The sequence below is a fragment of the Megalops cyprinoides genome, chromosome 20 (assembly GCF_013368585.1).
Source record: "Megalops cyprinoides isolate fMegCyp1 chromosome 20, fMegCyp1.pri, whole genome shotgun sequence".
NCBI lineage: Eukaryota > Metazoa > Chordata > Actinopteri > Elopiformes > Megalopidae > Megalops > Megalops cyprinoides.
In genome coordinates, this window is record NC_050602.1 from 22,469,084 (window position 1) to 22,586,016 (window position 116,933).

The 116,933-nt window shown below is 42.3% G+C and overlaps 2 protein-coding genes across 2 annotated transcripts; both read left to right on the forward strand.

Moving 5' to 3' along the window:
- The first annotated feature begins 9,356 nt into the window (after positions 1 to 9,356).
- LOC118795417 (epoxide hydrolase 4-like) lies at positions 9,357 to 16,028 on the forward strand. The gene is made up of 7 exons (XM_036553877.1): positions 9,357 to 9,599; positions 10,545 to 10,630; positions 11,301 to 11,458; positions 12,713 to 12,841; positions 12,978 to 13,081; positions 14,452 to 14,600; positions 15,788 to 16,028. Exons 1-7 carry the CDS (start codon positions 9,357 to 9,359, stop codon positions 16,026 to 16,028), a joined length of 1,110 nt encoding a protein of 369 aa, XP_036409770.1.
- Positions 16,029 to 32,452: 16,424 nt separating this feature from the next.
- st6galnac3 (ST6 (alpha-N-acetyl-neuraminyl-2,3-beta-galactosyl-1,3)-N-acetylgalactosaminide alpha-2,6-sialyltransferase 3) lies at positions 32,453 to 113,614 on the forward strand. The gene is made up of 5 exons (XM_036554563.1): positions 32,453 to 32,648; positions 60,973 to 61,167; positions 76,021 to 76,430; positions 109,300 to 109,407; positions 113,353 to 113,614. Exons 1-5 carry the CDS (start codon positions 32,631 to 32,633, stop codon positions 113,540 to 113,542), a joined length of 921 nt encoding a protein of 306 aa, XP_036410456.1. The 5' UTR covers positions 32,453 to 32,630; the 3' UTR covers positions 113,543 to 113,614.
- The last annotated feature ends 3,319 nt before the right edge of the window (positions 113,615 to 116,933 follow it).

Below are 116,933 nucleotides of genomic sequence, written 5' to 3' on the forward strand. Positions count from 1 at the left end.
GAGGATGAAATCTGAAACTACCAAGCCCGAAGCTTGGTTGCTCTCATAATCAGTGTTGAAATCCAAACCCCTGGGTGCAAATCATTGCACAATCGATCAATCATTCAATGAGCGGTAATCACGGGCCTCCTATTTCTGCAATGATCTGGAACCAAACTTGAGGTTACCTCCATGACATTCCTGGTGCGTTGGGATTGAGGCCCCTTTCCCAAAATCTGTTTTCACTCCTCTCCCTCGCTACGTATTTCTGGTGATCTCAAACAGCCACCCAGCATTAACCCCCAGAGTGACGGCTTGCTTGGAAATATTATTAACCCCTCCACCTCCCTCATTTTTCTCAGTACCTGAGGAACTGTATCCCTCTGAAAGCATTCAAGGCGTAATTACTGCAGATAAATATGTCACAAGTATTATTGTGGGTGATTTTTTTCCTGAACATTTAGGAATGGGAAAGCAAGTAGCAATGATCAGTTTTCCTTCATTGATGCCCATCAGTTCAGGACTGTTTTTATACTTTCATAAATCATTGATAAGTGTTCCATTTCACAGATTAAAATTGGGCACCGATTTGTGCAGTAACAGTAACTGAAATCTGGGTAACAGTATGGTATAGTGATAAGGAAAGGCGATGTTTAAACCAAATTAAGCCAATGAAACAAAGTTTGGCTGTTGGTTTAATTCCCTGGCAAGGCAGTGCTGTTGTTCCCTTGGGGAAGGTACCCAAACCCAAACTGACTCCACAAGTATTCATATTCATAAGCTATGCAATTTGCCCTGGATGCTTGAGATTGCAAAATGGTTACATCCTTTGTTGCATTTCTCTTGTTTCTTAAATATTTATTTCCACAAGAATGTATACGCTTTGCCAGTCAGCTTCTATGGACGTGACTTTACTGTATCACTGATACAGACATATTTATGTAATGATATCAGATGAAGACTTTTTGCAATTTAATGACTAATTTGAGTTTTATTCTTTTAATAGTGCAGCTCACAAGCACTGGGATGTGTACTTTAGTGAGTGCAGGTTTACAAATAAGCCAGGTATGATCCTTAATTCACCAAACTACAGAGAACAAAAACATGCCCCATGCCAACAATTAAAAGCCTGTCAAATTGATGATAGTTGAGCTTTTTTCACTCCTTAAATTACAAGTTTTTTTTTTTTTCAGAGGGATTATGAAGTAATGCAAATAATTAAATTGCTTCGCTGGGTCTCCCCCCTCCCGGAGAGCTGGTTGTTGGAAACAGAGTTTTGCTCTCAGGCCAGAAACCACATTCTAGGGGAACCAACAGGAACACACCCCATAGCTCACATTGATATCAGTTTCTCAGGCCATGAGTCAACAGCCATGAGACTAGTTCAGGCTCTGGCAGGCATCTATCCAGCCTGCCCTGACCTCAGCTCCAGTAACATCTCGGTTTACTTGCCAAGTGTTTTGCTCCTTCCTGACAGCAGAGGGCAGCAGAGTAGCAGCACGGGGGCAGTATGGACATCCACAGCGAGGCAGAATGTGGGGATTTGGGGGCACCTTGCTTGAAGGCCCGGCTGGGCTCCATCGGTCTTTGAGCGAAGGTTTTATGCACTATCAGAAAAACCAAGGTGGTGGAATACGGCAGAGTACAGTCCTCATGTACATAAATCAATTACGCTGCATTGCTGGCTTACCAGATGCGTCTTTCGGGATGACTTTCAATACTGCATCTTGCACCCCCTGTGATTCACTTACAGATGATAACGTCACGGATGCACCAGTAGCCCAAAAAGCGTTGTCAAGAAGCTGCCCCCCCACTCATGTCTTGTGGAAGCTGTTGCTATTGATATTGTGGGGTTACTAATTTCATAAGTTTGATACCGGCTCGAATGACAAATCTGTATCCTAAGACTTAAAACAGGGGAACGGATGCTTGACTGAGTTTGTTGTATGTATTTAGAGTTGGAGCAATCTGAAAGTGAATCATACCCAGATGCTGACATCACTCCCTTGGAGTTGTGATATGACTTTGTTCAGCCCCTGTGCGTGAGAGCTCTGTTTTTTGCCCAGTGAGATAATCGTGGTTTTCTTTTTTTCGCAGCAGTGATATGTTTGCAAAGTTTGCATCTAATGCCAGCTCAAACCACACTGGTTGCAAAGTGCTTGATAAAGGCTAAAGGTTGCTGGAATGAAGCCACAATTGTGAGTGTGTCCACACGTTTGTTCTGGACTTTTAAGTTTCAGTGTGTACTCATCATTCACTCATGTCTGACTTTTTTGCAATCAAACAGATTTTCTCCATTGTCCTTTCACTAAAACATTCATCGCCTGTTCTTGGTAAGAAATGTCTTTTTGACTGGCAGCGTTCCTGTAATGAGATTATGCCTTTGAAACAGGAAAGGATGGGTTTTCTTTGGAAACCCCCCCCCCCCCCCCGATGCTTTTTGAAAACGCTGATGCTTTTCAATAAACGGTCCAGCGACGAAGGCTTTAACATTCAATGTCCCGAAGATTCAGATCATTGCTATACCACATGCTTCTGGGCGTTTCAGGCAACACACGTGCATGGGACCTGTGAATTTGTCGGTCAGCTTCTTCCCTGTTGATTTGATACTGCATCAGAGTCAGAATCAGAATCAGTCTTTATTGGCCCAGTATGATTTTACATGTTCAAGGAATTTGACTCCGGTTCCAGTGACTCTAGCAGTGCGTTCACACAATGATTTACAAGGTGACAACAGCATATACCATCCAACAGCAGTGGTACAGCAAACGACAAAAGTAGTTCAGGACACACACATAAAATTGCGTGAGGATGGAATGAATGAGGTTTATAAAAAAAATATATGCATGTGCTGATAACTTAAAAATCTCAACCTTTAGACACCGCCTGGGTTTTCACGGTTTCCATGACCTGACGTATCGAGGCTTTTTTTTTTTTTCCCGGTAAAACCATCGCTGACTCACAGAAACGTTGTATTCTGGACATCACATGGAAACAGCACGCTGTTTATCCTGGCAAAAACGACAAACAGAGCAAAGCTGATCCAGGCCAGCTGCACAAAACTGCGAGCTGATAGATTCATAGCTCATTTTTTTTCCGGTCTAGTGTTTACTGTCAGAACAATGGGTTGCGTTTCCTTTAGTCCAGCTATCGCTTCAGTAGTATAAAAACTACAGTTCTTCACTGACTACATAATGTAATTGTTTAGTATAAAGTAATATTGGAAAATGTTAAAGGGATAGAGAGGTCATGCAGATTAAAAGCGATTAGATTTTTTTTATTACATCTTAACTGGGATATTGTTATGACAAAAGAATTAATTCCTAATTAAATTCCATATTTGTGGCAGAACATGTCATGTTCTGTGCTTTATTCTTAAGGATAAATTGAGGGTCAGCTACCAACAAAACATACAACTATTTTTCTGGCAGCATGATTCTAAAGCATTGGTAGCCTAGCTCTAGCAGATTATCTAAGCTTTTCATGCATGATTTCCACTACTGTGGACATTTGATTTGATTATCTCCCCCTCAAACATATATGTTTTTTTTTCATATAAGAGCTACATGAATAACATCATGTAGCTCTTATTTAATCCCAATGTAAGATTACTGTGTTATTCTGTTATCTCTAAACTGTTGTCCTGACTGAATAGGTGAATAGTAGGGATAATGGTTTTTGAGTTATTATCATAGGACAAACTTGTGATAAACTTCACGGACTTACATGTAACGCCGCATTAGTCCCAGTGGACAGTAACAGCCCAGATTTTCAGGCAACTACCCTTATCAAAGATAATTTTTCTAAGAAAATGTAAAAACATACTTTATCAAACCAAGACAGTTACAATAATACCACTTGGGAAATCCATGGGTTTTTTTTTTTTTTTTTTTTGCAAGAAATGAGGTATTTGCGGTCCTTAATTACATCACTTGTCCCCAGACAATTTCATACACTCCAAGTCAAACTGTGCATTACAGGAGAGTGAATTTGATTGGACAGTTTGGTTCTTTTCACTGACAACTTTTTTTTTCCTTACGGAGATGTGAAGTATGTGGACAATTGTATTAGAGAATTCCTATTAGCACAAGGCTCCCTGTGGCTTTTCCCTGTGTGAGTTAATGCACAGCTATCGATTTCAGTGTCAGGGGGAAAACAGGAGCAAGGCAAAGCAAGTCCTGTCTGCTGAATGCACTGTAAATTGCATATATGCATTGGCACGTTTGGCCAATGGTACCACTGTCCTCCTCTTACAAGTTACATTTTTTAAATGTATATTTAGGGGAATCAGACCCACATTGTGTTTGTTAGATGTCCAAAGTTGTGCCTCATAACTGTCAATCTTACCACAAGAGGATATTTTTATTTTTTCTTTTGCATACTAATCCAGTTGAATATGAGACGATTAATTTTACACGCCAAACTAATATGAAAAAAGACTCTTTTGCTTCATCTTAAATGTGTTGCAATTTCTTTATAGTTAGATTTTTTAAAAAAATATTTTTTATATGTGCCAGTGAGCAATAAAAACTTGCTCAGATTTTCCAGAATTAAAACATAAAATAGTAAAAATGGTGGAAAGCCCCTCACCAGCCACTGCCAGCGAACTTCAGATCCTATTAAGAGGCTGAAACACGCTAAGCAATCGCATTACAGGGCCTAGACTTACAGTAGGATAATATAGAACAGACAGAATGATGATATAATAACTGCAAGAGAGAGTAAGACAACATCAGGAATGAGTTAAATGAAGTAAAAGCAACGAAAACAGGAAGAAAGGAAATAACAGCAGAGACAAAGCATGGAAAACAATATTGCCCAACAATAGTGCTCAATTACGCTGAAACCTACAGTAAACCCCCGAAGGGCCCGAGCTTGCCAGGCTAATTAGCAACATTTCAGTCTGGCATGTGGATGTATGGCTGCCTCAAATGACCGATTCACCCAGACCTGCGGGTTTAGTTATGATGCTCGAGTCTCCTGACAATTGCATGCTTTTCTGTATGATGAGGGGAGATTACATAGGGGCCACGTTGTCACGGTGATAGTAAGACCTGAATTTATGACGATCAGGAGAGGCAATGGACGGAGACAAACAGCAGTTGGTTGTGCTTCATGTCTCTGTCCAACAAGCAGTTAAGGGCCATTTCAAGTCAGGATCTAACTAAGCAGCAGTATTCATAGTATTTTAGTGTCTGTTTGGGTATAAACACTGCCTCGTACGCTGTTATTCTGTCAGACTGTCTCATTAAAAGGGGCATCTCCCTTGCTGCAGCTTTGATTTGTCCTCTAAGAACTGTTGGCGCATTAATCATCTTGCTTGCGGTACATTTTCTGCCCTAGAAAGGAACCACACGCATAACTGTTGTGATTAATACTGGTTATAATGTTCTCGCCACGCAATCAAAGTTTATTTCAACTTCCCTCGTCAAAGGAGTGAGGTCAGGAGAGATGAATATGAGTCATTCTGAAAACATCACGCAGGAGAAATTTCTCACAGGAATAAACCAACATGTGGAACACGTTACTTAACAGCTCGTCTTAAACATAAAATAATAAATAATTCTGAACAGGAATGCACGCGTTGGCCTTCTCCTTGGAGTCACACACACACATGCATACACCTGTAAAATGTGAGACGAGAATAAGTCGTATCATTCGCACATAAGATAAACCTGCGGCAGGTAAAGACGTTTTAATGGACATGATCACGTCTAACTGTATAACCAATTATTAAATTAAAAGCAGCTAACACACTAGAGATATTTGCTCACTCTCTATTTTCTGGTACTTATCGCCCCCCACTGGACATATTCCATACAACACTTATGGTTTTTACTTTGGAGTACGATATATTCCCACTACTCAAACAAGTCAGTTCATACACCTAATATTAACTGCTGATAATAAAACGTGAAATGAATGGTAAAATAAATTCCAACTGTACAACATAAGATTTTTTTTCCAATGGATAAACAATGATTAAACAGTCATACAAATAAACGTTAAAATACATTTACACTAATTAATAAATAATGAAATAAAAATATATAAATACATAAAATATAATAAGAAAAATGTATGTGTGACGTAGAGCGCTACAATATTTATGTTGCGCCTATTTAAACAAGTGTGTAACTTATTACCTCTTTGTTTAAAAAAGTAATATTGGTTTTATAGCTTATCTTTCGCTGTTTTCGTGTTTCGATGAGGTGCGAAACAGGAAAATGCAGACAAAATTCTTGGAGTAAGTACTTAAAATGTCAAAGTGTCTCACATCTCACAGAAATTCAGGCTATACTCACGTTAGAAAAACCTTTCACCTATTATAGTCTGAGGCAGATGAACCCACGACCCACATTTCCCAGCTGTGAAAACGGTAGATAGCTACTTTGATTAATTGAAATTATGTCTCTGCCCAGCCATTCCCGTTAGCACAACTGAGGGAGTATTTCCCGTCCGTCATTAATTTCGGCGGGTGAGGGTGCCAAGCGGCGCTAAAAACTTCCATGATTCGTCAGTGTGCACTTCTTAATTTCCGAAGCAGACGTTCTTCAGTGTCTAGTTTTCGCTCTTACCATGCAAGAGACGTTAAATCGTGCACGCTGAAGATCCAAAAGAGTACGTAATCATATTTGTGAACGTTCTCATCGCAGAGAGACGGCTGCTTTAAGTTATTTTTTAATGTTAGACTTGTTATTTAAGGGATGTTTTGCTTCGAATATAGCAACTCATTTGATTGTTATGCTGTTGTATCGCTTTATTATTGATTGGATACAGACACAAACTGTTGAATTGCACTTTGGCATTATGGGTCTCTATAAGTCTTGCCCTCTCATCGCTCTTGAAGAGGCTGAGAAAAGGGGGGGCAGAGTGAGCTACAGTTTCCCCCCTTTCAAACGTCCCAAACCAGGCCTCAGAGGACAAACATTCACCAAGATTCAAAGTTACTGCTCGGGGATATCCTGAGCATGATAGAAGCTTTTCACTAATTCCCTGCTTTATATTCATTTTCAAAACCACTTTAAACGGGATTTTGGGGTGGTTAGGGGAACATCTGACTGTAATTTCAAATCTATCTCCATGGAAGATGTTTTAGAACGAATTACTTGAGTGTAATATATTTTATGGGGGCCATAAAATATTTGGTTTTTAACGCCTCCTAGTGGTACAAAGTAAAAAAAAAAACCCTACATGGTCAACGATTAATTACTGGGAATTACCTGACGGGGGATCTAACAGCACCTACACTTTCAAAGAGCTCAGGCTTGCTTTGATCATTCCTCTGTCTGTCCTCACTGTCACTCTGTTATTTGCATTAATAATAACTTCACACTAGAGGTAAGATTTTTTACTGCAGCTTGTTTCACCTTCTTTTACTCCTTCAGCAAACCCTCTTTTCAGTCTGTAGTCTTGTACCTTCGGTCTTGTGCCTGTAACGCAAATCAGAGATGATGAAACACGCTTGTAACGTGTACTAGAGTTAGGAAGAACACGATTACTGTCAGCAGTGTCCAAGGAAATAAGAAAAGGATACTGTGGTGGAGAATACAGGACCCTGGGCCCTCAGCCTCTTGGACTATGTCCTGTGTCGCTTCCTGTGTAACGGAGTCCCCGACTGCTCCACAGGGCAGTGATAAAGATGGACAAGGATGGAGGAAGTCTTTACGTGGCTCCGGATGGGAGTGTGCATTTAGCAGAAGAAGACTCAGAGGAGGCTCTAGAGTTGATGCGAAAAGAGAAGTTCAAGAGAAGAAGTGAGCACAATGTGAGGTTTCTAGCACCAGCAAACAGCAAACCTGAAGCAGCAGATAACTCAGGAGCGTGATACATTTTGAAACACAGGAGCAAGTCTGCAATATCAGAACTGATATTACTTGCATATCCTTGCTGTTCTCTGACAACAATCTCCCTTGCATCATGAAGATAATTAAAAGCAGATCGGTCCAGAAAACACGTTTTCTGGAGCTTACTTAATTGTGCATTGTAGTCCATGTTGAATCTTCAATTCTTTGGAACACATTTTTTTGTGTTTGGACTGGCTTGTTGCCCAAACATCATAGTAGCTCTTAAAATGCACAAAGGTTGCTATAGAAATTAGCCCAAACATCATTTAATACTTTTTAACAAGGCAACGCTCTGCTAAACTCACCATGACTCATCTCATCAAAGTATGACACAGATGCTGCTATTCTTCACTATGTCTTCGAGATCTACCTCTTGTTCAGCCTATTTTAGTTCCCCAATCGTTTATGTAATCTGGAAGGCTTGATGTGAGTTTAGCAATAATTACAGATAATACACGGCCCCCTGACCCCACACACAGAAATCTTAAGCGCCCAACGATACCGTAGAGGAGAATTTTAGCCAGTGCAACATTCTGCTTCTTATCAAGAGTTCACCTTTGATCGCTGGACCAGCAAAGCTTTGTGTGCACAGTGATAATGATGTGAATGTATTCGTTGGATCATATTCTGGTAACACACTTCAATGGTCAGATTCCGTGCCCTTAGGCGTGGATGGATGACATCAGGAGAGAAACACAGATTTTCAGCGTAGGGACACTGTTGGCCACCGTCCATGGAAGTATGGAGCGGTCACAATTGGTGACGTCATCCATTGTGACACATCTGCGACTAAAACTTTGCATTTGAGGCTAAATACATGGACGCGTGCCGAGATTCTTTCAGGTTCAAATCATTCTTGGAATACAGCGAAGCATGAATTATTTTGGTAAACGCCTTACTGGTAAAAAAAAAAAAAAGAGATAAATGCGTGTGAGAAATAAATACATGGTGTGTTACCCGTCGGGAGATTTAGTGTTTTAAATTCTTTACTTTTGCTTGGCAGTCGAATTCGTTTCTAAAAATGTGGTTTGCTGTCAGTATTGCTGAAATATAGATACATTATAAGCTGTTTGCCCTGTCAGAAAGTTTTGTTGTGCTTTTAAGAAATAAGTCCTCAATACATTCTTCTGTTTGCAGATTTAGAAAGTTTAAATCGCGTAATCACCTTAGACCCCGCGAGAAAAAAAACTGAAAGGGATTTTGATATCCTTGCTAACACAAACAAACAAAAAAGCCCTACTCACCGAAGTGAGCCAATTGGTTACAAACCTTCTGAGCTGTGACAGCTTTACAAGCAGAACACCTGCTTTGCTAAGCAACTCTCCTATCACATGCTAGGGTGATTCATGACGTTTAAATCGTAAGTGACCTCACTGATTTCAAGTTCTGGTATCTTTGCCGGTGAGAAACTACTGCAGACGCGCTTTTGTGGAGCCACCGTAAAAATCCATGTCATCATGGGAACATCAACGAAATAACTAACGAGAAACACGACCCACAAAGTTTTTCTGCAGTAGGCCTAATGTAAAGATGGCAAGGCTGGCGTACAACTTCTGTCCATTTACAGTTGGACTAATGCGGAAGGTTAAAGTTGTCAGCTATTGGTTTTTGATATTCAGTTTTTTCGGTCTTCACACTGCAATCATGCTGCTTAAATTTTTCGGGAACGCAATTAGAAGACCGTCAGAAACCTTTAAATGGAGAATCCGCGAAACTCCTCCTGCTTGTTTGAATGATTCTTCCTTGGGAACGCACTGTTATGTGAGGTTAAAGGTAAGACACCTACACTACAGCAAGGAAATACACTGAGGTTCCAGTCTCTAAAATCTTTTAGGTCTGTAGAAATGCATAGTGGAAAGACATCTATAGACAGGGAGCCTGAACTAAGTTAAAAAACGTTAACCGCAATGCAATTAGAGACTGTACACAACACATTACGTAACAGATTTTTCCAGTTAACGTCTTCTGGCACAATTTTACAGCTCGGTTCCCAACAAATGGTGCTGAGGACAGCTCCGACCGTACCAACACATTATTTGTGTTGACAGTACAAAGGTTTATTGTGGTGTCACGTTCCAAAACCTTCTGTAGTGGATTTGGGTGCAATTGTTCATTCATTTTAAACGTTCAATTAAACGCGTTCTTAAACGACAGCACAATTCGCCTGTTTTATAACGTCCAGGTATCTCTTTATAACGTCCAGGGACCTCTGCTAAAACTCCTTAAAAAGTTACTTGATTTCAGATCTGCAATAGCTTTGACCATGTTCAATAGATGAGTGCAAGCTATTTGCGAGTGCACGAACACGGACGTAAGTAGGGATCTTTAATTATCGTTAAGTTACTAATTCTTTAACGTTGTGTCAGAGTCTTACAAATATCAATCAACCAGTTTATGGGGAACAGAACTAGCGGATGGAAATCACTTACAGCGCTTAATTGCCCACATCCTGGCCTTTTGGCACAAACATAACGTGTAATTTGCATCCTTTCCATATGCCTGGAGTAAAATTAAAGTAAATTCTTTTCCCTCTCTTATTAGTGGTAAACACAGATGCATACGCACACAAAGGAAACAGACTCATAAAATATTACGGATATGACAAGCCATATATGCCAGAGGAAGATTGCGTGCACACACACACACAAACTAAGCCTGTAGTGCATGACATTTTGGTTTTTGTCTGTACTTAATGATGGTTGCTCTTTGTTCATGCAGGAGTCTGGCCTAAGGTTCCACTATGTGGCCGCAGGGGAGAAGGGCAAACCACTGATGCTGTTGTTACACGGCTTCCCAGAGTTCTGGTAAGGCACAGCACCAGACACTCATGATGACATGTATCCAAGAATACTATTACTGTTCTTGTTTAGAAAATATTGCACATATTGTAGTCACAGCAAGGTGATTTACAGCATCTGATATCGTTAAAGGGTACACCTCACTACCAAAAACATTGATACAGTTTTAAAAGTGACATACTATCAGTTGTGCAATTGCAAACAAAACTTAAATAAAAATTGAGGCTGCATTCAGACCTTACCCCAATGGACTCTTACTGATGTTGGGAGTCTCAGTGTTTTGTGTTTATTTATGAGAGGTCTAACTTTTGTTATAAAAGCTAGGTGGCTACTTAGTACTAAAGACCTGGTTAACACCTGTAACAGACTGTGCTGACGATGACAAGAATGAAAATGATGACATACTCACATTGTGCAGGCTGGAGCATTTCAGGTTTTAACAAATATCATTTTTTAAAAATATATTCAAAAACTCTAAACGTCTGTTCTCCCCTTTGGCGGTGTTTGTTTTGTGAGATCTACAGCAAGCTGCCTTGTTGCCACTTCCACATTAACACAGTGGTATTTGAGCTGTATCATCTGCTCATTCTCCACCGAGCTGTGGCGTGTTTTAACACTGTAGGGTCTGCATGTAGTGGCAGGGAGAAGTGGTCACCCTCACCTTGTCTCTCCGAAGGTACTCCTGGCGCCATCAGTTGCGTGAGTTCAAGAGCGAGTTTCGGGTGGTGGCGGTGGACATGCGGGGGTACGGGGAGACGGATACGCCCGTTTCCACGCAGGGCTACCGGCCAGACTGCCTAATTACGGACGTCAAGGACATCGTGGAGTGCCTGGGTGAGCAAACCCCCCTGCCGCACACCCCACCTCCTCTTTTCATTTAGCAACCCTGCCTTAGCTTCTCTGTGGGAACTACTGTGAGAACATACTCACAGAAAGTGATGTGAAAATGTCCGTGAGCCAATGCAAAGAGACAGCAGTAACATTCACGTGTCTCTCTGTGTCAGTAACAATGCACTCGTCCATGCTGCTGATTGGTGCTGCACTGTCAGAAGCATTGATTGCCATCTTCTTTAGAAACCCACTTGGGTTTCAGAAGCTTGAGAAGCTGTTTCTGTGTGGATTTCTCTCAAATAAACCACTGCAGCCGTAGCCATTGTTCTTTGTGGTGTGCTCATTGTAGTCACTTTTTTTTGTTGAAATATATGTCATGTATTTTGAAAAGATGCATCAGTTTGACTCTGCATTGCATGTTTCCCAGGGATCTACAATGACATTCAGGGTCTGTGCTAATTCAAACGTTTCTGGAGCCTCTGTCAAACACATCCAGCCACTTAATTGTGTTATGACAAGGGAGAATAGCCTTCACTCTGGTGTGTGAACAAAGTTTAGTAGGCAAAGAAAACCTACTGTGAACCTGTTCTAAAAATGTTGGTTTTGTTTTGACTGAAAATATTCACAAAGGGAAATGCATTGTTCACCACCAGGAGTTTATTTTGCACTGTTCCAAACCAAGTGTGCAATGTGTATGTCAACATAAATTAGCATGCATCATTTTTATTTAAAGCAGGCAGGAGTGTGGTATTTTGTTTTAATGAGCAGGCACTAACCCAAATGCTTATGCAAACTGGATACTTCAACTGATACAGAGAATTTCATGAAAATGCAAATGCATGTCTTTTCATCTTAAAGAATAATGTTTTCATTACTCCAAATTCATTTTTATGATTTGGAATGCCATATGAAGTCGTAATTATATTCTTGGATAATGAAAATGAGCTGCGAGTATAAGACTGAGCTGTGTGTGATTTGCATTTAATCATATTTCTCTGAGGATTAAATTTCCAAGTTGAGGCTGTGTATGTGGGTTGAGTATATGATAAAAAAAAGTTTAGCGGACTGATAAGTCCAGTTAAATAATGTTTTTTATCTATGATAGTGTTGGGCCAGTTTTGCAATGCATTAATGTCCGTGATAGTTCCAGTGGTAATGAATTGAAACATATGATGGATTCATCAGCTCACAGCTTTGAGTGGTGATTCATGTTTGAATGGAGTGGCTCTAACACGGTTGATTCACCCATCATCTCAGGTTATAACAGATGTTTCCTCATTGGTCACGACTGGGGCGGGTTCATCGCCTGGCTCGTCGCCATCCGTTACCCAGAGATGGTGACAAAACTGATCATCCTCAATTCTCCCCATCCCTCTGCTGTTGCAGGTACTCCTGAACCTCTTACTCAGCCATCTTGTTTCCTCACTTTTAAGGGTCCCTAACTCTCCCTGCTTTACACTGCTGCTCATCACCTCATTGTGGTTGCCGCACCCCTTGTCCTGAGGCTTGACTTTGGTTTCAGATTACACCCTCCGCCACCCCACCCAGCTGGTCAAGTCCCTCTCCATCCTCCTCTTCCAGTGTCCACTCCTCCCCGAGCTCCTGCTGTCCATCAATGACCTCCAGGTGAGAAAGGGCTTCCTCTCACAGTGATTCCTTTGGGGATCCAGCTCTTGAAATCAGCAACATAGAGAAGTATAGAGAGTATAGAGAAAGGACTATCGGTAGCTGGTCTGCAGTGCATGCAATACAGTCACGCTAATCTCCAATGCATGCCATAAAAGAGCCTTGTCAATAGTACTGTATGTGGTGTAAGCTGTAATAACAATATTCACTGATTGCTGTGACGTTGATATGTACAGGAAATTAAATAATAGCGAGTTGTGATTTTTGGTACCTGGTCAAATTCTTTTGCCATAACAAACATTTGTGTCCACAGTTTAGTGATTGTCATTACGGCATAAGTGTTTCCACATTGATGAAAGTCAAATCAAATAAGGAGGCTAAATTGTCCTCCCTTTTAGGAGTTATTTATGCATTATCATGTTAAAAGCACAATGTCATTTATCCTGAGTTGTGAGGAATGTGGTCATTTGGTATAACCATCAGAAATAACCTCAAAGTTTAAAATAGATAAATAAGTTAGAAAAATAGTTAAATAACTCCATGGCAGCTGGACACTGTGTGTGTAAATGAAGGGTGCTTAGAGCAGTACACAAACTGACATTTGTTGACAGGGGAGCAAAGTGGTGAAAGACAGAGAATTTTGATGCAGTCTGGTCAGCCAGATGGTTCTAAATTCCACTGAATAACTGACTGCATCTACATGCAGGCAGTGTTCTAAAAACTCGAGAATTCTAAATCTTTGCACAAGATGGTGAAAGTTGGCTACTAGAGCGTATGTCTGGAAAATATACATTTCTTTTAGCTAGCTAACATGCTTTACATTTATCATCTGATTGCAAAGATCAACATGAGAGCTACCTTGTTGGATAGACAATATTAACAATATTACGTTATTCTGAATATTTCATTCTTAATGAGGTCTTCTACATTTAGAATTTTAAAATCTAACTAATAACATGCATGTAAAGACAACCTAAGCATTCCGTTTTTGTTATTATTATTGTTATTATTAATAATGTGATTTGATAAAGTCTGTCAAAGGAAAGCATTACATGCCAAATTACACATCATTGCTGTTGTAGATCTGAGACCCACAGTGGGTTGACAGAATATTTTCTTCATGTGAAAGTTTATTTAGTACATTAATATGTACAAAATGTATGTGAAAGTGCAGTGCCATCAGGCACGTCTCCACAGATCTTAATCCAGCAATCACTGTAATGGCGATGACATAACAGGCCCTGCTACTGAATCCTGACTGTCACTCAGATAATCCCCAACTCGGAGAGGAGAACAGAGACTTTTATCTGGTCTCTGACCCTACCTCTGTCATCCTGTTGTAATGTATTGATGTATTTCTTCCCCTGCAGGCTCTGAAAAGCCTGTTTACCAGCAACAGCACAGGGATTGGGCGCAAGGGTTGTTCAATGACCAAAGAGGACATGGAGGCCTACCTGTATGTCTTCTCCCAGCCAAGAGCCCTCACCGGCCCACTCAACTACTACAGAAATATCTTCAGGTGAGAATAACAGAGACAGACTGATGTGAGAATAAACAAGGGTAAAAACGGTGGGAAAAAGGTAAATGGTACAGCATATGGGGAGAAAAAGAGAGTTAGAGAGAGGCAGAGAAGAATCAAAATTTTTCTAAATGGTTGAAGGATTTGAAGTAAAAGGTGACTTGGGGAGAATTTTGATGCAGCAGCACTTCCATTGTTCTGCCGCACGAGGGCGCCATTTATACATTCCAACCCTTTTAGAGCAGGTGTATGCCTTCAGTAATGAAATGTCCAGACCAGTGCTGGCCTGGTCTGAAAATACCACGGTTTATTAAACAAGAGCACAAACGCATGTTTTTTAGGAACATCTGCAGATGTGGTTTTCCAGGCAAAAAAATCATATGCAACATAGTGGTTTGTTTTTCATGCTGCATAACTGAAGGACACGGTATCTCATGTGGGTACCACTGGGAAATGTAGCTTTTAATTACTCCTGTTCTTATTATCGCTCTTGATGTATCATTACTCAACACTCAACCATTTACACAAAGCCCCACCAGTCCAATTTATTCTGTATCTTTTTTGTACAGCTCAGATATCAAGGAAAAAAAATGTAAAGCATCAATCAAATTCCCCCAAGTCTCATTTTGCCGAGACAAAGGGATTAAGCATATTGAGTCTGTCTTCTTAACTTGTATGTTTAATACCTGGCACTGGTCTTGTTGCCCTTCTCTATATATTTGCTACATCCTTCTTATAGTGGGATGACCTGAACTGCACCCAGTATCATAAACATGGCTTGACAAAGGCGTTAAATGACTTTAATCTTAATTAATCTCTTTTTTTTACTTTAATCAAAACGTTTAGCTTTATATTCCAGAAGTAATTTTGTCTTTTCAACTTTTCCGACATCATGTCTAGATCAGCTGTTACAACCAAGAGTATTTCAGCTGCAGTAATCTAGCATTGCTCCTCTCAGGGTCTGAATCCGGTGTCTCCTGTTAGTGAAGTCTGAAGCATTGCTTCTATCATGCCAAAAAGGTAGTCAAGAGTCGAGTCAAATCAAGACAGCTTTATTGTCAGCCCATCCATTTACATGTATACAGCGGGGTTGAAATAAAGTTTCCCTGGGACCCATGGTGCTACATTTAGACAGTGCAAGACATAGACATCATAAAGTGCAAGGTAGTGTTCTCTGATTTCCTCAGTTTTCTTCCCCGGAGCCAGCGAGAGCTGAAATGTCCAGTGCTGCTTATGTGGGGTGAGAGAGATGCCTTCCTGGAGCAGGGCTTAGCAGAGGCATCTCGCCTCTACATCAGCGGCTACGTCCGTCTGAACGTCATCTCGGGGGCGAGCCACTGGCTTCAGCAGGACCGGCCCGACGTCGTCAACACCCTGATCTGGACCTTCCTGAAGGAGGCCCAGGGCCACAAGCACTGTGGGAACTGAGAAACTGACTGCCCGAAAATCCTCCACTCAGGAGAGACCAGGGTCACCTGTGAGGGGAAAAAAATAAATAAAAGCCCACAAACAGGACAGTAAGGCCCTGTAACAGGGTGAACTGTGTAGCTGAACTCTTTTCAGATGACCAGCAGCACGGCAAAAAAGCACATTTTTATCAGTGAAGACACGGGTATGATTAATGGACTGTTGTTGAAAGGTTTGCAGATAGTGTCAGCCTTATCATATTCGACACACACGGGCTTGTGTGGCAGTCGTTCTGAGTATTTCTTCCGTTGTTGGCCTCAGGCAGCGACTGGAGCCGAAAATGTGATAACAGCTCTTCGTAGCATTCAGATCAATGCATGTTTGTCCAAGTTTGTTTTGGTTGTAACATTTACCCAGAAACCCTTTCATTTATTTAGGTGATGCACGGACGTGTGTTATTTTTCTGTAATCTCCCAGGTCAGGTGTCACAGAAGGCCACGTTCTTTTTATACAGGGCAAAATCTCTCGTTTCCTTTTCACTGTCAGGTCACATCAGCTTTGTGAAGATAAGGTCGTCCACATTTTTTTTTTCATTTGAATTTGTTAAATTTGCTTCAGTCAGAATGGTAACTTGATGTTCAAGTAAAAAAAAAGTTATGGTTAAATAACGTGACCTATTCAGTCACATCCTTCAGATTAATTTAGTATTACACTGAGTGAGTTCTGCACAATTTTAATTTTACAAGCAAAGGAAAAAGGTGGAAAACAATGCTCTCTCTCTATTCAAGGTGTGGTAAATTTCTATGCTGTATGTAAGTATGTATTGGTGAATGCTAGTTATTGTCAGGAAAGGATACATACTTCACAATTGGGGAATGCTTTTGAGGAGTATGTGTGTGTGTGTGTGTGTGTGTGTGTGTGTGTGTGTGTGTGTGGGGGGGGGGGGGGGTGTCAGAAATTATATCCAAATCTCTTTATCTCGACCTCTGTCAAGGAGAGCACTGGAAATAAACCTTTTTATCCTACGTGTGGTCATGCTTACACGGTTATGTTCAGGAAGCACGATTCCAAGCGGCAGTAGATCCGTGTTTGACAAAATTTACTAAATAAAGAGAAAAGTCTTAAGAAAACTTTGTCTACAGTCTCCACAGTCTTCATGCTTAACTGAATAGCTTACATTTCCTTGACTCTTATCGCTAATTCCTGTGAATTAGAATCTGTTCCTCACCATTTTCAGCCTGCAGTTTCAGATACTTCACGGTCATAATTAGATTCTAGATTTTGCTTTCTTTTCACCGTAATTAGACTAGAAGGCATTTAAAATGGCTCTGAACGAGAGTGTCTGTGTAGTGACACAATGGTGAGAATATTAATTAACTAATAAACATTACTAATAATGGCAATAATAATATGAGGGCATTCTTATTATCGTGGTCATAATAATGAACAGTTATATTTAACAAGAGCAACAATATTCAAGGACTAAGTGTATATCAAAGGTTGAGGATGTGGACTGAATCCATTAACGTAACGTGTTTTCTTTGCGTCGCTGGACTCCGGGGGGGGGGAATCAGCGCGAGTCCCGCCGCGTGAGGCTTAGATGTGGCGCGTGCTCGCTGAGGCGCGAGGAACTGCGTCGCTGTTTCATTATAGCCCTGTCCTTTCATCATGGCGGGCAAGATTCAACTTGTTCGACGCCACAGGGTGCAACTTTATTAAGTTGCCACATCTTTGGCTGCAGAATTTGCAATGCGTTCTTGTCCGCGGGATGAAAGAAGGTGACTACTGAAGCAAGCCACCCCATTCCTGACGCTGCCACCAAGAGCGCTTTGGAGCTGTGCAAAGCCAATTTGAAACACGCGTTCAGCAGGGGGTGGACTTTGCTTTCTGCCAAGGATTTGTTTTGTGGCGGTTCGAATCGGAAAAAAGACACAGAATTCATTCCTTTATTATTAGAGCACGGGGTTGATCCAATCCAATAATAAATTAGTCTGTCCTTAGAATTCAATAACGATTTAAAGTAAGCCATTTTGTCACCGACACAGAGTTAATTTATGTTAGCTGCAACCTATTTAAAATATGTACAGTGTAATTAAGAACTAAGTATTGCATTAAAAGGCATAAGTGAACATTAAGTGCACAGAAATTTCTGCTTTTTATTTGGGTGCGAGGCAAAGAGATGGATTCTAAGGTCAATATCGATGCAATGAAAAGTGCAATGAATATATAAACATGCTTACTGTGCATTTAGTGGGCAAAACAGAAAACAAAAACAGTAGAAACAGGTTCATAAACAGATGAAAGGCCCTCTGAATATAATTCTGAATATAATTTCCCTCTGCGCTACTGGTGCAGGACTTTTCGTCTTTACTGAAAGATCATTCATATGTCCAGTTACCTTTATGCTGACCTCTAAATGTCAGGATTCATCTTCTCTCACACGGTTAACTTACTGAACTATTTTCTCTACCTACAAACGTGTATTTTGTATATGTATGTTATGTGTATTTGTAACCATTGTGACATTAAACGTTTGCTAAACGAATGGGAATGGCAAACTTTGCCAAAATAAAAATAGAAGTAGAACGATCATATTTAGCGTCACAATGCACTGCATACAATATTGCCATTCAATTCAAAAGTAGCCGATTGGCAAAAGTAAAAACAAGAATTTTATATTCGAGTAAAATTAAAGTGACAACCAACCAATTACAAACAAATCACTGAAACAAGTGGGCAGGCATAAAAACAACTCATCAAATGTGCCGACAGCTAATTCTCTCAAATTTTAGAGTAAACAATTTATAAACGTCAAGGCTCTTTTCTCGTAAACGTCTTTGTTTTTCTTTTTCCAACTGGATCACGTCTATCGGCTCTCTGAATTCCAGAATCATTTGGATGAGACTCTTCCGATTCCCTGCTTTTGACATGATCACTTTGACACTGCCGCTTTCTCCGTTGCCGTAAGGTGGAGCCTCTACCGACCACCGGCGCTGACGCTGGTGGAGGCCAGTGTTCGCTTGCATTAAGTGCGGGTCTTGGGGTGCGGAAGTCAAAGTGCCAAATTGAAATTCCTTTACTGCCTTCCCTGTGCAAGGTTTGCTCACCGCCACGGCTGATGTGGATCGCTTTCTCTTAGAAAAGAATGTCCGCATGTTCTTTTGCGTCTGCTTTTCCGCTAGGAATCTTTCGACGGTCTGAATTTTGTGTGTGTGATGGTTGTGATTTTCAAAGGAAACTATTTGCTGACGCTGTTTTGTTTGACTAGATGGCACTGCTGAAAAACACCTCTGTGGTTTGCTTAATGAATCCTGCTCAATCGAACGTGTTGCTTGTACACTTGTCGATCTTGGTGTTTGGTGTGAAAAGGTAAAACTCTTCCACGAGAAAAGCCTTCAGGTCTTGGACGTGCTTCTCCAAAGTTTCCTACTGCTACCACCCCGTTAGCGAGGGCGTCGGGAAACACGGTCAGTTCAGCTTCAGAATCCTCGGTCAGAGCCTCTGAAGGCGAGGGGTGGCGATGAAGTCCTGTCTGGACTCCCCCTTCATCTGAAAAGCAATCACCCTCATGGTCACCTTTCTCTCTCGGATCCATAACTTCCTTCCCCGGTGTCCTCTCAGATACATTACTGGAGCTGTATTTTTCCGACTGCTTCAATTTAATTGAGACAGTTCCGCTCCAGCGTAGTTTAGTGTTAGGCCAATATAGATTCAGATCAATGCAAGGAGTGAGCCTGCCAGACTTTCCAACCAGTCCTAATATTGATTCGATGTCTTTGTCATAATTTATGGAAACATTTGCTCTTTGTTGCGAAACATTCGAGACACTCGAAAGGCTGTTTAATGACCTTGGGCAAGGAGTCCACGGTTCGTAGCAATAACCGCTTATTTTATTTACCTCTTTTAATGTCTTCTTGACATCTCGGATACTTCTATCGATAACAGATAAAGTCCGTTTGTATTCTCGCTCGAGCATGTACCTGCCGGTGGCAAAACCTTTCATCTCATTAGCGTTTTTCACGTGCGCTTTAATTAGGCACTCACTGCTTGGTCCAAGTTGCTCTGTGCAATGTTTGCGTGAAATATTTGCGTGAATGCGCCCGTTTTGTTGCTTGAGATCGGTGACTGTAGAAGTCGTTCAGATTCTTACAATGAACAGGTGGAGCTGGAGTCCTTGAGCACATAGAGGTCCGGATACCCTGTGGCAGTCCTCTGAAAAAGTCTGAATCTGCAAACGCAGACAGTTCTTGGCACGTCTTTATTTAAACCACGCGTGATGTCGCAGAGTTTGTTCTAACGAGCAACTTTGTTCTAGGAACAGCAAATCCTTAATGCCAATGTAATATTTAGAAATCGCAAATAGTTAAAAGTGTCCACAAAAGACGATACAAAATATGATTATGGGGCATAGTCCTAACTTAGTCCCAGCATAGTCACATAACTTTATTGACGTGGCAATAAATAAAGTTATGCTACCAAACTATTTCACAATAATGAAAAACCAATATAGTGAAAAGTTGTATACAGAACCAAAAATAAACATTTAATTATCACATTATTTACATTATCATTGACATTGTGCCTTCTCTTTTAGACATACCTTCTCTTTTTGAGACACATAATTGAAGTATCATATATTCACACTAGGGGGCAGTAAAAGACTAGGTTCTTCCTGATGGCGTCAGAGAGATTCCTTTTTGTGAAGATTGGTCACGAATTTTCCTAGGCTGGAATCATAGTGACAAAACGATTGGGCAGTTACTTTGGTATCAGCCTCAAGATGTCAAGATTTGTTAGCGTAATAATATGCTCACGTCTGTGCAAACCTTGGCTCTAAATACAGCATGGAGCCATTCTCTGAATTCACGGTTTATAACAGTACCCTGTATGGTATCTGTTCAGTTGTTGGGGATACATATCTGGAAATCCTCGGGTGGTAGCTAAAAGACAAGGGTTCCAATACAGCGCTATTATTCTAAAGTTATTCACTTTCCAATGGAAAGCGTAATAGTGCCATGTATATAAAAGAGGACGGGAATAACCACCTTATGTTCTTCAGTGTTGTATTCAGATTGCTCATGCTGTTCACCTCAAACATTGGTTTGAACTCTGGCCAAGAATAATGAAATCACCACAGAGTATGTACAGAACCCAGAGACCCTCCGTAATATATCCTACTCTAATTGACAGTTTTGTGTAGGAGGGAGAGTAATAACCACATCATTCCTAAAATGTCACTTTTCAGCAGTGATGCATGCCGGATATCTCGTGTGGCTCGTCAACCTTTGGGTTGACTTTTCATGGACCACATGCTGCAGGATAGCAAAGGAAGGTGTCCAGAAAAGACCCAATCTGATGTGAGCTATGAAGGATTTCCTTATTTAAAAAATCTTAGAAATTATTTCTTTTGGTCTGGAACCAAAGGGTCAGGAACAAAACATTGAATGTATGGGGACATTGGAAAACTATGCTTAATGCTGCTCAAGGTGAAAGCGTATTTTAATTACATGTGGAGAGTGCTTTGATCTTTTTATGTATACAGTCTAGATGACTCAGACTTGCCTGTTAGAGACTAAAATAAAGGCACCACACAGGCTTTAATGAGAGAATATGATGTGTGTATGAAAGGTTTGTCCCTGAACAGGTGCAATGCTAGTGGTGGAAATGTAAGCACACTGACGGCTCCTGCAGGCAATCTCTGCTTTCTACGTTTCATATGGAGACAATAAGAGCTCATTCAAATAATCACGGGAATCAATGAATCGATCAATGAATCAATGACTGAATCAAGCGATCAGTCAGCCAGTCAGTCAATCAGTCAATCAATTAATCAATCAGTTAGTCAGTCAATCAATCAAGCCCTTAATCCATCAGTCAATCAGTCCTTCAGTCAATCCCTCAATACAATGATCAAATAAATCAGCATGAAGGGAAACATTTTATTTTTAATTGGGGTGGCCCTGCTACTTCTGATTGTGATACAAAAAAAACCCCAGCGTGAATTACAGCATTTACAGTAGACTTGTGTTTGCCGTGCTTAGCTTTCAATCCATTTTACCCGTCCCCAGAGGCCCCATTTGGATAAGGCAGGCTATTGCGGCTGCCATCCCCAAGCCTCTTACACATTAAAACCAAATATCTGTCATGCTGCAAACCAGCCTGCACTACATTGACAGAATACAAAACCCCTACCCAAAAAACCCACTGCCTGTCACACGCAAACAGCCCATGCTGTGCCGGGATTACGGACGCAATGTTCCCTCCGACTGTTGCGTTAAGCACTGCAATGAAGTGTGCTTTTGGAAAAGAGATTATTCAACGATCAGTTGTGTCTGTCAAGCATATTAGTCATGCTGAAGTACTTACGCTGCGCTAAAAATGTTGTCGGCTGGTCAGACGCTATATATCACGGTGCTGTTATCATGGTAATGCAGCCTGATTCTAAACTGTGTTTGCGTGGGATTGGGGAGGAGACTGTCATGAAACTCCTCTTTTTTTTACATTTTTATTTAGACAGGGTTTTGTCACATAGAACATCTACTGCCTATAAGGTTAGATGAGGTTAATGTTTCCCATGATCAGAAGACATGTTGCTGCCATGCCATGCCAAGGTATCAAGGGGTGGCAGTTTAGCACAGTGGTAAGGAGCAAGGCTTGTAACTGAAAGGTTGCTGGTTCGATTCCCTGCTGGGGCACTGCTGCTGTACTCTCAGGCAAGGTACTTAATCCAGAATTGCCTTAGTAAATATCTGGCTGTATAAATGGATAACATGTCAAAACTGTAACCTATGTACGTCACTCTGGATAAGAGCGTCATGTAAATGCCTGTAATGTAATGTAAACCTTCCTGGATAACAGCCTATCTTCTGCTGAAGCTCTGCCCCTGCCTGTCCCTTCCAATGCCTCCTCCAGCCACCATGCCCCATGTGGCAGGGGTACAGAGGCTTGAGCCCAGGAGCTGTGTGTGGGAATCAGCTGCATCCGGGCCATGGCATGCCCCAGGGCAGACTTGCTATATTGAGGATGTATTTAGTATGCTGAGTGGCCGCCATGAAGGACAGGGTCGGCCACATCCGGCAATGTAGAACCAAGTGCTCTGAAATTAATAAACGCTGTTTTTATCACAAGGACCTCCTCACTCAGCTGTATTTAATTGTTTGGCCTGCTTTAACAGTGACTTGGACATGCTGTCTCCGCGGTGTTGTCTCACCGCGATCATTAACGTGCCAACTGGGCTGTCTTGTTTGTGCTTTTGTGGGCTGGAGTATATGGTCTTTGCAGCCAACTGAAGTTATCATTTTTGTGTTAGGTTTTACGAAGCGGTGCAGGAGTCAGGAAGTCCATAACCACATGTCAAAGGCAGTTAATCATCTGTGTGTGCTGAAGGCCAGTGAACCTGTGTTTTTGCATTTTGAACAATTTTTAATCAGGCTGATCGGGATATATGGTACACATAACCAGATTCCCTAAGCAGATTTTAAGTGACAGTTAAGCAGCCGCATGTTATTGTCACCAAGTGTTGTATGATTTAGATTTAGCCAATGACCTAATACCAAAATGCAACCAGGTCCTTTTGATTGCAATTGATCAAGGGGACAAAAATATCAAGTGCAGCAATCTAGTGAAGTATAGCACATTCATGCATTTCCAGCTCTTCAGGTCAGCAAATATTAATGTGGCTTTTTGCACTGCAGTTGCATTAAATTCCTCTTGGGGCAACAAATCAGTCTGCAGCTGTCTTTGCCAGAACCAGTGTGTATAACCCTACATAGTCCAATGCAATACATATACACTAAATCCTCCCTTAAAATCCCTGACCCAGATGAGATCAGCAGAAATATATTGGTTTTAACACGATGTTTTAAAACGGAGGGACAAACTACATGATTCTACACGCTGCACTCTACACGCAAAGTCATCTGGGTGACCTGAAAGTCACTTGGAACCGGTGGGAAGAGAGGATCAAAGTGTCGCATGGTGATGTCACCTGCATTAATCCGACAGCCTCCGTCAGCGGCGCGGGCAGCCGTTTAGGGCAGCTTGGTACCCAGCCAGCGCCCAGCAATCCAACCACGTCACCGCAGTGTTGTAATAGCGTTATGGGAGCATTGTGGACTGAATGATCCCCTAGTGAGTGATGACAGAGAGACAGAGAGAGAGAGAAAGAAAGAGAGAGGCCCTCTGCAATCTGAGAAACCCACAGTCATGATTTCATTATCTGAAGTGCAGCCGCCATTAGTTGGTCTGTGCTATTCTACTAAATATACTTGTGTGTATTTTTTCAATGTCATAGTTATATTCATATTCATTTTACCAAGATATATTTTTTTCTAGTCAGGTTGTCATATATTTAACACTTACATTATTATTCATGCATGTAAATGTATGTATTTATGTATGTATGTATGTATGTATGTATGTATGTATATGTGAATGTATGAGTGCTTGTATATTTATAGAACACATTTGTGTTACTTGGTATAAACAGCCCTACATCACTAATGTTGTAACATGTTAAATCTAATTATACTGATGGACTGTAAACCTGAATGTGGGAGTTCAGAAACAACATAGGCAAACAGACTGTCATTAAAAGGACAGACCACAAGCATGTATATGCAGTGACATCTGCTATGGAGACAGTGGTCTGCATAACCGCCAACGTAATATGTGTAATGTACGTACATACAGTATCAGTGCCCCCCCTTAGTGTCTTCATGGTCTGTAATGTGTCCCATGACGCCAGTGCGTACTCTTTATAATGTTACCGGAACTCCAGCTACTGTGGAATGAAATTGACCAAGAATGCCAGCTGAAAAAGCCGTGTGGTTCCCTTTGAAATTCATTGAACGGAACGGAATCGATGTCACCGGGAAACAAAATGGCGTACAAAGTGCAGAGATGGGGAACTCTCTCCCTTGCATAAAGCATTACTGACTTTACTTGACTGGATACATTACTGGCAGTTATTTTTTTTTTCACCCTGGAAGCTTCTAAATGATGCTTTAAATAATCAGGTACTCGGTAATGAGCTGCTGGAAACTTTAGGACATTTTCAATTTCTTATACATTTTTTCTGTTAGTTTCAGGGGAAAAATTGGTAATGTGTGAGTGAATAGAGGCCATTGAGAAATCTTATGCATTTTAAGGTCTTAACATCTCTCTAATCACAAACAGACAGAACAGGAAAGGAGCTGAGACAGAGTAATCTCACCTGATGATTCACGGTGAGAACATTTCTCCCTGATCAGGCACCAAATTCATTTATGTGAATCGTGGCATGAGAGAGGATGCTGTCTGAGTAACGGAAAAGTAATACCATTAAGCTTTCTGAGATAATGCGTGATATTACAGCTATTGCACAGATTTGTTGAAGTGTTTGTGGGTAGGCTGTAATCGTGGGATGAAGAGCAAAGGGAACCTCTCCAATGTGTGGTCCTCCTTCAGATCTCCTTCAGGCTGGATGGTAAAAGTCACAGTGGCCTTTGGAAGCTCTTCCTCCTTTCGTCTAGCCGCCTTCCTGTTTTTTTGACTCCGCTGAGGGCATCCTAATAGTTTCCCTCATGCCATCATTTGATTCCCACTAATCATGTTTTACACTGAGTGCGGGTACGGAACTGCACTCTGTGCAGATTCACTGATCCTTAAATCACCCGGAAGGGCTCACTCCATTCACTGTGCTCACTGCATCAGCCTATTCACATGCCATAAAAATCAGTGAGTCTGAATGGTCTCAATGCCAGGGAAACTCTAGAATGAGACAATGAACAATAGTGGCAGATACTTGTGGGATTCTGCACTGAGTGTCTGTAGTTAGGTATGAATGTCAGTGCTTGGGTGTACTAACATTTTGGCATCCATACAAACTTCTATGAGATCCTCGAAGAGTCTTGGTCCATAGGTCCATTTAGGCTTTGAGGTGTTGACAAAGAGGATCTGGTCTTCTGGCCTCCATGCTGATTTTCAGCTCCCCATACATTCAGCCTAATGTTTACAGGTATCTCAGAGTTCAAGAACGGGAAGAATGGGTTGGGTTATCATGTGACGTTATGCATCCAACCTGTCTCCATCCAACAATTTCCAGGAACTGCTTTATCTTTTCAAAGTGATCAATAAAGTGGGCTTCAGATGCTATCTCAGGATGAGTTCTATCAGCAGAGCATCAGGACAAAGCTTGAAATGAGTTGAAAGCAAGTTTCACGCTTACAGCAAGAAGTATTTTTCGCTTGGAATTGTAATGGATGCAGAGACCCTTGTATGGTTCAAAAGCAGATCTGACGCAATCCTGGACGCAGAGAGGGGAGACTAGGTGGCCTGTGAGACTAAATTTCATCTGTTCTTATGTTCTTTGGAAGGTTTCCAATGGGATGAAACTGAAGGTGAGAGATGAAAGGCAGGACTATACCAAATACAGGAGATCAGTCCTTCATGGGACACATGCACACACCCCGCACGCGTACACACACAAACACACACACACACTCACACACCCACACGCAGACACACACAAACACAAACACACACGTACACACCCACACGCATACACACACAAACACACACACGCACACACCCGCAAGCGTACACACACAGAAACACACACACTCACACACACACACACACACACACACACACACACACACACACACACACATTCATACACAGTCACACACACTTGTGCACATATACACACATGCGCACACACACACACACACAAGCACACATGCACACACTTACACAAACACACACATAAGCACACGCACACGCACACACACACACACACACACATACACACACAAACAACTGAGGGCCTTTGAACTGAGGGAGGAAATCAGGCAGGCCTTGATGGTATCAAGACCGTTCCTCCAGACAGAGACCCCCCCGCCCCCGAGGGTGAAGTCAGAGGCCTGAGACAGTATAAAAAATAACTGCTCTGCTACTGTAATAAGGTAAAGAAAGGATACAAATTGGAAAAAAAGACAGCTTTCAAGAACAGAGAAAACAAAAAACACTATGGTTCTGGTTATTGCTGGATAGTGTGCTTTGAAGAAAAAATGTTGCAGAACATAAGGCGTTCTTTTTTGTAGTAAAAAATTTAAAAGGCTTTAATTCATGTGGCCATTTACCGGAAAACAATAGGTAATGCCAGTCTGAAAGTGTCTATCACCAATGCTCTGTGGCTGGATAGACATGCCCTCATGAGGTTGAGGGCAGTTTGCTGTCCTTCATTTCCAGTTTGCTGTCATTGTTGCTGTTTTACTCGTGAATAAATTATTTTTTTAGAAATTCCAAGAGTTGTCCTGACCGTGCCAAAATGTTTGGAGACCAGACTGTTTAGCTGGGTCACTGCCAGTGCCACGCATTACTGAGTTCAGAAAAACCCGTCCCACTCCCATCAGCACAATTTCAGCTGCATGCAGAGCTCTGAATCTGTTACACACCCGCAGCTCCGAGGTATTATAGTTTGCCAAGCCGTTGTAGTCGGGAAACAAAAAGAGAAAGCAAACTAGACCCGGCATATCTATGGCCCTCAAAGCTTTGATTTGTGATGAGGCATCCAAACCGTGCAGGTCAGACATGACAAGTGGGTCTGATATGCCTGGACGTGGACATAACCGATCGCTTGCAAAGGGGGTCAGGAACGCCACACGCCCCAGAGACGGCTCCACCACATTGTTTGCGTCTGTCAGCGCCGGTGGAGGGTTACAGGCCGCTGGAGCTGAGCTCAGGCGGTCTCACGGATCTGACTAACGCCTGACAATCCAGGCTGACCTCACCTTTTCAGAGGGAGAGTGGAACCCCAAAAAGCTAGGTGCATACTTGGAGATGCTCTCCTCCAAAAATAAGAGCTTACAGTTGTGCCTGTGCTTTTTTTTTGGCTGTACCAGTATGTTTCATTTCCACATATAAGAAAATGATGTTGGAGCTGATGGTCACACCATATCTTCATGAATGTGGAGAGTCATTACATTATTGTCATTTAGCAGGCACTCTTATCCAGAGCAACTTACACAGGTTAAATTTGTTATGTTATTCATTTCTACAGCCAGATATTTACTGAGGCAATTCTGGGTGAACTTATCTTGCCTATGGGTACAGCAGCAGTGCCCCAGCAGGGATGTGAACCAGCAACCTTTCGGTTACGAGCCTTGCTCGTTACAACATGCTTCACTGCTGCCCTAATCATCAACAAATTCTATTTGATGACGAGGGCTTATTTATATTCTCCTTTATGTCTTGGTAGGTGGCAGGAGAGTCCTGTGTAAATTGGGGCAGGATTACAAGGCTTTATTAGGTGAACGGTGCCCCTGTTATGTCCACTCACAATGAGGTTCTTTCTGTGTCACAAAGGTTTTTAATAGTTTGATCAGCGCTCACTCTCTCCCTCTCTCTCGCTCGCTCTCTCACTCTCTGTCTGCCTGATATAAGCGCTCATCTGTTCACCTAAAAATAGATCCATGTACGTGATGCGGCTTGTAAATGAATTCTGGAATTCTATCAGAGCCATTCGAGCAGTACATCCCTGTATGGTATTGAAGCCTATTTTATTTTGACAGAGTGCATCAAATCGAATCTTTCCAGTAAGCAAAGAATACAATAGATAATGGGAAAACGTAAGTATTATTTACCACAGTATCGTATTATTGAACGTGTATTATATTTTTATTAATTATGCTCTACAAAGCTGTGACCCGGCTGATAGACATTCTGTGTGCAATAAGGTGCTGACATCAGAGGCAATATACAGACATATTGAAGTGCATGTGTCATTCATTAAAGCACAGATCATTTGAACTTTAAACCCAGTGGTAGGAGGTGTGACCTTCATTAAAAAGACAGGGAGCAGTTTTTCACCGTGAGCCCAAAGTCAGAGACTGCCATAGACACTTAATTTTAATGGCTGGTTGATGTTGTATTTCTTGTGGCACTCTGTATTTTATTCTTGGGCTTTGATGGGTGCAGCAAGCACAGGCAATGTTATTACAGTAACAACATATCCCCCTCAGAGTAGAGCAAGCGCAAAAATGCTTTTGAATTTTCATTTAAGTAAAAGTGTCAACATTTTTGATAGAACGCCATGCAGCAGACTTTTTATGTGCTTGTGATATACTGTATAGACAGATGCCGATGCTGAAACGGGTTCAGCAAAAGTTCAGTGCTGTGTTCTTATGTTCTTTAGGGTCTAATCTATTTTAAACATGCACATTTCAGAGCGGCAAACATCTGAATGTGGCCTTTCGGTAAGATGAAGTGAACTGTGACAATCGTCAATCTGCATACAAAGTTTTGATGTCAGAATTGAATGGATTGTGTGGTGTGAAAATACACTGGGAGTCGGTCATTCTAATGAGAAGTCCCTCAAGTCTCTGCGACAGTACAGGTTCAGAGGATTATTGAAGGAACAAACAATTAACCAAATCTTGACAAACTGGTTCTGTCTATGATCATAAAAATCACACTTTTCATTCCTTTCCTGTCAGCTGTTCAACCACCCCTCTTCCCTCCCCCTTCTGTTTCTCTGTTTATGATGGGGGGGGGGGATCAATAACCTCTGCCAGTGGCCAGGTGTAATCCCTTCATCAGACTCCAAGTCAAATGAAAGTGCTGCTATACCCACATAAAAGCATCCATCATGCTTTGATTGTAGGGAAATTCATTTCTACTGGGCTATGAGTTTTCACACCTGACCTTTACATATGTTTATTATTCGTCTTGCATATCTCTCCTCAGTGCAAATTGTGAGTGGAATGAAAAAAGCTGCAGAACACTTAGTGCTTATGACCAACCATCCGTACTTAGGTGTCGCAGACAAGCGATTTTGAAATGTGAGGCCGTGCTTTTGCGCTCAACCGATCGTGTCCCGGCTCTTCGGTTATAAATCTGTCACAGTCGCCTCAGCCAAAGGCACCTCTGGGAGGGCGGACAGGTCCGCGTCTCCGGCATGCCCGCGTTCGGTCCGACCGAACGCGCGCCGCAGTGCTCTGCAGCAGCTTCCTGTCACCGCCGCCTGCGCTTCTCCTTTAAACGTGATTGACACTGCCCTGGATTTCCATTTGATCCTGCTGCCAAGCCGGCCCCCGGTCCTGCCAGCCGCGCTTCCACGCCGCAGCTGAACTCAATTACCCGTCTAGCTGGGAGGAAAGTTTGTACCGGATGGCAGACAACGGGAGGGGAACGTTTGATTAACACGGCCCGAAACAGACCCACAAAGTGTCTGACTCTTCCATCCACTCTATTTGTGTGCAAACGGCAAGAGAGGAACGCGAGGCTTTAACGAGCTGTGTGGATGCCTTTGTTTGGGAGATCAGGGCTTAGCGGCCTTCTGCATGAAATGTTAATCAGAAATTACATCATGTCACATGTCCTTACTTTGCACAAAAGCCCTGTCCACGTTGGTCTTCCATATCTAAGACATTAGCTTTAATCAGATGTCCTGGTTTATCTGAAAACAGAAGGATGTAGCCACCCGAGCCTACACATCAGTGTGATGCACTGTTTTCTTATAGGCCTGTGCCATTCAACTGCACATCTGTTGTCACACTTCCTGCCCATGATGGGTCATTACGGCATGATAATAAATTATGATTAAGACATAAAGATGTAAAGGGGATGTTTAACAACAAATAAGAAAGAAACATATTTTAAAGAAACAAATTTCCCCATTTCAATTTCCTGGCAAATTATACTCTACCAAATCATACCCCATGATGAGTTTATTAGAATTATTTTCTTTAATTTTACACTTTTCTTATTCTTCATATTCCTGCTGGTTCTGTCCTGCTTTTGATTCCAACATTGCACTGCACCGGAGCTCTGGCCAGAGTGATTGAAAGGGATAAATCAATCAATCAGTTAGTTAATCAATACCGTCTGTTGCAATGAGTTGACAAAGCGCAAAAGCGACTGTGTGCTGTGTAGGCATTCTTCATTTTCATCGTTGTTTTTAGCAGTTACTAGAATTACAGAAAAATTGTAGATACATCGATGCACAAGTGTAATGAATCAATATGCAGACGATATACAGTATATGACTGGGGTATTTCCAAACAGGTGCATTAGTGGAACAACACCGTTAGAGTAGTCATGTTGTAGAAGTAGGAGTTGTGATATTAATGCGGGCATGGGTAATTTTATATTGGTATTAGTGATAGTATATCATTTGCTTGTTTTTGTGAGGGGGGAATTCAGTCTGGCTTGTTTTCGTGCCAATTCTCTGATAATCCCTAACACTAGGGCATCTAACCATCTGCTGAATGTGTCACTGTATTAAACTGTTACATAAACCTCATCCACACTCGCTCATAATTGCTGTTCTGCTCATCTCAGATGCACACCGCTTCACTTTACAGTCTCACCCACTCATAAAAATATGAGCCCCTTGAATAGCACAAACTGTTGGGCAGATCGTTATGCGTTGAAGAAAGAACGAGCTATCTATGTGATGTTCCGCATACCACTGTGAAGGTCAAGCTCATGTTTCAGAGCGGGCTGTGGGCTTGAATGCCTATGACAACCAAACTGCAAGTAAAAGGTTTGAGGGACCACCTCACAAACAGGAGAACATCTTCAAAATGGCTTCCACTAAAAACAACAGAAACCAAAAACAACACTGTAAGCTATGCTTATATGATGTGCGTATATGGCACTGTTGATAGTAGTTATGCATATAGACATATGGATATATAGTACATTGACCACTTATTGGAAAATCTTTGTAATCATTTCCCACAATGTATGGTCATAATGAAGACTTGATCAAACAATATACTGGCCACAAGTGCTGCTACTTCTAAAAGAAGCTGTAATTGTTACTGATTGGCATCAGAGCTCTTTGCAGAGCAACTGAGAGATGCTTACACATTTTGATTGAGTTTGATAAATTTGAATTTATAGCCCATTGCCTTACTGGAAACTACAAAAGCTGGAAATAAAGAATCTGCTTTGATCTTCATTGTGCCATGTTTGCAAAGGGGGTGATTTGAATTACATTTACAATATATCTCTATCCATGCCTGTCTGCCTATGTTTGTTGTTTGCAAATGCATTGACACACACAGACACACACACACGCAATCGGGAATTTAAAAGGAAAGTTTGACCTAATTCATTTCAGGAAATTAATTGGTAGGCTGCGTTGCAACTGAAACTGCAAGATAACGACTTTGTTTTCTTTTTTTTTCTCTTTTGAAGTACTCATGCCAAAATGCCCCCCGCTTCATCTCTTCAGTTATAAGTCCGAGAAATAAAACTGCTGGCTGCCCCTGCAACTTAAAACACAGACTAACTCGGATTCTGCTAGATAAGGCAAACGTCCAGGAGTCAAGCGCGGCTACACTTCCCGATGCCCAAGGCAGGAATCAGGAATCACAAACTGTCACGTGACGCAGGAGGCGGAACTTAGCGTGCCCAGCAGCCAGTAGCTGCGAAGGCCAGGCAGCGCTCTCTGGAAAAAAAGGGAAAGAGAGCACGAATAACGGAACGATACAGGATTTATGGAAATGCGTATCGTGACAACGCTGAACATGCGTGGAGGTTATGCATAAATAAGATAAAAACAAACAGAAAGTGGCACCGGGTCCGGGGGAGAAACGGGAATTTTACGATTGTTTCAACTGGAAGCTGAAGATGGCCTGGATGTGGAAGGTAAGTCTTGCCTCTGGAATGCCTTTCTCCCTGAAAGCCTCCAGAAGGAGTAGGTATTGCCCTGTCGCCGCATCATTTGCTTCCTCTAAATGCCAAACAGCACGAAGGGGGTAACTGATGGATTAATGATGTTGACTCGTTATGAAATTTAGCACACACCCAGCGATACTCGCCGAACTCACGCACGGTCCCGTGTTTCCCGTCGTTTTTTAAAGCGTATTTTACACTGGTCCGCTAATCGAAAAACAGCTGCGGACACAATGTAACGGAAAAAATGAATCGAACCTAACGGGCCCCCGTTGCATCACTGTAGTTTTGCTTTGTTTTGTTATAAACGACTGTGAATTTATGTGTTTAAACGCGATGCTGGGGGGAAGTGTAAGCAAACAAAGAATTGTGCCCTACTTTCAGCATCATCTAATTAGCGGAATTCATCACTTATTTACCAAACACGCTGATGTGTGTTGCGTTTTAGTAAAAATGTTATATCGGCTCATTTACCAACCTCACATTAGGAAATATCACTAGAGAGTCAGCTGTGTTATTTACGTCCTTAACATCTCACGTTGCATATCGTAATGTTACATTCGTTTGTGTTACTATGAAGAGTACAGGGTGAAAACTATCGCCATTCATCGCAAAGCCAGAAGTTGACGATTCTGTTGAAGTTGAGCTCTAACTTTGAAAATAAAGACTGACCTGAACTGTGACTCGTATTCTCTTACGATATATCTACTCTGAACCAAAATAGCTCAATTCTTCGCACACACTCAGTCACGTAGTATATCATGTTGGTCTATATCAAAGACGTATTCTTTGCATTCTGGACTTTGCCTTAATATAGCAACATGCCTACAACAAAATCAAACACAAAGTGGTACCTGGTCTAGAGTGTAAGCAGGAATTCTACACTTATCTGAACTGACAGCTGAGCATGGCCTGGCTGGTGAAGGTAAGTCTGGTCTACGAAATGCCTTTCCCTGCAGAATGAGACCAGAAACAGTAGTTCTTACACTGTATTCTTATTGTTTTCTTTCTGCATATGGCAAATGAGATGCTCGGTGTATTAGTCCTGTACTTTTATACAAGTACTGTCAGGTATACTGACAGCACATGTGTGTTTATAATATGTTCTGTAATGTATTCATAAATAATGCAATTTGAACATGTTAAACATGTGGAAGCAGCAACCAGTGTCATTTTGAACATATGCTGCAGTGCATACAGTGAGTTGGCCTAGAATATATTAAAGATATTCCTTACATTTTGGACTTGGTGTTTGAAAAATAAGTGTAGTGAAAAAGAATAGGTGTACAGAATGGCAGAGATATATCCAATTAACACAAGGAAGGGGGAAACCACTGAAGTGGAACCATGCTGTGTGAATTTTAGAGCAGACATGGCCGTGGTAATTCATTCTGGCCTCTTTCCTATTAGTGCTTTCATGAGCTGAGAAGCCTTTTGTCTATGCTGTTGTCAATAAATTATCACCTTGGTAAGCTGAAGGTTTCTCTCTTGATTTCGCCCAGACTTCACAATTTAACTTACTGCTATAAAGAAGGGTGCTTTGCTTGTGTTCTGCCCAAAAGTGGTCTCCAATGTCGTGGGGGAAGTGGCTGTGTTGTGGGAACTTTAGCGCTGGCAGAGAGAGGGGTCGGATCTCAGAGCTGTAATCTGAGTGATCCACAACCTGATTAGCAGACGCACAGTAGCTGGAAGCGCTACGGTGGAGCTCTCAGTGCTCCATAACCACCGCCTGGCCATCTTCCATGCCTTCTTTACCCTCCAATATCAGCTATCTCCCATTCTTAAGGATGATGAAAGGCAGGGAAGGTTCCCCAGACCTTTTTGTTTAACTGCTCTGTCAAAAAACGCTGGAAACCAGGCTTTCCTACAGAAGCTGTCGTCAGCAATTTCTTCTATGGTATAGATACTCCGAGTAAATCTAGCTCACCGACATCTAATTTTGGATATACTATATAACACACTGTGCAATAATGAAATGGTGTTTACCTATTTCTTTTACAGGCCACCTTGACACTTACTGGAAATCCAGTGCTATTGTGGATTTTCTATTTTACCAGCCTGTTTTTCTTTTTTTTTTTTCGGGCCACCATGAAGGGGAAATGTAGCATTCTCACTATGTGCAGTAACTTATGATGGCCCCTCAAACTTATATGAAATATAATTATAATATAAGTTATAATATTATTATAAGTTGAATGAAAAAAAACTCCACTTCAGATAGTTTCAACATGACATTGATCACATCTTTGTATTGCTTTATTGTCTGTGTTTTCTGCTGTTTTTTAATATTAAGTAGTAGTATGTCAAGCGCCATTATAAATTAAATTATTATTACATTTAATTTAATTATTATTGCATACAGTTTTCATGTAAGAACAGACGGATTCTGTGTTGAAAAGAACAGCGCTCAGTGAATGCTGAATATTTGGTCGGCTGTTGTGCTCCAAATTAAAAAAAAAAAAAAACACAGAGCTTTGATTCGCAGGCTGTCTCGTTGTCAGTTTCTATTATAATTAGGATTAATCCACACGCGAGAAGCTATGTGGGGACTGGGACAGGTCACTGCAGCCGCTGTTGCATGGCGTTCAAAGGCAGGCAGAGGCCCACACTGTTATTGGTAATTATACACCAAACAGGGCCTGAGTCACTTAATGAGAAGCGGGCCGGAGACAGAGCACCGGCACTCTCCATTACATTCGACACACACACACACATGCCTTCAGTCCACTGAGGGGGGAATTATGGGTAATTGGGAAAGATGAGAATGCGCTCCTTGCTTTTTCTGTGATCCACTTTTTGTAAGGCCGGATATGAACCCGGGACTGGGCATGAAAGGTGGAGGAAATGAGATATTGCCGGTGTTGTTGGTGGGGTTGCTCCTGATTTGAAACAGTCCAACGGGGCGTTCGGTAACCGCTCTGTCCTTTTCGAGTTAGTGACACAGCCAGCGGACTTAGACTGCACAGTAAAGGATTGTGAGGGTGTGAAAGATGAGCTGAGCCATTTTGGGAAAGTGATAGGGAGTGTTTGGCCAGACGACTTGGTGAATGGGTTTGGGTGCAGTGCCATAAACGTCTTAACCTGATAAATGAGAGCAGACATTACACTCAGGCTTTACACCCTATAACTGACTAATGAAGAATCGTCCCTAATCACTACGTCCTCATCAGATGTGTTCGGTGTGCAGAATGTGTAATGTCCTGCAATCTGAACTGCAACTGTGTTAGAACTGTATTGTAAAAAAAATAGCTCTATTTTATACGTTCAAACTCAAATAAATTTACACACAACCTGGAGTCTGTTGGAAAGTCTGTGTTATCACGGGTTGGGTTGAGTGTATTGACTTTGCTTTCTCATTCCATTTACAGGAGGGCAGCGCGGGGGCCTCTGCCTGCTAGACAGTTTTGATGGTGAATCTAATTTATTCACTGTGTGGCCTTTACAGATAAAGTCCCTCCTTTATCTGTGGGAGACTGGAGATAACACACTGCAAAAAGGAGGGAATACCCACATGCACAGACGGGGTAACAGTGAATATGTTTCCACTCTGTTTCGCCTTATTGTGAGGCGGTCTTAGTATGTGCTTTAGGCATTTCACATGAATGATTCAGAGTGACTGGTATTATCGTGCTGGAGCCCCAGTCCCCAGTGGCCACTGAGCCATCTATAGTTTCATTCACTGCGGCCTCCTTTTTTACCGTGTTAGTCCCTGAGCTATTAATTATTTATGTGTATATAGATGACCCATGCCCTGCTGTATATGATTACTCTTATTATTTCCAATATTTGTGGAGTTTAACTTTGAACTTCTTATATATATTTGGGTATTACTGTACATGTGGCTATGTTAAAGGTTTATGAGTGCTAAATTCATAAAGAGGATGGTTGCCAATGCTGTTTGTGAATTTATTATGATAGAAAGACAGATATGGGAGCTATACACTTAGGATATGATGCTACTTATTGCCAATGCCCATGGCCAGGGAAGATGGTGTCTCTGAAGACAGCTCACGTGACATGCCATTATTCCATATAGCGTGTTACATTACGTGCAAAAATATGAGTGTCCAGCCTTTCATAGTGGTGGCAGACACTGTGGGGCTCCAGTGAACAACACAAATATCGCCATTTCTTTGTTTAAAAAATGGATTTTTTGTAAAGTGTGCAATTTTTCATGATTGTGGTAAAATTAAAGGAAGGGAAGGCGCACATCAGATGTTAACGAGGCGAGGACTGGCAGGTTAACACATAATAAAGAAAAATGAGGAGAGTCACACACTCTCTTGCGCGGCAATTTACAATTATTTAGAAAATAATTCAATATTTCAGCACAAGCAATGTGGTCACTAGGGTACAGTATTCATTTGCCTGGATGTTTTGTGCCTTGTGCAAGTAATGCAAAACAGATGTCAATGAATGAGATGTGAACTTGGTGTTTTGTGAGACAATTGTATATGTGATACAATTGAATCATAGAATAGCATGGATAGCCACTGTAAAATAAAAAGGTATAATTACAGTTCATGATTATCAAAGGAATTTAAATGAGTTATGGGTTGCTTTGCTCATTGTGTTGTACTGTACAATAAACCATAAAATATCTGAGTATTTTTCAACTCAAGTGTGTGTTTACAAAGATAATACATTATGACAGGCTACCACATAAATCTTATTGAGAGCAAGATTTAAGATACCTTAATTAATACGCTTTGAATAGTACACAGTTCAGCATTCTCATAGTTTATTCATCACCTTCTGTTTGAATTAATATACATGAGATTAGAAAGTCACTGATGTGCTCATCAGTGTTGATATTTCTGAAACAACATGGAAAAAGAGAACAATAAAGATGAAGATGATTGAAGATGTTCCACTGTGGACCAATGTTTAAACCATTCAGTCAGTGTTTTTGGGAAAGAGGTCCACATGGTTTCTTTTGGTTACAGTAACGCATGAATGCTTTTCTCTCTTTCAAAGGTGGACTTTCTCAGTTCTCATGCTTCTTTCAGAGAAGATTGAATGCGTTGCTTCACTAAGCTGAGAAGCTGTGGAGTAGTCCATGGTTTGAATTTTGATTGAGGTAGCATGTGTAGCTGTCCTTTTTTGTTCCATTGTAAATGTTCATTTTAGTTTTACTACTCAATCTTTTCCATATGGACATGAATTCATAATACATAATGTACATAATACATAGTACATAATGCCTTTCATTTGTATTTTTACTGGGACATGGAAGTGTGGAAAGCATGTTTATTTGGGTTTTACAATGAGCAAAAGCAACACATCTGTACTTGCTACTGGGGATTAGTGTTAAGAGAGTTTGAGTGGCAGCAGATGAAGGTAAGTCTCATTTTACAAGAGTGTGATCAATGTTTCACCCACGTCTGAAAAACTAGGAGAGGGAGGTCTTGGAGCAAGTGTGTTACCTGTGCCTGAACACTATGTATTTGGCACCGAGAGTAATCGAGTTAGTCTGCACTTCTTATTCTTACTAATTCTATTCTTGGTTGGAGGGTAATCTTTCTCATCGCCGCAGTAAGAGTTTTGTCTTTACATCCCCTCTTCTTAAATTTGTCATTGCCAGACCATTATCTTCACAATCAGATTTTCACTCTACCTCACAGAGCTGGCCGTGGGGCAGGCTATTTTTAATGGCTGCCTGATGTTTCAGTCGGTTGATTTTGCTTATAAATCAGAGTAAACTGAATCATTCTCTTTGTTGCCCTTTGTTGCAAGGTCAGATAATGCATTCTCACTTTTGTATTATTTCCAGGAAGTGAACCACACGCTATTTATAGCGTTTTGCAAGCTCGTGATTATTCATAACTCTGTGAAATGCGTGCATTTATTTCTGGTTGTGCTTATTCTCGCAGCCGTGCCTTCTAATTTTCATTTCTATAAAGCCGTCAAAAAAGAGCTTGTAATTTGCATGCGTGCATAAATGAAGTTGGACGCCAGTCCTGCAGTGCTGTCACAAAGAGGCGAATGCCACAAGCTGATTGGTCAGCGGAGGGACAATTGTTGGAGTCATATATAAATGGTAACGTCTGAGCCTGTGGCGATCTATAAAAATGAAGCAGCCTGTCTCTCTCTCTCTCTCTCTCTCTCTCTCTCTCTTTCTCTCTCGCTCCTGTTGGTTTAGACAGGATTAAAAGGTTGCAGTGTGTTAGGATTAAGAACCACCTCATTACGGCTCCCCAACAAGTCAGAAGTTTCTCTCTGTAAAAGGCGAGTGATTTTGCAGGCTGCAGTCTACCTGAACAAACATGCCTCCTGACCTTAATTATGCCAGCCGTGATTGCCGATCCCCGGGATCAAACGGGCCCCGGGAGGGCCGCTCGGAGTTTACTGCCGTTTATCTGTTTATCTGCGTGAAATGCAAGGCTGAATGCTATCCGCTAACGGCCCCCCTGTTTTAAATGCTAAGCTGGCATGTCGTACACGGCACCCAAAGAACAGTATACCTGTATCAATCCAGTTACAATAGCTGCAATTTGAGCGGTGAGTCAAATCTGTGTGCACTGAAGGATTGGAACCTTTTTTGAGTAGAAATAGTCAAGTGATAGGACAGGAATGAGCCAGGCCATTATGTAGCAGGGAGAATGTCATGTGTTGGGAAAATAGTATGTGAAGTGAAGTGTTTTTTAACATAATGAAAATAGCCCACTGTTGTGTAAGCCCTGTAACACACTGTTTCTTGTGGAAACTGGGCAGTGAAATGAGACCTAAGTCAATGGCTGTTCTGGCAACGTTTGTTTGCTTACGTTTTTGCCTACTGGCTGGTAGGGTACTGCACATGAGGTAGTTCATCAGAGTGCCAGGGTCTGGCTGACTGGGCGCTAAGCTTAATCTGAGGATTATGATTCAGATTCTGGTTCTGGTTCTGGTTGTACTTCAGTGTCATCATATGTCTGTCTACCTGTTGACCTGTACCATGCACCTGCATATATTTGTCTGATGTCTCTTAGTTTTCAGCATTGCCAGTTTCTTGGCTAGCCAGGTCGTTATTGAAAATGAGAACTTGTTGGTAGTAAACGGTAATAAATAAGCAAATAAATGAATTAATAAATGGTGCTGCAGACCCAGTGCCCTCTGTCAGTGTGGTGCTGGGGAACGGTGAGGATTGCTTCCTTTGTGTCACACGGCCCGTGCTGTGACCGAGCAGTGCCTCACGCACTGTCCGTCATGGGTCAGGAGAGCTGGTTCGTGCAGCCGCTGCCAGGAGTGATACGGGACTGCAGCTACACACCTCAGGGTGGGGTGTGTGTGTTGGGGGGGGTGTGTTTATGGGAGTGCTTGTTATGAGTAGCTGTGATTGGATAGAGGTCTTGATAGGGCAGCTCTCGCTGTGGAACACAGCAGGCAATATCCCACATCCGCCCTGGTGGCAGAGTTCATTTTCCGCCCATATGGCTCTGCACATGACACTGAGTTTTGTCTTACGGTGTGTGCTCGCTGCGTGACAACAGTCGGTTAATTAAACCGGCCCGCTTCTGCTAAACAAAAAGCTTGTTTGTTGAGCTGTGCGCTCTTTGATCGGCCATCTCGAAAAGCAGCGGTTTGGTGTCAGTTTGTTGGATTTGATTCGAGGCTTCCGAGGACTGTTTTCGAGGATCGACTGGTTGTCTGGTTTTGCAGAGATCATTTTTTTTCACACCAAGAGAGAGCTAGTCAGTCAGCCGGCTGCCATCAGTTGGCAATACAGCTACATGTCTATGAGCACCAATAGGAGTTATTGCAGTTAGGATTTTAAATTCAGTTTGAATTCTTATCCCAGAAAGTTCCACACTGCTTGTCCTCACACAGCCTTTGCCTATCATTGAACCAGTGCCCCTCCAGCCCCCCCGCCACCCCTGCAACCCCCCTGTAAGCTGAGATGTAATTGCATTAAAAACGTTGAGCAGCTCACTCAGCGTATTACCGGGTCCACTTAGATTGAACCATCCTCAGTGGCTGCTGAGAGTCCAGAGTCACATTTTTGTTTTCTAACCTCTATAAAGAAAAGACAGTTTTAGACTTTGCAACAGAAGCTCTGTGGTGTGGAACGAGATTCCATGGTGGTTTCTGTGTTGATCACATAATTGAGCCTCAAAGAGAGGATATTGAGGTTACAGTCGAGGTGTCAGTTGAGAGATGGAAAAGTCCTGTTGAGAAGTTAATGGCATTGGGCCTCCCGTATTAGTTCGAGGGTCACCGAGCTGGGGGCAGAACGACAGTTTTCGACTTGTGAAGAAGGAGCCGACATCATCGCAAGACCTGTTTATTTACCTGGCCAGCTTTGCAGTGGGTTTGCAGTTTTCTCCCTGGAGTGAAATTGCTTTTCACTGGTTGCTTGGTGAAAAGCTACTTTTCCACACAACTTTTCTTGTTTTCCCATTTTTTTTACTGTAGTTTAATGAATAATTCAGTTATTGTTCACACTCACTATTATCATTCCTGGGAGAACTTGTGTCATCATTGCCAGCATTATTCAGCAAATTTTAATAAGAGAACTGCTGTGACGTTTAAACCAGAGAGGCAAATAATGGTTAGTGAGGCATTTGGTGTACCCATTCTGAATGTTAATTAGTATTTTGTTACATTAACAGTAAATGCAATTGAAGAGACATCAAATACTGGGATACTTTTAAATACCCAGGCAGTGACTTACCTGTGTGGAATAAATTTGAAATAAATAGCTTGTAACAGCTGCACCAGTGTGAGGTAAGCAGAGTCTGTTGGATTCCAGGATGCAGGAGTGATTAGTTGTATTCAGAAGTGGCTAGAAACAGTCATAGAGGACAGCTCCCACCCCCACCCCCACCCCCCCCCCCCCCCCAGACATACATGCACACACACACACACACATATATATACATATAGATATATGCACACACACCCAATTATAGATTCACCTTCCATGTGAAAAGACATTTGCCAAAACTCAACGTGCTCGTTATTATTTTTAACATCTCCAGTAAGATTTGCTGTCTCCTTTTTTTAAGAGAACCTCATTGTCACGCATATTTTGGTCACTGATGAGGAAAGTGGAAGAGCTGCCTAATTAGTCCGCCTGCTGTAGATGCACAAATGAAACGATGCCAGCTTGCTTTTGCAAGTGCAGGAAATGCCCTCATGCTGGAGTCTGTTTAGAGTCAGAAGAACTCCCCTGTACAGTAGGATGCCATTTTGTTACCAAATTTTTGACTTTAATACAGGGAGTACTTGCAGTGAGGCCAAGAATGTTTTTTTACAGCACAGAAGATAGTAAAACATAAATTTAGGGACAGATCAGCAGATATCTAGGAATTTATGGTTGACCATGTCATTGTTTGGTTTAAGACAAGCGATGGATCAATGTATTTCCTGGAACACATACAGTATAATCTATAAGAAGAATTTTTTAAGCGTGTTCCATTTTCTTATCAAGGTATACTGCTTTTGTACTTACTGTAAAAACTTGTTTAATTTTAGTATTTTAAAGTAAAAAGGCATGAATTTTACACCGAGGCATCTTACATGCAAGCTGACTGTAGAGGATTTAAAACACCATGACAGTTTTGGCAGGTGAAAGAGAAAAAAATGCCTCAAGACATTGATGATGTAAACTAAATGTAACTGTTTCCATTGGCTAGATGTGGATGACCTGAACTCAACCACAGACCAAAATGCTGCAGTCTATTTCAGTTTAGCCCCCAGTGCCATATGGATAGTGTTCATGTTGGCACCGCTCTTAGAGAGCTCCAACATGTAAGAGGCTCAGAGCTCCTATTCTCACAGCAGCCTCTGAAGCCCTTTTTGGCTGTCCTGCAGGAGCCTACAGGGGAAAGTGACAGAGCTCAGGAAGTTGGCTTACACATGCAACCTGAAAAAGTCAATTTAGCAGCCTCCAAAGAAACAGATTCCGGTTTTGTGGTTGCCCTGGCGTGAGAAGGGACGGATTCCATTCCCCCAGTGTTTGAATTTCAAGGGTGCCTTTTAAAGGAGCCTGCACAAACACTTTTTTCCTCCATTTGCCCTCCCACTGTACTAAACAAAGGCCTTGATTTCTCCTTCCTCTTGGCTGTACCCCACACAGCCAGGGTAGCCAAAGAGGTGAGGAACACCATCTTCAGGAACTCCACGTGTTACAAGACCTTAGGTTCCAGACGAAAAAAATATCCAATGTCAGAGTTTTTTTTCCAGAGTCAAGCTTTGCTTCTTTAATATCCTCTTGGTGCCCAGCCAAAATCTTTGTGTATAAAGGACTGCATTGACCTTTCATTTGATTGAAGGTCACCTCGTTTAAACTGTCTGTTTAAATGGAAGCGGCCAGGGTGCGGTGTTGAATGGGGTTGCAATTCTAGTCCGAAGTGAAGATAACCTCATTGGTGGAGGTAATATGCCCTCTTGTGCAATGTGAGTTTGCCCTCATTGTGATAAAGCCACCCGGTCACCCTTTGGCGGGTTCACTTAAGCTGTCTGAAAATTTCTAGTGGAAAGTGAAGCGGTGGAGCATGTTGTCAGGACTCAAGTCAATTCTAAGCAGATCCCTACGGGGGAGCGGGAAACCTCTTTACACCTGAATGGCGAGAATGTAATCCGTGTTTGGGCGGTAGCCTCCACAGATGTACAAAGAGGAGGGATGATGACTTTGTAGCGGCCTTTGGGCCGTGCACTTGTGTCAGCTGAGCCAGAAACGATCCTCTCTGCAGCCCTGTGGGAAGCTCTGGATTACAAGACCAGCTTCGGCACCATCATCTGCACAGGGAAAGAGGCCTGCTGCTCTGGGAACGCTGCACTGCCGAAGGATTAGAAGCTCTCCTAACCTCCACAGCCACCTGCACCCTAGGAGCTGAGTCAGGAGCAGCTTGTGCTGGAGTATGTGACTACTTCACTCACCAAGTGTTTTGCTGCCCTGGTTTGTCTTCGTATTCTGTTTATAAGATAAGTTACATGTGCTGCCAGGCTCCTGAGGTGGCTCGGTGGTTAAGGCGTTTGCTTTAAGGCCTGAGCTGTATGGCCTGGGTTCAATCCCAGCTGTGTTATCAGCCGATGGTGACCAGGAGCCCACAATGTCAGAAAAAAACTGGCTTTGTATTACATATGGTGTAGGGGTGAGTAAGTTAGCCAGGGTTTCCTTTTCTCAGTGGTCTCAGGCACCCTGTGATTCACCAGGGTGGCAGGATGACATCAGTGGAATAGCACATATCCTCCATTTAGCACCCGCTCAGTTGTAGTGTACTGGGGGGGGTGACCTGCAGTGCGAGTAATAGCTGTTGGCTACATTGGAGTGAATCAGAGGGTTGAGTTTCATTGTTGTTTTAAAACGCAAGAGGGCAGTTCTGCTGCAGTAGTAGAGCCACTGTTGCACTGTAGGACCGTACAGCTGGTCTAGCTAAAGGCCAAGGTCACCAGCAGAATGACATCACTTTCTGTAGTGGACATTCACATGCTCACTCAGGTTATTGAACCACTGAAATGTTCAGTCTGTTGATCCACTGACAAATTCATAAACCCAGTGGGGTATGTGATAAGCTAACAGAAGCTATTAGGCGATCGTCATAAATGAGAAGCCCCGGAGTGCAGTTCGGGGTGTTTGGCAAAGACCCCAGGTAAGAAACTCGTAACCAGGGAGAGGGGATGTAGTGTTTTTTTTTTTTGTTGTTGAGCTTCTACCAGCGGTTTTGGTTCCCGCCCAGTGCTCCTGTGCATCGGACAGATGGCGAGGTAAGGGGAGCCATTTTCAGCACAAGGTGTCCCAGATCTCAATGTGGCTTAAAAAAACAGCCGGTTATGTCAACACGCAAAGTTGATCTAACATGGCTGCGGTTTTCAGGCCATATTTTTAAAATAAAAATGTTTAAGCAGACATTAACGGATGAAAGGATGACTGCTTACTAGCGGGGTGAAACAATCGTCTTTTCGGGGAAACACAGATGTTGCCTAAGCAGATACAAGAGATTTCCAAAAGAGGATTCTCAGGCCTCAAACAGTGAATAGGTGGTATTTCCATGAGCTCTGTGTATGATGTCAGTGCATAAAAATAGACTGTTTTCTGTTTCTTGTTACAAGTGGTAACTGAAAGAGTTATGAAATGTGCATGTCAGAATTTGACTGGCCATTTCAATGGCAGTGCTGCAGGGAGACTGATCAATAAAGCAAATCAGTAAAATAAAGTGACTGTAGCCACTGTGCCTAGTGGAAGCCTGTAAACTAATGTCCTAAACCCCTCCCTTATTTATGTGGTTTCTTTTCTCTGTTATGACTGTGGGCATGACTATATTGGCAAAACTAAATGAAAGGAAGATAAAAGGTGAAGCACTGTGAGAAATACCAGGCAGCCAGTTATTTAAAAGGAACCTGGATTCTTTTTATGAGACAATAAAACCTGGGGGGAGGTTTTTTGTTGGACATACCACTCATTTATAACTCTGCTCTGTAGGGGCTTTTTGCTTTGTTTTCAGTTTGGTAAGTCCAGCTTTTCATTTCTCATACATCTGGTTACTTCTTCCCTGAAAAAGTTTACACTTCCAATGAGACAGTGATTGATTAAAAATTATACTGTAAATACAGAATTCTGATCGTTGTTCAGGTGTACTAGGTGCTCTGTAATGTTGCAATCTGTTGACCAGGCAAACAGAATGCCCTCTAGAGGGAGCTTAGAATAAGCAGCATGTATTATTATCTGATGCATCAGTGTTGCTAACAGGAGCGTAAGAATCACATATTTTATAACAATTCCGGTATAATTTGTCCTGAGACGACTGAAGAGTACAATTTAACAGTGAGCAACTGTTTAATCCCCTGGTCTCAGATTAAGCCGTTGTTGACACGACACAACATGAAACGACCCCACGCACATCATCGTTACCAGTAAAGAGTGATCTGAGAGAGTGGTGTCTGTGTCCTGTGGAAAGCTCAACATGTGATCTCCCCGGCACATTTTCAGCTCTGTCGTACGCTCTGTCTGTCCTCTGAGCCACCATTTAGTACCTCCTTGTGAGCCGACCGGCAACAGAGCCTCGCCTGTCAGCACAGATCGTTTTTCGGCTTGCGAGACGTGAAAGTTAATGCTTGTCTGGCAGTGCAGAAACGGTGCGTGATGCAACCAGGATTATGCCTGTTACTTCTCTCTTTTTTTGTTTCTGGTTAATTACAGAATTGGAGGAGTAGATGTGAAATTGTAGATGCCCCACATTAAGGACACCCCAGCCTTGGGGAGGCCATGTAATCTGCTACCATATGAATAATTGAAAGGTGCATGAAAACTAGGTAGAATTATTTATTTTGAATTTTTAATAACAATCTGCTGCACTTTTTGTTGCATTTTTTACATTATTCAGAGAGAGAAAAAATATATTTAGATGCATATTTTGATGAATTAATTATAGGATGTCTAATGGCTGAAAGGGAGATTTGAAAAAATCACTGCTATTTACAGTGTTACATAGTGATATTTTTGCATTAATATTATTGCACGCTGTTACTCTAAAACCTGTTGGTTGGATTGTTTCTGGATTCCAAATGTGTTCTTAGTATTCTCAGCTCTTTCCCGTCTCCATGGGGCTCCATGACCTTTTTCACACCAAACAGACAGGTGACGGGGGGGGGAGCATGGGACCTGGGGGTGAAGCAAGTTAACAACCAAGATTTAGGTTGTGTTTTAGAGGCCTTGCTGACAAGATCAGGAGGATGGCATTGATATGACCTGAAGCCAAGATACGTGATCAAGCTCACCAAAGAAACCCCTGGTCTCAATGATTTTGTAGCAGCAAAAAGCGTTCTCCACTTCACTGAAAGACAACGGGTGGCTCTGCAGCTTGTAACTGAGTAGTTTGGAGGTCGGAATGCTGGAAGGATTAGATAAAAATACGAGTAACAAGCCACTGAATGGAAGTAATGTACAACATAGTGATAAGGAATGTGGACTGCAAAACCATGTCGCAATACCTCATAAACACAAAGATACTGAAATCAGCTTCACTGTTTTTATTCCAAACACTCTTTACCAATTCGATCACAAAAATAGACAATATAGATATGGTCCTGGAAATGCTGAAATAACTGTTGTTGACCCATGAAGCTCAGTCCTGTGATGTTGTCGCCTGTTGAGTTTTTAGCTCAATCCTGTTTGACAGTGTGGTAGCCGCCACTGAGGATTGTGGGTATTTTAATCCCTGAAGACAAAAGTCCTTTCTGCTCAGGGGCCCTGTTCAACAAAGTGGGATTAATTAACTCGGGATCAGTGTTTGTCTTGAGATGGCTTGATTCATGTTAGCTGGTTAACTACACTACCCAGGGTTCAGATTAATATGATCACATTAACTGAACCTGAGTTTGTCAATTAAGGCTAAGTGTGCTTACAGGTCACATATTTGTAGCGGTGTTCTGTGAACGTGGGTAATACAATAAAGAATGGAAGAAAAACTAGGAAAGGAAAGGGAAAACATTTTTCAGTCTGTCTGAACAGCACAGCAAATCTTAATAGAACAAAATGTGGAACTCAAAGACTTCAAATGGCATTGTCAATGTGTAAGTGTCCATTCTATTGAAATGTAATGATATAAGTACTGTAATCTAGCATCAATAGTGCAGTGCAACTGTGCTGTAAATCAACCAATGACTCTTTATACACATACTGTTTTACACTTCTGCAATATAATATTTAGTGTCCCTCCATGGAGCAGTAGCCCTGTTCATTATTGTGGGAACGGCATGGTGGCAATTTTACATAATACGATGCTATTTACAGTACCAGTCAAAAGTTTGGAGACATTTTGATCTAAATGCTTGAAATGTGTCACTTGAAATGTGTTACTTAGAAATATAATTAGTGAAGCTCATGTCTATGTATGAATTTCTTTTCAACAAAATCATTTAAAAGAATATTTTTGTCTACTTTGAAGGATCTAGAATATAAGATAGTTTTGATTTGGTCACTGCATAATTCTATTTGTGTTATTTCATAGTTCTGATGTATTTACTCTTATTCTAAAATGTGGAAAATGGTAAAAATAAAGAAAACCCTTTCTATGAGTAGGTGTGTCCAACCTTTTGACTGGTACTGTATATAATGTTTCTCAAGTATTTGGCAAGTAGCATGCTAAAAGTATTTTGGAGGACACCAAGGCTGACTGCAGTAACATAAAGGCAAGGCTACAGAAGCATGCCCATGTGGATTGCACAGCTGTAGAACTCGTTAAGTTGGAATCCCCTTTGAGAGAGATACACTCTCCTGTGTTCTGAGCCAGTAGCTGCTTCATAGTTTCAGGAAGCTAACGGGCTAGGATGCGAAGCAGAACTTCGTCAGTTCACACTGACAGGAAAGACATGTAACACGTAACCAAGGAGTGTGGAAAAGCCTTTGTAATGCCCTGAGAAAAGCACGTTATATCATTGTGTCTGTCACATGTCAAAATAGAAATTATGAATCTTATTCCAACTAATGAGCCGCCCCTGCTCCGTTGTAATTGCAGATATGAATCTCAATTCACAATTAAATTTTAATGACACGAGCGATAGCTCTGATCGCTGTGTATATCGCTTGCATAGCTGAACAAAGGCAGATTTCACTAACTTCGCAAACATAATCATCCCTCCATTGCTGGAGCGGAACCATCCTCCTAAAGTCATGCAGAACAGTGAAATCAGGCTAATGCATGTGACAAATGGCATTGACAGCACTCTGTCTGTATGAACAAAGTGTTTAAAGACTGATTCATTTTCTCACCATAGAAAAAACATGAATCCGCTTTCTACAGATAAGCTTGGAGCATAGATCTGTTTTTACTTTTAGACATCCTGGGCTTTTTTTTTTTTTAAACCCTCTGAGACATTAATTGTGTCTGTAAAAGAAAGATATGTTAAGCACATCAGAGCCTCAGGGCTGCACAGTGGATTCTGTGCTGCCTACGTAGGTGACTTTTGCACAACCTTCAAATGCATCTCCAGCCAGCGCGTGGTCAGTATGTCTCTAGGCAATAGAGATGCTCTTTGATGGATTTCTTCTGTTCTCTCTGGTGTCTGCTGAGTTCTGGGGCTAGAATAAAAATCTGTTTATTTTATGGAAGAGAATTGTTTCAACATTAATGGGATTTTTTTGTGCCTATGAAAGCACAAGCAATCAAAATACTGACAGTTGTAAAGAATCAGTGGAAGCACATTGTAAGATAACCAGATTTAATTACACTGGTCTCAGTTCTGCAGCCTGCCCAAAGAAATGTTACAGCCTCTCTCGGTCATGTCTTTTTGTCATCGTGTTTCATTGTGAAGGACTTAGGACTGGTCTCAGACCATCACATGGGTCTGGGACTTGATACCATGATTGGCTTTTAGGATTGAGAATACTGTGAAACTGTGGAGTCTACTCTACCTCCTTCTTGATTATTCTTTCCTCAGGGAGTGAAGTGAAAAAGCTTTCGGGAAGACTACAGCGGGATTAGCCCTCCTTCAGGTCGCTGAGACAGCCTTTATCTAGTCGCTCTCACCCAGGAGCATGAACTGTACAAAGATTGCGGCCCAGCCAACCTCTGTACTGTCACTGCCCATCAGTCAGCCAGTGAAGAACGCTGTCAGAGGCTTGCCTGTGTTTACCGGGCTTTCTCCCCTAGTTCTCACACTTCCAAATATGATGTTCCTCTATTAGTGGATATCATTCAACTTGACACTTAGCCTAAATACACAAGAGAGAAGAAGAGTCTTAATTTTAGTCAAGATTTACAATCATTGGATAGAGATACACGTTCAGTGATTTGTGCTTACTCATTTTAAGTAATTAGGGAGCATTTTAAAGGAGGAAATGCTTTGTTTTCGAACTACAGCCCAAGAAGAGCATTCCTTTGCATGTATGTAGATTTCTACTGGGCAGCTCTTCTGCTTATTCTGAGCCTCTAGCTTTCAGAATAAATTGTGTCACATAGCTCTGCCTCTTATTTAAATGAAAAAGGAGAGAGAGATCCACAGCTTGTTCCGGAATGCAGCGGATCAGAGCAAGCCTGGGAATTCTGGGACATGGATTTAAAAGGCTAATTTTGTGACGAGGAGAAGCACCACTGTACACCGTCTGACGTGTGAAGAATCAACAGTGGCGGGAACTAATTTTTCACATGGAATAATTGTGATTATCTTTGTCATTAGTGTCATTATCCTTATTATTCTGTTTATTATTTATACATATTTATATATTTAAATGCTGCCTGCTAAAAAAAAACACACCCTGCTCTGGCAAATGTATTCAGGTTGATTATAGATTCTGTTGTGCTGCAGTTAAAAAGCAGCAGGGTTCCATGGTGTTACAGGAGTTATTACCCAGAGGGCCTTTGTGCACTGAAGCACCGTGCTCATGGCCGTGCTCAGATTATTCACTCCTGTGATGCAGAGCTTCCTGGAAATGATATGCGTGTACAAAAATAATAATAATTCTAAAAAAAAAATCTTCTGATTACAGTCTCAAATTGTGTTCCGGTTCAGAGATGGGGTAGTGCATCGGAGGTGCAGGAATTACACCCACTCTCCTACCCTCTGGCTGCTCCACTCTCACTCAGTCAAGCGGTGCCCTGAATACTGTGTCTGGATTCCTGGGCGGCCGACGTGGTTTCCCTGGCAGCGCACACCTCTGTAAACAGGGTCTGCGCGAGGCTGCCCTTCACGTTTGCATCTTCATGCGCAAGTTCAGGCGGCGGCGCCTCGGGAAACGGCGAAAAGGGAAAAAACGGGTTCTGCAAAGTTTGTCCCAGGGGGGCCTCCATTGTCTTACAGTAGGGCTGCCCTTTATGTACAGAGAGTCCTTTGAAGCTCTGTCAGCCCCCTTCTCCAGGGTTGTCAGAGCTTGTTTTCAGGTAAGCGTCCTTTTTGCTGGTTTGTCTGTCCGAGGGGGGAGGCCTGGGGTCTGATGGTGCCTCACGCTGATGAAACGCAAAAAAGCCCTGAAGGAAAGAAGAGGGAGTGAAAGAGGGATTAAAGTCAGATGTAGATGGCTTCAAAAGAGGTGTATAAGAGGAAGAAGAGAAGGTTTATCCTCCCATGTACAGAGGATGCTGGGAGGAAACAAGGAGCAATCAGGCTCTCCGTGTTCAAGACCGTGGCTGAGATGTCTCAGACCAGTTTAGAGACTTCAGTGTCGCACAGGAAGGAGACAGTTACCAAAAACTTTTTTTCTGTGATCAAAACAATCAAATGAGTGGCTCCTAGACCAGGCCTAAATTCAGAATTCAATCAACATTTGTCCTCAACGCAAATTGACCTGAAATTGAAGTGAGTGTTTGTACTGAGAGAAAAGCAACACTTGCATTTATTTGTATGTCAGAGTTAAGGACGAATGTTGATTAATTCTGGGGGTTATTCTCCTGACTCCCGTCTACCTGCTGGCATTGATTTGCATAAACAAGATTGACTTTTTTCTGACTCAGCCTCTGGGAGAATTCTGAAAGTTTCTACAGTAGGTAAAAGGTGTGATTCTGTGGTTAGGGAGAATCACCCTTTATTGTAGGACTTCAGTGGGAAAGAGATTTCATTGTTCTTCATCGGGACACAGGCCTTGCAGAGCACTCAGAGATCATTAAGTGCCCAGCTATTGACTTTGGCTGCTTTTTTTGCAGTAGGCCTGTCAGCTGAGACGCTGAGCATGCTGGGAGCTGACTGAGAGACCGACAGCTGATCAAGACTGACAGTTGCTCAGGGCTTGCCCACACAGAAACCAATCAAGTAGCTTTATCAGGTCAAGTGACAAAAATATCATATATTCATCATCTGTTGGTAATGAGGAGTAGTCAAATACATGTGTAGTTGAAACAATGTGTTTGATTTGTATAATATAAATTGCACACAAATCTCCAATGGCCAGAATCAAAATTAAACATCCAGGCATTCTGATTCTTAAGAAATGCTTTTGTATGTTTTTTTTTTTTAAATTTGTATCACATTACTTTGTTAAAAGAGCACCAGTGAATTTGAAAAGGAAAGGCATCAGCTGATTTGATTTTTATTGAAGACAGAACATCCACAGGTGTTACTGTTTCGGATTCAGTTCAGGAAGTAGTGGGCTAACAGTGATTTTTCAAGCTTGCTGTAAGGTGATTGCTATCAAATTAACTGCCATCACTCAAGTAGATAACTGAAATGTAATTTTTGTGATGAGAACCGCTCAGAAGTTTTGACAATTATTTTCAAGTCCAAAAGCAATGTCCCCTAAATGCAGGAACAGAAAATTAGTCATTGATTGCCTCCCTGAAGGAAACATTTTTCACAGGGAGAAGAAGAAACAGAACAGTCAAAACAGCCTTTTTTTGACCATGTTCTTAGTTCTTTACCTACCAAATAAAACAGTCTGACTGGTACAGACTTTTTAGCTTTGAAAAATTTATGGAATTTCATTATCTGTGAGGGAACACTTGTGGAGTAATTCCAAGCATGTGGTACTCTTGTTAAGATCATCAGCTTGCTTGGGTTCTGAACAGCCCTCAGAACGGGTTGGTAGGAGGCCGTTTCAATGAATGCAGTTGGAAATTGGTGGTGGAGAAGTCTACCACAAGTATAGCTCCCCCCTGCTGGCCACAGCACGGTAACAGCAGGCCTCAGAACGGCACTTTGAACTGCCTGCATTCACCGACTCATACTCCAGTCTCTCATACTGAAAAAAGCAAATGTGTCCTCAGAGACATTGAATTAATAAAACAGTAATAGTACTATTACTATTGTTACTACTACTATTACTAATAATAATAATGCCAAGCAATGACATCTGCAGTGATAGGCTGCATGTTGGTATGGCCTCAATGTTTTGCAATTTCATCTCCCACTATGCATGCAGAGTTGTGATGGTCCTTCGAAGAACTGCGTTTGCGCATTAGTCAGAAAACAGCCATTGACTTTTGTACTACTCTGCTTGTGTGATTGCTGGTGATGGTGGCGGATGTGCTCTGTGAAGTTACAACATGACAAACACTGGTGAACAATCGCTTTCTTTCTACAACTCCTCTGACAGGTTTGTTCAGCGCAACACACACACCTGTCAGCTCTCATTCGTTATGCCTGCAGATTGTTCATTAAATGGAAAGGTTGCTTTCATTTTATTTTATAACCGCACAGTACTCCAGACTACTGACAGTGAACTACAAGTGTGATGGATGGGCTACTGTGTAAATTCTGAGATAAACTGCTATCTAATCACAGTCGATTTGGCATTAACAGGGTAGGCTGTGCCATGCCCCCCGCAGGTCCAGGTCAGAGATGCCATTTTAAAAGCCTGCCATCTTGATTTAGATGGCTGTGTAGCAGCGTTGTAACAGGCAGGCACCGTGTGATTGATCCCTCCATGGTAGACTCAAAAGGGAGACAAAAAAACCTGTACTTCATTTGAAAGATGATAGTGTATCTGCACCATTCCAATTTAAATTCAAACCGCTCTTTATGGGACAGAATTTAATATAGCCCTAGCTATCATGTGGTTATTGCCTTGCAAATAAAGTGTTTCCTGTCTTGGAAACGTTACATCTTCATCAAGTTTACAGTTATTAATGTGATCAAGGTACCCGACTTCCATTATTGGAGGGATCTGTTGGGATTGCTTCAGTTTAGATCAATGAGTGAAAAATGCATTATGGGTAAATCACTCTCAGTCAGGGCATGTGTGACTTCATGAAAAGCCATGCTCTTATCAGCAGTTTGCAGTCCTCGCCAACTTTTGATTGCACCAAGGTTTCCAAGGTTACGATCATCTAGGAATATGCTGGTTATTACATCGCAGCAGACCATTGGCTTTTATTCTGAAACCTGATATTTTCTTCCTGTCTCAGAACAAGAGTTATGTTAACGAGACTCTTTTGGATCATAGATGTCATTTGTCAGTTAAAATTACATTTTATAGAGTATGTTGCCAAATAGGAGAGTGGATAAATAGAATATGGTTATTTATTGAAGAATACAAAAAGGAATATCTGTTACCAGCCCTGCAGAATCTTCACCTTATCTTTGAACCCATTTCCTGATTACAAATGGAATCCCAGTCAGATGGTCTAAACAATATCAAAAATTGCTGATGTGTTTCTTTCTGACTGAAATGTAATTTACAGAAAGCTCCGTCTTCTCTTTCACTCTCAGTTTAATGGGTGTGATAATAATAGAATCTTAAACACTGAAAGTAATCTTCATGGCTTCTGATTTCCTCATAATCTCAAGTGATGCTTCATGTGCAGAATTGACCTTTTCTGGGTTTTGGGTTTTAAAATATTGCTGGAAATGTTTTTTGTGTGTTTTTATGTTGCCTTGACCTTGGTTTAAAGGTCAGATATATTATTTTCTTCTACGACTACCACTTCTGTAACAATTCACAGAAGACTCTCCAGTAATAAAATGGAAACTCTACAAAGAGTGCACTCAGAATCCCATGACATTTCCTGGAATAGTAAGCACTGAATAATAATGAAATAATAACTTAAGCAGTGAAGCCATATCCATTTCATCATGCGAACAGTTTGTATTTATGTGCTGTGGAGAAGAATGTGTTCTATCGTTTCTCTGCGGAGCGGAGGCAATTGCCATATTAGGGCAAGATGAACCGAAAGAGTATTTGCTAAATGCTCAAATCCTGGGTTAATTAAAATTGGATTTTTAGCTGCTTACTGGACCATGGAGGTAGAAATAATGTGCCAAGAAAGCAATGTTTTTGCAATGCTAATGTAATTTTCTATCTTGTGTTGCCCGGGAGATATCTGAAAACAGTTAGTGTTATGATTTTTTATGAGCCATATCCATAGGTTTGTATATCTTGTTATTTTAATTCCCTGTTTGCCGGGATTTTGAATGGAACATACATGGAGGGAACCTCACGTTGTGATGTATGTAACCCCGAGACAAAGTTAGTGCTATGTTTTATGGATTGGCTGTTAACAGAAAAATAGCATTAGACAAGGCATCCAGATCCTGTATTGGAATGGAATTCAGGAACATCTTTCAGTTATTCAGCAAAGCAAGTAAACTACAACAAATATACACCTGAGTGAGGTTTAAGAGCTAAGGCTGTCCTTTTAAGCATGTTTAATTGACAGTCCTGACCTTTAGTGATGATAGTAATGCTTGTGTGACATTCATAGATTAAGCTTTTGTACTCACCTCTCCCTTGTACAGCAGTCTTAAATATCACCCATACTTGTATCTGCAGTGAATTTCTACTCAAGCCTTGCACAGATGGACTCAGTTTTATGGAATGAGTAATTTATTCCTTGATTATAGACCGCATATAGGAATGGAGTTTGATATGATAGAGACTGTTTGTGCAGTAATTGGACTGTGATGCTTATGTGTTTGTGTGTTTTTGTGTGTGTGTGTGTGTGTGTATGTGTGTGCTTTTGTGTGTGTGTTTGTGTGTAAGTATGTTCCCAGGAAGCATGTGGAAGGAATTAGAGCAAGTTTGGGTCAAAGGTCAACAATGTCTGCACAAATATGTATGTATAATATACAGCAGAAACCCACACACACACTTGCTTGGAGAGACTGGGAATATACAGCCACCTGAAGGAAGAACAAATCAATCTGACGTTCTAATAGAATGCTGCTGGACAGTGTCAGTTTTAGAGGCTACAGATCACTTATTCTGTCATGTGAAATGCTGTCGTACCCCTCAGACTGCTGCACTCCTGCAGATTTTAAAACCTGGATGTGTGTATTAAATGTGTTTTTTTTTTTTTTTTACATAAAGTGAACCCACGTGAAAGGGCACTGCTTCAGATAGGTGTCTCAGTAGTAAAAATGCACCAAAAAACAGCAGTAGAGTGTAGTAGTTTTCCCATTTTCTCTGTTATAGACATTTCAAATGGACACCGCACCCGTATAATTCTCAATCCAGCGACACTGAATGAAATGTGGGGGGAAAAAAAAAAACCTTTATCCCGTCAAATATCAGCTCAGCTCGTTTAAGATCTCACTAGGCAATTTCCAGCTCTGTGCCACAACAGCCTCCCATATCCCTCAGACATCCGTTTCCCTCCATATTTTTCAGAAACCTAATCACAGAGAGAAGAGCTGGGCTGAAGGAGCCGGCAGAATTATGATTCTCCTGCGTTTGGGAGCTCGATATGATGCCATTGTTCAGCTCCTGAACAGCAGCGGAAAGCCGCGTAAATAAGGCTAGGCCTCTCACGGAAACGGCAGCGTGAATGCTCTCGGCAAATGCGCTGCAGAGGAGAGTGTGTCACAAGGGCTCAGAGAACGCCCCCTCCTCCTGTTGATATACAGACATCAAACCACGCTTGCAGGGTCATAAAAAAAAAAAAAAAAACCAGCTCGTAAAAATCACAGAATGCAACAAATCGATTCCCGGGCCTTTGCAAAGTCTTTGAACTTTGTGGAAAGGCATCAGGTTTTGGAATCTACAGCACAAAGGCATAGTAATTGCGGTCCACTGTGATAAGCAAAGGTTAACTCTTCTAGAACCAAAAGTTCACCACTCTCTCGCTCCCTTAGGGTGACAGTGGTTGTAGAATTTGAGGCTTGAAGTAGGGATATCCGTACAATACCACTTCCTCCCTCTCAGGATTAAAACCATTCATTATACAGGATAAGTATCCTCTGCCATTTTTGGTTTGGGATGATTTAAATTGATTAAGAATTATAAGTGTGCTGCAACCACACGGCAGATTGGTATTATGAAAGGAGTCCTTGAAATGAATGATAAAACACTACCAGTTTTATTCCCATATGTCCCTCCATTATAAATGTCCTCATTACACTTGAATGTTTTGCTTGAAGGATTTCAGACTCTACGGGCAGGAATAAGAAAGGCGTGGCTGCTGGAAGAGATAGGTTTGTCAACGTTATTTCAGTTAGTGGAGGTAGCTTCTTTTTCTGTGAAATCTGGGGCAGTCTTTTCCTCTGAGCTGCTAAAAAATGAATTACAAGCTACGAGCAATTTCATTTATTATGAGACTGGTAATAACCAGAATTCGAGACCCTTCCATGGATCCAGGATTCCCTTGTCTGTGGAACTGGCTCGGTCTCGAATGCTAGAGGGATGTCTGATTTGCAGCTCTCAGAAGTGCCGTATGATTTCTGTGACTCCATTCTCCCCCTTTGTCTGCCAGCCAGCTTCCAGCAAAGACATTCTGTATCTCCTGTGTGTGTGTTTTTTTTTCCTTCCTTCCTCAGTATCAAATGGATAATGGAGATTAGAGTGATGTAGGTACAGTAGGCTTAGATTCTAATCAAATATCCCATTATTAATGTCATTGGCTGTACTTGTACGTAAACTTCACAAATTACATGCAGCCATTTATGGTTTCATGGTGATTTTTTTCATGTGATTTTTCTTACATTGCATGACACTGCTAGTGAACGCTCTTGTTGGATAGGGGAACCAGATGTTCCCAAAGAAGGGACATTTTCATTCATCACTGCCCTGAGCACAGCTGGCATTTTACACCCATAGGAATGGGGAAGATTTCAGAATTTTCTGAATTCCAGTACAGCATTCCACATGGTTTTATCAGTCCCCCGATCTCCATGTTGTCCGTCACTCTGCCGCAGGTCAGAGATTAAACACACGCGTGTCCTGTTTTAGTCCTCCTGTTCGAATGCACATGTGTGTGGTGTATGATAGGTGAAGATGAAACTTTGGGTATCTGTGGTCCATTGCAATCAAGACATTGATTTGCAGTCAAGTCAGTTGGACATGTGACCGGCATCCTTAGTGTCAGAGAATGAGTGTGGAATCTGCATCCGTTCTTATGTGACTACTGTAAAAATAAACATATGTGTCCGCCATTGTAATCTAACTTCAGGTGGGTTTGGTTTTTTTGGTGGGTGTTTCACTCTGTAATTTCATTTGATTGCTCTAGAGATCAGAAAAACACTAATTTACTTAACCTGATAATGTTTTAGGAGACTGACATTGTGCAGATTCAGATCAGGTATGTTCCTTAGATAAGCTCCTCTTTGTGTATTTTAAACACAGTGTAATATATCTACACAGTATATTGCATATCAGGTGAATGACAGCACAGCAGAATCCCCTGTCTTGTCATCAGAGAGCACACATTTACATTACAGAACTACAAGTGGATAAGATGTGACATGTTATGCATTTTGTAAAGTGCAATAGTCCTGTCTGCACTCTAAATGGTTCTTTTTTATGTCAGTCCAGCTTGTTTGATCTTCTCGTGAGAAGCAAAGTCGCCCAGAAAAAGAAAGCCTGCAGCTTTGATGTTGGAGATCCGAAGCCCATTGGCATCGTGTGGTTTTGCTGACAGACATCCTATTATTCCAGAGCTGATAGATTTCAGGATGACCCACTTCCCACCGGCAAAATCTCAGTGAGCAATCTGCAAGTACCTGATCTACACCTTTCTGGTGGGTTGTCTCCATGCCTGCAACTCAACATCAGGGAGTGCCTGAATAGGAGTGGAGATGGTCTCGCTGTTAATTGTGTGGCCCCTCTGAAACTGGTCATGGATCAAAATGTCCTCATATGATTGTACTTGCTGGCGCATTCTCACATGCAGTTTGAAGTTAAATTGGACAGTGCAGTCAGACCCTGATGTAGTGGTATCAGATCTACAGGAAATGTGATGTTATTGTTTACCTTTGAATTATTGCTCTTGCACAACACGCAAGTGAAGTTAGATTCAGTGTCCTTGCCCATGTGTCACTCTCATTCCTTTTTTATGTTGTGCATGCAGTATATGGCCTTCAAGCCTGTCCACAATTGAGAAGGTAAGCAGGAAGAGTTGCTCTGAAAGAACTGGAAAGAATGCTGACTGACCATCAGTTTAGCATTGATTTAATTCTTGAGACCAGTGGCGTTGTTAGGTCCGATCATTCGGGGCTATAGCTAATATAATATATTTTAAGCCTAGCCCCGAATATTTTCGCCATGAAAGAGGAGGTGTTTACAGCAAAACAACAGACTGTGTAACAGAGCAGAACTTGACTTGCGGCATCCAAAGGATAATATTTATTTATTATAAAGGTAGATACAACCTTCCCAACCTACCGATGCCTATCTCCCTTCAAAAAAAAAGACAAGCCCCAGGCAAACTAGACTTAGCCTCAGATCTTATCAATAGCTAGAAACGTCCTTGCTTGGAACAATGTGTGAAGCAGCCCAATATGGTCCACTCCTAGCACAAGTTGTCAGATATTTTACCACTCTATATTGTGAACAAGGAGCGGGTGTTAACATGGTTGCCGTCGACTGGAGAGCCACATTTTGCATTGGAGAAAATTGCCCCACTTCCTCTTTGAAAACCCACGGTTGTTCATAATAGTTCACACTCAAGAAACCAGTCCAAGATCCCGTTGAAGCAAATGTGCACATTTGAACGCAACCAAAAATAGAATCAACATTATTATGCATGAAAGCTGGTTGTACCCATTCATTTTTCAAATTGAAAGGCACTGGTAATGCACTGGCTCTTCAAGCGCGGTCTGTCTCCCCTTCGCCTCCATCTGGGCTTTTCAGGAAAAGCTAAAGGGGGGAAATGTACATTAGTCACCGCTGCCAAAGATCCCTTAAATTATTTAAATAGCAGTCAGTTTGTGCCAATTATCAGCCACCTGTAGCATGGGATCAGAAAGCGTCTCCCAGTACGGGTGGTGGCAAGACCCATAGAAACAGCAGGGAACAAGCATGATGAAAGGGCGATTCATTATCAGGAAAAAAGCAGTTCGGATTCAGACGTCAATCCCGTTTTTTAAACTTCTTTCATTCACGCATGTAGGATCATGAAAGTAATGATGTTAGCATTTGCTGTGTTTGAAAACTCTCTCACAGAAAAAAAATATTCATGAGAAACTGGTGAGCAATTTTCAATTCGTTAATTGAATGTCAGTTAATTCCCGGAATTGACTGAATTGAAATGGAATTGACCCCGACACTGTTGGTTAGTGATCACTTTATTTCCAGGTAATACTCGCAATACTTACAAAAGGGTGTCAGACTGGAAAAAAGGTGTTCAATACTGTTATCTCAATTTACCTTTGTTAACGCCGTGGCAGGAAACTCATGCCCTCATTTTGACCTCTAGGTGAAAAAGAAAGAAATTGATTTTTTATTCTGTACTTTGTGGATTTTGTTAAGGTTATTTTATTACTCTGCTCTGACCGTAGGACATAAAAAGTCCTTGGAATTCTTTCTGTAAATAGCTCCCTCCAGCATACACCCTTCTTCCCACATAATGTTTGGGGTTAAAAAAATATTAGGATTAGCATTAGCTGATCTGGGATCAGTTGAAGTAGGCATTTACTGTACTTTGAGCTTTGAAAATCCTTCCCTCTCCTGTAGTGCTGCCAGAATAATACCCCTACACCCAATTAGTCTGTCATACCATCCAAAGTTAGCCAAATCAAAATGACAAGGACTGGATGGTAATTTTCCACAGACTGGCAGCAGAGTACATGCGCTAGGGAGGGACTGCCAATATTTGAGGAATCAGTGTTAATTTACTTTGAAGAGAGAGATCTGATGAAATGAAAGACATCAAACAGAACTGTAAAAAAAAAAGAAAAGAAAAGAAAAACACGGTATCTGGGGTGAGGAATTACCGAACATATTCCTCATAATCCCATCAGTGCTGCATTCGTGCAGAAATGTAAATCGCAATCCAAGTTCATTCACAGGACATTGAAATGCAAATCAGAATGTTTCGCACCGATTTCGTAAGGGAACTCGCGAAAGCCAGCCGGCGTTAGATTTGGGAGTAATTGTGTTCTTCAGGTGGTGTCTGTTTGATTTATTGTATTGTGTTTTGAACTGATTGAGAAGCAAGAGTTGCCTTTTTTTCCCTAATATGTGTTTTTTCCTGGAGACCCTCTTATTTCTCTGTGTGCAATGCATTATTCATTTCAGACATTCACTCCTCTTTGTGCAGAAATGCAATTCTTCCCTCTCCCAAACATTTTTACATTTAGAGATGGATAAACCCATTCCATTAAATTTTTTTTTTTCTGTCCGGAAATGCCGAAACCCAAAAAAGCTGATTGCTTTATCTGGGCTAGACTGAGGCATTCTAATTTCTCACTCAGCACAGAGAAATTCATCTGCGCCACAAATGAGAAAACAGGATTGTATCGCATCAATAGTGGCATCGAGCTTGGAAGGATGCAGATTTGCCGGATGAACCCCAGAGGAGGCGAAACCTCAAATGCCACAGAGTATAACACTTTGCTCATTGATGCAGTCAGCCACCTCTCCCCACGGCATGTTTGAGTGCCTGTTTTATCAGGTGGAGGGTTTCTGTGGTGAAGTGCTCCCAGTGGTGCATGGAAGCCTGCAGTGTAGTTAGTTAGCCACTTGCGCCTGGAGGTGCTTGTATGTCATAACCGTCTCCCCCCTCCCGCTGTCTTTCAGAAGAAGTCCGTCATCGCCACCAGTCTGATAGTGGCCGTCTCGCTCTTCGTGGTGGTGGTGAACTATGCTGAGAAGCCCTACGTGCTGCTGCAGCCGGTGTTCGGACAAACCTTCAGCAGCCGCTGGGTCTTCTCCCGCCAACAGCACAAGGCCTACAAGCCCCACCCAGGCTATGTCAGCATCCCAAAACAGGAGGTGAGTGCATGTGTGGGGGATGAGTTTGCGTGTGTGTGTGTGTGTGGGTGTGTATGTGTGGGGGTGTGCGCACGTGAGTGTATGTCTTTATGTTTGCACACTCATTTGTGAGTGTCTGTGTGTGCGTGAGTGTCTGTGCAAGGTGGTGGGGGGGGGGTTATCAAAAGCCCCAGTGTTGCCTGGGACGTGTCCAAGAGACTGAACATTTTCACAAACAGTGGCACAATGAAACAGCAGCCATTAACAAAGATGGCCGCCACACTTCCACTTCCAAACTACCATCATAGTTACAGCTGTAGGTGCACAGATATATGTATGTGAGAAGCCTTTTCAGCTTTGCGAAGGAATAGCCTGTTAACCGCACACCCGGTGAAATACACAGGCATCTGACTGTAATACTCATGGGTACAATGAATGAATCCCTGCCTTCTCATTTGTTGTCGTCAACCTTTATTACGACATTAAATATGACATGGTTACACAGCGAAAGCTACAATTTATGTGACGGATTTAGTTCTTCTGATACACAAGGTGTAATGTACTCCCACTACAGTATAACAAGGCGAAATTAATAGATTCAACTACAGCACTGACTTGAATAGGATAAATTAGACCAGATTTCTCTAGATATGGATTCAGACGGTCTGCCTTAATACTGCAATGATTTCAATACACCAGGCTATTTATTCTGATATAAACAACTGCCCTAGTGGACCGGGTGTATGTGCATGAAAATGACAGAGGCAAATGGAACAGCGTCGGTGTGGAATGGGCACCGGCGCAGTTATCTCGGCTCCTTAAACGTTGGAAATTTAGCAGAAGCAGACACACGGGTGCGCGTGAGACCATCCTGCTGCTCCGAGCTGCGATGAGCCTGCTCCCGGTGTCAACGCGCTAACAGCACATCCGTAATGGGCGGCAGTGTAGCGTAGTGGTTAAGGAGCAGAACTCGTAACCGAAAGGTTGCAGGTTCGATCCCCGCTGGGATACTGCTGCTGTACCCTTGGGCAAGGTATTTAACCCACAATTGCCTCAGTAAATATCCAGCTGTATAAATGGATAACATTGTAAAGAACTGTAACCTATGTAAGTTGCTTTGGATAAAAGCGTCTGCTAAATGAATAAATGTAAATGTAATGACTTGACGGAAGGATTGTTGTCTTTTCTGGCTTTGCGTGCCCGAAATGCTGCTTGAAGGAGATGTTGAAAAAGAGGCTTTCATGAGCTCAGATCTTTTTTTTCCCTTTTTTCCATTCTGGCAAGATCGATGCCTCTCACCTTCTTCCACGCTCCTGTCCCGCAAATTGTACTGTTGATTTATTTCCCTATTTGGCTCAGCGCACATATTTGTCACAGGGATTGTGCACAGAGAATATTTCACTTTGGTTTAAAAAAAAAAAAAAAACCCTGATTGTTTTTGATTGAGGACCTAAATTTAAGGTTTGACATAGCTCATATTAGCAATTATGTTCGTACCTCATTGCATCAAAGCAGGGCCATAATCCTTGGCAAAGACACAATGGCGGATGCCGTTCCAGTGTTAGCAGCTGAAAGGAAATGAGTGATGGCTAACCAGTGTCCTATTATAACACGGACAAGTAGCTAACTGCCCCCGCTTTTAATTCCACACCATACTGCTATACTTTTCATGGATACGCAATACCTCTATTGGTTTTTTTTCTGTATTTTTTCTTTGCTCTGGCCACTGATCTGCACCTTTTTAGGTGTTGTGGAGAATGAAACGATGCCACTGGCTGCTTTCCGCCAACTGCCTCACTCTAATGATGGCTGGTGAGCTACAAGTAGGGGACAGAAGAGAACGTATTCATAGCTTTATGCTATAATTAGTCTGAAAGTTTTTGATTGGTTCGAATGACTAGCGAGCATGCCATCTTAAAAGGAACAACCAAAGGTGAAGGAGGCTACAAAACCATTGCTCTCGTGGCGTTTCCAAATTTCATGGTGGTTGATGTCCCAGTGTATCGCCAAATGGCGTTTCGTTTACCAACAGCAGCAGCGGGGTGGGTCGACTGCCGAATAAATCATTTGTTCAATGTCGTTAAACACAAACAACAAAAGCACTCACTTGTCTTCACACACACCCTTTAGAAGATTCCAAAGTTGTTGTCAAATTTTTGTTGCCAAAAAAAATGTACAAAGTTTCACCCAAGTCCTGACACAAAGCAAAACTCCCCTGTGGTGGATGAGGCATCTTGGGAAGGGGCTGTGTCTGCCTTTGTCATTGCAGTGCAGCATGCTCCAAACGACATTAATGAAGTGTGTGTGTGTGTGTGTGTGTGTGTGTGATGTGTAGGTGTCACCCTAATCCTAACAATAGGATTACAGCTAATGTGAATTTCCCGAGCTTCACATTAAACCGTTTTGAGGTAGAATGAAAAAAAATAGCATAATAATGTTTGCATGGTGGCTTTGTTATAATGGAAGTGATATAGCATGAAGTACACAGTGGGATTGCAGTGCTATAACAGGCATGATGAAGTAAACAGTAAAAAGTGGCTGATGGGAGATCCTTATTTAAATCGGTGAGCTTGTTGGTTTTGTAAAGTAATTTTTAAAAATCACGACATTCAACAGTTGAAATTTAAGTTCTCTCCCTCCCCTGTTTCTCACTCAAGCCCTGGTGTTGCTGCACACTCAAGTTAGGCTGCTTTTAACCCTTGAGTGTCATATGGATCTCTCAATCTCAAATTTCTACACTCCAGGACCGACACTCTCCTCTCTTACACATTTTATTTTATGTCATCAAGTTCCTGTGTTTGTAACGCTTTAATTATCCAGAAATTTTTGATTGATCAAATGTTGCTGCCAGCCTCTGGGCTGGGGAGTGTTTCCAGTGGTGCTGCTTACTGATAAATGCAACTGTTTGTAGGAAGAATTCCTGTGGTTTTGCTTCATAGCAGGTGTTGATGAACTTGGCTTGTGCATCGCGTTCAGTGTTCTCCTGGCTGTAAGCCTCATTAGGGCATCGCAGCACCAGAGCTGCAGGAAATGATATGCCTACAGATTACCCTCAGCGTGTAGGGGACAGTTGTGAATTTCCACTGCGCAATTAATGTAAATGGTATTCTGCCCCGTGTCCTCACCTCTCTCCTTTTCTCCGGCAAACGCTCATCCCACGTTTACGTTTGCACTTCCAGGTCCCTGAGGTACTCCCCGCCCCCCCACCCCGTCCCCCTCCCAGTCTGCGGTCTTGAGTGTAAATAAGCGACCGTTTGTCTTTGCGAAGGTTCCGGAATGCGAAAGTGCAGCCTCGCGGTAGCTCCCGCCTTCTCCGTTCACAGCCCTCCCTCCGGCTCCGGAAATCGCAGAAGGGGAGAGAGGCGCGATTAATTTCGCATGCCGAGGTACTGCGATCCTCGTTAACGGCGAGAGAGGAACCTCAGAGCGTGCGCTCACATCAGCGAAAGGGGCGGGCTCCACGCGGCGGTGGTCTTTTACTGATTCACTTCCTCTGTCCCACAGGAACGAGGCCGCGTGGATGAGCAGAGCCATTGCTTTTTTGACGTGGAACCTGACAGAGGGATTGTAGGCAGAAGTGACCTCAGAATACGACTGTCAGGATAAAAATAGTAACAAGCACTCTGTAAAGAATAAAATGCACTGTGTTGCACATCAGAAGTGTAGGAGTAAAATGTAGAGCAAAAATATGGGTAGATCAGATTACAAAATACTGTAAGCTACCAATTATCTGTAATTGCTGCTGTCATAATGACACTGTTAGTCCCTGGGCCTTGTCAGGCCTAGAGCAGAAAGGGTGTGGTTACTGCCCCACCTACATTGCCAGTTTCCGTATACTTAAACAGCAACAAAAACAATAATAATCACAAGAACAGTATCAAGAGCTGTAATAGTAATGATGATAATAATACACTTTCTAACACTGTTTTTATACACTACTACAATACACTATTTTTATAGTTCTATTCAGAAAGTGTGATCAAAGAACTTTACACCCAATTAAGCAGTGAAGAAAAGCAAAAGAAAAAAAAACAAGTGGAAGATTAATAGCATGCACACACAAACACACATTCACACGCATACCTCAAAATAGTAAAACAATACATCAGTACACACATACTGAGTTGAAACATCTTTGCAGAGCATTGAAAGCCTTACTGAAATGATGGCTTCCCAAAAGGGAGTTATGTGGTTAAGTGGTTTGCGGTCAACGGGAGAAATTGTCATTCGATTTTCATTCTTCAAACCCAGTGTGAGGTTACACCCACAGATTAATCATTCAGGAGGTTCCTTTTCTTCCCAGCTGCACAGTGTCTGTTCAGCTAAGACCCAGAGCCAACCTGGGTACCCAAATCCCATACCCCCCCGAGCCTATTGTTCGGAAACAAGTCATTCGCTTTGAGAATCTGAGTCAGTAAAAAGGCAATGTTGATTCCCTGAGACCGGCCTGTTAATGACTCCAGTCATCCGAAAACCACAAGATGTTCACACACGCACACACACACACACACACACACACACACACATTTTTCCTGCCAACTGTCTTGTGTGGGAGCAGGTTGAGGGAGCGAGCTGATGGCCCGACGCTCTTTGCCTTGGGCTCCTGCTTCAGCGCCTTCTTCATTAAAATGGATGTTTTTCTTTCTGCGATGGAGGGAGCGGCTCTGGCACCGCCTCCTTTGGCCGCAGCTGAATTCCACGGGTAAATCCACCTGGGCCAGGTGATATCAATCCCAATATGGCAGGGACCGAAGGGGAACAAATCGGCAATATCTTTGCAGTTAGGTAGATCAGAGGGAAGAAGGGACTCTGGGTCTTTGCTTACCCCTGTGGCTCTCTCTGATGGAGCTGCAGGAGAGTGTGGAAACAACACTTCTACCTTTCATATAAACCCTGTCACTAATTCTGTTATTGATTTATTATGTACCCTGTATGAGGTATTTGTATTATGGTAAACAATTAAGTGTGATGTGTGCAAGACATATATTGCATTTATTCAAACAGCAATGCCCCTGACGCCATTCTGTAGACTTCAAACTGCCTTGTGTCATTTTTACTCCCCATTCAATTTATGGCAAAACAGTAATAATAATCTTGACCCTCTTTACAGCGTATGAGAATCCACCGTTGAGTGGTGTATTGGGTGTTTTGTTTAGACAGGAACGAGAAACATCTTCACTTATTAACACGCAGGTGCACAGGCATGCACACATAAAATTCCTTTCATTTAAATTTTGATTGTGCGCTGTTCCATTGTTGGGTGCGACACGGCCACGGTTACAGGGCCATTTCGTTGGAAACCCTCACCTTAAATGAGAAGGAAATATCTTCTTTTCCCTCCGAACTGTAGGATTAATGTAGTGTCTCATCCATTGCCACTGGGGGTTTCTGCTACGCCAGCTCCCAAGCAATCAAATGTTCCGACATGCCTTCACCCGGATCCTCAGCCAAGTAAAAAGAACCTTTTTCCCCAAACCCGCGTTGATAATAAATCACTTTGCTTTCAATCCCTGTGGATGCTCGAGCAAATTAGGTTAAAAGCAGAAATAAAAAATGGGCTTCCTCCTACCAAGGTCTCGTACCACCAGCCTTTTCTGATTACATTTGCATCTCTTTCGGAGTCAAAGTGTCTAAGTGGACTAAACGCTCGAGCTTCCTCTTCCTCTCCTTTTCCACGTTCACTTTATTTGTGATGCTAAAGCGGCGCTAAAGCTGTTGGAAGAAATCTGCGGAATGATGTATTGTGCATCGGGCATAATTTTATTAATTGTGTGTTTTTTTTTCCTCATTGTTTCTGTGTGCTCGCTGTGCTGCTGTAATCTTGTTCAAGGTCTCAGCGCAGCTTGATCAAGTCAGCCTGTCGGAGTGATGTATTGCTTCTCTTTGGGAGAATATTTTGAAATATTAAGTTTATTTACCTTGTATTAAAGCCTCAGAAAAACACACCACACTCAGCGTGCAAGCAATATCCATTAGCTTGACACAGCTTGGTTGTTCGAGCGTTGAAGTATTGATTTCTCCATGGAAACTAAACATGGGGATCAGGCTGCTTGAAGTATTTTTGAAGTTGGTGACTTTTTTTAAACATTTTTTTTTCTGTCTGCTTACTTGGATACAGAGAAGGCGTTGAATGTATTTTCCTTTTTTTCTTTGCACAAGAACCATGTTAACACCCTGAATCTAAATGTTTACTCAGTGTGTGCACATGAAGTTTTGTGAACACACAAATATTTGTGTATTTATTGTATTCATCCATGGATGTAGTTTGGTAGGTGCCAGTTCTGCCATTTTCACTCAGCTGGAGTGTTATATAACAGCAATATAGAATTGTCAGTCAAGTTAAACAACAAGACGAGCAAGAATAATACAATGTATAACATGTTATCCAAAATATTTTGTTCCACAACTAAATAATCCAGAGCACAAAGCATATAATGATGGTTAATCCTTTTTTAAAAAATGGCTTATCCTTTTTTTTTAAAAGCATCCTTTTTCTGTTTAGCTTGACAAAATGTTAACAAAATGTGGCCATGGTCTCTTTCATTTTTTAATTATATGGCAACATTTACAGAATAACCTTAAGGGCAGTATCTAGGTTAATTGGTTGACAGTCCCTAAACAAGCAAGAATGAATTCAAAGACATTGTTGGCTACTGTAGCAATGGCTGAAGCAATAAACCTACAAGGAGAAGCCATTTTTAAAGCCTCTGTAAAGCCAAGTGGATACTGACACCAGACCATGCTTCCCCAGAAAGAAAGAGGCTCTGTAGGGAACGTGTATTCAGACTTGGGCAACTTATTAATTTATTTCTCATATATAGATTTTTTACCCAGTTATTTATATTCATTTTACCATTTACATTTATACATTTATTTATATCATTAATTATTTATGCATTTATTCATTTCAACGTTTAATCATTTATTTTGACGTTTCATGTTGCAATTTAATTATTTATTTATCGATTGAATTTTGACAGATTTCATCCACCGTGGAGAGAAAAACTCAAAAAGTCAGAAATCATGTGAAATTCACGTTTTTGTGAATGCAGAGCATCTCCGCAGGCTGCAGATGGAGGACGCATGGCATGGACGCCTCGCAGGTCTCCGGCTTCGGCGTGTGGTTTAATGAACTACATTACCGCGCTTTCAAAAAAACAGAATCCACAGGGACTGATACAGCCCATTTGTGCACGGCTGAGTTTTCAAACGAGGAATCACCGTGTTCCCAGGGAGAGGACTTCTTTCAGAGGGAGTGTAGCGAAGCTCAAGGTTAAGCGAGATCCTCAGTCATTAATTAAGGGTGATGCATTGTGTGTGGTCTGATGGCCTATTTTATATTTCATACCTGTGAAGAAGATCATAGACATATTGCATGCTAATTTTATTTAGAACTCTTACCCCATAGTCTACAGGGATATTTATCATGATGTTTTCCCTCTGGTGCTAATGTTGAACACAAAAAAAGGCTATAATTGATTTCAGAAGCAAGAGACTGATTGCTCAGTGGTACATGATAGTTTACAAGCTCAGTATTGATGAGGTTCCAGTCTAGAGATACAAATTTACATATTATATGGGTAAGTATAAGGGTGGCAGCATAACACAGTGGTAAGGAGCAGGGCTCGTAACCAGAAGGTTGCTGGTTCAGTTCCCCATGGGACACTGCTGCTGTGCTCTTGGGAAAGATACTCAACCCAGAATTACCTCAGTAAATATCCGGCTGTATAAACGGATAACATGTAAAAACTGGAACCTATGTAAGTCGCTCCTGATAAGAGCATCTGCTAAATAACAGTAATCTAATGTAAAGTATGCTGGTGCAATTTGTGGAGAAGCTCATAAAGGAGGCTTTGGAGAAAAGATTTGTGTGTGCTTTTATGGAAGCTTAGGAAAGAATATGGTGATTTTCTGCATTCTGCTCTGTCGCAGATCAAAATGAATGAAATAAAACCGATCAGAGCAAAAGCAATAGGGTGCCTGCGCACTGCTGGTGCTCAGCCATCTCATGAGGCAGGCAGTGCTGGCAGGACACTTAGTGGAGTCATGTGTCCTGACTTCACAGTGTGATACGGTATTAGCGACACACTCATAATCTTTTTCTGGAGAACTGGAAGCGACCCCGCGCAGTCAGTGCAAAGAGAATATATTCACATTCGCCCACAGGCCACTGCCCTACGGAGGAGAAGCGCTATCCTCTCATTCAGAAAGAGGGCACAACCCTTTCCCAAGAATAAACCGTGTGTACTTTCTGGTGCTTCGTCTCACAAAAGCTTCCTTTCAAGTGCTTCATTTATGCTGTGTTTCGCTGGATGAAGCTGTCATATTCATGCGAATTTTATGTGAATGTGATGTTTTCTCGATGTTTAAAATGCACAGTATGTGCAATACAAATATTACATTTTACAGTTTTTTTTTAAATTTTACAAATATTCCATTCCTTTCTAAAAATTCTATTTTGTAAACGACATATTAATGGGAAAATGACATATTAATGCTAAAAAACCTCTTGTGTGCTGTAAGGATAATGTAAGTACACACTACCTCCACAGTCCAAAAAAAGAGAGGTCCACAAAGACAGAATCTCACTTAAAGCGTTAACCCAAGCTGTCGTTCATACGCTACAATGCCGTGAAGCCAGAACAGATCTGGATTAAATAAGTCTCACATAAAAAAATAATTACAGCCATTTACAGCAATACAACACCATAAGAGAGGGGGGTGATCCCGATTACAACAGGTGCATTGCTGATGTGACATGATGTATACTCTGCAGAAGTTGCTTGGGTGAGGGTCAAAGATGGAAGTAAGTGTTGAACCTGTTTTTCATGGCTCTGTGCCTGTTCTTATTAACCATTGCCTGGGGGTTGTGTGATTGGTGTGATTTTTTTCTACAAAAAAAAAATGGATACATTTGGAGGAACTGTCACTATGGAAGGTAGCTTCTCTTAGCAACAGCAATGGTACTGATGGCCATGTCAGCTGGTAGTTCTCGCTCAAGAGTCCACAGTATGGCAACATTACATACCACGGTACCACTAAGTCAAGAGTTGTGCTGCAAATGTCTTGTTCCTAGTTTACAGACCCTATATTGAGTTTTGTGGACCTTTATTGATGTTCTATGTCAGGATGAGATGAAGACTGATGAACATTCGGGTTCTGTAGGACACCTGGAGAGAAAATGAATTGAAACCAAAGCACAGTGCAGCAGACCGTGAAGTCTGATCGCACACACACACACACACACACACACGTAGGCGTGCACACACACATACGCATTTCACACATGGTGAATATGAAGAAATGGAGCACACGGCTGACAGTGCTTGCTCCAACGGCGCAGTCACCAGAGAGCACGGTAAATCGATTTGTGTCAAATGCTGTTGGAGATGGGGCTATGTGATGCGCGTGGGAGAGCGGGCGCTAATGGAGAGGCCCCAGACATGGGCCTCAAGGCCGCGCTGAAGATTCTCCCCAAGTGCTGTCTTAGCATCAGGGATGGGGGAAGGAGACTGGCATGCTGTGGATCAGGATGTGAAGGATGTGTGTTTTAGCCTTTTTGTGTCCCTTCCCACCCCTAGATACATTACATTACATTATTGTCATTTAGCAGATGCTCTTATCCAGAGCGATTTACATATGTTACAATTTTCACATCATCCATTTATACAGCTGGATATTTACTGAGGTAATTGTGGGTTAAGTACCTTTCCCAAGGGTACAGCAGCAGTGGGGAATCGAACCAGCAACCTTTTGGTTACCAGCCCTGCTCCTTACCACTGTGTTACACTGCTGATTCTACTGTATATAGATGAATATAGACCCTAGATATTGCGCATCAGTGACATTTTACTTTTCATAATTGAGTATTATTTGCACGAGCATCCTTAATCAAATGCAGGGCTGGGCTGGCGGATAATACGATTTTCAGAGTTGTGATATTAAAAAAAAAGTCTTTAATGAATTTAAGTATGTGTTTCTCATACCAAACCGTGATCAGAAGTCAACTTTTGGGCTAGCTGTGAGGCAGAGATGAGCTAGTCAGAAATAGAACATTCTTTTTATTTCTGTTGTATTTGCCTGCTCTAATCAGGCTGAAAGTAACACACGTTTTTGACACCACATTTATCTGCTAAGGAAGTGGGTGAGGTGTTCTACATATAATTTACATTTACATTTACATTTATTCATTTAGCAGACGCTTTTATCCAAAGCGACTTACATAGGTTACAGTTATTTACAATGTCATCCATTTATACAGCTGGATATTTACTGAGGCAAGTGTGGGTTAAGTACCTTGCCCAAGGGTACAGCAGCAGTGTCCCAGCGGGGATCGAACCGGCAACCTTTCGGTTACGAGTCCTGCTCCTTAACCACTATGCTACACTGCTGCTGTCACTGTTTATCACCCCATGTGACCAGTAGTAGGGGATGGTAAAATTAACACTTGCTATTCTGTCATAACAGGAAGAGGTGTAACTGTTGAGGTGTTACGTGTGACCCTGATTAGATGAAGCTGTGGATATATTAAATTGAGAGTGGGCGAAAGAAGGATCTCGCAACAAGGAAAAAAAAACAGCAGTTGTTCAGATTCAAACCTTATGTGAGAGGAGGGCTGACTGACATTGGTGGTGTTACCCGTTGACTTTGCAGGAGGCAAGTTTCATTAAAAACTGGGAATATGGCAAACCTTCATCCTCACGTCCAAGTTTACCATCCAGCTCAGTTTGCGTGGATGGGGTCAGGTACAGCAGTGACAGCATACGCCTGAAATGAGCAGGCCAAATTCAGCAGTTAAAGTTAAAGTTTTGGAGTTTCATTGTTTGTTCTATACTGTCATGTCAGTCCAGCTTCAGTGAAAATAATGCATCAATTTAGTGGGAATTTAAAGGTGAAGTTGTTGCCCCACTGTCACCCCCTGCCAATGATGATAATATTGGGTGTCACAATCGTCTCTAAGGACACAATGATAACATGAGAATGTCTTTTTCCAGTTTAAGCATTCACTCAGCATTTAATCTATTTTACCGTTTGTGAAGGAAATTTCATTATTTTCACAATATGTCTTTTTCTAGAATGTGGCTAGGTCTTTAAAATAAACAAAAAAAAATCATTTCACGTAGCTAGAGTTCTTCAGATGCTGTTGTGCTTGGTCCTCACTGGCTCCTTTGCCCTGGAATTGAAGCCCCAGTGTTCAAGAGGAGCAAGTAGAGATTTCAGTGTGACTGTCATTATCTGTACTTGTTATCTTTCTGTGCTGAAGAGCACGTACACTTTATCTTCTTTTTTTAAGATGCGGCTTGATGCCTGTCAACTACAGCTGAGTAGTTTACTCAATATAGGGCCTGATCTTTTTGAATCGGTAAGTTTAACTTACTATGGGCGATATGTTTTGACAGGCCAGGGCTTAGTGTGAAAGAGACTTTGTGAGACCTTTGTGCACGTGGAAAAGTTCTTCTGCTGATCTCAAACTGTCAAACAAATGTGAGTGTGAGTGTGTGTGTATGTATGCATATATTTATAGAGAGAGAGACCGCAGATGTGTGTGTGTGTGTGTGTGTATACATGTATATAGAGAGAAAGAGAGAGACCACAGATGTGTGTGTGTGTTGGGGGATGGAAGGTGCTCCCTGAAACACAGGCTAGGAATAGCAGTAACACAATCCTGTCCTCTACAATTCAAATGAGGGGAGTTATTAAATCTCTCTCACTCTGTCTGGGAGATGACATCTCCGATGATGGGCCTCTCTAATGTAAAGTGGCATGCAGAGCAGCCCACGTTTGATTTAGAGTGGAATTAAATTAATTTGTCACTGTTGCATTGTGAGGTGCCTCTACGGCAAAGGGAAATGTCTCCTGAAGTTGACATCAAATCGGCCATGTGACGACTGTGTGAGGACACAAGGCACCAGAGCCACTCCTGAGTTCTGTATTGCTGTGTTTCAGTGCGTGCAAACTTGTTTTTTAGATGCCCATATCATATTTGTTTGTGTGTGTGTATATATATATATACATATATATATATATATATATGTGTGTATGCGTATAGGTTTGGCATCTTGCTTAAGGGTACAACACCTGGGAATTGGACCGGTATCCTATCAGTTCCAATTCCAGCTCCTTAACCACCACGTCACACTGCTGCCCCAACCACACATCACATATTCGACTGCACAGCAAGCTGGCAGCTGCCATACACCGGCTGAATCCTTAATGTCCACAAGTCTTTGTTTCAAGGTCGCAAGGGTCCTACCCAGATATGGCAGTGAAGGTCAAAGGGGCTCTGTGTGTGTACAGATGGTAAATATATACTCTACATACAGGAAGGCTCTGCCCTCCAAAGACAAAGTTCTCCTGCATGGCGTGGATTACCTTACGTTTCCTTAAACCCGGTTTATTGTCATTTGTGTGTGATCAGCTGAGAGGCTGGTGCTCTCTCCCTCCTGGTAGGGAGTTAGTACTTACCCAGGCTTTGCTAGGATCCGCAGCTGTGCCCAGAGAGCCGCGTTATCGGAGCCGAGCACCAGTGCAGATCCCCCAGCCTTGCTGCGGAAGTTACCCGACATGAGTTCATCGCAGGCTTAACAGTACACACCCACTCTCAAACGAAGAAAAAAAAGCCCAAAGGATCCCCCCTCACCCCACCCCTCACCCCCACCCCCAGCCCCTGCAGTGAAGACGTCGGTAGTATTCTGTCTGCGCAATGCTTTCTGTGTCTCTTTTCATTTGGAGTAATTACACAATACATCTCAGGGAGAGGCAGAAGTGGCAACGACGACCATGTTAAAAGAAAAGGGGCAGAAACAGACACAAGGTGGACGCAGCTTGGAGCGCGCGCGGAGCTCCGCGTTACAGCGTCTCTGCATTATGCCGGCGCAAGGCAGCCGTGTCATTCACTCGAGCTTTGCCGCAGTCAATGGCTTTATTCTGCACTCCGAATAATTGCCTTCTGCTAAGCTCAGCTAAGTAAGAGAAAATCCCCTGACACAATGTATGTCAGCTCCTCCGTCTGTGAAACGGAAGGTGGATTTAATTGAGGGTTAATGTGCTTGGTTTGTTTTGAGGAGATTTACCTTGCCCGAGTGAGTGACGCTCTGTTTAATGTGCCTGAAGATGACGCTCGATGGTATCCGAAGTCCTCAGATGTCATGTTTTGCCATCAGTGTTTTGTACGTGGTTTAATTTTCCCTTAGTTACTGCATCATTAGAATAAAGGCTGTTGAAGTACAATGTGTGTCTATAGGAGAGTCTGCAGTAGTAATGTGCTTGAATTACAGTTCATCACCTCTGTTTGTAAGGTCAGGGAGGGTTTTGTGGCTTGTGCAGGCCTACATCACGCAACCCTTTGACCTGTATCTTGTTTTCAAACAAATCTGTTTGTCTGATGCATGTCAATATGATGCAGGCGCATTTGCTCTTGTATCTCACAGCTGAAACGGACACGCGGTTATGAATGGAATCAGTTAAGGGAATTCTAACCCTGCGCTGATGGGGGTGAAAGCAGGGCCGGAAATATTTGCCTATATCTCTTTTGAACTGCCGAATTTTGCTCCGGTTTCCATGGCTGTCAATAGAGGTCTCTGTAATATAATAAGATGAGAATATCCTCGATAGCTTTTTTTGCTGATGAATCGGCAGAAGAAAGAGGCAATCTGTACGGGCCCCGTCTGACATTCCCATCAGTGTGACTGTAACTCTTAACAAGGATTAAGTGAGACAGGTATAAGATAACTCAATTGCCTCCTCTTCTACCTTGGCATGCATCCTATTGAGTTATGAGATCTGCTGCAATAACTGTTACACTGCGAGCGAATGCTAAATCTGTGGCAGATTTACCAAACAGCTTTATCTCTCTGTTATCCATGTAAATCTTCTGTCAAGTCAGTGCCACATTGGATTTACCTCAGAATGATTGAAATTAATCTCAGACATTATTGCAGGGCTAGAAACGTGCAGCACAGCATCTTGCTGATGTTATTTTTTTGTTGTTTGCAGTTCCTTTTGTCATTTATCATGGTAATTGCCGTGCTGAGAAACGACAGATGTATCATTTTAACACTCTTTGGAGTCTTCATTACTTGTTTTTTAATGTACCTTTTTTTGCTCTTTGACATAGTGACTTATCTGTCAGTGGCTTATAAAGTATTATAATTGTTTAGGAATAATAACCGTGCCTGTTAAAAGTTGACAAGACGTATTTTATATCATCGTAATTAGAGCTAGGTAACCTGATAATACCAAAGTCAATTTTTTCAATTTCACAAACAGCGAACAGCGGTATGAAGTGTTTCCTATCTGGTTGACAGCAGGTGGGTACCAGTGTATGTCACTGTGTGCTCTTATGGGAGATATGCAATAACTGTGCAAAACCGTGTGCAAGACCTTTCTGTCCTCCTGCCCATTTTTGTTGGCATGCATATGAATCGGCAGTTAAGGACACAAACATGACACTTCCAGCCAGGTTCTGTTGAGATTCAGTTTCAAATTCTTCTTGAATTGGGGTTGAACCATTGCAGGACACTGCTCTGCAGTACAGACTACAAGTGTGGATATACATACACCAGCATGCCCTGGGACCAGCGAGTGCCCAGCGAGTGCGAGGGGATGCCATCATTCTAGAAGATGAAGTTGCACTGGCATGTGTTGTCTTATACTGTGTGCATGACATCGCAAGAGATGTGTTAGTCCACCACATCCATGACATTGTCTTGCTTGCGCTTATGTGCTTGTTTAAAGATGGGGCAGTTTCTGCACCAGCATATCTATTCTTGCAAAGCAGTCGAACAGTAAAGTTTTCAGAAACACTCGATTGCATTGATGGTCAGATCGGCCGTTCTGATTGGCTCCTCTCCCCCTTGTCTCCGCCTCCCGCAGCCGCTGAAGCTCAACTGCGATGTGTGCAGCGTGGTGTCCAGCTCGGGCCAGATGCTGGGCCGGCAGGCGGGGCCGGAGATCGACCAGAGCTCCTGCGTGTGGCGCATGAACAACGCCCCCACCAAGGGCTTCGAGCGGGACGTGGGGCGGCGCACGACGCTGAGAGTGGTGTCGCACACCAGCGTGCCCCTCCTCCTGCAGAGGCAGCAGTACTTCTTCGGCCAGGCCAACGACACCGTCTACGTCATCTGGGGGCCCCTGAGGAACATGCGCAAGGACGGCAAGGGCATGGTCTACAACATGCTGCGGCAGGCGGTGGACAGCTACCCGCAGGCCCGCATCTACGTCACCACGGAGGAGCGCATGAACTACTGCGACAGGGTCTTCAAGGAGGAGACGGGGAAAGACAGGTGAGATTGTGAGACAGGTGAGACAGGTGCACTGGGAGCTTGACCCTCGGACGGTGGGACCATGAGGACAGCTTGAGGTGCAGCTCTTTAATCTTTAATGCTTTTCTCAACCCTACACAGCCATCTTTAGGAATCGTCGGTAGGATATATTAGGATTGTCTCATCATAACAAGCGCTGCGTATCGCGCAGACATGTCAGGCTAGTCTCACCGCAACAACCATTGCACTCATGCAGGAGTGCTTTGGCTTGGCAAATGCAATCCTCTCAATACACTCATGCACCAACTGCAGCTGATTTTCACACTACAGATTGCACAATGTGGTAAAGTAAGCTAAGCGCCTGGTTTCGCTGATGTCATCTCACAAACCTGCAGGCACCTAACGACTCAAAGGGTGCCTTGGAACAATGAGACAAGAAACCCCTAATGACATACCCGCCCCTATACACGGCAGAACAAAGGCAGTTTGTTGAAAACACTCTGGGCTCCCTGTCATCATCAGCTGATGACACAGCTGCGATCAGACACAAGCCATTGAGCTCAGCTTAACCACTGAGCTACTTTGGAGACCGCTGATGCAGTTCTGATAATACAGCAGAGAAAAAGCAACTTTCCACATACTGGGTGTGCATGGGAACAGTGGGCAACTGACCCAGTAAGAGATGTAATTTAAAACTTAACAAGGTATGTATGAAATAGAGCATTCATGTAGCTCCTGGTTCTCATTTGGTTGTTTCAGGTGGTTTTAGCCCGGCTCTCTAGAACATCAAAGCAGCGTAGCATATGACTTCATATGTCTTCTCATGTTATACATGGAAAAGGATTCATGAATATGACATGAAACATATTTGACATAACGATTCTTTGTATGATAAGCACTTAAATCACTTTAATCACGAAGATGGTTACATCAGATAAGAGGTGTGTTAGGCTTCAGGAAAAGGGCTGGCCTACACGTGTTTTGAAATGAAACTCCCCTAGCTCTCAGTCTCCAGTACTTTGTTCTGTTGTGAAATAAAATATCTCTGGTTAAGAATATTTTGGTTTCTTACCTGGAGAGCAGTTTCCTACCCAGAAGGCCCTGTTTTAGCACCAAGTTCTAGGTCTCCTCATTATTCACTCTGGCTGGTTTTAAACTGTGTGAAGCCATCTGAATTTTTTACAGCCCGGAGCCTGTTATAAGTTATCCCAGTTTAAATGGGCCCGTATGCCCAGACAGTATCCCACATCAGAAGGGCTAGAGGGTGGGGAGAGAAACCTGTAATAGGCAACATGAGCCGATTTATCAGAGCTGTGGTGGAGCTTACCCTGAGGACAACGCTGTAACAGCACTCTGCACATACAAACCTGTTTCTGTGAAAGCTCGTGGAGAATGAGTTACACTGTATATGTTGTGGGTTAGGGAGTGAATGGGTGCAAGGTTGTTTATTTTACATGATGAAAGAAATCAATACTAATTATCCCATATTTTAGTGTCCCTGCATTGGTTTATCAGTAATTGGTTTGAGAAACAGACCTTTGCTCTGCAGTCTTACAGGACTAATTAAAGATCTCTAGCAGATGTGGAAGTCATGAATTACGTTTTAAGTTAATGTTGACAATATTGTGCTTTTTAATTATCACTAATCCCAATGCCCATTTTGATAGCACACACACACACACACACACACACACACACGCACACATGTATGTGTACATATATCATCCAAGAAGGCATGGCTTATGTCCCACTGAGGAATGTGAGTGTGTGTGTGTGTACTGGCATAGTTTACAACCCACTGAGGAAGCAGCGGTGACTGGTTTCCTCATAACATATCCATATAACATTTTAGAAATAGGCTCATTCTTACTCTCAGTACTGGACAATCAGATCAAGCAGAATCTGCATGTACTCTGTGTCTGAGGCTCCCACAGTTTTTTTTGGCTTCTGTCAGAAAGAAAGCAACACGCTGGAGATTCACAGCAGGACTAAACTCAACTGCATCAGTCATTCATTGGCTCCATGTTCACTTTGTGAAATTTGTCTTTTTTTTCTGCAGTGTTCACTTAAATTTGACATTTCAGTAGAGGCTTCAAAACAGCCTCAGTCGAATATATACGCTGGCTGCCGTACTCTCACATCATCATAACCTTCAAAGCACTCAATGGCTTTGTGTACAGGAAACCAATGATTATGTCTTGTTTTGGCTCTCGGTGGAAATTACAGTGCTCAAACTGAAATTGCAGCTCTGCCATTGAAACATTGACCTTGATATGTTCCAGACCCGAGAAATAAGGCTAAAAAAAGATTGATTAAGGCCAATTTGCTTATTGTTTCCAGTGTCCAAAAAAAACCCTGAACTGACCAGCCAGCTAATGACAGATTACCAACTCAGGCAGTGATTTGTTGGAGAACCAGCAGCCTTCCAACACGGACAAATCCGCTGTTGATAGCTCTCTACATGTTCATTGATAAACTTTTGTACATACCCTGCTGTTGACAGCATGAAGGCACCTTAAGCAATTCACGCATAACAGCTGTGATAACTGAGCTTTCCTGTGCAAGAATTAAGTGGGCTGTCAGGGGGAATAGACAGACAGGATTACAAAGCTTCGAGTCAAATTATAGGAGTACAGCACTGTAAAAATGTGCTGTCATCAAAATAATTTGAGTGATTGATTGACAGGAGAAACATAACAAAACCAGCCACTGTAAACAGAACATGATGTTAGATGTCTTTTTAACAACCCAGAATAGGCAACCATATGGAGTGTGCACACCCAGCAGCAAAGCCAACGGCAAACTGCTATCCTGACACAATCTATGAGACAATATCCTGTCTAATGCAGATGGATTTAAATATAACATTGATACCGACTCTTCTTCTATTTGACTGTACCATGGGGAAACATTACTGTACTTTTTTATGCATTTTATATATAAAATATTTTAGTGTTTAGGCCCCGTACTTCAATAAAAAATTGTGACAATATTTTGGGGTATATGTGTACACAAGTGCTGTTTTTGTCCTTTGTTGAACTATAGCACAGTTTAAACATGCCTGTGCATTTTGCAAAAACCTGTGTTGCAAAAAAACGATTCAGTTATTAGGTATCAGCGTGGTGCATTTAATGTCATGCACGGGCTCTCTCCACCAGGAGCAAGCTGGTGCATTGTGAGTTCCTTAAGAGGGAGAGGCTTTGGGCGTAGATGCATTGCAGGCTTGCTGGAGAGGAGGGGGGGGGGGGGATGGGGAGGATGAAGTGGACTTTGAAACGCTGCCATGAAAAATCAGCATCAGGCGCTGAGGATGTGAGCGAGACACCGTCTGTTTGATCTGAATGGCTAAGTGAACACAGTGTCATAAAAGCTCCCTTGGATGGACCCCAAAGCATGTCCACGCTTGAAATCTTCTGCTTTTGTGATACCGGGACCATACACGGTCGTGTATTAAAAGGCTAAACATGTGCATTGGTTACCACAGAGAACATGATTACGGACACACACAGACAAACACTATTATCACAATACACATAATAACATAAAAAGAGAAGAAAACCCTTTGCACAACATCTATGAGTTTCTGACAGCAACAAGTAACCATCTTAAATTTTAACATAATAACACATCATACAAGTTGAAAGTTTGCTTTGTTATTTCATCACAACACACTTTAACCTTAATACATCTCATATTGGTGCAGTTCCCCTGCTATCAAATTCATAGCTCCAGGCCTGTGCTCTTTGCTTGCATAAGTGTAGGGAGGCCAAGAATTCCTGTCTAGCAGGGTTTCAAGGTCTGGGCAGGGTTAAACCAGCCTTGCCATGCAATTAATTCATCAAGGTTATTAATGAGTGGTGCAAGAAAATGCAGAACACATTGGCCCCTACAGGACAGTGGTTATGAGTCCACGGAGAGAGCTTTTATGTTAACTACCTCACGGCCGAGAGTACAGTTTTGAACAGCCCCTCCGAGGGCTGCTTAATTTATTTTCAGAAAGGCCAGATTCGATAGTAGGTCACTTGTAACGGTTCTTTAACAAGGGAATACGTTTAATACTTACTGACAGTTTGTCCTCCTGAATTTGATGGAGTATCACAAAGTATCTCCCAAGTATCTGCTGATGCTACAATTGCAGTAGCCTGAGCAATGAGGCTCAATAATGTGCTCTCTCAGCCGAGCTTTATTAACTGTTTAAAGTGCTGACACTCGGCATTGAGCGCTCGCCACAGTCAAAGGTGACTTCAGCACTTCCAAGTAATTAACAGATGGAGCCCTGACGACGCTCCGTGCCACGCGAAGCCATTGTTTTATCAGACGTCTTTGATCTTTTCCAGGAGCAATCTTTTTAACAGCCCAATGTTAGCATTCGGAAATTAGATTTATTAAAAGGCGCGAGCTTGCTGGCAGACTCAGCACTGGAGCTCGTCCGGGGGATATTTGAAACTTGATTGACAAATCTTGGCTTATCTCATAATTATGCACATTTAAACAAATGATTGCAGGTGCTCGTCTGGACCGTCGCCAGTTTTGGTTTGGAGCCCGAAGCGTTACAGCAGGGGCCTGGCTTCGGCTAGGTCCTGCCAGTTCTGCCATTCTGCTGTGCTTCCACACAAACTCTGTTGTTCTGACCCGTCCAATAACAACATGTTTACTCAGAGGGACCTTCCGTTAAACATTGTCAGTGCTAGGCGCTAGCCTGCATTTTGCTGTCTGATAAAATGTATGAATGCCGTGCTGTTCTCCTCCCCCTTCTTTTCTGCTGTGATTGGTATGTAGCTGTAGTTTGAAAATGTGTTTACCCGATGTGCATACTTTATGCGGGAAATTCTAGGTTATGGTGCGTGTTGTGAAGTTATGACAGCTGAGCACAACCATTTTATTACATGACTTCAGTATAGCCTCTAAAAGCCCAGAGAGACTGGAGAATATTTGACAAGAACCAGCAGAAAGGTTGTAGCTGTTTATGTCATGTTCTCTACATACATTTTTATACAGTTTTGTATGTTTGTATTTTACAATATATAACCTTTGTAAATACTTGCTTTTACTCAGGGCTGTCTTATTCATATTTAAACAAGCAATTGCAGTTGCAGGAGTTTTTTCCTCTGGTGACATTCTAAGACCTTGTTAGTCTTGTTTTGCAGTCTGCCACAAGCAATATACGTCATTCTGGGGAAAGGGGTATGATTGTGGATAAGGAAGGGGGGTGTGAAAAATGATTTTGGGGAGTGGATGTGAAGGTGATTGCAGAGAGCAGGGCAGTGGATGTGAGGAATGATTAGGCACAGCAGGAGGTGGATGTGAAGCATGACAGAGTAAAGCAGGAGGTGGATGTGAAGAGGCAGCTGGAAGACAGACGTCCACTAAGGGCTGTGGCTGACTGCTTGGAGAAACTGCCTTCCTAGAAGACCCATCATTAGCATTGCCAATGCTGTGCCTGACACAGCTCCCTACATCTTTTACCGTGCCACGTTTCAATCACGGAGAACATGCCTGACACACCTTTAGCAGTATGATGTTCTGTAGTTGTAGCACGTTTCTGTGAGGGGCAAACATGGCTCTATTTAACGTTGAATGTTTCTGTGAGGGGACGTGGTGCTATATAGCGTTGAATGTTTCTGTGAGGGACACACTTGGCTCTATTTAGCGTTGAATGTTTCTGTGAGGGACACACATGGTGTTATTTAGCGTTGAATGTTTCTGTGAGGGACACACATGGCTCTATTTAACGTTGAATGTTTCTGTGAGGGACACACATGGCTCTATTTAACGTTGAATGTTTCTGTGAGGGGCAAACGTGGTGTTATTTAGTGTAGAATGTTTCTGTGAGGGACACACATGGCTCTATTTAACGTTGAATGTTTCTGTGAGGAGCACACATGGCTCTATTTAACGTTGAATGTTTCTGTGAGGAGCACACATGGCTCTATTTAACGTTGAATGTTTCTGTGAGGAGCACACGTGGTGCTTTTAGCAACAACACGTTTTTGTGAGGGAGAACACTGCTGGCGCTTGGCTGTAAATCTTTGCCCTCTCCATCTCCTGAGCCTCGGCTTAAAGCTTTTTAAGAGTTTAATGAGAGCAGGATGGCAATAAACCCGAAAAATAGTGTGAAATGCTGCAGAAGTGATGAGGTGAGAGCTTAAGAAAGCTGTAGTGTGGGCACGCATTTTCTACAGCTTAGCTGCAAATACAGTGCCATGCTAATGATACGTAATGTATCACATTTATAGCTTCTCAGAATGCTTTTTCAGTTTGTATGTAAATAAACAGTTTTGACACAGTCTAATAAGTAGAAATTAGCACACACATCTGACTGCTGACATCACAAGTGTCTGTATATAAAACGGAACCAGAATGTAGTTTGAATTTACTGGTTTTTGTCGCATTTACTGTCCATTTTTCTCATGTCATAAACAATTGGTCACACTCCTTATCAGAAAGTCAGCATCAATCAATAAGAATACTGTCATTTAATTGTATGGCTCCTAATTTTTAGAGACATTATTACATTTACATTATTGGCATTTAGCAGACACTCTTATCCAGGGCGACGTACATAGGTTACAGTTTTTTACAATGTTATCCATTTATACAGCTGGATATTTACTGAGGCAATTGTGGGTTAAGTACCTTGCCCAAGGGTATAGCAGCAGTTCCCCAGTGGGGAATTGAACCATCAGTCTTTTGGTTACAAGTCCTGCTCCTTAACCACTATGCTACACTACTAGTAGAGATATAAAGGAATGAAAATCATACAATGTATAGCTAATCAGTCTGAAATCTGACATTTTTGGGACCAAACGGTCATTCATTGAGCTTGTTTTTAATTTGCATGGGAAGACTCTTCATTTGAGTGAGTTTTTTGGATACCAGCCATCTCTGCTGTAGGCTTGTACAGTATATTGGCAATAAGTTCATCATCCTGATCACCAAAAAAAATAATGGCGAGGTACAAAGATTACAGTGATATATGTATCATCCTTTTCCTTTTCTTGTAGTGCACTGAGGAGAAGTATCTCCAATATTCGGTGCAAGGCTGCTGTTCCAACAGCAGAGTGGAGTTTCTATTGCTCTGTTAGATCATTTCTATTCTTTGTAGAGAGCAGACTTTCTTTGCAGTCGATACACAGAAATTCATCGTCCTCTGCCTGATCAATGGCGTGTCAAAATCCATACCCCTATGGCTCTCTGTTTCCACGGCGGCGTTTCGCCGATGAGTGCGTGCGCACATGGGCGCAGGGACGAGGCGCAGCTCAGATGAAATTGCCTCCCACCCATTTATCTCTGTCCCCGGTATTTCACTCATACACCTATAAATCTCCCACTGTGAAGTCTTCGAGGCTTAATTAGTTTGATGGCCCCTTGTAACTTTCCATCTTCAACCACCAGCAATATGACAGACGTATTAGAGGAACCTGTCTTACACCTGGAGCTCAGAACTCGTCTTCCTCAAATCTGCATCCAGAGCTGCTAGTTGTAAACCTGGTTCCACAGTTTTGTTGTAACATTATCATGCTACCAAATTTGCATTACATTTACATTGCATTACATGCATTTAGCAGACGTTCTTATCCGGAGCGACTTCCAGCACAGTAGAACATAAGGGTATCCATTCAAGTTAAATGAGGAAGAGTGTCAGACCAGGCCAACAACGCTCCTAGACCAGTGAGTGTGAGCAAATTAAAATCTGTGTTTTATGCAACAGATGTGTGTGTGTGTGTGTGTGTGTGTGTGTGTGTGTGCGTGTGTGTGTTTCCTGATTGGTCATTGAAACACAATATTGATTTAATCTCAGCCCTTTTTCAAAATGGATGGGGTTGATAATCCGATGCAAGACAGAAGAATTGCCCCACAGTTCATATTCTTCCTCTCTGCGTTAGCAGTGTGTTATCAGAGGCACACCTAAATCGGGTTTTTTTTGCAGAATGGCTCATAAAGCAGATGGGTGTAGCAGTTGAGAATCGTGTACCTTGAAATGAGTCTTCCGCCAGATGACCCTGAGTTAGCTGGGAAAGGTGGCATTTGTATGCAATGAGCAGGTTTTGAATGAGAAAGTAAATCGCCTCTGCAAGAATCCATTTCTGAAAATACACCCCAATAAATCTGATCGTGTTTCCATCCAATCACAGTCACACACTGGGAAACATTTCATAATGCCATCGGGGCAGGAGTGAGAGAGCCGTTTTTCGTGATGACGGGGGTTTTAGTGTTGAGTGCAGAGAGCACTAGGTGAAAATTCTGTTGGTTAATGAATTTATTCACGTGAGCTGCTTTTTTTAAAAACTGAAATCTGTATCCAAATTGGAAATAATTCCTGAACTCCCTCCCAGTGTCGTTTCCTGGGATAAAACACTAGCAATGCTCCAAGAAAAATGTGCTATTAGAGTAAGCTTCTCCAGAGCGTATTAATTGCGTGTTCCTGTAATCAGCCTGTTTTTTTTTTTTAATCCTCGTTTATAATTCCTTGTTAGCGTACAGTGCGAAATCGCACGCGGGAAAATGAAGATGCGCAATGTTCGGCAGACATCTCCCTGTCTGTCACTTCATGTGTCGCTGAGTGGCTCCTGACGGCGTGCGCATTAGCGGTGGAGGATATTACTGAAAAGATTCCTTCATTTCAGACGTCAGTTTCCTGATTAGCGGTTGGAAGCATTACGGATCTGTAGTGTTGGGCTTAATCAAGCACGTGATGAATGGCCTCCCGAACCATAGCGTAACATCTGTGTGCCAGCTCTAATATAAGTGCGTCTGGAGCGCTCCCTTGAGCTAAGTATCTGAGAGATAATTAGCAGGAGACGCACAGCAGTATCCTTCTCAGCGCTGATGCTTTTGATTATTTTTTACCCCCCTCTTTTGACCGTGACTGATTTTCCAGTGTTGTAATGCAGAACAGCAGAGCATAATGGCATTGCACCATTCCACAGGAGATTGGAACCAACTCATGCCTCAGCTCCCCTATATTTCAGTGTTGTGTGGCCTCTTACCCTCTTAACCTGCTGCATATTCATTTTCAGAACTAACGGCTCTGAGGCAAAATCGACCAGTATGGATATTTAAGAAGCAAAGAACGTTCTAGAGATGAACAGCAGTTTTTTTCGTTTTCATTTTTACAAGTGTACTGCATTCTTATTCCGGGCAGTAACTGCGTTTATAAATGGTCCTGCACTCTATGCTTGTGATTAAAGATTAGGCTGAGACATTCTTTTTGGGCATTCTGCCCCTGTCACATGTTACTCTGTTGGAATCCTTGTAAAAACCCAACTCTAAAACAGCACCACAGGTGTTCAAGTTAATTAGAGAAGAATTACCAATCAGTGTCTCTGTTGCCTTTAACGAGTTCTTAACTTGGGGCTGTAAATCCAAAAGAATCGTATATTTTAATTGAAGTGGATTTTGCTCTGTTTTCAGCCCTCAGGTTAAAACCAGAGGTGCAGAGATCAAAAGGGTTTTAGCTGCTATGTTGAAAATGTCTTTTCTCAACATTTCCAATTAACTGATGAAATCAGTGAAATCGTCAGTGAAACAGGGGCAGCCAATGATGACTCCTCTGTAATTAGCATGTACACCTGTGGTGACGTTTAGCAGTTAGGTATAAAATAAGGTTGCCAGTAAAGTAATGCCATTTCAGCGAGGAAGGCAGTATGCTGAAATGTTTGATTTTTTTTTTATTATTATTTTTAAAGCCTTATCTTTCTTCAAAAATGTTGAGTGTAGATCTGCTTTGAATGTAGTAACAGTTTCATTGTCAGATCGTTATTCCTTAATCAGTTAGATGGCACAGCTTCAGTCAGACAGATGGATATAAATGAATAGCTGTCTCATTCAAAGAGTGCAGAAATTTATACTACCATTACAAATGTAGTTTGATTGGGGGGGTGCTTGAAACAATAGCATAGATTGTAACAGCAAATGTGAGTTTTAGGTGCAGAATATGTGTTTTAGTTGGACATTGGTTGCAGTAAATGACAACCAGCCATGTTGCCAACATTGCAGATGAGGTCTTGAGAACAGTGTTACTAAGGCAAATTATCAAACTGACTAGGTCAGAGGATTGCAGTTGTAGCTGGTCTGCTGTCAAACAGTACAGATGCAGATCTTGTGTAAGTTTATGCAAAGTAAGCATACATCGAGTGTCTTGGCAGTATCGATGAGGACTATTTTGGATGTATATATCAGATTTATGACCAGAACTATATCCTGCATATTGTAATGCACTTATTTTTAATTTGAGTCCAACTGCATAAAGGGAAAATCAATCAGAAACTAGTCACCTTTGCATCCTGAGTCATTGTCTACATTATCCTAATTAGGAGGAGTTTATTTTGCAAACAGCTACCTATGATTCATTTTGCATACGCAACTTGATAGAGGGCTAATTTGTCGTTCCCTTGCCGGCATTTTAATTTATACCTTATCAAAGCGACCAGGCCACATTTGGAATTCAGTGGTGGGTCTGCGCTGGCATGACAAATTTCCCCCGCAGTGAATTAAGAAAATCTCTGCAGTAAAGAAGAATGATTGACTGTGGAGTGAAGAAAATTTGCCGTAATGAGGCCTTGTTGTCATTCCTCAAAAGGAAGAGAAACAACCCAAAAAAAAGAAAAGGAAAAATGAAAACTGCAAAAAAACCCAAATTGCTGCAAATCAGTTGTTAAAAAAAAAAAAAAAAAAAAAAATGGTCCCACACTGCTGTGCGACCTGGTCTGTTCCCCCTGAACCCCCTGAAGTTGGCCTGGGTTTTGTTGTGAGTGAGGTCTCTCGAATTCACCTACATTTTACCTCCAGCCACAGAACACCCTGGTTGTGACCTTTGAGAAGCATTTCTTCAGTACCCCAGAATCCTTTGCCACTGTGAATCTCTGAGGCAGGTCGAAGGGTTTAGGTCTGTGTGGATATAATGATATCCTCCAGCTGCTTCTCTCTCTCAGCTCTTTTTGACAACCGAAGGCCCTGAAAACGGGGACAAATTAATTGCAACAAATAGTGAGATGTTTTCTAAACGAATCCCCCCGACACACCGCATTTATTAAATATTCAGCAAACTGCGGATTTAACGAATTAAAGCACGCTCTGGTTTGAGGGCGTTGCAGATGCACGATTGGTTACACGCTCCTAACACACAGATTGTGTTCTGGAGATGTGGCTGTGCTGAAATGGTTCATAAGTATGGCTCTGTAGAATAAGGTCTGAATGATACTCACCCCTACAGAATCATAAAAAAAAAAAACAGCTATTAAGTCATAAGCCAACTGAAATCCAGGGAGCTCTCATAATTGCTGTCCATGCTCTGATGTCGATAACTATGAATCACAGCATATAGAACGGTACTAACGTATCAATGTTGGATTAACACAAAGTATTGGACTGCATGTGCACTTTTTTGTTTTTTGTTTTTTTTTTTTTCTTTCAAAAGATCATTCCCAGTTTTCTGTTGTGTTTGTGACAGAGCTAGCTGCATTTCGTCTGAAACCTATTCGAGTGAGAGATATGCGCTGGGTGTCGGCGGGCATACTTAGTTAGGGAATTGGGCTCGTAACCAGAACTTGCAGGCCTGAATCCCCAGCGGGGCGCTGCTGTTGTACCTTTGAACAAAGTGTTTAAACTGAATTGCTTCAGTGAACATCCAGCTGTCTGAATAGCTTTGTAACATATGAGCAATGTGCTGTAGGTCGCCTTGGATTTGCTAAGACAAAAATAAACAGCAGCGCGGCCATTAGCATGCCATAAAGGAAGCAAGTGACCCATTTGCATTTCTCAATTTTTTGTGTTTGGAGTTACATTAGATTACGTTATTTACATTATTGTCATTTAGCCAACACTCTCATCCAAAGCGACTTGTATAGGTTACAGTTTTCTCCATTAATACAGCTGGATTTTTAGAGGCATTTGTGGGTTGAGTACCCTGTCCAAGGGTACAACAGTAGTGCCCTGCCTGGGGGAATTGAACCAGCAAGTCGTGCTCCTAACCACTACGGCACGCTGCTGCCTGCACACTGCTATATGTAATTTTTTTTTTTTTTTTCTTGCTGAAGTGAGGTTGGCGTGCGGTTGCCTTTGCCAGTTATGTAAGATAAACACTCAGGATGAGATGGCCGCAGCAGAGTGCCCTCCTGGAGTATCAGGTTGTCCAGGTGTCTGCTGCGTGCTAGGGAGATTCCTGTGGCCATCGCTCATTCGTGGCACAGATAGGATGGAGTGAGAGATGCCAGATGGCAGCTTTCTATCCAGACTGACGTCACGAACAGAAGCCAGGCGGCACAGTTCAGTTCAGCAGGGTCACTCCCCTTATATCTCCAGTAAGCAGTATGCTGTACAGCCCATAACTGCTGCTCCTTAAGCAGGGGAAGACACAGAAGATGGTGGTCTTAAATCACAATGCCATATTACACTGTAAGTGCAGTGCGTGGGGTAGGTTTATATGTAGCCCTAATGCACTGCCACCAGGCAGATTATGTGTTTCTGTAAGGTTGCCTAACTCCTGTTCTTGCAGAATAAGTGGATTCCTGTGTCAGTTGTGTTCTTGTTGATAGACAGCCCCCCCCTACGCGTTGTAACAATTAGGTTTAAAATAGCCGCCGTGTAAAAAAAAATTAGTCTCTTCTAGCGTAGCGTCTTGGGGGGGGGAAGAAGAAGCGTTGGCCCAATTCCTGATGACAGATGTTGGTTTGCCTGTGTGCTCTGAAAATTGGTTTCAGAGCATCATTTGTATTGAAAAAAAATTGTTGGTGGGAAGGGTTTCAGCGCAGAGAAAGTTGTGCACTTTAATGGAAGAAGTTGCAGAATGCTGCTTGCTTCATTTTGCATATAACATTAGATTCAGAAACCTGTGCATGCAGCCTGTTCTTAAAAAGGTAGAATTCATCGTGAGAATCATTTACATATTTTAATGGCTGTTACCAGAAACAAAATAACTGCAATTCTTTCCAGCAACAACTTTTCAGAACAATTGTATGTTAAACTAAAAAGCGGTACTGAGAGAGTCAAATAAGTGGATTCTGTGCAAATATTGCCTACTATATTTGCTCCTCACAACACTGAATTTCTCTGCAACAGAATTAGAGATGCGCTGTAATTAGGAGATATTACTATTTAATGAAGGAGCGGAATGACATTTGGCTTTTTTTTTCCACAAATCATAATAAACTTAGCTGTGATGCCTTGTATCGTTCCTGCATTAAGACTAGGGGGAGAATACCACATAACTGTCCTTGACTCTCCTTGCTTTAGAATGGGACAATGGAAGCAGACAGAGACAAACCGCACAGCAGCGACAATAAGAGCGTGTGAGTGATTTCATGCTTTGTTCGAGCTGCAGCCGGAGAGAAAAGAGGGATGTTATTGTGTTGCTTCTGACCTCAGAGAGATACCGATGGCACATACCGCACTACAGTATTATGCCCAAAGAGCACTGAACCTCCCGAACGAATAAAAAATAAACAGCCGCATGCTGTTTTGTTCTGGAATAAAAGACCGCAACAGATCACAACATTATAATTGGGCCATTATACAGATACTTCTCTTGCGCGTGTTTTGTGATTGCGTGACATTGATCACACTGGCAGTGGTGCACCCTGATGTAGTGGAGCTGTTTGGGGAGAGTTTTGCTATGTGGAACTGGAATAATCTAGCAGCCATTTTTATTGCACTTTTTATTGCAATAGCACTTATTCACTTTTCCTCACTTCAGCTTGGCAGCATCCATTGTATCCGAGACTGCATGCATTACACCTGTAGAGAATGTTAGACCAATAAGCACCACACAGCACTCACATCTGTGTATGACATGTGTATGTGGCTTGCATCTTTCAGTGGTGCTCTGATATCACTACAGTATTACGTGTCTAAGGTTTGTGTTTGGCTGCTTGGCGAAATTTTAATGACTGGAATCACGCAAGCAACAGGAATATTCTTGTTCATTCAACTAACTTGATATTTTCTAAAGTTATGTCAGCTCTGAAATTGCCCATCCCTAATCTGCATGCCTTTAACCTTAAGCGCCCCAAATATTGCTGGAAGCCAACTGGAATTTTTTTTATGTGCCTTGCGTGGCGTGAGTCACTAAATAAAATAAAATAAATGAAATAAAGTCGTGCTTAAAGGAGAAAAACTCGGCTACACGTTTGCGGTCGCGTCCCATCATCCGTCCTCCCAGTTTACATTCACTCGATTTACATTACGGAGGCAAGAGTCTCATCTGTAGCCGTAAAGCGGAGCCGTGATGAATGAGGGCTTTTATATCTGCAATAAAGTGGAGGAAGACTTTAGGAAACGGACCGGCAAATGAGATCTATCTTTATGCCTGTCAGCGTGGGATGCAGGCCTTGGTTTTGGGCGGAGGGTTTTTATGGTGACGGGAGGCGCGGACGGTCCCCCTCTCATGCAGTGCTGTTCTCCGTTTAATGGAGGGAGGGAGGGGTGGGCAGGTGTCTGTCAGGATTATCGAGAAGCCCCGACACAAGACACGAGGGTTCCGGCCCCGCTGGCTGGCCAGTGGGCCCTGGAGTGGAGAGAGAGAGAGAGAGGTGGTGTTTGGCAGGGGAGGGATGGAAGGACTATAAAGGGCAAGAGAAAACATTAAAATGGTGGGAGGATAAAGGGAGTGAGAGAGTGCGAACAGGGGGTTGGGGGGGGGGGGGGGGGGCAGAGGAATTAAAGGCGAGTCAGCGCTCTAAGATTAGTGTTCCGTGTGAAATCGTGGTCAGGCTGGAATGAGGTCCTGATACGGCCCATGAAAGCCCTCTCCTCTCACGGAGCGGGAGGATTGAGAATCGCTGCAGATAAGTGCCGTCCCTCCAGGACTGCCCTTAATGTCGCTCTGTGTTCCCATCACTTACCGGCCGGGGCGCAAATGACAGCATAACCCAGCCGTCCTGCAGCCTCTCTGAATGTCACACCTCTCTCGTAGATCCCCCCCTTGCCCCACTCTCTCCCCCAGAACTGAGTGCATCAGCACTGCATTTCAAATGTAATTAAGATTATCCGGTAAGGGAAAAAATGAACCATTATTCAGGGGCAAGGAGGCAACGCGAGCAAATCAAGTGGGCTGTTTATAAAACCATTAGCCATATGCGGCGAATGGCGGAGCGAAAAAAAAAAAAAAAACTTCCTAATCACTGAGCGTGAAGTTGATTAATAACAGTGGAATCGCTTACCTTCTGTCGCAGTGGTGGTGCGGCCATCACCCCCTTTTTCTGGCAAACTCGCGTGGGTGGATCGAGGGAACAAACCTATTATTGGGGCTTGTTTTCCTGACTGGGCCGCATTATTAATTGTAGTGATTTAAAGGTTGATTTGCACTGGAGTGAAAGATGAGGCGGAAACTGCCAGGATGTGGAGAAAGAGTGCAGGACTAAGTGCACCACCATAAATTGCCAAAGGACAAAGGCTACCACTGAGGCTTTTTTAATAAGTGTGAAGTTCTGGGTTCCAGTTCCAGAGCTTCCCAGCTCTGTCAAGAATCCCACTCATAAGTCTTTCATCCAGGGTAAATATGTTACCCCAGGGTGGTTCTACTTGAATTGTTGAGAGGAGCATTATGGGATACTGTAGGTGCCATCACTTCAAACACATAACTCCTGATCTCCCAAAAATCAATCATCAATCAATCAAGGATCATCTTTTTGCATGGCCATGGCAAGTGTGGTGTATGTAACCTTGGCTACCGAAAACATAGGAGGTGGTCATAATGGTGGTACCTGACAAGGTCAAGCTTTCTATCAAGTCTGCACTCATTTGTCAAAACATTCTCATAAGGGGAGGAGAAAAATCAGAGACTTCCATGATGCTGTGAAGAACATTGAATAAGCCGTTACTCCCCATGAGTGATGATCCTGATTAACATGACCAGAAATGTTAATTGGTCACGCTTCATTGAGCCCTGCTTAAACTGCAGTCAATGAAGAAATTAATCAATTGGTGCTCATCAATTAACCACTTACAGTAAGTGTTGCTATGCTGTGTGCAGTTGCTAAGGGTTTTATAGCTTAGCAATAGTGGGTGCTTCATAACCTGGTGATTTCAAAATTTGAGTAGCAAATGAGATTACACCGAGGTCACCATACAGGTTTGCGTTTGGGTGGATCCAGACGGGTTTCCCTGGAAGACAGCCACCTCGCCCCCAAAGCTACAGGAGGAAGCAAATACATTTTATGGTCTATTTCATTTCATTGGCTGTCATCAGGTCCATTGGTCTCAGCATTAAATAACACACCTGCGTTGAGAGGCGCACAACGACCCAAACCCAATTACTGCTAATTGGATCTCCTGTCTGTTCGGCTGGAATAATTTGCCTAAATACTCATTTGTTTAGAGATGCAGGGCACCCTCCGGTGAGTCTGTGGTAAAGTAGCGAGCAATAGACTAAAATAATAGACGCATTTCATTGGTATCTGTAAGAGATTTACCCAATGGCTACACCCACACTGTGCTCAGCATTTAAGGTGTGGTTTAGAATTTCACGCCTCTCCTGAGATGACTATTTAGTGACTGTTTATATAGTGGAAAATTGTGCCTGAAGTCACAAATTAAAATGTCTGGAAAAGTTAAGAGTACAGTAGGATGTTTTTAGCCTTATGGTTATAGTTGAGACGGTTCAGTACAACACAAAGGAAGTGGATACCGAAATTATTTTGGAGTTTGGTGTAATCCAGACAGACACATCACTTAAAAGTCATTCCATGTTGTGGTCCAGGAAATAATAGTGTCACGCTTCACACATTTTGAACAATAATTTCTCACCTATTTTCCTCCATTATTCACAGTTAAGGGAGGCTTTGAAAGATTCATTCTACATTCCACCTCAGATATGGAAATAACATCTCAAAGCCAACATTTACTATCCTCCCAAAGTTTTAATAATAATATCACATCTAGCAGAGACCCATAGCAGGCCGAAAGGGTTGGAGAGCTCATAGTAACAAGCTGTCACCTGACTGGTCTCACCTGCTCATATCCCAGCTGTAACTGACTGTTTTACCATCTTTTTAGAACCAATAACACATAATTCAAGTGCCACCTTCTCCTTCGGTACCCAGGTCATTTCCTCTCTGTCAGTGTGGAGGGAGTAGAAACATCTAGAATATATATATATTAGACAGTCAGAGGTGGCCTGAGGGCAATTAAACAAAATAAATGCAAGTGAAGCATCAGAAGATTTTGTCAGTACGGATTTTTTTTTTGTTTTTTGGGCGTTTATTTTTAGTTTTTGAATTACATATTTCCAAAGGCCATTTTAGAAAGGGGTCATTAGACTTCTAAAATGGTGTCTACGTTTCTGCTGTGTCTCAGTCCTCCTGTGTTCATTGGTAGGCATTGGATACCCATATACAGTAGTATGTGAGTGTAAGGTTCAGTGGCAAGAGTCTGATTGAGGCTGAAAAGAACATTTGAAAGGAAATCGATGTAGGCCCTGTGTATTAACTGTATAAACTACTTAGTGCCACCATCTTTCCTTTCTGACATTAAGACAAATCACTTGCTGCCTGTTTGGGCATTGGAGTCAGTCAGTCAGCATCTGGAATAAGAAAACTGGAGTGACGTGCTTCAAGAGTAATAAAATAATGCCATTTTTAATCCAATTTTTTACTATGAAAAACATAATATTGGGAGTATTGGTCTCTCCGCATTTTTTTTAATTAACATGTCAGCTAGTGTTGCCTCTCTCTCACCCTTCTTAAAGCAGATAAATATAGTTGCTTTATTAGAAGTTATGGTCACAAAGAGAAAATTGTTATTGTGATAGTTACACCCTCTATGGCTAAAAAGAAAATGGTCCCCATTTTTTGACAGACTCTTGTCTGAAGTATTAATTTCTAAATGCAGAGGGGGTTTTCTCAATACTCTGATATATACTCTACATGTTTTGACAAACCTGACTGTCATCTAAAACCAACATCTCCCCTCAAGTTTCAGAGGTCATTATATTTGATATGGAAGACCAGTGTTGTAATAATGTGCAGGTCTAATAAACTGTTTAATGGAATATTCACATTCTCAAGTGTCATCACAAAACATTGCTAATCAATGTCTTTTTAGGAAGACTTGTGAGTTTCAAGTTGAAATTTACCCTGTGGTAATTTCCCATCATGCTCCAGTCAGTGTGTAGCTGTGACTCCAATGAAAACCTCCCTCATAAGACCTTCGTAAGCGGAGAACAGAAACTCCCTTTAGAATAGAATGACACCCCATAATGTCCCCTTTTCCCACTCTGCAAAGCAAGCAGATTAGTCCTTTCTGGCAGAATAATAAGTTTTTCACATCAATTGCAAAAATGAAGAATATAGGATGCTAGAGAGGCAACTAAAATATTATGTTCTGCAGTGCACACTCAAGTAAAGAAGAATACACTGTAAAATGTCAAACAAACCTAAATACACTTTTGATTAACTACATATGAGGATAAACCCAAGCTCTATCTACTGAACTTAAGTGGATTTTGAGCACAAGCACGTTTTGAATTGTGCAAGAAAAATCAGGGCCCAGTGTGTCTAAACAACTGAAAAAAAAAAAAAACAGCATGAAGAAAACAGCCGTTAAAGTTATAATGGCCCACAGAAAGGGAGCACATACAGCCCACAGGAAATTAATCAAGTCTTTAGAACATTCTATTCAAACCCTCCACAAGCCACAGCACATTCATGACCCCAGAGGAACGGAATCCTTTCAGCCTGGCATTAATCTCCTCCCTCTCCCTAAAGATGCAACCGCCTTACGCTCTCTGCCCTTCTATCTGAGAGCTCCACCGAGCAGCTTGCTCCATGCCAAATGGGAAGTCTCCAGGCTGATATGAAGATGGATTCCTGGTGGAATTTTATGAACATTTTTTGGACACTGCTGTTGCCAGATTGTTCCTCAGAACGGTTAACGACACTGTGACGAGGCCCCAAAGTCCCACGCCATATGAGCGCCGCTCGCATAACCGTTAAATGTATAAAGAATTAAGCGAAATCGCTGTGTTTCAGCTGCGGCGCTCTCTCTCTTTAAATCCAAATTGAAGATAACCTGCGAAGCATTGGCACTCAGACAAGGAATGGGTATGACAACAAAAAAAATCCACTCAGAGCAAACAGGATTTAGGGAGGCCAGACATTAATACCAGATGAGTTTTTCATTTGATCCAGGTTAATACATAACAGCTAAAATTATGGAAACAGTCACTGTTTGATGCAGTATTAACTGTTTGCAGTATTACAGTACCAGATCTTTAAAATAAATGATAAGAATAATAAGCTGGATAAAACTACTGTACTCCTCCTCTTCAACATCTGTAATCAACATCCATTCTTGGAATCTGTTGGAAGTGTGTCAAAGGATTGCGTTTTCAGCAGCCCGGCCCTGTGTAAGTGTTAAAGCGAGAAGAGCCAAATGTCCAGTTTTCGACTGCGTAGTTAGGGGTGGAGAAAAGGGGAAAATATGCAAAATAAGACAAGGATGCCCTCTGTCGTCATTGTGTTTGTGGTATTCATTGAATTCCTTTATTGTACATCAAACTGAGACATTACTGGTACCCAAACGAATTCAGCAAGCTGCAAAATCAACCATAATGCAAGTTACATACTATTACGTGTACAATGTCTATGAAAGGTTTTCTAAATTCATAACCTAGGGGAAATATATGGCTGTGAAATGAATGTATACATTTATGGTTTTTAAACAAATTTTGGCTGGGATACTGTGGCTCTCTGTCTTACTTCCAGATGAGGTTTGGATTGCCAGATCAGGTGTTCCACCTTGGCACACGAATTTCACCAGACCTTTATGATTTACAGTACCAGTCCAAAGTGTGGACATGCTCATAGAAGGGTTTTTCTTTATTTAGTTAATTTCCACATTTTAGAATAGTAGTAAAGATATCAAAACTATGGAATAACACAAATGGAATTATGCAGTGACCAAAAAAGTGATAAATCAAAACCACCTTATATTTTAGATTATTCAAAGTAGCCAAAAAATATTTTCAAAAAATATATTAAAAAATTTTGTACATACATAGGCAATAACTTCACTAGGTATATTTGTCTGATAAATAAATTTAAGCCAAAGCCTTTAGATCAAAATGTCTTTGAATGCATGTTTTCCATCATCTTAATCAGGTGTGTCCAAATATACATGCTCCCTCCCTGTCTTGAGGGAAGGCATCAGACTGCTTAACCCAGTGGAAGGCTCTCCCACATATTTCTCGGCTCTCAGAGTGTCCCTTATACCCAGCATCAGTGATGTGAAACTGGCTGGTGGGGCTTGGTGGAGCAATCGAGCAGATTTTATTGGAAGGACAAACCTGCGAGCAGTCATCTGAAAACCATTCGGATTGCAAGTGAAGGACTAGCACGCTCTTCATCTTAATCAGCCCCATCACCTTCTAGCTTTAGTTTCTGCTTCAGTGGCTAAAAATACATGCTCAACTCAACTGAAGGATCAGCAGACTCCCCCACTTCCACAGAACGATCCTGCCTTTCTGGGCATTGAAGTAAAGTCATCCTCTCACCAAGAGGCCCTGCGTTTCTCTCCCTGTTGACACTTGGGTAAATGCTGGAGTGATGAAACACCAAGTCCTTGCATCTAACCTTACTATCTGACACAGCACTAAATTTACAATCGACTGCAAACCATTGATCTTGTGGGCCTGAGGAAAGAAAGCAGTAGAAATTAAATAAAGAAATTCTGGCACACTCCAAACCAATACTGTTCATACTACCACCTGAGAAACTCAATTAAAGACCTTATAACCACTGAAAAGACAAAATACTCTCCCTCTAAACCAGTACTGTTCATATCACCAGCTGTGGAACTCTGTGGATCTTTGAAACTCAAAGATCTTATAACCACTGAAGCAATCTCTTCCTGATCATCTCTGAAACATCAGGACAGAATATAGGGATTTTTATTGTTTTATTTTTGAAAATGCACATGTTTTTTTTTTTTTTTTCAATTTACAAAAAGATGTTCTTACAAGTTTTGTAGAACTCCAAGTTGCAGATATAGAAAAACAGGGTGGTGTAGCCTAGGAGGCAAAGTAGTGGTTATATTTGGGGCCATAATGTGTGTGTGTGTGTGTGTGTGTGTGTGTGTGATTCCCATATGAAATGCCAGGGAATACGCTGACTGTGATAGACAGTGGAAATGAAAACAATGGGACAGTGACAGTTGGAAAGAGCTGCAGCAGATATTTTCTAAGTGATCATCAAGATGGTATTGAGGTGTTTTTCTATTCTGCAATCCTGCCCTGTGTGACTGTATTTGTCACCATTGTTCTCAGTTAGTGCTGCCTGTTTCCTATAGTATAACGTCTACGCTTTGGCAAAGGAAATTGAGAGAGAACCTTTATTTTCAATGCATAGAGTGATACAACTGCACAGTGTAGGTTTTTTGTACTAATTCAGTGGAACTGATTAATGCACATCTGATTGTGGCATGGTATTGTTGTATGCAAAGCGAAATGAGCAGCTTTTGTCATTTGGCAGAGACATTAAAAACTGACAGTGAAAATGACAAGCTTATCTCGCAATCTGTGCCTCTGCCTGAGAGTAGAAACCCATTGGATACCTTTGAATCTCAAACACATGCTGGTAACTCTGACACAAAGAATGTTAATCAGCTCTGAGCAAACAGAGTGTTTCTGAATGCTTTAGACAGCAGTCAAGCACCTCTAAAACGTGTTTGGGCTTGGTGGTGAACTATAATTTCATGTGCAGCACAAAGTAAGTGATGATCAATCCAAAAGAGATGTCCTGGTCTTTTCGCCACTGCTGTCTGCAGTGTAATTTAGTGCACTTACTTTACACTAAGTGATAGCGTAGCCGTACTTCTGATTTTTAATGCAATGGCAATGGCTGGGGCTGCAGAAAAGAATAATGCTCTGAAATTACTGAAAATGCCGTCTGTCTCAACGTGGAAATAAAACTACGTTTTTACAATGTGTCACAGTCGCGTTGACTTTGTCATGGAAGTTTTGTCTGGGAAGAATGACTCACAAAGCGTGACGACTCTGGGCGCTTGGGAAAGTCCTTATTAATTAGCAGAGTTGTTCTAATACGAGCACCTTGTGAATTGTCCCATCTGTCAGTGGTATCATCAGGGGTGCAGAAGGCGAGCTGTGATGCGTTCGCCGAAATGAGCAAGGAGAGCATTAGAAGGCTGGAGGAAAATGCAAACTTCATTATTTCCCGCCTCACGATCCCTCGAAGAAACATTATACGAGAAGCTTTTGAAGCGGAGTTTGGGGGAAATGCATTGAGCTGATGATTCTTGCATTGCCTGATACCATTATTTATAGCAGTGTATGCATGCGAGTGGGTTGTTGAATTGGGAATAGAACTGGTTGCTTGGGAAGATCAGTCGCCATCTGTTATGTGCAGTGTGACTTTGGGAAGAATGCTTTTTAACGCTATCGAAAAGAACGCTTCAGTTTAACACGTTGAAGAGACAAGGACTATATCCTCTTCACACATTACAGGCATATGCAAGTAATAAAAAAAATAGTAATTTTAGGCACAACTTCAAATTGTTTGTTTATAAGGGTGTCAGATTAATATGCTTAGAGGTGTAAGTATGAACTAGTCTGAGAAAAACAGGAATGAAACAAAACATTTGAAGAATGCTAATTCTGGAACCACACATATTTATCCCAGATAGCATTCTGGACAGCATAATTTTCTGAAAGCTTTTTTCTCATACAGTGCAGGAGAATGATTTGTAGAGGGCGTTTGCTATTTGTCCTCTCCTACAAAAACAGATTGCGTTATTGTGTGTGGTGCTCCATTAAGGCCTGAGTTTTATGAGCAGAGTAGCGTTATGTGTGCCACAGCCACAGGGCTAATTCCCACTTGTTGCCGTGCAGCAGTGTCAATGCGTTTGTTGTCAGTGCATGCTTCAGTGAGATCCAGATCTCAGCGTGGTGGGAGGGAGGAGGTGGGGGGGGGTTGCCAGGGGGGAGCAGGCAGGGTCAGCTGGTTAATAAGCACAGAAGCGCCCCCCCCCCCCGCCTCCTTTCTGCCCACACAGTGCCTCCTGACTGAGACTGGCATTCCTCAAACTGCTGATCAGTAACAACATGTTATTAGTTGTAGCCCTCCTCTCCCAAGCATCCCTCTGTGGCAGGGCCGGTCCAGAAGATCCAGTCCCCTCTCTGAGTCTGTCACAGCTCATGGTGTTTTTACAGAGTGATCCTCTGGTGTATGGGCAGGGTACCATTGTCCTATCTGTCCTCATTGCCATATGTTCAGAAATAACTTGATAAGGATACTAAACTAGTAAAATAACAAAGAGGTATAATAATATATTATAATAAAAACTAGTAGTAGAAAACTAGTACTGTATACTACTGTACTCTTCATCTTCACCAGCATGTGTTATCACTAGCATCCATACCATCCAAACCATTCATTGGCTCTCAGCTCCCTCCTGTTGATTCTGCCACAAGGGGTGGTGCTTTTTCCAGAGCAATTAACCACTGTATTGAAATTACAGAAGAGGAGGATGTCCTGTTTGTTGGCATCTGCAAATGGCAGTCAGAACTGTAACCACAGGGCAAAACTCTACAGCGCCGCCCTAGTGTCCTATTAGAGTGGCATTTATTAGGAAGTGTTGCGGCTGAAAGCCTCAGTTGCTTCAGATGCCAGTTATACAGGAGGGCTTTCTCTCATAACCTTTCTGACTGTAAGTCTTAACTGTTTTGAGATGAGCACTGACTAGATTCATAAAACATTAACAGCAGTGGGATCATTTGTATGGATATAATCTCCCAGCTCACAGGTAGCGTCGGGCTGAGAAGGTCAAAACTGATGTTTGTTGGTCAGCTCTGATGATATTAATGCTGTCTGTGTCTCCCTCCTTTCGTGCACTTAAAGTAAAGGTAGATCTTTGCTCTGCACGCGCTTCTCTTGCTGAAATTGGCGCGTTCTCAGAACGGCAGATCTGACTAATGTTACGCCTCGGGCTCTAAAACAAAGCCGTGGCATAGGGAATGCGGCCATTACTTTTCTCTGCCACCATTAACACCACCATCAAAGGATCTGCCAGCGTGCCTGTTTATTAAAACACACCACTCAGGAGCGCGCTAATGGGAAATAAATGAACTTGGAAAAAAGCATGCACCGTTTTTTTTTTGTTTTGTTTTTTTTTTTAGAAACACGCCAGTTGCCCGTTATTGCTTTGTCGGCGTGGTGCGTTGTGACTACCGCTGCACAGTTTCGTACGCGTTTCTCACCTGCGCTTTTTCGAATTCCCGCTGAGATGACATCACAGCTTGCACGGTGGGGATGGGCGTCCTGAGGGTGGGTCACGACGCTTTTCCCTCGCTGGGGTCAAGAGGGCGGCGCCGTGTTCCCAATTAGTCTAAATTCAAGGGTTGCTTTGAAAGGAAGAGTGGCTCCCTGCTTGCCTTCCTCAGCTAATGAATATCACAGGGAGCGTGTTATAGTTCCCTGGAAGATGCTTGTCAGACCCGTGGACGTTTTAAAGCTTGTATCTCAGACGAATGAATAAAGATAATAATCGGTGTTATCAGTAATAATCGGTAATGATCACGACTATCATTCATCTAGCAAAAGGCACGGATTTGAAATGCTCGTTTGAGCAAAACGTGATTTGATGACTGAACAGTGCCATGCTTTGCACTGCATATTTTTGGTGGGAGTCTGTGTACAGGGATTCACTGAGTGAGAAGTGTCATAGTATTTTGTGTGAAAGTTGGTGGTGTGTGGCTATGGAAGGTGCAGTTTTCAGGCCACTGCCTATTTACCATTGGTAAGGGTACGTAACAAATTACATCAGCTCCTGCATCAGCTGTTCATGGCATCCATCCACCACCTCATCACCGCCCTTTTCCCTGTTTATGGTGTTTTTACGGGTTGGGGGGGTCAGCAACCTCGGCCATATGCGATCCCATCCTCGGACTCCAAGCCAAGAAAAAGTGTGTGTATATATAATAACTACACCACAAACAACCTTTATGCTTTGAGTATATGGAAATTTATATCTACTGAAATAGTTTCTGAATTTGATTGTAGTCTCCGTGTGGCTATGGCCAATGTGAGCACAAACAACCATAGCAGTGAATATATATGTCTAGTTGCTTTCTGCTCAGGGCTCCACTTAGATAAGATGTTGGTTTTGGTCTAGTTTAAATTTTTTCAAATCCAGTTGTGGTAGGTTTAGACTCACTTAGATATTCTGTTATTGTTGCATGTGGATGTTTGAGTCCACAGGGTCAATATGTTTCAGTGATAAGTATGTAATTGTCAGGTAGCTATGTAATGTAAGGCCACGAGATATTTCTATATGTGTGCACATATTGTTACAGCTGCCAGTTCCTTTAATTTTCTTTTATTTCCTACCACTGCAGAACATGATTTACAATAAACGCCTGAATTTTTAATTTGGTAGGAATTGCTCACATATTTTTGTCCCATTCATATTATATGGTTTTTATTTTTTGTAAATGTGTAATAAATCAGTACCATTACATCATTACCAAATCATAACCATTAAATTGCAGTATTCCTCATAAGAATCGGTTATACAAATGAAAGCAGGTACACAGTACAGTATGTGAAATAATATTCACAAACCAAATACAAGATGTCAACTTCAATTTTTTAAATCATCTCTTAAAAATATATTGAATTTCTTTCATGTTTAAATCACAGATGCAGAGCTGTTAAGTCTAGCGTCTCTCCACATTGATTTCACATTTATTTTTAATGCACAGGAAATGAGAGTTATCTATGTTCTTTTATTGTGGGAATATTTTGCACTGTCTTAGGCAATCCAATTAAACTAATTAGAGGGACACTGAAAATACCTCTGCTGGGAGACTGTGGTGCTTGTGTGTGCTAGGGCTTTTTCCTGTGGCAATGGCACAGAAGGACATTAACAATTAAAATGGAATAATAGTGATGATTATATATTTAAAGAGCCCATTCAAAGTCCATTAAATCAGTCAGAAATGGACAATGGTAAAACTTCAGTCATTATCAACTGTTATCAGGAAACTTGTGTGTTATAGTGTCCTTGCAGCGGTAGTTTTATGTAGCACTACATCCTGTAGTATGTCTTACACTGTCTTCATATATGACTGTGTCTTTTGGTAATTAGTAAATGGACTTCATTTCATAATTGGTGAAGGTGTTCTTTGGTTTATACCAATACCATCGTCATTCCTTTTTATTTTGTTCTGTCTCTGTCCAGTTTTGTGTGCGTGTTCATAGGCTGTTGAAGAATTGGGCATGTTTTAATGACAAAGCCAAAACAGTTTCTTGCAAATAGATAATCAACATTTTTTTTTAATTTTTTTTTACCTCCAAGTTGTTCCTCTTCTCATTGATGTCTGACAGATCAATAGGTCCCCAGACAGCTAGAAGGCTTTGATGTGGAAGGAAGTGGATCATTCTGAGGTCCTTCATTTCCACTATCTGATTTCAGCCCAGCCATTTAAACTACCCTGCTAGGAAATTAATGAAAAAAATGAAGAAATATAATCTCCATTAGACTGATTTTGAAAAAATAAAAAGGCTGAAAAAAGGCTGAAAGGAGGCAGAGGTGGCAGGGGATTAGATTTGCGTTTTCAATGTGTTGCTCTGCAGATGCTTGCAACAAAGCTTAATATAAACCCAGGGGGTAGGAATAGATTCATTTCATCTGTGGCAGAAAGGAAAAACATGTCTGAACCTGTCTTATTTGTAAATAAAGATCAGCAGGCCCTTTCTGCAGAGAAAATTTAGACCATGAGGACAAAACCTCAAAGAGGACAATTTTTGTGTTTTTTTTTTTTTTTTTGTTAATTATTTATTTTTTTTATCCGCTTGACACCATCTGGCTGGGCAAGTCGGTGTTTACTTTTCTGTAAACGCTGAGGCTGAGAAGGAAGTAAATATTTTAAGTGCGGTTTTGGAGGGTGATGAGCCGTGAGGCTCCACCAAACGGTGCGTGGTCCGTTGGCACCGGGGGGGCGTGTGAGAGACGGCCCGGCAGAACGGAGCGACACAGAGGAGCAGAGCGGAAAGGGATGGCACGGGAGCCACAGCCGGGCTGACACACAAGAGGCGTCGAATGTGTGAAAACGTCTCCTGTAGCCGGCCCAAGGAGCGCTGCTGTGGTTCTTAATAACACTCAACATCCTCATTAAATCCGCTCGTCTCTGCGTCTGTGTCTGTCTTTTGTCCCGGGTTCTAAGGAACTGCGGCACACGTTCAGAGGGCGAGGTGTGCGTCCGCGAGGCGGTCGGAGTCGTGGGTTGTGGAGCGTGTCACAGTGCCAGCCCTGAATCCTTCGGTCGCTGTGATGTCACCGGTCTGTGAAACCAGCCGTACCAAACGGAGGCTGTGAAACATGGCAAGCCCATCGGAGCAGCTCCACGCTCCGTTTCTCTCACGGCTTTGAATTAACGTGATTTATGCTTCACCCATGTCAGTATTGCCAGCTCCTCAGCGCAGATCTAGCAACTCCTTCCAATAAAACTAACAAGTTGCAAGGGTTTATGGTCAGGGGTTCGTCTACATGATCATTTACTGTAGCTTCCATTGGCTGCTTTTCCTGTAACTCCCCCGTGGTTGATCTGATGTCAGTTAAAATTGGAGTAGTTTCCCGCCAATTTAGCGCAAATGCATCAAGCACAGATGGCTCAGATTTCTCTGGGTCTTGCAACAAATTCACAAAGTTTGCATCACTGGCCAGTGGCCAGCTCTCTCTTTTTCTCCCGTATCTATGTGATCGTGAAGGAATTCTTGATTGCGGTTTTACAGTCCTGTCCTGTATCTTTCTTTATAATTGGTTCAAGAGAGTGGGAGATCAAAAGCTTTCTCACCGCTGTAGTGTTTTCGAGTTGTTTATAACCTTGTAGGGATCTGACAAAGAGTGCTTTTCTGTTATCTTGTGAGGGAGACAGGGTTTTTAAACTACCTCTCTGTTTCACAGAGAAGAGAGAGAAGAAGAGAGAGATGGAGGGTGAGAGGAGATGGTAGCCAAATGTAAATACAAGGCCATATTCCTGTGCTGCATTTCCAAATGGAAAACAAAGGATATGTAGGAGGGCGGCTGGAAAGTGAGTCAGACATAAAATATACACACATATATATATATATATATATATATATATATATATATATATATATATATATATATATATAATAGAAATATATAAATAAATTATAAATATATGCTCATTTAAGATATTAATAATAGTCCTTGGCAAAATCTCGCCCCATTGAAAATACTAATGAATGAAACATTTTTGTACAAAAACACAAAAACATTGGTTTCAGCAGCGGGTCAGTACCGTTATTTGGGCAAGGAGTCAAACATGATAGAAATCAGAACACGGAATAAAGTAAATCAGACCTAATGGATGTTGCCATTTAACAAAGACATTGTCACAGAGCAATTCACAGAGTAAAGTGCGGAGTAGGTATGACAGTGCAAAAGTGTAACAAATGCGTAACCTTTTGCCAGTCCATCTGAGTGAAAGAGAGAGCGATAAAGTTAGGAGTCGCCTCTGGAGCTGCACAGAGGCTTGTGAAGGCTGTGAGGCTCGGCAGAGGACAGAAGCATCATGGAGGAGGAAGGCTTCCCTGGCCGGAGGGCAGCTGCCCACACCTCATAGGAGCTGCATTATTGGCACGGAGGGAATCTCACTCCCTCCATCCACTGGAGCTTTGCTTCGTGAGTCAAGAGCTTCACTCCCTCACATCCCCACCCCCCCTCCCCCTCAGCACATATTGACATTTACTTTAAGAGGACAATAAACCTATTAACCTGAGAGGAAGGCTAGACAGATCTCTGTGCGGGGGAGTCTATTTTTCGCTGATTTGGCTAAACTAGGAGAAAAAAAAAATAAAGTGCTTGGTAGCCCTTTTCACTTGGAGCTTTTTCAAAAGCTTTCAGATGTTCAGGATGCTGTGACACATGGGAAAGTGGTAGAATTAATTTGGGGAAGGTGAAGCTGTCACAAGTGGTGACAAGTGTTGTAGTTACTGTGGTGGCAATAAGAGTATTTGAAGATAATTGCATCTTGTGAAGGTTGATCTTTGGAGACAGAGCACTGAAATGTAAAAGACATGAACATTATTGTATTTTTTTTAGTATGATCATTAATAGGCACCACGTAATGAAAAGTAGTCTTTGAGCAGAGAGAAGACGTTTTGTCATAACGCATTGAATGCTTTGGTGCAAATGCCATCATTGTTTCTCATTATTCTACAGTTTATTTGAAATTCTTTTTTTTAGAGCTGTTCCCATTAAAAACACGTCATTTGCTTATACCCATTCTTTACTCTTCAATAAATATTTCTTGAATAATATGAGTTGCTCTCTCCACTTTTGATTTTTCAAATTGATGAAGTTCATCACCTATGAGTCAAAGAGGAAACCATGAGTACCATTGTTTTGCACTCAGCGTTTGTTTTGGACTCAAATGCTAACCAAACCTTCTTTCTTTTTTGAAGAACTGCTGCATTTGAGCTCTTATTCCAGCTTGTGCCACCTGCAGGAAAGGTGTGTGTGGCTTTGCCCATTCTCCTAGACTCTTGATTTACTTTACTGTTTTCAATGTGAGGCTGTATCCACGTATCTAAAAGGAATGGCTGTCTCTTGTGGTGCAATTGCATTGATACACAGCCCTTTTGAGAACCAGGAAGTGATTCTTTTTTTTACTTTATACCTTTTACCTTTTATATTCCTTGTAAGTGCATATTGGATTTGACAAACAAATCTACCGCACTGAAAAACTACTGCACATAATTTGCATAGAAAAGGCTTTCACTGTCTGAGCTGACCTAGGGATATTGGATTGCATAAGTTGACCATAGAATCAGAAAATCCTTTCTCTTCATTCGTTCCTGTTCTGCTTGTACATGTCCTTGTTTTGTGTATTTGTTTTTCCTTTGCGTTTCCACGGCGAAGAGAGGCTCCATTATCAGAACCCTCAATATGGGCACAAACAGCAACCTCCGCTAAAGGGATAGTGCATTAATGCACTTTTTCAAGCAAATGAATTTACCAAAGGCATAACAAACCATTAAGCCTTCCAAGAATCAGAGGTCACCAGCGAAACGCACTAAACACAACAGACATCAGATATTTACAGAGCAGAGTTGCCGTCTTCCTTGCGCTGTGTGCTGCTTAAATCAATGCGTTCCATTCAAAGCCCTGGAGTTGCCGGAGGGCCATCATTAAAAAGGTATTCTGTTCCATGAGGCTAATCATACAGTATTTTTCCTTAAATAATGCCTGGTGAAAGTGTGCCTGAGTTTTCCTCCGAGGCAGAATAGATGCTGATTTTAATGGCAGTAGCTGAGTAGTGTAGAAAGTCTTTCGCTGGTGAAAAGGAATGCGGCAGGAACCGGTAACCTGATTTTGAAGTCTGATCCATAACGGGTGATGGAAACCACAGACTAGACTGCTGCATCCATATTATGTGTGATTTCAGTGCTGCGTCCATATCATGTGTGATATGTTTCAGTGCATCGATAAGAAGCGGTGTGCTCTAGGTCATGCAGCTGTGCTCCCTAATCCTAGGTGGGAGGTTAGAGTTGCACCTTTGAAATAATTGAGGTAAAGCACCTGGTTCAGTCGAACACAAAACCAAAACAAGAAGTGTATTTCTTTTCAGTATTGCAGGGCTTTTTTTGTACCTCGGAGGCTATATGTGGTCTTGTCACACAAAAAGCACAGAAGACAAAAAGTGTAACAGTTTAAAAAAGCACATGAAGTGCTATTGACATCAAAATGGCAGAGAAAGGGTTTTCTCATATTGTCATTAGCCGAAGTGCTTTACTGATACTGGGTGTTTCTTTGACTCTTTGTTTATTTTTGTACAAATGATCCTCAGAGCGTACAGTAACACAGAAGAACTCGTCTTCCAGGCTGAAGAAGGGAGCCAAAGTGGGCTGTTATTCAGAAGGACAATAGCAGACAGTGCAGTGCGGAGAATAGGGTAAAAAAAAAAGAAATAAATAACTGCTGTGTGAAGATTATTCTGCACCTTCAGACAGACTTCAATCTTGCACCGTATACTTAAGGCCACGTGAAACTGATTGCTGTACAAAAGCCCAGCTGTTCTTTCCAGCACTCAATAGAGCAGCTCCCCCCTTGTCCACGGTGTTATCCATTGTAGCACATATTAAATGAATACGGTTCTTTGATGCACTTTGCTTTGAATGCAGGAGTAGGGTTTTTCAGGGCCCTCAGATGGCGGGCTTTGATGCGTAAGGGGTCTGAGATGAGGGTGGCGGGAGGACACGAGCGGACAGGAACGCGGTGTTTGCCGGCGGAGGGATGTAGTGGAGGGGGGGGTTGCACCTTCCATTCATCACAGGGCAGGTATGGTGACACCCGGAGAATGTTCTCCCTTGAAACAGCAGCAGCGATCTGTCGGTTTGCTCGGGCGCCGGTCCATCTCCGCCCCCCCACCCCCCGCGGCCTCTCCTCTTCCCCCAGCCCTCCGCCGCCTGGCCGCTCAGCCGCTGCATCGGTCCTAATCACTCCGGCTTTGCCACGTCTGCGTCACGGAGAACCGCGACGGGCGCTGATTGCAGTGCCACATGGCCTGGCTCCCACGCCGTTTTACTTGGAAAATCGTAAAATTGCATATTCAGGGGCTGTGTTTGAACTGCCATTACTGACTTGGTTGTAGCCGCTGTATTTTTTTTAGATTTGTGTTTTTCAGCCTCTCTTTTTTTTTTTTCAAGGAAATTTCTTTTCCGGAGGTGCTCAGTTTTACTGAATGCTCCATTCCTGTCCTGCAGTAACAGAGTGCTTAGGCAGTTCCCGGGAATACGCTGTTGTAATCAGCCTTTTGTCTTTCACCACATGGAGCTGATTTATTCCCTTGCAAACCATTCTCCAGAAATGTAATCCCTGCAATCCATAACAAGTGTCACGCTTATAATCATATTCCTCTCCACCCAGCATTGTTCCGGTACCATGGAATGTGGTGTTTTTTTTTTTCTCCCCCTCCCTCATTGGAAAGCGCAGGTTTATCTGTATTAAATTTGACTGGTGTGAAAAGCCCCCAGTTCCAGCACCCCTTCAGAAGCGCGTGCGGAGGCCCTCGGCCGATCTGTTTCGGCAGCCGGATGATGAACACTTTGGTCACAGTAATTCCGTCACACGCTCTGCCTTGCACCTCCATCACGGGCAGAGCCGATAAAAACCCCAGGCAGTGCCCTGTGTGTCACGCACCACCCCCACACTCACACTTCCTCACCCCCTCCTCCCATTCTTCCAGCATAGCCTCTTTTATTCCTATAACCCAGCTATAATACAGTCTCCCGACGTTGCCGTTACATTCAAAGCCACGCACCCCTGCCTATCGTCATAGAAACATTTATGATGCGGGCCGGGATTGATGCCTTGATGGGATCTTGCGCGGTGGAAAGCTTCTCGCGGTCGTTAGCATACAGCCCTCTCCTCCTCTGCCTGCACTCTGAGAGGCAGGCTCGTAGCTTGTAGAACAGCAGATCCCTAATAAATAATTCAGAATAATTGTGATGGGCTGACAGTTCTAACAGCCGGAGTAAGGCTGCGCGTATGTGGTGTAATGTACGATTTCCCTCTGATTAAGCTCCTGCATTTGTTCACTTCGTCGTAACAAATGGGGGCTCTATCTCTCTCTCTCTCTCTCGTGTGTGTGTGTGTGTGTGTGTGTGTGTGTGGCAGCAGTATAGTATACTGTTAAGGAGCAGGGCTCACAACCGAAAGGTTTCTGGTTTGATTACCACTGCTGCTGTATCCTTGGGCAAAGTACCTATCCCACAATTGCCTCAGAAAATATCCAGCTGTATAAGTGGATAACATGTAAAAATTGTATCCTATGTAAGTCACTCTGGATATGAGCATCTGCCAAATGACAATAATGTGATGTAAATGTGTGTGTGCGTGCGTGTGTTTGCAGGATACAGTCGGGATCCTACCTCAGCACCGGCTGGTTCACGCTCATCCTGGCTATGGACATGTGCAAGGAGATCCGGGTCTACGGGATGATCAATGACACCTACTGCAGGTAACCAGGGGAGACTGCTGCCATGGAGCCCACTACACACAGACCGCATGGCTAACAGATGTCCTCTGGCAGCTCGAATCTGAGAATCTGCCATTTTTACAAGGGAGCCACTCAAGTGCATACAGTACATTCAAATTCAGCATTGACAGCACAGTTCAGGACAGGCTTCAGCCTAGAATACAAAAAAAATAATAAGAGGGATGGTGTCTAAAATAGTTCCCCAAGGACCTGTGTTGCAGCCTCTGCTTTCCTCTTATAGACGTTGCATTGATAAGGATATTAGTAGCTAAATAGTTAAAGTAGGTAAATGCAATAATGATACCACGCTTGAGGAGGAGGGGGGTGCGGGGTGTGGGGGGGCTGGGGCAACCAAACATACTGAAAATAATTATAATAGTACAGGTAGTTTTGAATAATATCCAAAAATGAGAATAATTATTAAGGGGAATAAGAATTTAAGATTTATTGGGTCAAAAATCAGTGCACACAAAATGAAAAAGCTCTGTTTTTGTTACAAAACAAAATCGCTTATAATGCAAAGATTATAGAGATCGTACCAATTAGCCTGTACCATACAATGTCACGGACACATTTAGAACATTGTCTTCAACTCCGGTTACAAAAATATATAAACTTATGTAAAAAGTAAAGAGAAGGGCAATATGAGGAGATTCAATTCTTAAACAAATTATTTCATCTTGTCAGACAATGAATGTGGGGGGGCTTTATTGAGGCATTTAAATTTTTGAAAGGGATGAATAAGGCAGACCTCTGAACCTGTTACGCTCTGTTAACATAGCCAGAGGGCACAGGTGGAAATAAATTAAAAGTACATTCTAAACCGATGCTGGAAAATATTTCTTCAAACAGAGAGTTATAAATGCATGGAATAATTTCCCCAAGATTCATTCATGGCGGTGTCAGATACCCTGGGTCCCTTCAAAGCCGAAGTTGACACAGTGAGACATTCATTCTAGATTATAAGCAAATGGCAAGGTAAGGTGAGTTGCATGGCTGCCTGTTCTCTGTGTAATACTTTACTTGTGTTATTATTTTATGTTCATCTGTTTATGAGAAATGACCTGTAGACCTGAGTGTTTTATTCAGGCAGTCCACAGTGAGTTCCTGCTTCATCAATCAAGCAATCAGTCAATGAATCCATTTTTTTTAATATCTTGCCCTTCACATTAGAATTCTTATAAGGCACTTCATACGCCACAACAAAGAGAAGTCTTGCAGGAAATTAAATGTAGATATAAGTAAGTCATTGATACAGAATGGCAGGAACCTGATGGCAGCAAACATTTAAGTGGCGAGGAGCAGACTGAAAAACAGGAACCATTGTGAACAAAAATTAAAGCACAGTAAACAGTATAATTTGCATTACAGGAAAAATACAAAAGATACAAAAAGCCCTAAGACTGTAAGAGGTAGGGCAGTGCACAGGGGAATGATGGGATGAGAAACAAAAGTTAAGTTAATAAAAAGCATTTACAGAAATTACCTTGTATATGGCTGTGACAGGTCAGGAAAGATAGAATAAATGCAGTACCAGAGAACAGCACACAGGAAGATGGCATGTCTTTTTATGGTTGTTGAATAGCTGCTATTGGCTCATCCAGGGGTGGATTTGATTGGCCAGCCCTGGACCTTGACAGGCCTGAGGAGAGGCTGTTAACGATGAGCATGTACGCAGAACCCCATAAAGAATATTCTAACTATTGGCTGGATGCACAGCCTAAGAGGGAAAAATGAGAGGGTGTCAGGGCGCGACTCTCCCAAAGACTGAGTTCATCCTCGTGTGCCAACGCAAATTAAGTAAGGTGTGCGAGTCCACCATTTTACAGACTGCTACTCACGCAGTGTTTTATGGGCGGCAAGTAAAGCGGTTCTCTGCGAGAACAGCTGTGTCGCACCTGAGATTCAAAGCTACAGGCTTCTGTTGTTGTTGTTGTTGTTGTTGTTTTTCGGGTCTTCTCGGTTTGTGCTTTGATTAAATCTGCCCCTTTAGTACCAGCAGACTGCTCATGAGCGCGATCATCATGGTCTATAATAACTTTAATACCGTTAATTAAAAAGCGTTCAGGGATTTTATTGGCAAACCCAGTGAGCACGCATACGTGTTATTGTTTATCTGACCTCGTACAGCTATTTATTAAGAGCATTTTGTTGCATCTAAAACTTGCGCATCTATAGCTGGTGTCAGAATACACTGCCAACGATCCAGAGGGGGAATGTTTGCTGTTGTCTGTGACCGCTTGCCAATTGTTGATATAGCTTGGAGCGAAAGCCTTTGTTTTACATCTACATTTATTTATTTGGCAGATGCTCTTATCCGGAGTGCCTTACAAGAAATGCATTCAGTGGGGTTAGGCAATTAGTGGAACCGGGGTTGAATCATTAGTATCATCCTTAAAGTATAGTACCACTGTGGGACACACTGCCACAGCGGGAGTGCTATTGTAGGGCATACAATCTTTGCTGCCATTTTGAGATCAAACCACACACAACACAACACAACCGAACAAGCCGGAGACCTGCCATCTTTGCCTGTGACCACCTAGCCACGCACACTCGTAAGAGGGGGAAGTGATTCTTTTCTAGGAGGAGAGGTTATAGCCATGATTAATTCTTTGAGGTTTGCAATTAGCATTTACATTATTAGATGAAAGAAAAGTATTTAATGCAGGCTCCAAGGGCTGTGTAGCTGGCAGTTGGCAGCTCTTTCTTGTCACTATTTCCTGTACCATTTCTGCGGTCTGCGGTAAACCAGTAACGCAATACCCCAGAGCTTTTAGATGTTAGCAACGTTATTAGCTCTTGTGCTGTTTCAATGTGTACGCTGCATGGCTATTTGATGTGTAAATATTTCTGAGATGACAGACTTCCCAGCTTCCTTTGCAATCTGGGAACTCTAGAATCTTTGGAGAGCGGCAGTGGAACGTGTGATATGAGCTGACAACAATGTAGGATTAAAGCAGAATAACGCTGCAGTGAAACTTACCTTCCTCAGATTTAAAACAATGGTGTTCCCCTTCTAAGAGCCCAGCTGACCATAATGAAATTTAATGCCCTGACATCTCCACTCCACAGCCGCCATTGTCCACAGAGACAACGACGATACACATTTAATGGAGTGGTGTGTCCTATGCCCAGACACCCCCAAAATGGCTCTTTCCTCCACAAGCAGGTCCAGCAACACCGACATCACTGCCTTGAAATTGCAACTGGCAGATTGGCATTCTGTCATAACCGGACAGTATTTCCCAAAACACCGCATGCAGCCAAAAAGCTACGAGGCTGTTGAATCGAGTCCAGTTCGGAAGAAAAGCAAAAGGGCCGGCCTCGCTGATTGCATAATTTAGACGTTGCACATGACAGATGTGATGGTGTGATTAGTCCATTCCAAGGGGGGTTATTTTACCTCTCTGCACGGCCAAGCCAGTTGTCACCCTCCCCCGTCATTTTCGGAGATGACGGGTCGTTTTAATCCAGGGTGATTCACTGGCACTAATTTAAATGCCTGAAAAAAAAAAAGTGGAAGTCACGGTCGTGACCAGGAAGGCATAGCAACGCAATGCAATGCGTCAGGGAAGTATCTGTCATAATGTAATGCATGGAGCTGTACAAGCAATTGACCCCACCGGCACCCCTCATAATTGAAATTCAACAGGTGGTGCTCTGGGTGGGAAATGCATTTCATTTGTTTTGGTGCAACACTGTCGCGCAAACCGCTGCCTCACGACTTGTTTGCAGAATAACTTTACTCTGAGAAGAGATTGTAAACACGCAGGAAGAGAAGAGTCTAGAAAATGATGTGTCGTCCCCAGGTTTTTCAGTGGCTCCTGTTCAAGTCTTTCCAGGAACCACCCGACTTGATGTACAGCACTTTTCATGCAGTAAAAGCAGTCTTTCTCTCTTTCTCTCTCTCTCTCGCTTCCTAAGGACGGAAGGCTACAGGAAGGTTCCGTACCATTACTACGAGGCAGGAAGCCGAGACGAGTGTGCGGAATACCTCCTGCATGAGAGCGCGCCGTATGGCGGTCACCGCTTCATCACCGAGAAGGCCGTCTTTGCCAAATGGGCCAAAACACACGCCATCAAATTCTTCCACCCGGCCTGGCTGGTTTCGTGACCCGGGGCGGGACCCGAGCCCCACGGTGCCAACACTCCAGAACATCCCAACACCTGCAACATGCAGCCCCCCGCCCCCCCCCCCCCCCCCTCCCCATTTTTGTGTACCAGCGCACTGGCACACTCTCACCAGCAGGCAACACGGCATCCCCCTCAGATCCATTTATTACCCTTCCATAGGTGTGAAACCAGCCAACACTTCCCAGCAGTGAGCTGCTGCTGTTGCGGGACTGGAAGTCCGTCTGGCACCGTGGTAGATATTGCACTTCTTGAAGGAACAGTACATACAAGGACAAGAACATTGAATGGAGAAATATGTCTTTGCTGAACTTGCATCACTAGAGAAGATGCATCTTGTGAATGTTTTTTTTTTTTTTTTTTAAGCTGTGGAATTCTTACCTTAAGTGGAATCAACATCTCTAAAGTAAAGGCCACACACACAAGAAGTGGGTCATGTTATTTAATCAAGCCAACTAGAATTGCCTTCAGGGGAATTCTATTGTATTATTTGCTGCTGTTGGACAGTATGAAGTTTAAAAAATATCCTCTTGGAGGACACTACTTGTACAGAGAAATTAATGCAGTGGGACAAATACAAACATGTTTGTGAACTCTACCTGCAACATGCATAATTGTTCAACATGCCATTTGCATAACATAAGACATGTTTGCATTTAATTGTACTTGTACTAACAAATAGAGAAAAACTCTGTTTGACCATTGATACAGCTACAGTCAACTGCAAGCCAAATGTCAATCAATCCAAGTCTTTACATTTACCCAGTCCCAGATTTACTTTATTGCCTTGTCATTGTCATCTTCACATTTGCCTGCTCTACCCAAGTCAAATTCAGTCTTCTCCTGTCCTCTACAGGGGCATAGCTTTAATCTTGGACTCTCTGGAGTTGACTTTTTTTTGCCATCCTTGGAGACCCTTCCCAAAAACCAAGGCCCTGAAGGTGGGGCTGGAATCAGGAGCTCCCCTGCATTTCGTCCAAGTCTCAAAAGATTCCACGCTCCCTCCACCCCCCCACCCATGTTTTAAGGAACACTTCCGTGTTCCTAGTCTGTGAAAAGTCAGTGGATACTTCAGTGCTGTGAAATTTAATTTATTTGCACCGATGATGCAGACACGCCGTTATGTTTTTTGTTTTTTTTTTTCTGGCAAACTGCTAACGTTTTGAGCGGTTCATTTCTGTGACTCTTAATGTTGTTGCGTGCCATCATAAAAAGGGGTAGCAATAGAACTGAAGGTAATATTGATGTCATAACATCTGCTGAGAGGAGATGAAACAAACTCACATACTCACAGCGAGCTCATGCTGTATGCCCTACAACCATCTGAAGTGAATTTGGAAATGTCGTGCCTGCATTATGTTGTCTGTTGACTCAGTGAAATGCTTGTTCCCTCTCTCTTTCTCTTTCCTTTGTGTACTTTGTGCCTGGTATTTTTTTTATCACATTTTTCTTACCTTACCTTAACACTCATGATTTAGGTTTTGATGATAGACAATTAACTGATAAATTCAGCCTCTGTAAGTCTGAATTATAACTAGTGATTCATCATTAATATCATAATTAAGAAATTGTTTCCTTCTGGAGTATTACCTATATGTTTTGATGTTTCTTCTTCGCTGCATGTCCTTTCCATTTCAGCTCTGTACCACTTACATGTCCAAATCACCGCATGTATTGTAATAGGTGTATTTTGTACCTTTTGGATGAACCTGTGATTGTGACATCATCTGGCAGCTCTGACACTCGGCCTATCACCATTGCCTTTCTGATGTTCCCTGAATTACACTCGAACCGTTAATATTCCGTTCCTCTTCATCGGCATCTAAAGCTTGTCCTCCCTCTGCACCTGTAAGTTCTGTAAGGGGCCGTCTAACGCACCATTGTATTGTACACTCAAAATAACTGTCCCTAAATAGGTCCATGATTGTACAGTCGAGCGATACCAGCAGAGGAGAGAGGTTCAGCCAGCTGAAAGAAATACAGGCGAAAAAGGAAAAAGAGGTGAGGTGGACCCCTGGTGCTACTTTGTATCAAGCGAGAGTGGGTTTGCCTGCTGGAGATGAAATTACTATGGGCTCACGGGGGCAGGAGAAGGGCGGAGCTGGAGTGGTGGGGGAGATGCCGGGCGGGGGCCGCAGAGGCTTACTGATGGGGGCTTGTGCTCACCCAGGCCGGCGGCGTGCAGCAGAGCGCGCAGATGTGGCCTGTTTTCAAACACGGTGCCCAGGCCGCGTTCGGGGAAAGCAATTCTCCGCGCAGCAGGCTGATCCACGTGCACCAGCGCCCGCGGCCGGGTGAAAGCTCTCTCCACCGCACGTGTGCGCGCTCCGCAGCGGGCTTCCTCCACGTTTGCGTGGCTCTTTGTTTGCGGGCGGGGACGTGCATGACGGGGTTTTTGACAATCGATTATTCCGTTGTTGACGTAGTGCAAAAAAAGCAATTCCCCTTCCCTCCACCCCCCCCCCCATCCCCCCGTTATACTTTTCTCAGTTTTCATTGGCATTCTCGCAGTACCTCTGAGCAGAGCCTCCCGAGGCTTACCTTTATTTAATGATAAAGCCGCTTACCAGCGTGGCCCGTCACAGAGGTAGGAAATAACAGACCCCACCTTCCTGCCAGTCCATACTGTCACTCCCCATACAGTGGAGTAGGCAGGGGAAGATTTATTTCACAAAGGAAACCGCAAAATGTTATATTAACCACTTGACTATTTTGCTCTTGGCTTGACCAGTCAAGTCAACTTTCCAGTCTCACCCACGCGGTATCTTTACATTGGTATCAAGACGGAGATTAACGGATTAAGAGGCCTGGCAAAAGAACAGTTAATTCTGCAACTGCTCCGGTGAGATATTGATTCAGAGTGGAGAGCGTCCAGAGTAGAGATGGGTAATGGCTTGCTTCCCAGATATGGGGGGGTTCATTATCGAGAGCACTTGATGGTTGTTTTGTTACTAGACTTACAGGAGTTTCCTGAAAGGGTTGCCATAGCGCATTTTAAATGCATTTTATTTTTTGTGATGGTTTTCGATCACTTTACACAATTTTATGTCAGTTTTTACGTCCAGCAGAAGAGTTATGGCTCCTTGCCTCACTGTGAGCTCTGAGCTGTGGCTCATACCTGTAAAGTGTTCTGGAAACCCTTGGCAAAGCATATTTAGAGGTAGGCTTGCATGCTTAGAAATCATATGCCGGTAGAGCTTTTTTTTTATTCTTTCACATGAAGTGACCTTCCTGTTTTAAGGTTTATTAAGTGTTATTTAAGAGTTTTTTATGATTTCTGTTCAAACCCTATGATGCATTGTGTTTATGGGACTAGCATTCATGTGTACCATAATATGCAATATGCATTCATACATTTGAACAAAAGATGAAAA

What these genes read in the sequence shown, in the direction of transcription:
- LOC118795417 (XM_036553877.1), top strand. Translation starts at nt 9,357, where the DNA reads ATGGCAAGGCTGGCGTACAACTTCTGTCCATTTACAGTTGGACTAATG. An exon ending in ACTGTTATGTGAGGTTAAAG is followed by an intron (nt 9,600 to 10,544) that starts GTAAGACACCTA and finishes TTGTTCATGCAG; the next exon opens with GAGTCTGGCCTAAGGTTCCA. An exon ending in GGACATCGTGGAGTGCCTGG is followed by an intron (nt 11,459 to 12,712) that starts GTGAGCAAACCC and finishes CCATCATCTCAG; the next exon opens with GTTATAACAGATGTTTCCTC.
- st6galnac3 (XM_036554563.1), top strand. An exon ending in TCAGCATCCCAAAACAGGAG is followed by an intron (nt 61,168 to 76,020) that starts GTGAGTGCATGT and finishes CGCCTCCCGCAG; the next exon opens with CCGCTGAAGCTCAACTGCGA. An exon ending in ATCAATGACACCTACTGCAG is followed by an intron (nt 109,408 to 113,352) that starts GTAACCAGGGGA and finishes TCGCTTCCTAAG; the next exon opens with GACGGAAGGCTACAGGAAGG.